This window comes from Natator depressus, chromosome 2 (assembly GCF_965152275.1).
Source record: "Natator depressus isolate rNatDep1 chromosome 2, rNatDep2.hap1, whole genome shotgun sequence".
Classification (NCBI taxonomy): domain Eukaryota; kingdom Metazoa; phylum Chordata; order Testudines; family Cheloniidae; genus Natator; species Natator depressus.
In genome coordinates, this window is record NC_134235.1 from 102,433,689 (window position 1) to 102,577,867 (window position 144,179).

Sequence of the window (144,179 nt, forward strand, 5' to 3'; positions counted from 1 at the left end):
ATACGGATGTATGTGCCATCTACTGCTCCACCGCAGTTAGGGAACCTTGTGCCTACAAATGCATGCACTATTTCCTGCACATTACCAAGAGTCACAGTCACAGTCAGCAGATGATTAATGGCCGTATATACTTGGAGGACCAATGGGCCCCCACTGTGGATTTTCCAACTCCAAACTGATTGCCCACGGATCAGTAGCACTCCAGCATTGCAAGCTTCCAGAACATGAGCACCCCTCACGTCTCCACTGTCAATACTATTCTCATTTTGGTGTCCTCAAGCTGGGGGCAAGCTCACCACACAGATCCAGCAATTCACCTTTTGCATGCAAAACTTCTGAAGCTATTGCTTGTTATTCCCAAATCTGCATGACTGTGATAACCCACCAATAAGTGCTAATTTCTCAGGCCCAGAAGCAACAATAGACTGTGGAGCAGCTCCATGAATGGCAGGAGCAACCTGGCATGTTTTTGTCATAGTAGTATCCAGTTATTGTGCTGGAACGTCTCCCCATCATCTCCGTCCCATTGCAATAGTACTTGCTTCAGTTCTGCAAACACAGGAGAATCATGCATCTGTATTAGCAACACTCATGAAAACGGCACTGAGCTATGGGGACCAAAAAGTGGTGCTCAGGACTGTGGGAGTTTAAAAAAAAAAGGCATAACAGTTATGGGACAGAATAGGTATTACGGGATGAACAAAGTGGCGTGGTGGGAACTTCACCCCTAACTCCCAGAAGTCCCTGAGTGAACCAGTGGCATCCCACAAGGCATTGAGGCAGATAGCATCACAATGGGATACCTGCCTGCTGTGCACCACATTTTATGTTGCAACCACTTATGGTGAGGAGACACAGCACAGATGCAAGCATCCCAATGGAGATGCACACGAATGACATTCTACGTTTGGTTCCTATACGCCAGTGTAACTTGCATTGACTGAACTTTCTAAGGCAGCTCTTGCTTCTACTCCACTTTTCTAGATCCTCCAGCAAAAGAAAGGGAGGGCAAACTGTCCTACTTTCTAACAAATGTCCTTGTTTTTTAATAAAGAACTTCAAGCCTTTATGCATCATCACACAAAAGCAAAACAAAGGGTACAAAATCAATTTTACATATTCCATCTGATATGTATTCACAGTGTTTTTTTCTCTTTTTCACCCCACCTCTTCCCAAACAGTATTCTTTCTAGAAGGAAAAAGATTAGACAAGTGTGCTTAGTTTCTCAAGTGATTTAACTCAGGGCAAAAAGGAAGCTTGAGCAACTGGTTTATTTAAAAAACAAAAACAAAAGCTTTCATTCAATATTGAAACTTAAGATAAGGGACAGGAACATACCATTGTTGATGGTTGATGATTCAGTCCGAATCCGGTAATATGCATATGCAATAGATAGTTAATAATTTAACAGACATCAGTAACTTTGAATAGCAAGAACAAGGTCAATAGCAGAAATATCCTGATGTCACATGACATTTCAGCCAATCCTAGCTAGGATGTTTGAAGAGGAGTTAGGTAAATGATTAAAATATCTGACATCCTTATCTTGTCTGCTCAGTTTACCAGGCAAAAAGATGATTTTTCAGTCACTTCTAAACTCAGCCTAATATGTGAAAAGCAAGCTGTAAAGTTTCTTCCACTTTCATCAGCATTAGTTATACAGATCATCATTTAGAATTTAACTGGCAGTTCTGCTGAGGAGTTGTTGAAGCAGTTAGCACTGAAGAGATTGTATGGATATGCAAGAGCTACTTCAATTCTAACAGAAGTAAAAAAAACTCACTTGTTTTAGTTAACTAAGCAGACATACCTTGAACACACAGGGTGCAGATATACAAAGTAACACGCTATTTTTACATAACCGCACACTAAATTCTCAGTGGCTATCAAGCTGAGAAGCTTCCAACTACCTAGCCCCACCCCATAGCCATCAATCTCATGCGGTACCTGAGACACACAGATGTTTCCATCCTGTCCTCAACAATTGATATGCTATCACAAAACTGTCCATGGAAAGGTCTACAAAAGCCTCACTCAACAGCTGTTAGACTTTTTTTTTTTTTTTTTTAAATCTATTGAAAAGATGGCTGTCACATTAGTAAAGGATGAGAGCCTTCCCTGGCACTAGAATTAAGACTTCTCCCCAGCAGGACATACTGTTAAAAAGTCAAACCAAACCTGCCCATCATCCACTGACTGGGCCAATATTAACTGAGTTTTCCTTAGAGGTGTCCCATTAGAGTAGCAACTGAGCTCAAGTTTGCTTAAAGGGACATCCTCAATTTAAAGAGAAAGTCACTTCTGTATAGAACTGTTGATTACAGTTAACACCTATATAACAGAAAGTTGAGAAGTCTTTCTTCTTCTACTTTTCCAGTTTGTTTACATAGGACATTTGTTATAACTTCACATATAGTCAGTTTCAGACTTCTTGTACACAGTCAAAAGATTTTCATTTGTGTGCATCTCTCCTGGACCAACAGTGGAAGAGAAAAGCTATTTTAAAAAGAGACCATGACAAACTACAGACATTGGTGATGGGGTGGAACTCTGAGCGGTAGTACCTGAAACTACTTTTAATTCCATTTTTGAAATGATTTCAAGCGGATAGTATCCCTCAGCTGTATGTGTTCACAGGCCAAAATGAGAATGACAGAGTCAGCTCCTAGAACTTTAATTTTAGCCAGTAATGAGGTAACATGGGCTAGGACTTTCCTTGTAAGAACTATGCACTACCTTCAACTAAGTTGATATGATTTTCCATCTGAGTCAATCTGGCTGGCTTCTGATACATCCAATTTTGTGGAAGCTTCCTTGAAGGAGAATTTAGTTATCTCTGCTACCTCAGTCACTCTTATTGTTAAATACTTCCATTTCAGAGGTAATATCCTTTTATGCTGGAAGGCCACTTGCTGAAAAGTTTAAATTGAAACACACAATCTTGGCTTGTCCACTTTCTCCACTTGCAGAAGTTTTTTCTGGAATCAGAACCATACCAACTCATTCATCTTAAAGGAGAATGTAAACGTAAGGTTTAGAGCAAATTGGGTACAATTAGTCCAAAGCTTTAGCACCATTCAGGGACTGGTGCCTAAAGTCCCATCTACACTAAAAATGCAAGAGTTTTGATCAAGTCAGAGAACACACAGTCATATAATAACTGATGCAAATGAAGCACAGACCTGTAGATACTTCCCAGAAAAAAGAAAGAGTTTTAAGGTATCATTCATCTCATTGAGGTGTTTGCTTGAAAGCCTGATGACAATTTAGGTATCCATTGGTGCTAAGGATCCATTGTGACAAAAGTATTCAGTTACTCTGCAGTTGTAACTGGACTTCAAATAAAAGTACCTCCACTCATGCCAATCAGTCTGCATGGAAATGTGACTGAAGTTCCTGATGTAAGTTTTTCATCTCATATATATATTTTAACAAACAGAAATAATTGAGAGATTTGGGAAGATTTATCCTTTATTTTAGTATTTTGTAGACAGTGTAGTGAACTTATAGCATCATCTACCCGTGACAAAGTAGTGTTTTACTCAGAGGGGCTCCAAAACTCCTCTTCAGATGTTTCTCCAAATGCACTTTATTTGTACTCTCATGAAGCAGTCTACACCATGGCATCATATAAGACATAAGTGCCGTAGGTGTTTTCTGGGAAGTCAGAGCAATCCCATTTCTCTAGGGAAAATATGTGACTTGAAGACAGACCTGTGGATGACAGAGCAAACTACTCTCCTTCCAGGGGAATCAGAACTGCAACAGTAGCATCCCTTAATAAAGGAAAGGTCATCTATGAGGGAAAACCCAACCCAACAGAAATCAGAACAGTTTGCTGTGGACACATGAGCACAGAGGGTCCACTGAGGAACAGAGCAACACAAGTGTGACCAGAAACTAGAGTCCAACTGGTTTGACATGACTGAAGAGTCAGACTTTTCTACTGACAGATGTAGTAAGGGGGAGGAAAGAAGGGTGCAGTGCAAGTTACTAGAGTAAGTGCCAGCACCAGCGTTGATGACATTTAAATTGAAAGCCATGCAAAGAGCGATCACAATTTGTAATCCATGACTAGTCACATTGCTCAACCTGCCATTATTCGCTGAAGAAAATAAAACTTCAGCCAGACAGATCCCTCTTACTCAGAGCACAGTATACCTTTAAATAAAACTACTTTTACTGATAAAGTGGTCTGTGACTGAAACATACAATGGTACAGTGAGGAAACTGTCTACTGCACCAATATCAGTCAGCTAAAATATGGCTACCTCTGCCAGCATACAAATAAAGTCATTGAAAGAGATGGTTGTCACAGGATCAATGTTCCATTCTTGCTGACCTGACCAAAATAGGTACACATCTCTCAAACTGACACAGCAAACAGGAGAGAATGTTAAAAAAACAATATTAAAGCAGCTTTAAACTATCCAAAAAATTACAGATTTAATTCAATGTCCTCAAGCATATCTGGCAGAGAACAGTGTAACATTGTGTTAATAAAGTAACAGTTGCTCATTTGTATTTTTAAAAATTAGAGTGAGAATCCACATACACCTTCCAAGTCCAGAACTGCACCTTGTTAAAACCTAAGTGGTCCAAGTTTTCAAACCCAGTGTAATATTAAAAGAAATACCCATTCCACCACATTAAAAAAAAACAGAAAAGCTTTAATACACAATACTACAAAGTTAAAAAAAACAAAAGAAAATGACACAGCTAAAAGTAGAAAAATACATTGTAAGACAATTATATTTGTTCCTTAAACTGTTGAAGATATCACAAAATATTTTAGATTAGACCATTTTAACAATTTGTGGCATTTTCTAGAGATGAGAAACAATTGGGTGCAAAATGGTTTCCTTTGGGTAATAAGTCCAGGTATTGACTCCCAAGTTAGTAGCTCTTAAATCCCTACACAACATGGCAGATTCCGCTCTGATGCATCAGTGTCTGAAATATTGAACAAAGTGTTCAGAGATAGGCTAGGAAGTCAGCCAGTATCCTTCAAATAGTGTACTGTAGACAGCCAGCCTTTTGCAGCTAAAGTCTTTGTGGATTCAAGTTGCCCCTAAAACACAGCAAAAAGCTCTTTCCATCAGTGATGTAGTCTAAGACATGGTGGTAATATGTATTTAAGTCATTCATATTTTTTGTTACCCTTCTGGCTTGTGTTCTCTAAATTCATACTACTTATGTTACCAAGAGATGGAGATGATGAAAACAGACAAGAAAATTACCAATTTTAGTGACTAATAAATATTTTTAAAAAATAATGCGCTTTTCACATGATGGTGCTGGAGTCAGTTAAAATTCCTCTAGGTAAATCTATTTTCCTTTTCACATACAGTAACCTAATATACAAAAATGTTATAATTCAGACAGTACTGCCACTGACCAGCAGGTGGTGCTGATCTAAAAGGAATGATGGTATCAACATCCTCCTCTATGCCTCTTTCTTAGACTTTTTTAAAAAAATTACACATATATACACATCTCATCTCATTTGGTCAAAGTTTTGTTTGGAAAGTGTAAATGCAGCGCTTCCCCAACATTGCTACCACCAGAGTAGGAAACGGCTACTTTATATAGAGTTTGTCCAGATTAGACATAACATGGCAAATAATCTGTGTAAACAAAAGATAATGGAAGACCGGTATGTAATAATAGGAGGACTGATCAATTGTCATGAACTTTTAATATTTTAAGAGAAAACTGTATTTTTCTCTGACCAGTTTAAAAAAAGACCCCACTCCAAACTGACGTGTCCGTTACTATTCTCAAAAATCCACGCGAACCCAAAAGAGCAGTGCTGCCGTTTCCTAGCCCATGGGATTTTTTCTGAAGTTTGTGTCAACTGAAAGTAATTTTAGATTTGGTGCTTCCATTTGCTCTCTCATTTTAAAACTGGAACAAACTATACATTTATACTATTTTTCAGAATTTGCAGTAAGTAACAGTTTTACGTCTAATCCCCAAAACCATGTTTCCTAGAAAGTAACATTTTTCACACCCATGGGGTCTATACGAATGTAGATTCTCTCATTCTGTGCGTCAGGGGTTGCAAGAGTCCAATTTGTTCCAATTGGCACTTAAGACTGAAAACACTAAGTACAGGAACTGCCACTAAAGTGTAATCACGGTTCCATCCTCTTCAATGCCTCCTCTGGGGATAACCAAACTATGTCGGGGATCAGTTTTTAAGGAGCTTAGTATTTTGTGGATGTTACCGTTGCTTTCTCGGCCAGAGTTACTGTTGAGAGCCAGGTCTCTCTGAAGTCTGTGGCTAAGACTGCTGCCATTGATTCGGGAGAGACTACTAGTGGGGAAGCTGTGCAATTTGGGAATGTGCTGTGGGTCCAGACCACCCTCAATGACAATGTCAGCTTCCTCATCACTCTCCATCTCATCAGGGTGGAAGTTTTGCAGCATGTGTGAGGAAGGCAAGCTGTGGTGACTAGCTGTGCTATCTGTGGACTGGCCTGAGCTGCCAGACATCCTACTGCTTCGGATAATATTGTTCCTTTGGTTTGCTGGCTTGACAGTGATAATAAGATTGTGGCTGTTGGCGATCATCATGTCCGTTACTTGGTCAAGAGTTTTCCCAGCCACTTCAATGCCATTAACTTCCAGGACCTCATCATTAACAGCCAGCAATCCTGTGCTCTCTGCTAAGCCTCCAGGAACCATACGAGAGATGAAAATACCAGGTACTTTTTCCAGTCCATGAGGAGTTACTCTCACACTGGTCCCATCACGGATGTAAAATCCTAATGGTTTCTCACACCCGTGTCGATAGAGCCTCACTCTTCTGTGCGTTTCAGGAAGAATGTCCACATCAATGATGGAAGACACTGGTCTAAAATCATGAGGCATGCTGATATTAATGTGGGGACGCCTGCGAAGGTTGTCGTTGCGGAGAGTCACCAGAGCCTTCTTTTTCCTGGTTAGCGTGTTGGTCCCAAAGTTACTGTAGTCCACTTCATCTGGAAAAGAGAAGCTACTGTTATATATCAATTTTATGGATTATAGGTCAATCTGGAAGGTATATCTAATAAGCAAATCTGGTTCAGTGAAGTGTCTCTCCCAAATATATGAATGCCAATGAAGTCCACTGCTTAGCTAAAAATCTCATTTAATTTTATGTTTGTTACCACTTCACTCAGACAATTCACTGAATTACAATTAATACTTCCAATTGCAATCATATTTGCAAGATTTCAGATGTTCAGTCTCATCTATTTTTTCTAACATGAGAATACTTGCTATTGCAAGTCTGACACACGGTTCTACTCTTACGGACAGATTTTCAGTGATAGGGACTCGTATTTTATGCATACATCTCAGGTGTGCAAATACCAGATGTCCATATGCAAATTATCCACACATGACTAACTCTGAAATCTGAATCTTGGAGTATTTTATGTCCAGGCTACAGATTTGTACGTTTGTGTTGGTACCTGGAATGAGTGTTCCTCTGTGTGAAGAGTGTGTTGTGTGTACATTTTAAAAAAGTGGTTAAATTCTCTTTGTAGAGTTTTATCCCAAGAATGCGTGTGACTGATTCCAATCAGCAATGAGATGCATAAACATGTGAGGTTATGGGAGTTATATATTCTATGTAAAGAGTTCATGTGGTGACTAAGAAATGCTCCAAGAGCCATAGAATAACAGATGTACCTAAAATTCTTACCCCTAGTTCCCAATACAAATATGGTATCATATTTTAACATAAAACATGCATTCATTGGAGAGATCTTTCATCAGAAGTTCAAGAGGGCTAGCACTTCAGACATAAGTATTAATAAAGTGTTGATTAATTCTACTGTTGGAAGACAAGCCTCTAAAGATACACAAGTGGTAAACAGTGAGACTAATATTTTCGTTCTTTCCCTCCCACAGCACGAAGGGTTTGGGTGTATCAATGTGTATTTGAGGAGAAGTGGTATCTCTCTCTGCTGGACTTTGTCATAACCCAAAAGTGTTGGAAAAAAACAAAGTTTAGACTCAAATGTTACAGAAATGCTTAATGCCTAATCCTTTTTGATCAGTTTTTCAAGAGGATTATAGAGATTTATATGATGAATAATTAGAAGATGAAGACTATCAGGATGATTTTAAATTAAGTTATACTAAGTTATCCAGCTGTCAGAGAAGCAGCATTTACGGTAATTTTCTTCTAGTTGCATAGAACACCCCATTAATGTCCAAATTCTCTGTTGCCCTACACCCCATTTGCACTGACTATGTTAGCACAAAGTGGCCACAAAGTAGCTGTATGGTTCTCCCCCTCAAGAATATCTCCAGTGCAAGGGGCACCTCTTAGGCAGGTGTGCGAAATTTAAAGCTTGTTCCTGTTCTCTTTCATTACAGGTCTCTCAAAGCCACACCAGCTGCTCTGCTATATTACCTTAGTATGCACCATGCTGTGGCATCATAACTACTCCAGAGCCAACCCATACGATAAGCATCACCCTTTCCCCCCCCCCAAATCAGTGCACACTGGAAAAGTTAATACTGAAATGTTTAAAATATCCAAATATAAAAGTCTGAAACATTGCCAGGAAGTGGCCACAGCCAGGATAATGCTAAAAGAAATTTTTGGTAGCAGAAATTAGACTTTTCTGCTTCCCTCATTGACAGAATTGTCAACTAAATTTCCATCACTGGTGAGCATTCATGAGCCAGAAAGACCTCAGATTGACTTCAGATCCCAGAAAGTTTCCAGGGCTCACTATAAACTTCTTGCAAACTGAAGAAATTTGATGTAGACCGTAATGACAAGCATAGACTCTCACTACCAAGCCCCACCTCAAAAGTCGACACTTGCCTCCCCCCAGCTGAACCTTGCTGGTAAAATTGTTAGCAGTGCTTGAGGGAGAGGGGGTGGGTGGAAGAGATTTAAAATCAGAAGTCCTTCCTCAACCATAACTAAAGCATTGTGGTAGTAGCACTGTATTTTACTTTAATGAAAAACAATGAAAGCTTAAATGACTAAACTGTGCAGATTTTGGTGAAACCCAAGATTAAATAGTAATGTTTTAATTTATATTTAAAATACATGAAAACCAGTTTAATTTAGAACTTCCCTCTGCAGTGTTAGAACCGTCCCCGCATTATGCTAGTTCATGAGAACCAGAAAGAGATTGTTACACTTTGCCCATATTGCAATAAAACTACACTAGTCAGAGTCCCTAACCTTCCACTCACTCCCTCAAAATACCGACACAATATAAATGGTGAGAAGTAATACTTTTCAAAATCACTCCGTTTTAATACTGCAAGGCAGACTTGCAAAATTCTACTCGTCCAGTTAGCTAAGAAGAGTCTGATACCTTAATTTTCTTTACACATCAGTGATTAGACCAGTGGTTCTCAACCTATCTATATGTGGCCTGCATCCAGTATTACCTGTATGGCCATGAGGATATCACATGGGCTGCAGTTCTGTGCCGATTGGGCCACAGGATGAAAACCACTGGAGTATACAGTGCATGGATTGATTAACATGACAATTTGCAAGATTGTTTTGAGGTAATATGAATGCCACAACTAAAGAAGAGTATACAAAGACACAGATATCCCAACATGTATAGTCATGATATCCATGCAACAAGTACCTTTAGTTCCACAACCATGGGGGAGGGGGGAAGACAGAAACTTGAATTTGTTTTGCTCTTTTGACCTTCTCACATGCTCTCAGCCTACTAATCCATCTTCTGAGATGACTGCCCACATTCCTAACCTCTGAGCAGCTTTATACAGCTACCTTTTTTAATTAAAAGAGAACCTACCACAGAAATGGTTTTTCTTTTCCTCCAAACATGGATCAGACAGAAGTAGGCGTTACATTGCAAATCACACAGGCTACATTCAGTGCAGGTCCATTGACTGTTTTAGGGGGTTAGTATTTCATGACCAGCTTGCACTAGAAACCAATCCAACGTCTCATCGACACAATGGGATTTCCATTTTTCTGGTAATGTCAAGCAGTAGTTTTAAGCCCTGGCCAGTCATGCAATATTAGTTTTTAAGATCATATCATTTTCATTTCTAGAGAACTCAAGTTTAATTTCTGGATGTTATTACCAAATGTTGTCACTCCAAAGCCCCAGGAACTAAGGCAGCCACTTGACTTTGGATAGAGAGAGAGATTAAAATAAGCTACAAATTAAAGTTTTCTAGAAGAGCTCAAATACAAAATACATGATGGGTGATGACACAGCTTTTGTTGGGATGCCCTGGTCACTCGCCAACAACTATACATGCAACAATTGATCTCTGTACTGCGAATTTCTGTAAAGAGGGAATATTCTTGCTTCATCCTACAGGGAAGTAGTTCCATTGAAATGTGACATCAGTTTCCATGACGACAGAATGAGGTCAATCACACATGTGCAGGATGGAACAGAAACCCTGTGGTGAAGGTGGAGGAGGAGGAGGAGGAGGAGGAGAGTACTTACTGGCTAAGTAAGTTACTTTGCATATAAAAGTTCTCTCTTTTCCAGTTTGCCCTAGTGTGCAAGTCTCTGTCAAACTGTGGTTTATTACTGAAAGTCAGCAATAAAAACTGTTCAAAAGTCAAACTGTCTGTGACACTGCACTAATTACACAGGTACACAGTTAACAGGGGTTAATAATATAGTAGTGAATAAGTTCTTGGAGTTTCTTCATCATAAAATTTCAGGAAGTACAGTAATTCCATTTTACTTAATGGAGTGGATCATGTTTGATTACTGGTTCTTAATGGGGATGAACAATTACTGTGTGAAAACTTGTAATATTCCACACAAGGCAAGCTGGCAGAATTCTCCATCCTACTTAATCATTCTGATGTGGAATAAAATTGATCCCTCTGTGGGTCAAAGATGTCAGTGTTTCTGCAAACTTCTGCACAATGCTGGGAACGCTGTCTAGAGGTCCTGTATTCAGTGAAAGTCAGATTACATAAATAAGAAAAAATGTGACCCCTGCATGCAGCCACAGTGTAAAGAATTAAAGTAAATTAGAAGTGTGACTGATGCTATTCACAGGTGACAGGAAGGAAGAACTAGACCAGTGGTTCTCAAACTGTGGGTTGTGACCCCAGGGCTGGTGTTAGACTGGCTGGGACCCAGAGCCAAACTGAAGCCCAAGCCCCACAACCGAGGGCAGCAGGGCTCAGTTTACAGGCTCCCCTGCCCAGGGATGAAGACTTGGGGCTTTGGCTTTGGGACCTCCTGCTCGTGGTGGTGGGGCTCGGGCTTTGCCCCACCCCCACCTCGGAGCAGCAGGTTCAGGCAGGCTCAGGCTTCAGTCCCCCTTCTTGAGGTCGTGTAGTAATTTTTTAAAGATTTACAACCTATCCTGTAAAATGATCCCTCACTCTCACAGGTCCAGTCCTCACTTGCAGACAGCCCCACAACCTGAAGCAAATACTCACCAGCAACCACCCACCACACAACAAAAACACTAACCTAGGAACCTATCCTTGCAACAAAGCCTGATACCAACGCTGTCCACATATTTATTCAAGTGACACCATCATAGGATCTAATCACATTAGCCACGCCATCAGGGGTTCGTTCACCTGCACATCTACTAATGTGATATATGCCATCATGTGCTAGCAATGCCCCTCTGCCATGTACATTGGCCAAACCAGACAGTCTCTACACAAAAGAATAAATGGACACAAATCTGACATCAGGAATCATAACATTCAGAAATCGGTAGGAGAACACTTCAACCTCTCTGGCCACTCAGTAAAAGATCTAAGGGGTGGCAATTTTGCAACAGAAAAGCTTCAAAAACAGACTGCAACGAGAAACTGCTGAGCTTGAATTAACATGCAAACTAGATACCATTAACTTGGGTTTGAATAGAGACTGGGAGTGGCTGGGTCATTACACATATTGAATCTATTTCCTTAAGTTAAGTATCCTCACACCTTCTTGTCAACTGTCTAAACGGGCCATCTTGATTATCACTATACAAGTTTTTTTCTCCTGCTGATAATAGCTCATCTTAACTAATTAGCCTCTCACAGTGTGTGTGGCAACTTCCAACTTATCTGTATGTATTGTGACAAAGTTCCTCCTCTGGTGGGTCCTGCGCTTATTGGCGGATTTGCTCGTCTCAGAGATTCACAGCAACCCTCAGTTTGGCCACCTTCATGGCTCAAATCTGCCGTTCACTCAGTTAGCCTCATCACTGGCCAGCATGGGGAAAAGGAAGAACAATAATCCCCGCAGTGTCTGCTGATCCACCTAGTGGATTGGGGAACAGGCCAGAGACCTTCCCCTCTGGTGGAACCCACAGTCCAGATCAACTCCTCCGGTATCAAGTAGGGAGTTGGGGGGATGGAGGGAACCTGGACCTGCCCTCTACTTCAGGTTCCAGTCCAGGGCCCTGTGGATTGCAGCTGTCTACAGTGGCTCCTGTAACAGCTGTGTGACAGCTACAACTCCCTGGGCTACTTCCCCATGGCCTCCTCCCAACACCTTCTGTATCCTCACCACAGGACCTTCTTCCTGATGTCTGATGACACTTGTACTTCTCAGTCTTCCAGCAGTACACCTTCTCACTCTCAGCTTCTTGCGCCTCCTGCTCCCAGCTCCTTGCATGCACCACAAACTGAAGTGAGCTCCTTTTTAAAACCCAGGTGCCCTGATTAGCCTGCCTGTCTTAATTGATTCTAGCAGCTTCTTGATTGGCTGCAGGTGTTCTAATCAGCCCATCTGTCAATTGTTTCCAGAAAGTTCCTGATTGTTCTGGAACCTTCCCTGTTACCTTACCCAAGGAAAAGGGACCTACTTAACCTAGGGCTAATATATCTGCCTTCTATCACTCTCCCGTAGCGATCTGGCCTGACCTCGTCAGTGTGTGTGCGCGCGCGCACACACACACATCTTCTTACTATACGTTCCATTCTATGCATCCGATGAAGTGGGCTGTAGCCCACAAAAGCTTATGCTCTAATAAATGTGTTAGTCTCTAAGGTGCCACAAGTGCTCCGGTTCTTTTCAGTAATTTTTGTTGTCAGAAGGGCACTGCGGTGCAATGAAGTTTGAGAGTCCCTGAACTAGACTTCTGGGTGCTGAATCTGAACACTGAATCGATTTCTTAATGAAGTATTATAAAGAGAATGCTTGAAGCTCTGTCAAGCATAAAATGCGGTGCTTACAGATTAAGACAAGTGTCCAGGATCTGATGGATCACACTATATCACTGAACTACAGAAGACTCAGACATGAGTTTTAACTATGCTGACAATTTTATTTCCTGTAAAATTTTTAAGTGTCAAAAAGAAGGGCTCCTGACCTTGTCAGTTCCATCCCATCTAACTTCCCAACATAATGCTGCACATACAGAAATACCTTCAAATTTTTTTGTAGACACCTACTGTTACTGTTCCTCTTTCCCATAAGGCATTTACTTTTAGTGCATTTTGTGAAAAATTCCATTACTGAGCAGCCTGTTGGACAAACACTTGGAATATTTTTGTCTGCCTCCTCATTTAACAATATAGTGAGACTTTTTTTTTTTTTTTAATAGTGAGACTTATCTCATTGTTAAAATGAAGACGTCTTTTTATTAGTGAAGAGAGAGCCTTGCACAGCAGCACCCTTCCTCAGGCATTTGAGATTACCAGGATTTGTTTACGTTGGTGGAACTACCTCTTCTTGTCCCACAAATATTGAAACTTGGTAGGACAGCTCACTCCCAAGTCTGGAAACTTTTTCCAGCACGGCTTCTAAATTTCGTCAATGACTTCGAGCTAAAAATAAATTTTTAGCAAGGAAAGCATCATCCCAAAATACAGCAAGTGCGCAAATACCCGTGGTACCCATTAGTTACTCCTGTAACAAATTTGTATTCTGCCTCAGGCTGACTGCTTACAGAACATAAATATTTACCTTCCTAGTGGCCATTGGGAATATTACCCCGGAGTCATGTAATCAATTCACAAAAAAATAAATAAATGTATCACAGGGGAGCATATTTAAATAGCTATTTGTAAGGGAGAAGAAAACTGCTTAGAACATCTGGTTTTAGCCAAAAAAGTATTGTATTTCCTTAATTTACATGAAAAAAAATTACAGACCTTCTGAAGCAACACCAGGAGCACCACTCCCATTGCTTGGACAGCTGCTTTCCATAGGAACTGCCTGCCAGGCTGAATACCAAAGCTTAGCCAGATAAGATTATATAAACAAGCTGAATTCCACAGAGAAGCAGACTGCCAGTCTCCTATAGGAACAGTTCATTTTAGACTCTACATTTTCAGAGTGTGCATACTCTTGGCTTATTATTTCCTCTGGGAACTGTGGAACATTAGTTGACAGCTCTGGAAAGTACTTCAAAGACAAAATTACTTCCACTAGGGAGAGCAGCACTTCAGGCAGCTTGGGAATGAGGCCAATGACTCATTAATAGCAATGGGTTGCCCCTCAATCCAATAGATCTCCATTACTGAATGTTAAAATAAGTAGAGGTCCTAGAAGAGTTTGCGGGAGACATTATGTTTACCCCTTCAGCCCTCCTATACACCATCTACAAACACTAGTATATTTTACCATAATGTGGTTTATGTAAATACACTGACAATGTTGTTTTTAGACACACTTAGGTACACTTGCACCCTAAACTCTACAGAATGAGAGCAAGAGTACTGTGACATGATCAAGCAACACAGAGGTTGGCAGGAGAAACATCTTCAGCCAAATGAGATCTGGTGCAGATAGCATTCAAAAGGATTAAAAGGAAACAGACATGAGGTGAAAGGGTTAGGTAAGTTCCTGGGTCTAGATCAGTGATGAATTAGTAATTAGGGGGGAAAAAAGATTAAGCTAGTGTTCAAATGAACCTTTTAATTATTATGCTGAAGTTAAACATTAAATAAATAAATAAATAAATAAAAATCATTCCCCAGTAAGCCCCAGAGGAGCTGTTCTAAGTTTATGGTTTGATGAAGAACTGGTTGTACTTACTGTTCTATTTAAAGTAACTTCTCAGTTTTTTCCCTTTGATAATAATATACCAGGTGTTCAAAGAAACTGGACAGCATGGAGTCCTATTTTTCAGCTGAAGGAGTAACCTGGCTGTTTTAGCTGTGCCCCACACAGAGGAGTTTTCAAACACAGAACAGGACAAACACAAATACAATCTCATTAAGTTAATAAAATCGAAACAATCACAGGAGAGTGTGTGGAAATTCTTGCGTTTCTCTTATACGCTCCCAATCTCAACACATCTTACATTTTATAGGATAAAAATTGAAAACCAATGTGTTTTAGTAGTAACAACAACTGCAAATGCTTCACTACGCATGTGCTACTGTGTAGAATGACAACAGAAAGGGGAAACTTTATACTTGAACAGTATGGCTGGCAGCCCCTACTGCTGATTCAGGTCAGCAGCAGTTTCTGTTAAAGACAACCTGTCATGGTGATGCAATACTAAAAAGGATTTATTCACCTTTCAAAACATGAAATGGACATTAACATGTTTGTAGAGTTTAAAAATCTGAAGAGCCACAAGTAGTGCATGTCTCTCCCCCCCCCTCCCCCCCCCCAAGCCCTGTGGAGCATTCTAGTCTTTCTTCAGCGTGGCCATCATTTTGCTTCTTGGCCTGCCAAGCTATAGAAGACAAAAATGTAACTATAACTCTGTTAGCCTCAAGGCTTCTCTTCCTTTTCAGCATCAGCAACAACTGTGATATTAATAATTTCACAATTTTGAAATTTTTCAAGACTGCTTGAGAATTTTCTGGGTTACAAGTTCTGGCTGGGCTGCCTGCTGTTGGTGCTGCTGGCCACCAGGTGCCACTCTTCTGCCTACTGAATAACCCTGTTTGCTGCTGCATGCAGGGCCCTGTGCTTCTTCAGACTTCTGGTCCCTGACTGCCCCTGTACACACCACTCCTCAGGGGCTGTTAAGTGTATGGCCACAGGCTGATTAAGTTGAATTAGCTTGCCCCATGAAATTGGAGGTTTGGGGACTATTAAAAGGATGCTGCCAGGTAGGTCCCTAGTCTTCGACTTCTCAAGCCTTCCTTACTTGCAGAGCCCAATGGCTGCAAACACTCCTCCAGCCCAGCAGTTTGGGACTCCCTAGGCAAGAGGAGGTATTTGATCCCTAATTTAAATTTGCTATCTGGAGAGGCAGGTGGCCAGCAGAGTGGACACTATGCAATACCTCCTCTCAATGAGTGCTCACACCCAGCTGTCACAGGTGTGCAAAAAATGATTTTATGCAGTCTATTCTCTCCAGTTGTAAGAAATTCTCATTGGATAAATATTTGTCCAGAAAGCAGCTTCTGTTTAGGTTTCTCTCTCTCCTTGTAGTTTTTGCTATCTTTTTATGAAGCAAAGATACAAGAGTTGGTTTGTATTAATTTTGAATTCAAAGGGGTCTTTCCCTGGCCTGGATTCCACACTTCAATGATAAGAGCAAAGTAATGCACAGGGGAAAAAATAATCCCAACTACACATATACAATGATGGAGTCTAAATTAGCGGTTTCCATCCAAGAAGGAGATCTACGAGTCACTGTAGATAGTTCTCTGAAAACTTCCACTCAGTGAGCAGCAATAGTCAAAAAGAATGTTAGCAATTTTTTTAATCCCTTTCCTAACAAGACAAAAAATCTTTAATGCCACTTTCAAAATCCATGGTGCGTCCAAACCTTGAATACTGTGTCCAATTCTGGTCACCCCATCTCAAAAAGGATATGGTGGAACTGGAAAAGTTTCAGAGGTGGGCAAAGATGATTAAATGTATGGAATGGCTTCCATACGAGGAGACATTAAAAAGATTAAGACTATTCAGTTTACGAAAGAGATGACTAAGGGAAGGTATTACAGAAGTCTATAAAATTATTTACCCTTTCCCACAACACCAGAACCAGGGATCACTTAATGAACTTAATAGGCAACAGGTTTAATACAAACAAGAGAAAGTACTTTTTCCAAACAAAGCACAACTAACTTGTGGAACTCATTGCCATGGGATGTTGTGATGGTCAAAACTATAACTGGGTTCAAAAAAGAACTGGATAAGTTCACAGAGGATAGAGCCATCAATGGCTATTAGCTAAGATGGTCAGGGATGCAACCCTATATTTGGAATGACCCTAACCCTCTACCAGAAGCTGGGTGTGAAAGACGGTTTCCTTAGAGGTTTTTAAGGCCTGGCTCGACAAAGCCTTGGCTAGGATGATTTAGTTGGTGTTGGTCCTGCTTTGAGCAGGGGATTGGACTAGATGACCTCCTGAGGTCTCTTCCAACCCTAATCTTCTATGACGGGACAGATCATTCCATAATTGCCCTGCTCTGCACACACACCCTGAAACTCTGGTACGGGCCACTGTCAGAGACAGGATACTGAGCAAGATGGGCCCTGGTCTAACCCAGTATGGCAGCTCCTACGTTCTCTGCTGTTGTAAAATGTTTATTACAGGCAGTAACAACCATTCTCTTTTTATGGCTGTAAGATGGCCCATATAAGACCATTTTGTCAGACAACTCTAGGTTGCAAAAACTGAAGCAGAGAAAGTATTTTTTTAAATAAAAGCATTATTCCTGCCAGGAAAATGGATGTTTCAAGAGGTTATATTTCTCCCCACCTCTCCAAATACAGCCTTCACAAATTTGTTACTTCATTCACAACGGACACAGCCAGTGCAACAAGCTGATTGCTTTGGGGGAAATTAGTCACCTTGTTAGCGAGAGCAGCAGGGTTCCCACACTCAGCAGCACGGCGCTGACACCTGACTGGTACCAGTTGTAGGGCAGGGAGAATCACAGCTGCAGGCAGCTCTCCAGCTGGCCAGAGCCTGACAAATGAAATTCCATAGTACTCTGAATGCAGGCGGCCCCCTGACATTCCAGAAGAAAAAAAATACATCCCACATAGCTGATGGAATTGAAGGGAGAACAGGGTAGACTTGTAGTCATCATTTTCAAATCAAGGTGCATTAAAAAAAAACCACCAGACCTATAATTAAGAGCACTCTCTTTTCAGTGTGTAAATAGTCAATATGGAACCTGTAGCTCATCTAGTCCCACCTTTAATTATTCTACGTCTCCCACTGAGTCTTGATCTGGAACACAAATATATGGTAAAAAAACCCATCAACAGATGTACCATTTTATCTCCATCTGGACACATACAAGTGCTGCATTTCTATAAGAATCTACGCTTTTGAAGAAAAAGAGTGAGAGAGGATGGTATTACTATGCTGTGAAGCAAAGCTAAAGGAGGGATCAAACTTTAATGGTTCCCTACAACCAGCTCCAGTTGTAACAAAAATGTGAACCCTCTGTATTAATGACACAGTGAACTACACGTCCGTGTCCCTTTTGTGAACGAACATCCTGCATTACCTTTTGTTTTAAAAGCTACAATTAAGATTTTGTGAGAGGTAAATAAAATTGTTTTCCCCAGTGTTTAAAAAAAGCAGCAAATACTTGTAACAACAATTCTGAAGTTTGGAAGATAACAAGAAGGGTAAACAGGGTTGGTAGGTGCTGCCAGGGTACTGTTGGAATAATTAATTGTGATATCTGACATCATTCCATGATCTCGAGGGAAGGCATCTTTCTTAAATTTGTACTCAAACAGGGAACTTTTACTCCTTGGAGAAGGCTGATCTGGGAGAAAAACAAGATTATAGGATTTATTAATATCAGAGGGATTTTAAAGAAGCAATTCAAGATTTGCAAGGGGAGTAGAAGGGCATTGAACAGCATAGGAAGCAGGGAGAGGAAAAACAGGTAGCTCATTTGAAGAGGATTTACAGTCCTCTGCAGAGGTTTAAACTGCCTCAAAGAGACAGTATTGGAATGAATCAGTACAATTTTTCTACAGACATCTACATGAAAAAGTTAAAAGTGGAGCTTTTCCCCTTCTTTTAATCTTTTCAACTTTTCCCAGAACCGCAAAGGTTCATCTCAATGAGAGCTGCCATTGTAGTGGTACTTGTCAGGAGGAAGAGCAGCATGCCAATATCAGGCCCAATCCTTCCAGATGGTGAGTCTCCCTCAATATCCATTCGCAACATGATCCATCTCAAGTAGATTTTTACTTTGTGGGACTGGGCTCCATAGTTTGTCACAAAGTGCTAACCCAAAGATAAATGGATGAGAAAAGTTGTAGACTTTCACAGATGTTTTAAAGTTCTGTTATTTACTAGTAAAGTTTGTGTAGAAAGTGATATTTACAAAGAAAGGCTGCTCCAGTGGGTAGGGCATTAACTTAGGTCTTGGGAGACCACGATTAAGTCCTCTCCCTGCGTGACCTCAGGCAAGTCACTTGGCCCCTCTGTGCCTCAGCTCCTCATCCATAAAATGGACATAATAGTTCTTCCCTACCTAAAAAGGTGTTGTGAGGATTAAGGATTGTGAGGTGCTCAGATACTATGGTAGCGGGGCCCCACATAAGTACCAGAGACAGACACACTAAACCAGTGTTAAAGAGAGGTTCTGGTAAATAGTACTTCTCTTAGCACGGAAAGCTACCAGCCTCTCTGGTGCATTCCTCTACTGAGTAATGCTTCATTCATCATGAGCTAGTTCAGACAGGCAAGATCGCAGCTTCCTGTTCCTTCAGTAGTTACCGATTTAGAGAAAACACTATCATACATTAAAAAATTGGACATTTGTATTTAACGAATCAATTAATACTTTAAAAAGATAAACTGCAGTTCTCCTTTTAAACATGCAAGATTAAAGCTTCTAAAACCAAACCTCACCTCTTTTCAGGACAAGACACATTTTCAGGTGGTTGTAAAAGACATCTTTAATGCCACATTTTACATTTTATTTTCTCTCTCTGTAAAGAATACCAACACTATAGAACAGATATGTTTCCAATAATGGTTTGGTCAATTTTAACTATTGTGTGAAGAAGCACCATATCTGGAAGAAGCACCATATCTGAAAGAAACACCCAACATTTACATTGTTTACATACCCCTTATCTCAGAATTAAAACGTTTCAAAATAAGTGTGGCATAAAACATTAATTACAGCATTCTTCTCTCAAGTCCTGACCTTTGGGAGCCTCCCAAACTTTGCCGGCTGAAATTAAATTAGTCACAAGATAAACACTTGTCATGGGTCAGCCTTCTAGCCTAATGGGTCTGCACAGCTGTATCTTCTCTCTAATCAGTTCTATGCCGTTGCTGTTCAGGATACTATAGGCCTTTTAAACTGGCAGGCTAACCCTTCCACCTGCACACCAGAGGATAAATAGCGCTGCACTCCAAACTGGCAGAAAGGTTTTGACTCATTTATCATAAGCAAACAGGAACACACTGCAGTGACTTACAGGAGACAAATTCCATTTCCAATCCCTTGGCTCCCCGGATGACAGCATTACAAAGGCTGGTGGGAGTGCCCAGAATCATTCAAGAACAACTCCTCAGGCAGAATAAGGAGTGGCACTGATAAGTTCCAAGAGGGAGTCATACCCAGTCATCCGGAGTTAGGAGGATAGTTGGTAGGATCCAGTGCCTTGAAAACAGGTGTGTAGAGCGTGGGAAAACCAGCAGAGGAGGAAAGAATGCTGAGGACCAAAGAAACAGGGGGACTCCTGGGGGGTGCCACAAAGCATTGCTTAGGTGAAGTCTGAGGCCCACAGAGAAGTTCTATTGCTGATCAATGCGCCACTTATTTAAACCACAAGAGAAGCACAGGAGTGCTTTCGGGAGGGGTGTTAACATTTTTTGTAAAGTGGGTTCGGTGCCACCAAATCCAAGGCTAGTTCTCGTGGGTCTCTCCCCTGAAGAGGATGTGTATTCATCTCACAGGCAGAAATTCCTTTGTTTGGGGTGCAACTTTTGTTTCACGCAGCAGAGGAAATCAGATGGTCCTGACTGACTTTACTGGTGGCACTTCAGGGGGAGCACTGGACTGCACTCTGCTTAGTTCCTCAAATTGGAGGAGGACGAGGCAGGGCCATGACACCTCCACCATCACCCCCTTAGCCTAGAAGAGCATGCTGCACCCAGTAAAGGGATGTAGCCGCAGGTTCACGCCCCCTGTGTACTGGGGAGCTCCAGTAGGCATTCTGTCTCCAGAGACTGAAATGGTACCTAAACTTCATGTACAGTGCAGGGGACAGTTCCTTGCATGAGTACCTCTCATCTCTGCATTAGGGACCAGGCACGACCTAGCCGTGTGTGTGTAAAATTGAAATCCTGCTGGATGTAGGTGGAAGCTGCATGATACACTCGTATGCCCATTTCAGAAGTGTTGTTTTTCTTTAAACATGTTTAATAAAATATTGCCACGCAAAAGCTGCTAGTGTCTCCCCATCCTTAAATGTATTTATGACTTGTCACCTCCTAAGGGATGTGACTGACAAGTTACGAAGTACTACTCTTATCCTTTGCTATGACAACTGATGCATATGAGGGGTCTTGTGCATAAAGGGGAGGCATCAGAAACAAACCCTTCTTTTCCTAAGGAGTTTCACAGAAGGCTCAAGTGCAATTTTTTCCCCTTTTAAATAAAGCAGCATTCCTCTTATAACAAACACTCCCTTGGGTCCTGGAGCTGGGAACAAAGTAAAAAATGTTTAACTACTTTCAAAACATTAGAATAGCAATATCCTTTCAGATTATTCACAAAAAGTTATTTCTTTACATACAGAGAGCTTTCTAACTCCTCACCCAGTTTGGATTTTGTGTCATTTCTACATAAAATTTGTGCTAATCTAGCAGAATGACCAGATCTCATACTAGGTGGGTGAGATATGCCAATATTGTCTGAATGACTACTCTAAGATTTTGCCAGGTTTCAGAGTAACAGCCGTGTTAGTCTGTATTCGCAAAAAGAAAAGGAGTACTTGTGGCACCTTAGAGACTAACCAATTTATTTGAGCATAAGCTTTCGTGAGCTACAGCTCACTTCATCGGATGCATACTGTGGAAGCTGCAGAAGACATATACACAGAGACCATGAAACAATACCTCCCCCCACCCCTCTCTCCTGCTGGTAATAGCTTATCTAAAGTGATCACTCTCCTTACAATGTGTATGATAATCAAGTTGGGCCATTTCCAGCACAAATCCAGGTTTTCTCACCCTCCGTCCCCCCACACACAAACTCACTCTCCTGCTGGTAATAGCCCATCCAACTTTGGATGGGCTATTACCAGCAGGAGAGTGAGTTTGTGTGTGGGGGGACGGAGGGTGAGAAAACCTGGATTTGTGCTGGAAATGGCCCAACTTGATTATCATACACATTGTAAGGAGAGTGATCACTTTAGATAAGCTATTACCAGCAGGAGAGTGGGGTGGGGGGAGGTATTGTTTCATGGTCTCTGTGTATATGTCTTCTGCAGCTTCCACAGTATGCATCCGATGAAGTGAGCTGTAGCTCACGAAAGCTTATGCTCAAATAAATTGGTTAGTCTCTAAGGTGCCACAAGTACTCCTTTTCTTTCTAAGATTTTGATACTGGAGATGAAAGGGTCTGTTTTAGAAAGCATCTGCAGCATCATCATCTGCTTATGTTGGCACCCATCGTAATACCTGAGCACTTTGAGGATAGATGACTGGTACTGCACATGCGAGACTATGATTTTTCGAATTCCCCACAACTGCTACAGTCACACTCACTAATCTGTGGTACAGCTGCTGTGGATATTGTGTGCTTAGAGCATATCCAGGCACTTCTCTTCATTCCCCACAACCTTCCGGTTTATCTTCCAAGGGACAACAGGCCATTTCAAAATTTGCCATCTAAATTGCTCTTTGCCCATTTTTCAGGAGTTCCACATACTTTAGGAAAATTTTTAGAAAACCCGAGATTACAGTTCTCCTGAACAACTCTCAGAATAGTCCCACTGGCTACATGGCTCACCACTCACTTGTTTACATTTTCCACTTTTCTGGATGAGCAGACAAGTGGTCTTTTCAAGCTCTGATGTAGGCTCTCTAGAAAACGTTCAGAGCTTTATCTAAAGGCTGCAGAGTCAATACACTAGGCTAATGGAAAGGGTTCTGACCTGTCTCCAGTTTTATATGTATGTTTTCCTTCATTTTGTACAACAGACATTGCATTCATATATCTAGGCAAGGCTCTAATGCTATCTCCTATTGTTAATCCAGAGCCTGAGCTTAGAAAAAGCATATTGGTCCAGAAAGTATAGACAGTTTTCTAATCAAGTGCTTCTATGTCCCGGCAAGTTGCAAACTATAGGTTTAAAAAGCATTTGTGTCTCCTAATTTAAGAACAGTTTCCATAGTATATATTCAATGATTCAGCAAGGATTGCTATGCAAAAGTTCAACAGTTTCACTAACAAATACTTGGTACCTCTACAGTGGTGCATTCTCCCTAAGAGTGAGAATCCGTTGGAGCCCCAAGCTACTTGCTGTTGTTCAGGTCACTTGCTTATATCTGTTGAGGTAGTACCTAGAATCCCCAGTCAAAGGTCAGGGATTCATTGAGCTAGGTTCTGTACCACAACAAAGAACAGTCCCTAACCAAGGGAGTCTAGGTATCTGTCAAAAGACATTGAGGGTGTATGTCTACACAGCAACTAGACACCCACAGCTGGCCTGTGCCAGCTGACTCGGGCTGTTTTATTGCTGTGGAGACTTCTGGGCTGCGGCTGGAGCCTGGACTCTGGGACCCTCCCACCTCACAGGGTTCTAGAGCTCAGGCTCCAGCTCAAACCCAGAAGTCTACACTGCAATGGAACAGCCCTGCAGCCCAAACCCCGCCAGCGTGAGTCAGCTGGCACAGGCCAGCGGCAGGTTTTTCTTTGCAGTGTAGACATACCCTAAGACGGCCTGACTGAGCCAAATGGAGAAACTGGACTTCACCCTTCCTCTAAATTTGATATTAACTTTTGTCCAATGCACTGGGTTACTGTAGCTATGAAGAAAGAATAAAAAAGGAGATCCCAGGGTTGCATGGCTTTGACAAGGGCTCAGGCATACCTGGAATTCTCGTCACCAGAAATTCTATTTCAGTCTTCATGCCTCTTCTATCCCAAGGGAGACAATACTGTAAGTCCCCAAAACTGGCTATAAATGAACTCTTTATGCTTGGGATCACCATACTGGTAGGGAAAAATATAACTACTTAAAAGTGTCTCCAAAGACTATATAATGCCCATTGACAAACAGATCCATCTATTCAAGGTAAGTACACAGACTATGCGGAGACACTGCTGCCTTTTCATCACAATGGAGGGGGGTTGCAGGGGAAAGTCCAGCCAAACCACAAAATGTATAGATTTTGGGTGAAAAGTAAATGATTTATACTATGGTAAACTCTGTAAGGAGTCACTGTAAAGAAGCACAGCTGACACCAGGGGGATAATCATCTTATGTAGCGCTTTACATACGTAGAGCTCCAAGTGCTGAAAAAAAAATTATTTACTGGGCACCAGGGATTAAGTTTGTATTGGAACAGATAAATTAGCTGAAAACTGAAGAATACACAAGTGACTGTCTGAGATCCAATAGCTTTGAATAATGGAGAAGGACTGTGGGGTTTTAAAGGGAATGAGGATATAGAATGTCACTGACAAATTTCCTGAATCCTCACAATCAAAGTATCTAAAATTAAAAAAAGGTAAGCACTACTGACAAAAAACTTAATTCAGACAAATTTCAGTATACACTTACGTCCTGGTCTAAGGATATGGCTACAGAGCAAACAAACACCCGCGGCTGGCCCGTGTCAGCCTGGTCTGACTCAGGCTCACAGGACTTCAGCTGCGGGATTGTAAAATTGCAATATAGATGTTTGGGCTCAGGCTGGAGCCTAAGCTCTGGTACTCCATGAGCTGGGGAGGATCCCAGAGACCTGGCTCCAGCTCAGCCCAAATGTCTACACCACAATTTTACAGCACAGTACTCCAGCCCTGTGAGCCTGAGTCAGCTGACACAGGCCAGCCACAAGTGTTTAATTGAAGCGTAGACATATCCCACAGGTCTTCAACTCCTATTGGTAATTTCAGGTCTTCACTACTTTCTCCCCTTCCTCTTCAACTTTCTACCTTGTGGGTCCTTCTGTGAACGTGTAAGTTTCTATCCTCCCATCCCTCTCCTCCCCCCCACAAAAAAAACCATCAACAAAAATTTTATTCCCTTCAGACAAAGCCAGTGTTCTTTGCCATGTCTGTCTTCACCTCACTTTCTAAATATTGTCTGACAATAATCAGGAATTGCAAAGATCTTTATTAAATAAGGCAGCATTACTAATTCCATGCTAAATTCCCCACGGTGGAAACCAAATGGTGACAGATGCAAGATATTTTATCGAATTACACACCTACCTTCAGCAAAATGAGCTTAAGAAACACCAAAGTTAGTGTATCCTGCAACTCATTTCTCCTTTTAAAATATTTTAAGAATATACATATGCTTGACTTTTTAGTGGTGTTTTAACATACATTACTTAACATATTAATTAACATGATAATATAGTCTAGTATGCCTGAGACAAACGTTTGCTTGTGTGTGTCCGAAGAGAAGTATTTTGTGTAGCGTAGTTATCATATGTTAAAACACAACTAAAAATTGAAGTGTAGACACTCCCTTTGGGTGTCAGATGACTTTCAGAAATGAACTGGATTGTTCCAAGATGTGCAGAGGTTGCCCTACTCTGGGCACTTCCTCCCATCTTGAGCAACAGATGAAGACAGCATAAAAACCTGTAAAACCGGTCTCTTAAAAAGCTACCAAAACACTTGCCCTTGGCTGGGGGAGCCAACAACATGTAAATCCAGACAGCTGCAATGGGAAAAAAGAAAGATAGGGAGTAGAGTTTTCTGGGCCTTCATTTGCTTATAGATAAAATCCTTATTAATTTTTTACACACTAATCCCCTGTAAATATCTGCATCTGTCCAGTTTTTCTTCTGGATGGGTACATCATAGCATCTAGAGCTTCATGTTAAAGCTCCAATAGAAAAGCGTCTCTTTGTTCTGTCAGTTCATTTTAAACGGGTCTGGCGTTTGGCCAGGGCAATGCAAAAGCTGGGCTCAGTCGAAAGGAAACATTTTAAACTATTAACACTGCATTTACATGTCAAACACGAAGACTGCACTTTTAAATAAGAAAACAAAAAAGAAAAGGCTCCAGCTATGACTTATCTGCTTGTCTGGACAAGAAAGTTTTACAGAACGAATCTAGAAAACCCGGATTCTAGGAACTCCTGAAGTTTTTTGAACACCTGCATGGCTCTGCTTCACAGAGCGTAGATTCTGAAAATATTTGGGGGGCATATTTACGCTGGGAGAAAACTCTTCAGTCCTTCGGAAAGCACTGGAGTCCTGTTTTTATGCTTCTCCAGTCAGATCAGTCAAAGGCCACTGTAACGTAAACATGCCAGACTTCACATCTACCACCTCCCCACATGACTTGGAAACTATTTTAGCTGAGCTCTGCTCTTTAGTTAATTTTGGATTGTTGCATTTGATTAAAACATGCCCTTGTATTACACAGCCCACAGGAAGTGAGGAGGAGATTCCTAGCCCTGTAATAATGTTAGTTAATAGCTCCCAGCACTCCCTCTCCAGTACTATGCACAGAATGAACATCATATTGTTAGTCTGACAAACTGTGGGAGGATACTGGGTTGGAGACTCCTCACATTGAGGAGTCAGCCATAATTCCTTCACAATGAGAGCTTTCTATAGCAGCTGGAGATCAAAAAACCCTCCCAAAAACTACAGAACAGAATAAGCAAGTTTCCTAAACAGAAGCCCAGCTCTGCCAAATCCATCGGATATAAAACACACACACAGGGGCTAGTGGCTAGAGTTACTGGAGATAGGTATGTCACCTTTGGTCTCTGCCCAGTTAGGACTCCTATCATAACCATCAAATGACACTTAAATGTTAGCATTGAGGTAAAATATAAGGACTGCTATTTTGGAGGCATTATTTCAGAAGGCAAATGAATACAAGAAGATTTCAGAGTAGCAGCAGTGTTAGTCTGTTTTCACAAAAAGAAAAGAGTACCTGTGGCACCTTAGAGACTAACACATTTATCTGAGCATAAGCTTTCGTGAGCTACAGCTCACCGATGAAGTGAGCTGTAGCTCACGAAAGCTTATGCTCAAATAAATGTGTTAGTCTCTAAGGTGCCACAAGTACTCTTTTCTTTTTGCAAATACAAGAAGTGAGTCAATTTACATATCTTGGTAGGAATGTGCAAGCCAATGGTGATGGCTAGAAGGAAATAATATCACGAACAGGAAAAGTGGCAGCTCCATTTACCAGCTTAAACAAGTTTTGCTCATTGAAAATTTACAACTTAAAAGACCAGACTATGAAACTTCAACTCAAATGTTATTTCCACCCTAATATGTGGGTTAGAATGCTGGAAATCCACAGAAGTTGGACAGCAGATATCTAAATGCCTTTGAAAGCAAATGCCTTAGGAAAATACTAGATATTAAGTAGAACAAATTTATAACTACTGCAGAGTTTTGTCAGAGTTCAGCAACCCCTCACCTCTAAAGTTATCCAGAAAACATGGCAATATAATATTAATAGCTAGCTCTTACATTTTGCTCTTCATCAGTAGATCTCAAAGCACCGCACAGTCTAATATCCTCCCAACACCCCTATAAGGTAGGGAAGTATTATTACCTCTTTTTACAGATGGAGAACTGAGGCACAGAGAGGTTCAGTGACTGCCAAAGCTCACACATGAAGTGAGCAGAGCTGGAAAATGAACCCAGGTCTCCCAAGTCGTAGGCTTGAGCCATCCTTCCTCTAGGATGTGTGTTAAGAATGATGCTGATGTGTCTACCCTGGCAGGCATGTTACTGGGCAGCTAGAGGAACACACAAAAGGGGCTGACCAAAAGAATCTCTCCATTGCACGCTATTCCAAAAGGGAAAATTTATGGGTCTTGACACAGGACATGCCCAAAGTGGCCCCCTACAGAGAGGGACGGTGGAGTCTTGTTCGTGTGCTAAGCAATATCGGATGGTGAAGGCAGGATTCAGATTTGGAATGAGTATTGTCAAAAGCTCTTCATGCGAGGGCAAACTAAGTAAAACGAGACATTTTCTGGCAACAGTTACTCTTATCTACTGAATATAATGCAAATCAAACTGGGCTACTGGGAACATCATAGTAAACGGGACACTGAATAATTAACAGATATGCTGTAAAACTATTTTGGGCAGGTTCTGTGATCTGTTATACAGGAGATCAGCGGTTCTCAAACTGTGGGTCGGGACCCCAAAGTGGGTCACAACCCCCTTTGAATGGGGTCACCAAGGCTGGCTTAGGCTTGCTGTGGCCTGGGGCTGAAGCCAGAGCCCCACTGCCCAAGGCTGAAGCCAAAGCCAGAGGGCTTCAGCCCTGGGTGGCAGGGCTCAGGTTGCAGGCCCCCTGCCTGCGGCTGAAGCCCTTGAGCTTCAGCTTTAGCCCCCCTGCCCAGAGCAGTGGGGTTTGGGCTTTGGCCCCACATCCAGGGCAGTGGGGCTCGGGCACGCTTCGGTCCCCCCCGGCATTGTGAAGTAATTTTTTTTTTGTCAGAAGGGGGTCGCGGTGCAATGAAGTTTGAGAATCCCTGGACTAGATGATCCCAGTGGTCCTTTCTGGCCTTAGAATCTATGCAAAAGAGGGGTAAACTGGTGGCAGGTAAGAAGCTTCATATTGTACAAGAATAGCTAAAGCTGGGAACTATGAATCAGGAAATTTGGGTTCTATTCTCAGTGGAGTTAGGCTTACTATTTACCCTTGAGCAAGTCTCATCCTCTGTACCTCACTTTCCCATCTGCAAAGCTTCTTATCTTTATGAAGAGCTTTGAGATCCTCTGATGAAAGGTGCTATAAAAGTACAAAACACATAAGGAGATTTTAACTGCTAGAAGAAACTTCACTTAGAAGAAAATTATGAAATAGTTGAGCTTAAAACGTGTTTGCCATTTAAAGGAGCTCTAACAGGGTTGTGTAATATACAGTGAACCAAGAGTTAAAGGGACCAGCACAAAAATCAAAACAGTTGCATAGTGGGGTTAGTCTGAAGGTCCAAATTATATTTACAGGTGTGGACAAACTGTGGCTTTTACAGTTAGTTAAAGTGCGGTTCTCCAGCTGGGCAGCAGGGGAGCTCAGGGCTTCTGCTCTGCGGCAGGGTGGTGGGATTAGGGGCTTCTGCCCTGCGGGGGTGGCATCAGGTCAGAAGCCCCGCACCCCATCAGGTACCACCCCACAGGGCAGGTTGTGTATGTCTTTCTCTCGACTCTTGAACTCCTGAAGATTATTGTATGCGGTTCGGAGGGTTGGTAAATTTGGTCACTCCTGTTATATTGGAAGCCGTGAGAATACTATAAAGCAGTTATTTAAGAGAAGGCTTGTTAATTAGATGTGGTCCTTTGGTTGAGTTTCACTCTGCTAATTTATGATGGATCTGTTATTCTGAGAGGATTTTAATATTTTTTGTACAGTTTGTGAAGTTCTTCGGAATCCTTCATTATAAAAGTGTAATATAAATGTAAATTCTGGGCAGTCTAATTAAGAAAAACTGTCTATGACAATTGCAGACTCCTGCAACAGATTTCCTAAAGGTGACATGCAAAGACAAGAGGGATTTTGTACCCTTTTTACTTCTTTGATGTATAAAAGAGACCCAACGTTCTTCCTCTTCTTCCCCATTCTAAAAAAGTTCTCCTCTCTCATACCCTGTTTGTTTTTACCTCAGGAATATCTGGGCTTGCCTTCCCTACTTGTATTGGAGAATTTGTTGGGAGTCTCTGATGTGGACTGGGAGTTCTCTCAGCCCTCCACTAAAGTGGAAGAGTTTATGAATCTTAACAAAGGACTTCTCCATTTTCTCCCCAAGCAGTCATAGAACTGAATTAAGTAGGTGTTAGAAACAAATTAGGGGATTAAACAGTCTTACTAAAAATCACTTTCTGTCTCAGTTAGGTTTTGATTCCTTAATAGCCTGATGTCTGAATTCTACCAGTGGCCCATAAAGTCATCCGAGGTAGATGAGACACACGTTTCTAGTGCAGCAATCCAAGCACAATATATAGATCAAATCATCTCTCAGACTCTCTTTATAGATTAAAGATCAACACTAAGCTTTCCCACTCACTATACAGGTCACTTAATAAACACGCTTGATTCTCCAGGGAGCCAAAAAATCCTCCCTGTCATTCTCAATACAAAGGAATTATTACAGTACTCCTTTTCTTTTTACAGAGCCTGTGTTTACACTTCATAATCCTTTCTGGTCAGAGTTAACTAGTTGCCTGAAATTAGTTTAAAAATGCCAGGTTTTGAGGGGGTCTGTGCATACAACTGCATGTAGAAAATGCGCTCATAATTGGTGTTTGCAATTACTGCAAATGTGCTAATTGATTTTACAAATAATCAGTTGCATAGCTATCTAGCTCTTTGTAGGCACAGTTATCCCCAAACACATGCAACTATTTGCCCAGATGCCCAAAAAAAAAACAACCCCAAAAAACAAAACAAAAACCCACACCTATCCTACTTTATTTGATAAAGAAAAATTCACCGTGCAAGAAGCTGTTCCCACTACAGTGGGAATAAAATGAATTTGAATTTGAAATGTCTACTATTAGTGGTGGCCATCTTGCTAAAAAGTGACATTTACGAAAGCAGTAGGAGATGGTAAGACTTAAGAACTTTTTTTTACATCAAATGTTTACAGATGTTGTTCTTGGGATTATTAAACCAGCCTCAAGCCAGGGTGAAGATGTGAACTACACCTCCTCACAGTCGGCTCCAATACCACCAGTGTCAAATGGCACTTTTCAGCAATACAGCTCAGCAGCAGACCACTAAAAATAGCTTCCAGTTTGAAGATCTGCATCCAGGCCAGGAGTTTAGTGGCAGGGTAACAATGCGACACAGAGGAACTGAGTTCAAATCCTTTTACCTTTACCAGGACTGGCTGTGCTACAGGAGTAAAGAAAGGAACATTTCTTATTTCTCTTTCTCTGTTAATTTGCGCTAATATAAGACTGCAGTAGGACCTTTTCCCGTATAATTATCTGTGAGGCCTCTGAGTTACTAAAATAAATCTATATTGTATCAACTGTTTCTTCTTAGACATGTATTTTTTCTTTCCATGTGTCTAATGGAGCCTGGAAGTAGAATGCTTCCATTTACTGTTTATTCATGCACCACCATCACAGCTGTCCCAGCAATACAAGAAATGGTTAACAGATTCTGCCTCTAGGATTTATACAGAGCTGCTCAGAGACCTGCTCTCTCCTCTAGATAATTTATCTCTGAGGAAACCATGCTGTTAGTTGGGTGGGGTTGACAGGGTGGGGGAGGAAATCATTCCTGTTTACTATTAAGCTCAGAAATTCAATTGGAAGTCCCCTCCCAACTAAAAGTAGCACCTGGATACCACAGTGATTGACACATCAAATGCCTAGACCGATAAATATGTTAAAGACCGGCCTAAAATTGGTTAAGAATAATTAAAGTATGTGCTAACGACCATTAATGTAAGAGGAATAGGATAGGTAGAAAATATTACCTAATATTCAGGCATATTTAAGGCAGGAAGAAACATGAGTCACCTAAATTGGTACTGGAAGATCAGCGTGTTTTTGTCTTGTTAACACCAACCTCCATCTTCCCAAATAAATCCACTTCGTGTCATATCCCATCAAAAACATCCCACAAAACATGACCCTACCAACCCCCAAACCCTCCTTCCACTCCCCAAAACCCCACATCCCTACCCCCCCCCGCAAGCCCAATTCCCCAAATAACCCACCTCTTAAAACCTCCCCTACTCCCCACCACCCCCAAATCACTTCCCTTCCCCCAACCTGCCTCTTCACCCCTTTCCACTGCTGCAGCACCCCAAGTCCATCTACCCTATAGATGAGCACAAATGGCCCCAACTCCTGGCTGTACCATCTCCCTCCCCACTTCTTCAGTTGTTCCAGTCCCCTGTCTCCCTCAGGGACTTCCCCACAGGACCTCTCACCCCTTTAAGCCTTGGCATTAGCATCCCATCTCCATTTTGGAGTGTTATGTGGGGCTGTGGCCTTTTCCACCCTCCTCTCCACCTCATCTTCTTGGGGTAGTCAGACCATTAGTGCATCCCCCCATCCATTCAGAGGAGCTTGCCACATCAAATTTGTGAGTGGCAAGACCCAGCGGGATGGAGTGGGGCCCAGGCCTGCAGAACAGGAACCACTGCTGTGGTAGAGTGTAGGGCAGTCTCACTCTCAAACTTTGAGTTGCAAACCACAACACAAGGTGGAAGAGAGTGGCCAAGAAAAGCCATAGCGAATGGGGGACTATGTTATAAACATATGTAAAAAAAAAACCCAACCCTCCCTGTGGAACTAAGGGCTTGTCTACACTACAGCTTAGGTTGACATAACTGTGGAGGTGAACACAATGCAATGCTCCTCCTGCCGATTTAACTCTCCTGCTCTGCCCAGTATAATAAAACCACATTGTTGAGAGGCATCAAGCTTTTTGTGACGAAGTTAGAGAGACACAGTATCGGCATAGACACCGAATTGCTTATGTCACCCGAAGTAGCCTCCAGGTGGTGTCCCACAATGCCCATCATTACTGCTCTGGTCACCAGTTTGAACTTCGCTGCCCTGCAGCCAGGTACACAGGCATGCACCCTTCCCCCTTTAAAGCCCCAGGAATTTTTGAAATAAATTCTTCTCATTTGCTCCGTGTGGGGAGCTCACATAGAAACTGCCCAGCTGACACTGCCGTCTCCCTGCCACAAATGCGCTCCTGCCTGGAGTACACTGGAGATGGCGGATCTGCTGGGACTGTGGGGAGAGGTCACAGCTCCACTGCAGCATGCCCCTATTGTACACCTTGCCCTCCATGCCATGAGCAAAAATCAAGGAGCCAAGGCAGGCGAAACAGAAGGCAAGGGAGGCCAATAGTCATTCTGTTGCATAGCCAAAGGCATGCCACTTCTACAAGGAGCTGCATGCCATCCTTGGCGGCAACCCCACCTCTGCCACCAAGAGCCCCATGGATACTTCAGGAGGAGGGGAGGCTGGAGACAGCGACTAGTGATGTGAACCCGAAGGACGATGTGGTGGACAAGGAAGTAGAGTTGGAGAAGCATGGGGGACAAATGGGCATCTGGTGCCATGGCACACCAGGACCTCTTTAATTCTGGAGGGGTCGAGCTAGTCCCAGCACTCCGGCTCTGGTGCGCTTGATGCAGGAGAGGGAAGCTCCGGTAAGTATTCATTGTGCTTCGATACTGCAAAGAGACATGAGGTAGTGCTCTTCTTTTTTTAAATCAGGGTAGAAGAAGGACTGAAATAACCAACACAGGCTGAGTTTGTATCTGCTTCTCATTCCCCTGTGCAGCTTGGCAGAGGGGGCCCTGCAGAAAAGTTTGTTTACGCACATTGGGATGTCCCGGGAATCATCCACAGAGATCTCTAGGAAACTTTCACGGAGGCACTCTACTATCCTCTGCTGCAGGTTTCTTGGGAGGGCTGCTTTGTTTCTTCCCCACAGTAGGAAACTTTGCCGTGCCAATCAGCAATTATCTCCTCACGGATTATAGCAGCACATAGGCGAGCAGCATATGGACCCGGTCTGCAGCCGCACGCATGCAGGAGCTGCGCCCTTACATCCTCAGTTACCCTCAGGAGTGAAGCATCAGCTGCTTATCACCCCGCCTGTGGAAAATGGTGCCAATATTCAGAATAGTGGCCCTAGGCACTTATAGTGATACCTCTCTGAAACCCCCCCCACCCCTCATCCCATCTTGCCCTATTCCCCCCAGGGCCAAACTCACCATGGCTGAGGCTCTTGCCATGTTGCATGCTTGCCAATGGGAAGTGAGAAAGGGATATTTTTAACTTGTTTGGCTCAAGGTTGCGAGTGCACTCACAACAGTGCCTCTATTGTTTCTTTAGCATCTGTAGATGTGTTCGAGGGTCTCCTCCTGCACAGCAGCTGACGAGGAGACGAAACAAGAGGAGTAAGGAAGACAAGTTCCGGGACGTGCTGTAATCCTCTTGTGCTTCAGATTGCCAGCAGAGAGATTGGAGAGAGGCTATCAATGAGAAACTGCGAATGGATAGCCAGGATATGAAACGGGCAGGAGTCAGTGAGACAGGATCAAACAGACATGCTGAAATCCCCAACTGAACTTCAAGCGGAACACATCCATGCTCGTCTCCCCCTGCAGCCCATGCAGAACTGCCTTCCATGCCCTCCCCACACTCCCCCGTCCACATTTCTCACATGTTTCAGGCCGTCGCAGTACCCCATGCACTCCACCCAGAGGGACGTGTTTCATAATGGCAGCTGGACATACACCCAGCTCTGAGAACCTCATTGGCAAATGTGCTCTTCATTTTTACGTTCCTTCAGAATAGAAATGTTTGCATCTGCATTTAATAAAAATGTACTTATGGAAAGAGAATGAATCTTTGTCTCCTTCATACGGTGGTTGTTGGTGAAATTCACAGACAATGGTAATCGGTGCATTTGTGTTGTAAAGTTCGCACTCACACACACAGCAATCATTGCAAGGTTCATACTACAATGCAAGAAAACAATGCCTGGCTCAATGCCTTACAGAAACCTACATTACTGTGGCTCATTGTCAAAATGCTCCTTTAAAGTCTCCCTGGTTCGAATAGCTCCCCACTGAGCCCCTTTAACAGCCCTGGTATCTGGCTGCTCAAAAGCAGCAGCCACCCGATCCACCTCAACACTCCACCCTTGAGGAAACATCTCCCCCTTAGTTTCACAAATGTTATGCAGAGCACTGCAGGCTGCTTTGACCATGGAAATATTTTCCTCACTGAGATCTAACCTGCCAAAAAGGCAGCACCCATGACCCTTTAGGCAGCAAAAGGCACATTCAACAGTTATTCTGCACTTGCTGAGCAAGCTGAAGCACTCCTTGCTGCAGTCAAGGTTGCCGGTGTAAGGCTTCATGACCCATTGGAGCAAGTGGTAGGCTGGGTCTCCAAAGATCACTATTGGCATTTCCATATCCCCCAGTTGGAATCTTCTGGTCTGGAAAGAAAGTCCCTGCTTAGAGCTTTTTGTACAGATCAGCGTTGCTGAAGATGCGTGCATCTTCCTTGACCACCCCAGCATTCCATCAGTACTTGCAATACCATCGGAAAACAGCCCTGTCTGTGGATGTACTCCGTCACAAGGTGGTCTGGGGCCAAAAGGCGATATCCATTCTATGGCCCCACCGCACTTAGGGAATCCCATGGCTGCAAAGCCATCTGCTATGACCTGCACATTTCCCAGTCACAGTTCTTCATAGCAGGAGGCGATTAATGGCTCTGCATACTTGGATCACTGCAACCCCCATGGTGGGCTTCTATCCATCAGTCGAAACTAGTTTGGAGTGGGGAAGTCTGGAGTTGCCAGCTTTCACACAGCGACCCCCACTTACTTCTCCACCAATTAGGACAGCTGTCATTTTGGTGTCCTTGCATCAGAGGTACAACCAGAACTGACACGGTCACCTGGGTGCTCTTAGAATTGCTGTTGCTCTGTATTTCCTGGAGAACGTGAGGTCCAAGGGAAATAGGAAGGAAGGCGTACATTAACGGTTCTGATCATGGGAGAAGGAAAGCATCCCCTCTGGAGTCTGGGCCCTGGCCATTACGAGAGCAAAAAGCTCGGCATTTCTTGGGGTTTTTGCATGGCAAAGAGATTGCAGAACAGGTATCTCCATCGTCATAAAATTGGTTGGACCACCGAAGAGTGGAGCTCCCATCATGGTCCTCTTGAATGCCTGCTAAGCCTGTCTGCCAGGGAATTCATGACTCAGTGAAGATGTACTGCAGAGCGGGAGATATTGTAGGGGATGCAAAAGTTCCATAGTCATATCACTTCCTTGCATAGTGGTGTAGACCTTGCTCCTCTCTGCTTATTTACAGAATCAACAGAGGTCAGGGTGTCTGATCTGGACACGACTGGATCAAATGATGGGTAGAAGTGTCTGCATGCCTTGGACAGCCCATAGGAGACACTAGCAGATTGATATGGGGACCCATGCGGCATCCATGAGCCTTATGCTATGTGTTCATCCAGGGGTGCTCTCCAGCCTAAGAGAGATGCATGGATAGTGAGTGGGTTTTTGGGGGGTGGGAATGGGATGCCTTCACATACACATGCATCTTTTCCCACCATGTGAGAGATGCTCAAATTTGAAGTGGGAAGGAGATTTTCTTCTCTAAGGATTCCATGTGTCCCACCAGCATCAGGCAGAAATGAACTGTGTCTGAGGTGGATTTGGGCACAGAGGTCCCCGAAGACTAGAAACGTGCCCAGTGGTAAGTATGCTCTGGCCAGGGTTGGGCCCAGAACTGCTCCACTAAACTCTATAGTCTGTGTAGGTGTGCATATTTCTTGGTGGGACCAACCAAGAGCCAGGCATACTCTCTGGGGGAGAGCTGGCTGGAGTCTGTGTCAGAATCGACAGTGGAGGCTTAGGCGTGTGGTGTAATACTGCCGGCATAGAGGACGTGTGCATGTTACTGTCTTTGTGCCACTCAGGACTGTTTCAGAGCAACAGAAACTCCCGGTACCATCAGTGCTTGCTTGATCTCCTCATGAGCTCCATGTGAACCCTGTCCAGACTGTGGAGTCTCACCTGAATTTGAGGGAAGAGGCAAAGCCGCTCACTTCAAGGATTTATGAGCAGACTTCCCTGCCCTCTTGTGCCTTTCCTTACTCTGATTGTGTATTCCATTTACTGGAGTAGCACTATTCAGTGGTTCAGGTCAATGAGTTGGGGAATGGGAGGGCCTTCATCTGATCTGTCTCATGGCTAGCTCCGTAAGGTGTTGGCGGAGTTGGAACTTCCAAGCCTCCCTGGTGTGAGAGGGGAAACAAACAGCAAATCCCACACTTAGATGAAATCTGTGACACTGCTAACCAGCAGAGGCAGGTGTCATGAGGGTCACCCACCTGGAAGACCAAGAGTCAAGTGAGGCATGGTTTGAAACCCGGAATCTTGGGCATAAGGTGCCAGAAAATCCCCCGAATTCCACAAACCGGACTTAAGCTAATTAACGATCTAAAAGTAAGAATGAAATAATTATTGACAATTATTTACAGGTAAACTTTGAGTGAAATAAGAGAATATGGACACAGGAGAACAGGAAAATCCTGTCCCAGAGCCTGAGTGGTAGAAGAGGAACTGAAGAGGCGGTCGGTCCACACGACCATTTATGCCCTTGGATTGCTACACAAGGCGGCATAGCGCGCAGCCAGGCGTGGACCAACAGACACTGCTATTGAAGAATTTCCGGTCCTGGGTGCCTGGAGCACATGTGCACCCACAGCGAACACCCGTAGGGTGCGGGCACTCCAAGAACTAAAACACCCTAAAAAAAAAAAAAAGGGATAGATTTCTGTTGCAACCGAGCTCTAATTTGTGGCTGAATTTGTGCCAAGCTTTTCAGCTGGCTTCTCTGGCCTCCTGTGGCACAGCAGCAACCCATGCCCTGGCAAGCCCCTGCCTGATCCCATCATGACAAGCAATGAAGCCAAGAAGCAGTCTAAAGGGAGACCTTGCTCCTCCTATATCTTTTCCTGGTGAGGATGATGGTTTTATGGCAAGCCCTTCCTGCACACACCCGCTCAGTCAGGTGTAAACTGGGATGGAGAGCAGAGCAGGTGAAGCAGCAGTCCTAGGGTAGTTACTTCCTTCAAGGCACTAGCCTGAGCCTGCCTTATCAGCCAGTGCTGGCGACTGTGGCTCCAGCAGTGGATCCTTCTTTGTCTTCTAATGAAAAGCTATGAAGGACAAAGATCCAGTGGATCAGTGAGGCGGTGGTGCCGAGCCACATACCATTTACAGGGCTGGTCCCTCAAGCATTCCTCCGACTCCTTTGACAGCTCTGCTTCAATGAGGTTGTAGCAAACCCTTTCCCTGGCTACCTTAGCATGGGATAGCACAAACTACTTTTATTATGTAATTTCCCCACGAATACCTTCAACCAATACTGCAAGGCCTTTCTCCTCAGCACAGCCAGCAAGAACAAGAGGGTGTAGCATTTCCAGGCCAAGCCATTTTGGATATACAAGTCCCCTCTCCCCCCCGCAAATTAGAAAAGCTCTCCAGTGAAGCCAGGTACATTTCACAATACCATAACTTAAACTCCTTGTCCAATTTTCACCAATATTCCTAGAAAAACGTTATGGGATAAGAAGCAGCATGCACAAGTTTAAGAAAGATCTGTTTCTTTCAGGGAAAGCTGGGGGTGGAAGCAGTTTGGAAGTCTGGCTGATAATGGAAAGTTAGCAAGTTAGGTTCAGCCTTATGTTTTGTAGCTAAGGTTGTAAATGGTATAAGAAGCTACTGTTGCTCCAGAATACAAATCCCGAAAGGTAACAACATGGTAAGATATTTTGTGTGCTTGTCTTAACCCAATAACAAAGAATTCCAAAGGTCTGATCCTGCAGTCCTTTCATAGTAAAGACTTCCTTAACCTGCAGTCCTGACTGGAGTTCAGTGGGAGGAGGATGTAGGGCTGCTCTGCATTAGTGTATGATTTCTATACATACTTGCCTGACTGCTGTAAGGGATGTTACTGGCTAACTACATGGAGCTAAGCCAAAGGGGCTGTTAAGAAAAACAGGAAACAAAACTGTGATTAACAGTAAGATACCTTCATGGGTCGTACAGAAAGCGATTGCTAGGCTATTATTGGGAAAGGCCCACCTGCCATGGCTCCAAAGTTTAAAGACTTAGGCCTGGTCTACACTAGAAAATTAGGTCAGTTTAATTATGTCAGTCAGGGGTGTGAAAAATCCACATCCCCTAAGTAGCATAGTTAAGCAGACCTAAGGCCCCATGTAGACAGTGCTACTCTTAGGATATATCTTCACTTAACCACTACAACAGCACAGTTGCAGTGCTTCAGTGTAGACACTACCTATGCCGACGGGAGGGGTTCTCCTGCCGGTGTAGTTAATCCACCTCCCTGAGAGGTGGTAGTTAGGCTGCTGAAAAAATTCTTCCATCAACCCAGCGTTGTCTACTTCAGGGGTTAGGTTGGAATAGCTATGTCTCTCAGGGTTGTGGGTTTTTCACATGCCGATATAATTTCCTGGTATAGAGCAGCCCTTATTCTGCCAGGGTTGGGGTCCTAAAATCCAAAAGACCCTGAACTACTAAAAAGCTCCTGTCAGGTGAGGAAGGGAGGGAGGGGGTACAGTTGTCAGGGGAACAGTCTAAAAACAGACATTTTGAAAAAGCTGAGCTACCTGGCTAACATCAGGGGGATGGTAAGCTCTAGGTAGATATGCCTACATATAAACTCTTGTGTTTTTCTTAAATCTTTGTTCTCTTACATCATACAGTGGTCCTACTGCTAATAAACAATATCTTGTTTAGGAAGGGCTGCATGCTTACAGTCTGTACCACTGGTCACAGCTCCCTGAGGGACAAAACTAGAAGTACTGAACCTAAACTGGGCTCGTTGAAGTGATCACAGTTAGTACAAAATGGGTCCGTAACCCAGGGACTGGTCTACAAGTGGAAGAATTGAAGGATTTCAAGCTTAGGGCTTGTCCTCTAGGGAGGTGCATTTGGAGAGATCCAGAGAGCACACAGCAGAGCAGCTCGCCTTGTAATTATGACAAAGGTCCCATATCATTTTAAACCATATCCGCTGCAGATAGAAAGGACAACAGAGAGGTTCCAGAAGTCTGTCACTGCATGGATCAGTGCAACATACTGAAAAAAGGCAGGATATTTTGTGCTGCAGGCTTCTGTCCACTCAATCCTATTCCTCTATTGTTTCACAAAGTAGTTATCAGTTTGTTTCGGAGGGAGGAAAAAGACCTAAAATTTTTAAGAGATCTACACTTTCATTTGGCCAAGTTTCTGAATACATTTCACAAGTTCACACACAGAACTAGCCTGTGATGCTAGTTTAGTCTGTTAACAGGCATGTCTAAAAAATTCCTGATTTATTCATCTGAAAGTCATTTTGTTGTTTTTCATACCTCCCAAAAGCTTGGGAAAAAGTGCCTCTCACTCCCCTTTTACATGGTCTGTTTTCATTTGGCTAACAGGGATTTTCTCCTGTAGTTTTGAGGGGAGCTCAAGTAAACAAATGGCTCTTTTGTTTAAGAGCTTCTCTAGACACTTTGTCTTGACAAAACATCTTTGTGTTTCTGCACCAATATCATTGATTGATGCCAGCAGAGCGGAGGTAAGATAACTTTTGTCTTGTTCACACAGTAACTGCTACTGCAGATCCAGTAGAGGGAGCACAACGTTGGTGGACCCCACTAAGATAGCGGCTGTTTTTCAACACAAAGAACTTTCCCCTCAGATTTGAATGGTTAAAAAAGTAGGTCACGAAAGCTTGAATGATCCTCAGATTGGGCTCCACTACATAGCAGTGTCCAAAGCCCAAACACACAAGAATTCTTTGGAAGAACCCCTTCCTTCACTGCAGTAAATGTCTACACTACAGTGACAGCTGCAGTGCTGCGTCCGTGCCACTGTAGCATTTCCAGTGTAGACATACCCCGAGAAAGAGCTGAAGTAAAAGCATCACAGCACCCAAAAAAACAACCATTATTCCTCCAGACAGCGTGAACCTGCACAACACGAACAGGGGCCCGTGAATGATCATCTCCAATCGTGCAGACTTTGGCTCAAAGGATCTCTCTTTTTGTGCTGGTTGCCCGGTTCTATGTACTGATCAAGAGGGACTTAGCTTTGCTATTACTTTGGCTCTAGCCTTTGCCACTTTCCCCTTTACAATCTTTTTACAAAGCGCATCTAGTACTGGACCCTAGTACTCAGTATCCAGGGTTAAGAAGCCATAACATCACAAAAGGAGGACTGGTTGGGTCACATGCCTTGATACTCAACTACAAGCATAAGCTAGAGAGAAAATTCCCTTTCTTGGTATAGAATCTGCTAACATCCTCCAGCCACTCCACAGTTCAGCTCCTCTAGTTTCAGACAGCCATTCTCCACTGCCCACCTCTTCCTCCACAGTGCAGGGAGGCAGACACATCCTTCTCTCCACCCCAACCTTGCTGGCACTGAAAATCCCATTTCCTAGAAGACTGAAAACCTTAGCTTTCATCTTTAAATCAGTGTTCTCACCAGCCAACCGCTCTTACGTGGTGTTTGGTTGCTGGGAAGTTGAAATGTTATCCATTTGTGGAAAAAATGGACTCGTCACAGTAACATATGTTAGTACTTTCTTTACGGTTTGTGGTGCCCAGCAAGACACTCGTGGATCTAGCTTTCGCTTCTGGACACATATCTCTCTGGTCTGACTGCAGTTACAGGGCCACATTCTCAGCTAGTGAAAGTCACCAGAGCCCCACTGAAGTCAATTGAACTATACTGATTTACACCAGCTGAGGTTCTGGTTTGCAGACTTGCAGAGTTTTAATGTCAAAGTCAGATCTGCTGCCAAGTTGCTGAGCAATTTACTACCAGTATTTTAGAGATTTATCTACTTTTCACTAAGAAAAAGCTAATCCTGCTTTTTGCTTGTGTTAGAGTTCCAAATGTCAGAACCTGGTTTTTATCATCTCCTGCAATCGACTCCCTACTAACTCCACCCACAGCACATACCAAGGGAGCCCTTGGAGTTCCATTAGACTGTGCCCGAGTCACGGATTTCAGATCTCATCTGCAATTCTACTAATTCAGGGGTGTTTGGAGCAGAGCTCCATTGGCTCAGGCCAATGTCTTCCATGAAGTGACTTTATATGATAACTGGCCTGAGCAGGCTTCGTAATGATCTTCCCACAAACTATAATCCCATGCCCCCAGAAGTCACCAGCTACCTAGGTACAGAACAACAGGCTCACTCGCTCTGAGATTAGGGTGCCAAGTTGTTTCTTAAAACCTCTCCACCAGGCCATGAACAATAGCTTGAAGATGTGAAAAAAGCCTGCACTACCCCCACACTCAAACCTGCCTCTTGAGGAAGAGTACCTCATATCTGTAATGCTCCCTGCTGTCGCAGCCTAGGAAGTCTTAAAAAGATGGGGTTCCCATCCCCTCTCAAATAAAAAGTTTCACTCTCAAAGGAGGTTTGGAGCTAACTACCCCTTCCAGTTCTGCAAGGAAAAGGATTTTTAAGTTTCTGATGTCAGAGTTTGAATTAAGCCTTGGCAAGTGCAGCTTGCAATCACCACTGGGAAGTTATTTCCCTTCTTAGAGAAAGCACATCTAGACAATCCCTAGAGAGATGAATATCCCTCCAGTGTTGGACAGGGAACATCCAGGTGGTAATTTACTACTCATACAGCAAGGCAAAAAGCAGACAGATTTTTTTGATGTAACAGAGGACTGTAGATTATCCTTTTCTAGCGGATCCACAACGCCACAGCCTGACTACATCCATGCACCAGGAAATGAGACCATACTGCTTCCACCTTTACAGACCTCAAAATAATTTGTGGACTCTTCACTCTTACTCCATAACCACTTATTGTCCATTCCCTCTGCTCCTCCTGTCTCAACCACTTTACACTCCCTCTCTTGACAATTTCTAGTTTTTGGTCATTTGTGTAGTACCCTAGTTTACCTGAGCGAAAGGCATACCATAATGGGAATGATTCCTGAAACTGTGTGAAAGATGAATTGAAGGATGACAAAAACAGGGGCTTGGTAGATGAGAAGAGGGAGACTGATCACCGTGTAAGGGCAACCCATGTGAAGGTACAAAGCAGAGAGAGTGGGAGAAGGAGAGGAGGACGTGGCTTGGAGGACAGGAAAGGAGAAGTGATGGCCAAGCACCACTCACTTATGCTGTGCCAGCTATGTGGGTTCTTTCTTGCTCCCCTTCCAGCTGAGCCATTGTCCCTTTAAGTGTCCCTTACACCTCACCTCGCTCAAGTTTATGTCAACTCCTCTAAGGCATCCATTTTCTATGACAAAAAAAAACAAAAAAAAAAACAACAAGTAGTGTCCAATGGAAACCAGCACCCTTTTACCATTGGAATAGTTTTCTGTAAAAGTCTAACGAAGTCATACAACTCATCTGAAAAAAAAAAAAAGAGAAAATGCCACAACACCTAACTCCTGACAGCCATGAAGAACAGTGGACCAAGTAAATTACTGGACATCAGTGTGTCATGCATATTGAGGACAGCTTTATCTACATCAACCTGCGAGTCCTTGTTACCTTATTTTCTATAGGCAAGAGCAAGCATGCTCATTTCATGCTTGGTTACACATTTAATCCTACAAGATCAATACAGGTTTGCAAAAACATCTTCTAGCCTAAGCTTGTTTAAATCTAATTAAGTCAAAAATATCTTACTGTAAAGATACAGTGGAAGATACTTCAGTAGACTGATACTCACCTGGCCTAAAACATGTCTGTTCAAGTTTGGAAACAAGATACAACCCACTCGAAAAGACAAAACAAAACCCTGCCATGTAATCTAAAAAATAAAGTGCATGCCTTGTTAATAGAGTACTAACCAGCTATTTTACCCCTCCTCCATCATCTTCCTAGCCAAAGGCTGAAGCACGTCACTCTATAAATTAAGAGGCTTTCATATTTGGTCACATGGATGTAACGAGTGAGTTTAACGATAACCCAGGATTCACACGAGGCTTGCACACAACAGTTAGCACAACTAGAACCACCAAACCCGTGCAATTCAGGGGTACCTGGGAGGAGCTGTATTTCTCTACAAACACAGATCCTACTATTTATTTGATGCAGAATCACTCCAGCCCCACATGAGCAGCACAGACAATCTCAACTGGTTATATTTCCAACACAGAATGGAGGCTTGTAAAATATTTCACACCTCCCAAAGAGACTGCCCGCCACCTGCTTGTGTGCAGAGGCCCTGAACCAGGGGAACTAGTATGTTTCTGCTGTGGAATATTCCTTGTATGCAGAGGCTCTGGTCTACCAGCGCTTCTTGCAACACAACGTCCAGGGAGCTCGGGGGGCCAGGCTGGTGGATCTGCAGTTAGCCAGATCAATGGACCATTTCCCCCTTGCAGAGATGGGGAGCACACCGGCCACCAGGGTTATTGCACTGCTAGGCTCCAGTAGCTACAGCAGAGCGGTCCTGCTCCCCGTGTCCCCAGAAACCAGCCCAGCCGACTGGATGGAACATAGGACTGGTGGGGTGTTTTGGGGGGTTTTTTTTTGGTCAAAACTATTTTGACAAAAGATTAGGTTTTTGATTAAAAGCAAGTTTTTGAGCGAGGGGTCTTCTCTCAGCCAAAAACTTCTATGGAAAAAAGTTTTGGACCAGCTCAAGCAGTAAGCTAGTCAGACCGGTCTTTCTAGGACAATGGGAAGTCAACCTACGAACTCCAAAGTACAAGTTTTTAAAGCCGATTTAGTGTCCTTGATATGTGCTTGAATGAAATGCTTGCAACTGGTCCACAGGACAAGCAAGCACAGGCAGCGCAGCACAAGCCTTCCCCAGGATGACTCTCCCGTACATTAAAGAACCACCCCTAGAGGCGAGATGTAAGCCACCAGACTGTTCTCTTTTTGGCCTCTCACTGCGACAGCCAGTGAGAACGATCGGGACACCTGTCTGTATCTGCTAGGCACACCGGAAGGTGATCCAGCAAAGTGTTTTAGACTCTCAGTTCCATGATTCAACCTACATGGAAGCCAGAGGCTCACCGCAATAGGCTAAGAACTGGGGAACACGTTTGGCCTATTTGGGTGTTTGAATGGGATGTTCTTCACAAAAGGGCAGTTGAGAGGTGAAATTATCAGGAATTCTCAGCCAGTTAGTTAACAAGAGAGCCAAAAATGGTGAGGATATAGTGGGTTTAATCTCGATCCTCTACTTTCACGGAAGCAAGCTGAGCAAAATAAAAGCCTTTATTTACTATGCTTGTTTATGTTGATCAGCTCTTGGAAAATGAGGCTTTAATATCTGTTTTTGCTCCCCTTTGCTTGCCTGATGTTCTCTGGCATGTTGTTGGGCATGTCTACACTTATGGGTTGATTGTAACTGCTGCAATCGATGCAGCGAGTGTCGATTTAGCGGGTCTGGTAAAGACACGCTAAATCGACGGGAGAGCACTTTCCCATCGATTTGCGTACTCTACCTCTGACCTCTTGTCTATACTACCTGCCAGATCGGCAGGCAGCGATTGATCCATTGCATCTAGCCGAGGCGCGATAAATCGACCCCCCCGACCGCTCTCCCGTCGACTCCTGTACTCCACCGCTGCAAGGGGCGCAGGCGGAGTCGATGGGGGAGCAGCAGCACTTGACTCACCACAGTGAAGACACTGCGATGAGTAGGTCTAAGTACGTCGACTTCAGCTATGTTATTCATGTAGCTGAAGTTGCGTAACTTAGATCGTTCCCTCCCCAGTGTACACCAGGCCTGAGAAGCGTAAGGAAAGTTGACAAGAGATGCTCTCCCATCGACACTGAGCAGCGCAGCCACTGAGGTAAGTGGATCCAACTACGTCGACTTCGGAAACATTATTCACATAACTGAAATTGTGTAACTTAGATCGATTTATCGCAGTAGTGTAGACCAGCCCTTAGAAGAGATAATGGAGAAGTCCAAAACACTGCTTCAGATGTTTTTAGTTGTGCTCGGTCAGCATTACCTCCCTCCTCACCACCAGCCAGCCACCTCCAACGGAGCTGTTTGCTGAACAAACAACAGCTGTCTAAGGTTTAGAGTTCATGCTTGTAACTGTCACACTCTCTCCAATCAGAGAGCTTCATCTGCTCGTTTTTCAGGGTAGATTTGATTTAAATCAAATTGATTTAAATCACTAGTCAGGAAGACTCAATATAATCATGGATTTCTACATAAAAGTGCATTCTTGTTGGTTGTTATAACCTTAATACATTTTCTTCACAACTCAGAGATAGATGAGACCCAAACTGGGTATTTTATGGCCTGCTGCCATTATAGGTTTTCCCTTCTAGTGAGAGAATGGTATGGTAGATCTCAAATCAATGAAGGCTACACTCAGAAAGACCTCAAGACTTCCGGAATATGCTGCTAAAACAATTTCACTTTTGTTTCTTCTGCCTGTCCCTCCCTTCTCACATTTATCTCCAGACTTCTCCTTGTCCAGATCTATTCCACCCCCAACAATCTTCTATTCACTGAACTTTTTGAAACTTTGCACTTTTAGAGAGAGGTAAGGGATTGACTGTGTACACAAATTTGCAAAGGGACAATAAGGTTGAGGTCTGTTATTTCTCACCTCTATACATTATTTATTTAAAAGCATTTTTGCTGTTAACAAGCATGTTACCTCTGGAGACACAAATCCACAGTTTGAGAACTGCAAAACTAAGCATCTCTGATGGTATCTTCTAGACTGAGCACTGAGTCCCATGGGGTAGATAGAAAGATTAACCTAAATAATCTATACAGAAGCCCCTGAAACTCCAGAAGATTGGGTTCCCTAATCCATGAACTATTGGAACTCATTTACAAAACTTTTTTTAAACATTACATGAATATATTGTCTCATACTATAGAATTAGAATTTATAATCCCTATTCCATGATGAGATATCTTTGAGCTATAATGTATGTATCTTTAGATAGATTTTTTTCCCCCTCAAAAAGTATTTTATAAAAAAAAATCTGATTTAAATAAAAAAATCAGATTTTTGGACATTGTTGGTTGTTTTTTTTTTAAATCATTGATTTTTATCCACCCTGTCATTTTTATTTGCCAGAGACGCTCAATGCTGACATTCTTCTGAGCCTGCAGGGAGGACCGGGACGATGGAGCTGCACAGCAGGGCCTCATCTCACTTCACTCACCTATCAGGACCAGCGTCTTGTTTGGGGATGGGGATTCACATGGATCTCTGCCATTAGCCTCATCTGGACTCCAGCTGGCTGCAATACTTCTGCAGCAAGGCCTGAATTTGTGCTTTCAATCCCCACCCCGCTTGATTTCTTTTCAGATAAACTCCAGTATTTCAGAAGACGTGGCCACATAATAGTTATTGTTAATATTTTACTCCACAAAACTTGACAGGATGACCAGTATCAAAGGCATTGTTCTAATGGCACCTTTGACACTGATGCGCTTAGGGAAGGGGAGGAGAAGAGCAGGATGAGCACACATACAGGGAGCAGCCACCCTCTAACAGCACTGGCAGAGCAAAAGAAACCCAACCATAACAGTTACCACAAAGGGAGTATCTCTCTGGGTGGGGCCAAGCTGGAGTGAGAAACCAATGGCAGGAACAGTGCAGCAAGTCCCACTGCTCAGCTTGCTCACACAGCACTTCTGCCCCTCTGAGCCCGTGTAAGTCAACGGAGCTGCACTAATGCACACGGCTGAGAATCTGGCCCTTCAAGAAGCCTTAGCCATTTTCAACCTGTAGGTCGAGTCAATCCCTTAACCTGAACTAGATCAGAACTAGACCATTTGGACATTTTATAAGTGAAACAAAGAAGCTAAAACTTTAATCAAATTCCCTTCGCAGATAAGAAAATGGATTATTTAAAGCTGTAAAGCATTTCTCTCTTTAGCTGGTAGATGGGGATAAGAAATATAGCTATAAAAACAGTTTCAAAATAAGAGATCTAGAAAGGGGAGAGAGATTTCAGTGTCAGAAGACTTGTATGGAGAACTAAAGCAGAAGACTAAAGCCATACACCAACACCTTTCCTAATCTGGATATCACCAGGCCCTATATAAACAGAAGCGTAGAAGAGATCACAGGACAAATTCAGCAGTGATGTAAGCACTGGTGTAAGGTGAGGAAACGCTGCTCTTACACTATCAGGCTATGTCTACGCTACCGCGGTAAGTCGACCTACGCTACGCAACTCCAGCTATGCGTACAACGTAGCTGAAGTTGACGCACCTTAGGTCGAGTTACCGTGGGGTCTACACCGCGGGGGGTTGACGGGAGAAACTCTCCCGTCAACTTACCTTACTTGTCTCCTCGGGGATAGGAGTACAGAGGTCGACTGGAGAGTGATCTGCTGTCGATTTGGCGGGTCTTCACGAGACACGCTAAATCGACTGCCGGTGGATCGATCTCAGAGCATCGATCCCAGCTGTAGTGTAGACATAGCTTTAGTTATTTTTTTTGTACATCCTACCTTTTGCCCCCTTGGTGTGTATGCTACACCTTTTGCACAGACCCTGGATGCCAATCCAATGCAAGTTTTACCTCTTTACTGCTTACACCTTTTTTCTGACGGACTCGCATCTTCTTTCAAGCCATCATTTATATTAGTCCAGAGACTTCCACGGGAGTTGCACCCACTGACAGAGATAAGAAAGTAGCCCTTTGAATTTTGGTGACATCACAGACCTTATGAGGTTGCTGCGCAGAGAAACACACAAAAACCAACACAATGATACTACCCAGCACCCTAAGGCAAAGAGAAACCAACAGTGGAAACCATGTGACAGCTTTCCACTTCCTTGCCACTTGGCAGGGGTGGCTCTACCAATTTTGCCGCCCCAAGCAGTCGCTGCCGAATTGCCACCACCACGACAGCGGCGGAGCTGCCGCCGAATTGCCACCGCGGGACACGGACTGCCGCCCCAAGCACCTGCTTGGAAAGCTGGTACCTGGAGCCGGCCCTACCACTTGATGGACTTTATATTAACAGGATGTTCTATGGAAACTAAAACTGGGGCTGGAGAGTGGGCAACAGAACATGCCTTGTTGTACTGGGCTTGGTTAATCCTCAACAAGTTCCCCAGCCTGGAAGACTCCACTTTCCATTAACCAAGAACCTGGAAGTAACATTAAAGGATCGAGAGTTTTTTAGCCTGGGAAGCTCTTCCACCTTCCCAGCCTCAAAGTTTTCTGAACTCTTGCCTTTTCATCTGCTGTGAAAGAGGAAAGTTACACTCTGGTTTCTGCATGGAAGGTCCCGGGTACGAAGGAGCATTGCAGCCCGGATCAGCAGCACAAAAACAGCAGCAAAACTACTTGCTTGATCTCAGTTTCCACCTACCGGTGAAGCACAAGTAGTTGCAGCAGATGGGGAGGGAGGTGTGTGACCACAAAACTAACTGAAATAGAGAAATGAACAGTTGGGCCAGGTTTTTTTTTTCTTTTTTTTATTAAAAGAGAGACTCATTAGTAGGAGACTACTAGACCTTGACCCCACTCCCCTTTCACTTCAAAAACATTCTTTAATAAAGTCACCTTGCAAGTGATTTCAGAGGGATTGGGAGGAGGGCATACTTAATAACAGGACATGCCTGGCGGGACTTTGTTCTAGCCATGTGGGGGGTGGGGAGAATCAATAGGGAGTACGTTTTCATTTAAAAAAACAAACCATAAAACCCCTTTTAGTTGTGGCTTTCATAAAACCTTATTCCTATTTATTTTGGAGAGAGGAAGGGAGGTGGTTGTTCTCCTTTTACCCATTCCTGAATCCATTTTATTGCTCCCGGCACCATTGAATGGGGACTCTGCTGGTCTCTGAGCTGGTTTTGTTCCCAAAGACTGGTGGGGAACCAAGAAGTGCACTGGGTGAGGAGGGAAAACCCTCTTAATTTCTAGCAGTGTTTCAGAGATCAATCTTAACATCACAAAATTAAACTGAGAATGAGCAGAAACAGGTTTTTTGGTTTTTTTCCCCCAGTAGCATTCAGACTCTCCCTCCTCCTCCATTTTCATTTCTTATGTTCTAGCTTTAAGAGAAACAGTTACCACATGCCTGACCTTTAGGAAAAGAAAAACCCACAAGCATTCTCCACCATGGTTTTTGATAGCAGATTTAAGAGAGAACAGCCATCCCAATAACACTAAATCCTGGTTTTGCATGGAAGGTTCACATTAATCCTTCAGATGCTTAGCCTCTCCAGGCGGTACCAGGCATCAGATCTCAACACTTCTGCTTTTTGTCAATTACCTAAAGTCTATTGGGACCTTAAGCAGAGATAACAATACCATATGCACTATGCGGGATTCTTTAGGAGAATGTACTGCTTTTAATAGGCTCCACACCGCAATTATCTACAACTTGTATAAGATAGTTATACAATGCAACAGTCATTGTTTCTGCCCTCACTATGTTCATATCTTGGTATCAACATTTGTGTTCCCATTGTTCCAATGTGGATGGCAGTATTAGAGTGCACACAATTAAAAAAATGAACTAGAGGAAGCATGCTGTTGAATCTGTAGCCCAGAAGTGCAGCAACAAACCACCACTACCTCTTCTATTGATGAGCCAGACATCCAAAGAGAGTCTGGTTTTAAGAAACATTTAATGCCTTATCTTGAGAAAACCTGCCAGTGCAGAATTTATTGCAATTGCATTACCTGCTAGTTTAGATTGAGAGTGCTGCAGTGTGTTGTACTGAAGCATGCTGCCATATGATTGTATCAGACATTAGAGATAGAAAAGATCCCCGAGGTCTGCTAGGCTACCCCTCTGCTAGACTGTCCAACAGCCATCCCTTTATATGCTGAACGGGAACCAGTGTGTATGTCACAAATGAGTTATGGAGCTAAATTAGTCCTATAAACTGCAAGCAGACCATCCGGTACACCTCAGATTCTAATTAGCAAGGCTGCATGTGCATGGCTTTTCTCACGTGCATGGCTTTTCAGTAATAAGATTGTGAGACTCTCTTTAAAAACAAGCAAAAACCCTGTGTCCTCCTGGCCAGTCCACAACAGAGCAAAATTCCATGACATTTTACGAGTTTGGCTCTGTAGTATGTCCAGTGAATTGTGTGTTTTTAAAATGGTTTTTAAACTACAATTAAATAAAATTGTTTTTAAAAATTTTATTATCCAAGTCTGAATTTCCATTGGTCACTAACACAGTAAAAAAAAAAAAAAGGCAAAAAAAAAGCACCCTACTGATTTTACAAGTAGCATATAGCTTGTATTTTACACGACACCATCATGGCAAAAAACCTCTCCGCTAACACCCAAGCCTTACTAATCCTTTCATCCAGCTTGCTGAAACATGCATCTGCACCGGAGGCCACCTGCAACACTTGGTCCATGAGGGGAAAAGACATTTGTAGAGCAGGGTGAGCTACACTACTTTTCATCCCCTACCCACAAAAGAACAGGCATCTCAGGCCAGATCCCACTGGCTCAGGGATAAGGATTCATTTGTGGGTGAGAGGGAGATATATACATTTGTTTCTTTACAAGTGGGGTGGCAGTGTAAAAGGGAAATGTACAGCCACCACAGGGATGTAAACACCAAAGCAATTTAAATGTGAGCATCCCATAGAGCACTGGTTCCTAACCTGCGGCCCAATCAGCACACAGCTGACATCCTCAGGGCCATACACGTAGTATTGGATGCGGCGCACAATGATAAATAGGTTGAGAACCACTGCCATAGAGAGTGACATACTGATGCTGAAGAGCTCCCCTGCTTAACCAAAGAACACTAAACAATCAGTCAAGAGAGTCTGCTTTGCATTTCTAAGGCCTTATGATCATTGATTTTGTTACACACGCTTAAGAGCTGAACTGCAGCTTCCAATATAGTCAAACTCCAGCACCATTCCCAAGTTAAAGAAACTGGACTGGACACCTAATATCTAAAACCAAGTACTATCAAGACAATCCTACATTTCTGTGCTGCAACATGGCATATTTCAGTAGAATCAAGTTTATGTCTCTATCCAGGGAGATTTTCTTTCCCAGAACATACCAATGTCCTGTTTCCCATTTGGAGATAAAGGCAGCAAAATTAAATCTTCTGAACTTAACTGGATCCAGCATTGCTGGCATCCAAGCACTGGTTAAAAGAGTTGGATGCAACAGGTTTCAATAGCATCTATGTTAGGTCTTAGGAAATGAATGGTAGAAGTTTTATTATAAACTAGAGGGAGAATATTTTTCAGTTTGTGGATTATTAAAGAAAGTACTCAAGATTTGCTGGAGATAAACCTGTCTCAGACATATTGCTTTATCAAAGGATGAAATCATCTCCGCTTGACAATCAGTCATGCCCCCAAAAGAGAGAAAGGCAGTCCCTCCTCCCACTCCATTTCATAGCAAAAACTTGCTCTCCTACTGGATCAAATCAGAGCAGAACCAACAAATAGTTGCCAAAATTACGGCAGGAGGCAAAACCCAAAGAAAACAAGAACTTAAGATGCTGAATTTACACTTGGTTTCCTTACGCAAGTGCCCTACAGCAGGCTAAGCTGCTGATCCAGGCAACCTTATCAGTTGCCACTGAGGCCAAAGCGTTGGAGAGCTGACACACACCAGTACAAGAGCTTCAAAACAGGAGGGTTTAAGTTACCCAAGAGCCACTAATGCATCACTCGCATGCTTTCAAGTTTAGTGTGCACATGTGTGGGTGAGGGGAGTTGAAATGCGGAGGTAAATGGACTGGCAGTAACATTCAGAATTGCTGGCTTCACTGTGATTCAAAATATACTATGAAGGTGCTGAGCACTGTATAGGATAGAGAAAGACATGGCCCTGAACCTCATTAGACCTGACATTTTCAGACAAGTAATACACTTTGTACACAGAGAGACTGCTAAAAAAAAAATATATGGCAAAAGTGTAAACTCCTCAAATGAAACAACCTTCTTCCTCAAACAAACGCTGGCACAGTTCATACAAACCTATAAAACCCCAAATGCTCTAGGAAGTGACAGGGCTCTCGAGTGGCCCAACAAACCTACACTGAAAAAAGTAACAGTAAAAACACAAAACCAAAAATATTGATACCCAAAGAAGTCGGAGCAAATTTGTTGGGTAATGGAAGATGGTAAAAACAGAGGGGTGGATTACATTACGGGCGTATACATGGTGACAAAATGGGCCACATGCCACAGCTGTCACTGAGGACCTAATTTGCAGACAATGGTGTTGCACAAGTAACCTAGCATGATCTCCGAGAAAATAACTGTGCTGGACTCAGAACCCAGAGCTGGAGTTTGCAGAGCTGGAAGTAACAATCTGCTTGTAGACTTAGGATCTCAATGCCATTCCCCATCCCTCAGAGTACAACAGCAGTGTAAACTCCACAAATTTCTGACAAAAGATACACGATGTGCCAGTGCAGAACAAGTTACTCATCGCGGGTAAATAAAGTGGAATCGAAGAGAAACCGATTGTCTGCCTGTGAGAGCCGTCACTGTTCTCCCCCAGGGATGGATTTTCCAGGTGTCAACAAATGGAGCAGAGAGAAGAGTCAATGCAGCTAAACACTTAACATGCTGCTCCCCAGTTACCAAGTGGGATAAATTTAACCATGCAGCCAACATCAAGGAAATCTGTGCACAGTCACACACAGCAATTGGCATATTCCTCCCCACCTCTGCAAACAACAAATCTTCATGACCAAACTGATGCTTAACCATTAGTGGATCAAGCCTCTCCAGCAGAATGCACTCCAGTGATCTGAAGTGTCAAGAAAGGCAACCAACTTTGTACAGTTAGGGCCCAATACTCCTCTGCCAATGCCCAGCATAGTCATTTACACCTGTGCAAAGTGAATGCAGAACAGTACAAAGACCGGAACAGTATCATTTTTACACGCATTTTGTGTAAGTATGTGAAATTATGTAACTACACAAGTTGCAAAGCATTGGAGAATCAAGCCCCTAGTGTTTAAGATGGCACTAGCCAAATACCATTTTGCTAGTGACGAAAAATCAGTTTTGCCAACTCTCGTGAGTATATTGTGATTTGTGTGTGTTTTTTCTTAAAGCCTCAAATGTTGGTATCAACTGCATGAGAATATCAGCTTTCATTTAAAAAAAATGAATGATCTAGTCCTCATATTTGTGAAGAAAAGCCTAAAAAGGCAATCCAAGTGCACCCTAAAGATAAAGTACCAAGCAAAGTCAAAGATAAGAACCCTATCTGATTTGGGGGCATGACTCATGATATATGAACGCTTGGGATGAGGCAGTGTTGAAATCAGAGAAAACCATCTGGTTAAAATACCCTGTGCTAAGAGCATGACACACACACTTATCCAACTCTCACAAATTAAGATTTATTTTTCCCCAGGCTCCCTGAACACTAGACTTTTGGAAGTGTTAATTTTGGCAGGTACTGCATATCTTTGTCTTCCATAATATTTGCCCCAGCCACCCCAGTTTACAAAAAACACCGTTCCACTGGTTCTTAAATTTAAAAATAATTTAAATTCTAAATAAGATATTTAGTGAAACAAGTTACAACAGAAGCTACCTGAAAAGGTAGCTTACCATGGAGAGCCAACTCCACGGTGCCTTTTCAAATGCATTTTCAGTTGGGTATGATGAGATAAATACACCCTCTTTTCCTCTTATGAAAGAGATCCCCAAGAGTCTCTTGTATGACTTTAAATGGAAGGCTGGTTTTTGTACTCTTGTGATGACTTCAAGAAAGTCAGTCTCTCCCCCTATAAAGCAGGAGCACTATTCTCTTACCTTCAGGTCCTACAGAAAGGCTTAAGATTTCCTTCAGATCTTTAGTAACTAAGACCCATGTACGAGAAACCTTGCTCAAAGGCTGAGATTGTGTCCAGCCCCTGCATGCACGTACACAAGAGCACAGTGACAAGTGAGGTGGGGCTCACCTGAGCACAGCGACTGCTCCTGACTAAGGCTAAGGATGCTAGCCACCCCATGAGAACCAGGGAAAGGCCCTGTTGACCCTATTCCCTCTCTTATTGGCCAGGAAAGCTAAGATGACTGAGAGCAGAGAGCACACTGCAGCTTCTGAAAGGGTGGGGCATGAGGTGCAACACACCTCTCAGAGGTTTCAACACCTCAGAGCTCCGGCTGCGGTACCAGAACTTCTCACTACCCCAACTCAGAGCAGGACAAGCATCTAAGTAAACCAGTAGGACCACCCCTGTGCTTAGTTAAAGTGCTCTGCTGATCAGGGTCCAAAAGTACAACTCAGGCCTTAATATTCTCTTTTCTTAAGAGAAAATTGCTATTTGATTAGAGGGAGTTTTAACAAACATTTGTATTCCTTCCTCCCCTCCCCATCCACATTAATATGGCTTAGCCAAGAGTTCTGAAGTTTATTTAAAAGTTTTAAGGAGTTAGTCAAAATACTTCAAAAGGTTTCAATTTCCAGCCTCAACCTTACATAGAAGCTTGTACTCTCTTTCCAAACCTCTGCTCCTTCACCTGGCAGACTTCACTAAGAAGGGACAATGATTGCCAGTTAGAGGAAGAACTCACTGCATTTCCCATTGCAGAGGGGCATTCTGAGAACAGATTAGATATAGTGCCTCACTATTTTTTTTATTTTATATATATATATATATATATATATATACACACACACACACACACATATATACATACATATATACATACATACATACACACACACACACACACACACACACACAATGTTTTTCCTTCTTAAGATTGTCTCCTAAAACAAAAATACTGAGTGGCAGGATCTTTGTGCATGTAGCAATTTCAAGAAAATATAAAAAAAGATTATTAGCCTACCATTAGGATTGTAATTCAGAAATCCTACATTTTTGTACCAAAACAATGCAGAATGGATTACCACGCAAGGGATTGTTATGCTGTATAATGTAATGGTGTAAATAGAAACATTCAGCAAGAAGCAATCCCTTTCTCCTCCACCCTCTCTTTATTGAATAGTTTTGTAGACACATTGGCATTTGACTTTCTCCCCCAAACATGCCCTACGATTCAGTCTCTGATACAGACAGCCTGAAAGGACAACGATTGATTCTGTTGAGACACACTATTATATATACACACAATGAGCAACGACAATGGAAATTTGGTTCATATGCTATATAGGCAGATTGTTTGAATTACAGCTGCTGTGCACACAAATCTACCCGATTCTATTGAGGATTACTTTTCCCTTACTGAAACTAACTTCTGCACATGTAGAGTGTTAGATTTCAGGAACATCTCTGTATTGTTTTATTGGGAATTTCATCTCTCAATTTGGTCTCCATGTTCATGGAGTCATGATTAAGTACTGATGTTAGCCTACTGGAAACCACCAGTTTCTTCCTATAGGATATGCATGGTATGTCATTGAGTATTACGTTAAGCTTTAAAGAGTTCTCCAGCACTTCAAGTCACATGCTTCTTAGCCAATCTTAAAGTAACAGAGCCAGAGTCTTTGCTGTATAAATGACTGTATTAATATATAGTGGAAGAGTACGAGTGTGAATTTACAGTTTGCAACAAATGTGTAATACTGACAACCCCAAGTGTTCAAAAACAATCACTTCCCCCCACCCCCAACAATTAGATGGCTTAAAAAATCCCGAGATTTTGGGGTTCTGTTTGCCTTTTGTGTTTTAAGATATTGAAGATTCTCTGTTCATGTTTTCAAGTTTTTCCTCTGCACCCATGAAGGCCAGAACAAACAACTTACTCTTTTTGTTTTGTTTTTTTTAAATGAAAGCTGAAATTCTTCCAGTCACAGGATTCCACAAGTTAGGGCTTTAAACAGAAGAGACCCAGTATTGTGAGACTCAGAATCGTACTGCAAGTAGGTTATGCTTGATATATTTTCACTTTCTTGGGGAAACCTGCACTGTACCGTTTCAATCTGCTGTTAGGAACAGCCAAAGGTCTGATGAATGGTGCATCTCCCTCCACGTTCACTTCCTACTTCTTTGCGTTTCTTTCCTTGAAAGACTCCTCCACCTACATTCCGCTCCCACCCCACCTCCCCAAGCACTTAATTGGGACTAAATTAAGCTAAAAATTAAAGCCAGCTAATTATGTATTAGGTCTAAAGAACGTGCTTGACACTACAAGACAACATACAAGGGGTAACTGAAGAGCTTTACGATTTATTAAAACAAAGTATAGTTTAAATGTGAAAGTATTTCTCACACTTCAGAAGAGCACATTGAGTCCCTATGTTGGTTTAAGCCCATCTTTCCCTAAAGTGGGGTGGTGATTGGGGGTGTGGACTTGTAAAAGCTCTGAAAGCAAGCAATGGTAGCAAAACTCATAGGAGGCACCAGCTGTTATTATTGAGACTGTTTGGGGTTCAAACTTCCCAGGGCTACACCACCTGAGTGCCACAAACCCCCTCTTTTCCCAATCAAGCATAGTTTTAACCAACTCACTCACTCCTTGTCAAGCCTGTCTCCTGCCTCTGTCCACATGAGGAAGTGGCAAGAACAGGGGGAAAAGGCTGCTAAACTTCTAAAAGTTCCTATTGATGGGCCAAGTGCTGCATCAGGACACATCAGAAAAGGCCTATCTGGGCCATCCCTCATGTGCTGGGGATTTGATTTGTTCCTGTTTAAGTGAAAAAAGTCCACAGCCATTTAAATATAGAAAAGTCGAGTCACACAGTGTCTCGGGCAAATACTGGCCACTTAAGTCATCTCAGGGGAAGCTAACTGGAGAGCAGACTGAACTGGGTATATTTAGAGTGCTCATGAACATATCAAATAAAATGGGATACAGTGATTTAACCCCCCCCCCAACCCCACCCATTGCAACTAATTGCATACATTCAAAAGCAACTCAAATCATATTTGTTTTTATGAGAATCACACAAGACTGTAAAGAGAAGTCACATGAAAAAGTAAAGGCTAATTAGGTTCACAGATGGATACATATATCAACAATTAAGAGTTACTGAAAGAAGGATCTTCAACACTTGCAACAAGTTTGTTTTCTGTGAGATGGGAAACAGAGTTTAGTCTATCCCAAAAGCAAGTCCATAATACAATTGAATTAAGGAGTGTCAGTCACTTCTGGCTCAAACTGAAGTATGCCACTGAAAACAGTTGGCCATTCACAAGAGATGTATAACATTCAGGCTGTCTCTATACTACAAATTACTTCGGTATAACTTACGTCACTTGGGGTGTGAATAATCCACACCCCAGAGCGACAAATTATACTGACCTAAATGCCAGTGTGGACAGCGCTGTGTCGGCAGGAGAGCTTCTCCTTCCGACATAGCTACTGCCTTTTGCGGAGGTGAAGTTATGAAGCTGACAGGAGAGCTCTCTCCTGTCGGCTTAGAGTGTCTTCACCAAAAGCAATATAGCGTAGACATAGCCTAAGTCTCATTGGAAGAGAAAGAACAAAATGGGGGCATGGAAGTTGTTCCTTACGGCAGGGGTTCCCAGTGGTTCGCTGGTGCAACTGCATTCTCCAGTCAAGCCAGGGATGGAGATTGGGGAGCAGGAGGCATGTGGAGTGTTGCCCTCCTCAACTACATCTTTCCACTCACCTCCCGACTCTGGCCCCTCAGCACAGCTCCAGGGCACATAGCCCCATCCACTTGCCCTGCCTGACAGAGCCTATGCAGGGAAAGCAGATGGGGCTGTGCTCAAGGGCTGGAGTAAGCAGGGGGCTGAAAAGTGAATATGAGATCAGGTTGAGCCTCACTAACATATGTTCCCAGCTGGAAAAACTGTGCAAGTAGAAGCAGGCACTTCCATCCCATTAAGACGCCTCTTGGTTAAGTTATTTTATATTTTTATTTACAATATTTGATTCTTTTCTAATTATAGAGTGTAGGGTTGGGTCTTTACTTACATAGCACAGAAATAGATTTTTACACTAAAAAACTGAATCCACAATATAGTGTTCAAAGTTGGACAACTTTTTTCTTTTAAAAATCAAACACGGCAACGCTTTTTTGAATCAATTTTGTTAACGTTGTTGTGTTACTTACTGTTCAGTTTTACACAAAATTGTGTTTCCCCAGTTTGACCACCACATTTTGCTCTCACCACTTTTTTTTTTTTTTTAAGAGTAGTTTTACTAAAAGATCTTGAAGCATTTCTTTGAGTGCCTATTGCTAGGGATCTCTATCATTACAATTGTTTACATTAAAATGAAAAGGAAACGTTCATGCCTATTGCAGCTGCACAGGTGAGCCTCAGGGGAAAAAAGTTTGGGAGCCCCTGCCTTACAACATACTAAATAAGTGCCTGAAAGCTCTTTTCCCTTCACCCGTATACTTGCAGCCCATGCAATCTCTGTAGCTTCAGCAGACACTGTGATCACAGCTGGGTTCCAGCCATTCAAGAGTGCAGAACAAGGCAAATTCAGCATTAAATATGTTCATATTTTCCCTCTGAGACAAAGATTTAACCACCGTTCTGTCTCCTACACTGCATCTTCCAAGTTAAACTTCCTGTTACTGCTCTCAAGTTAAAACATCCCTAACCACTTCCCTGGATGTTTATATGAGGAAAGGATTCAGGGACATGGGGTGGGGGTGGGTGGGAGGGGGCAGAGACATCGAGAGAGGGGGGAAGGAGAGAGAAAGCACACTGCTGTAGACGTGTCCACTCTTCAGATTTGGCTTATGTCTTCAGTGGCTTTCCTCCTGCGACTCAGTATACATTTACATGACACCAGTGTGGTTGCCAGAGAACGGAGGACTGTAATTGAAACCACCAAAAATAACCACTGGCAGAGACACCAGTTATTTAGCACAGACCCCCTTCAGCAGCTCTCATGGTCATGATTCAGCAGACACTCTGCCAGCACTCCAAAATAAGGGTTCTTTTTTCTCTTACTCGAAAGGAAATCACAGAGCTGTACTTAACAACCTAGGAAAGGATCTCAGCACAGGGGCTTAACTGATTTACCAGCACACTGCAGCCCAATGACAATAAAACCAACCAAACAATTCATTGTCCTACACTATCAGTTAAATCTTCATAAAGCCTCTCCCAGAGAACACTTTCCCCATGGTAAAGATAATCTCAGTTCTTATTCCTATGAGTTGCTGAGTCAGGAGAACAGCTTAATAGTTACGAAATGCTTGCCTAAGTCATGCAGTTATTATATGGTGCACGAGAGATGCCACCTCCTTAGGTAACATGGTTTTAAAGGTTCTTGATAAAAATAAAACTTTTTCAAAAAGTATTTTAAAGGTGATCTATGAAAGAGGGAAGAGTGTTCATGATCATTTTTGCTTCTTTATAATACACAAAGGTAATTTGAAAGTCTCCCTCCTCCCTATAAAGAGGGTGCTTTTGCCAATATATTTCTAGTGCAAAAACAGCGATATCAAGTTTCATCCTCTCTGCTTTGCTGGTGAACTCCTGGGAAGGCTGGAGAAGTAGAGTGGGATATCTCTGCTCTAAACTGAAGCAGAATGGGTACAGTGCAGTCACAATTCTTTCGAAAACGTGTTTCTCAGGCATGGGAGCCAAAAAAGTGTTTAAAACTGCAGTTTTAAAAGCATTAGAATAAAAGTTGCTACCCCTCAATTGCTCAGGTTTAAGTTTTTTGACACTTGTGATGTCAGAATCAAACTACTTCTTCAGTTGATTGTAGATACCTCTAGCAAAGACAGGTTTCTTTGTTGTTGCAGATGTCCTCAGACCTTCTTTGCAGCATCAAACAAACAAAAAGAGAGGCACAAATAGTTTTCCCCCTTCACATGCGCTGACCTCAATCTATACACTAATAGTACGTGTTCTTTAAAGGGACTGAGTATTTGAATTTTTAAAAATTAATTTTTCACATAATTTAGTTTTCAGAAACCCCATCCTACAAATATTGTGGCTGGTGGGGTTTTTTTAAGTTTGGGGTTTTCTGCTCCTGTGCAATCTTTGTCAGAGTTTATTTTTATTGGGCCTGGGAGCACTACATTTGAATCTGATTGGGCTAAACTTTTCCGTAACCCCATTTGCTGCCTACTCAGGTTGCTGTTCTTGCTAGAGCTCTGGAAGAGTGAGCACATGAGGTACCCCACAAAAGTGCATGACAGCAACATCATTCATGCTAGTACATAAAGACAGGAAACCAACTGGTCATCAAAGCAGCAGTGAAATCAAGTACATGCAAAATGCTGTCAAAATGCACAAAGAAACCCAAATGAAAGAACAGTTTATTCTTAGGGGTTACTTATAACAAGTTAAATTGTCAGATGGCAATATGATTTCCAAGATGATGTACCTTTAAACATAATGTTCACACTAGACAATGAACCAATGCAAAACAATTAAGTGACTTTCCCTCCCCATTACACCAACAAATAAAATATACGGTGCATTATAAAGCAGCTTTGCAGAACGGTCAAAAAAGTGCATCGCCCACCCTTTACTGGTATGCTAAAGAACTAGAGATTTAACTAGCATGGCACAAAAAGCTTACCTGCCTCAGGCAAATGAGAAAGTAGGATTTTGCAAGGCGGGTATAAAGTTTTTATAGGCATGGGTTTGAAATGACTGCATTACTCATAAGTTGCTAGTGGCAGTGGTTCTGTGCTTCCAGACTGGTGAATGTAGCATGCATGAAATAGAGACTGTGTGATAGGTTGTTTCTTTTTAAAAAGAAAACAGCAGTTGTTTGAAGCAGCTCAGCAACTCAGAGTATCAAAAGTTGTCCTCCGAGTAATGTTAGCAGGCAGATGAGGTGGCAAAAAGCTGCATGAGAAATGTAATTGTTCACATACATACCACCCCCACACGTTGCAAAGTCTGACCCCAAGCTCCCCCCTGGGGTGGGGTGGGGGGAGAGAAAGAGGGCAGCAGGATTTGGATTCAGGAGATAAGATCCAGGCCCAACTCACATGCATCCATCCACATTTTCATTCCTTCTTTTTCTTAGTTGCTGCTGATATAAGCACATGTAACAGCCAGTGATATCAACCACAGTCAACTCAATTATTCATTGACAGAATTCCTCATCTAACCTCCCTGTTGTCTTTGACACTGGAGACAGGGGTACACCTCAAAAAGTAGGTCCAACCAGGTGTCAGCCACAGTGCCTGCCAATTTTCTGGGGATCTCATCACATAGCTGCTCAAAGAACAGTTTCCCTGTAAGGCTACTAAATTGCTTTAAGCATCACACAATCCTTGCACAATATTCTTCATGACAGCAGGCTGCCAAACGCTAAATGAAGTTTTTACTGAAAATAAGAAGTGATGCTTTTTATAAAGGGCTCAGCAGCAGGAAATAGCTACCAAACCTCACCTACGCAGTTCTGGAACGTCAGTCGCCATTGCATGTAGGCATCGGTCTTCAAAAAGCAGCCAGAGTAGAGTAAGAATGAGGAAGTACAACAGGAGATTTTGCTGGTTTCTCAATTCTCTCTCACGCGCGCCGTCAATCCTCTCTGCCTCTCCCATGGGGCACCCACCAAGCTCTGTTCATTCTCTTTTCTTCCTTATCAACCCTGAATTGCGCCAGCTCTCTTCCTGGACACAGAGATAGGTCAGTTCTAGAAGGAGCTATGCTGCTTTCAGTCCAGAGGGGCCACTTTTATCGAGGACTGACACACTGAGCTAGTTCGCAGCCTCAGCTAGGATGACCACTTAGCTTGCTTTAGAAAGCAGTCCGTGCATGGATGAGGGATGGAGGAGGGTTACTTATGAGAAAGGTGCTGAAACACCACCGCTGCAGATAAGAGTCTCCTTCTCCACTACATCCACGCGGATCGAATTGGCCCCATCAACACCGGTTCTCCACTTGTAAGGTAATTCCCTTCTCTTCATGTGCCAGTATATTTATGTCTGCATCTGTAATTCACTCCACGCAGCTGAAGAAGTGGGGTTTTTAACCATGAAAGCTTATGCTCAAATAAATCAGTTAGTCCTTAAGGTGCCACCGGACTCCTTGTTATCCTTACCCAAAGGGGCAGTACAGCACAGTCAGCACCCATGCACACACCCCCACACCACTGCCCTGACATGTAAGTGCTGCCTCCCAGGGGGAAAATTATTCCACCTCCATGCTAACCAGTCCATGGCTTCTCTGCTGAGGCTGCAATATCCGCACCAGTGGGTTTTTGTGAGGTGACACCTGATCACTGCTATCAGCAGCTGAACAGCCACAAGGTAGTAGTTACTGAAACTTACCAGCCCAGGTGGTAACTGGGTAACTACTAACCTAAGCTGGACTTGAACCAACAGCCTAGAAGTAAAGAGGCTCTATTCCTCCTTACTGATCCCCTTGATCCATTCAGTCTCCTTAAGGTCTCTCAAATGGTGTTTTCTTCAGACTTTTTTTTTTTTGGGTCCTTCAGTATCAAATGGACTTCCCAGGAAAATCAGAGGAAGGGCAGGGTGAGAGATGACACAGCTTTTGAACAAAGACGGTAGTTCCATCCCTCATCTGCTGTGGGAAGCAAACAAACCAGATGGGCAAGACTGAAGAGTAATCCTACCCACACATCATGCGATGCTCACCAGGCATTGGCCAACAGGGTAGGAAGGACAGTTGAGTGGATCCAGCACAGCGCTGGAACATAGGGTGTTGAGAGGATAAAACTCAAAAATGACTGAATTTGAGGTACTCAGATGCTACAGTGAGGAGGCCCACTGAAGTACGGAGATAGGTGTCCTGATCTATCTAACTGGACCACTCTTTGCATGAGGACTTCTAATCAGCTAAATCACCTCAAGCACATTGTCTGTAACTCGTGTAAATTCCAACAATTACCTGTGGCTAAGCATCCTTTCCATTATGCACATTACACAGACTTAACAGCTTACCTCTATCAGAGTATGGAATGCAAAGAGTCTTCAAAAAGGTACTAGACCAGCCAAATTATCTCTGCACACTAACCAGTGATTCACCACCTCTGGTGGATGCCCCTCTTGCAACATATTGGTGAACGCGCGCTCTATATCCACAGCCCTTGCACTGTGTGTAAGCACCCAGCTGTTCTTTCCCTTCTGATTTCAGTTCTTCCCTCAACCCATACTTCTCGCTGGTTTTCTTATTTGCTTTCAATTCTGCTCTCATGGTTTGCTCCCCTCCTCTGGTTATTTCCTCTGCCTGCTCCCCCACTCACCAAATATCTAATGCTGCTTGGTGAGAGCATGTGTTCCCCCCAAGGAGGCTCTGCGGTGCAGGGACATGTGTTCTTGTAGCTGAGCTACCCGTTGTCAGAGCAGAGGATACAGAGTTTGCTTCAGTGAGCTCCTCCCTGTGCCTTGTGTACCTGTATTTGGGAGCCACTGCTGTGGCTCAGCTGTAGTAGGGATTGCTGTGGGGGGTGGGGTGGAGTGGGGTTGGGGGGAGATAGGTTTCAAGGGGGTGTCAAACCACTTTACCCACAGCAGCATGTTTGCAATGGGGAATGAAAGTGGATCCACTTTGCAGCTTTCCTCACTGCTCCTTCTCCTCTCCTCCACTCCCCCAGACAAATCTAGCAAACCCTGGTATGGGAAACCCTGGCTTAATCTCTTCCCTCCATCCTTCAATTCTCTACCTCGGGACCTGCGCTCCATGAGTTTGTTGAAGTGTTGTAACAGAGCGGTCTGCCAGCCAACCAGCCAGCCCCCGTTCAGTGACATGACCTCTTTAAGGAAACAGGTATTCAAGGGAGCAGCAGACAAGCTGGGAATGGGGCTAGATGTTAATCAGGTAGCTACCTCCTTAACATGATAAAACCCAGCTTTTTAGAGGACTGTGGGGTGAGTGGGGCAGTAAAGTCAGGAATGAGGCTAGTCGGCTGTGGAAGCCTGCTTGAATCACAGCCCCGCCCCAGAAAGGAGGGCTGTGCCAAAGAGAAGAAATTTGAGTCGAGGGACAAGGACCAGGAGGAGACCTGTGGGAAAAGCTCTCAAGAAAGGCCAGGGACTGGTCTGGGACTGGCAGAGCTCCCTGGCTCAGAGGGAACTGGAGGGGAACCAGAAATCTGAAGCCTTGTAACAAAGGGGAATTAGAGCTGAAGCTATCTAGTGCCCAGAGACCCATTTTCAGTGGAAAAAAAGACACCCTGCTAGATGGCTTTGCACAAGGGAAAAGGAAGAATTGGTTGAACCGTCACATGATGGTGGACTCCAGCTCTCAAGTCCAGCAGAGTACGGCTCAGCAATGTTTGGCTGAGAAGGAGAGGAATTCAGCTTGTTATTGGACAGAGCTTTGAAATTTCTGATGCCTTTCAGAATGGTTTCTCTGCAAGAATTGAATGGTGATCAGGGCAGAAAAACCAAACAAAGTACAGGATGAACCTCAATGCAAAAACCAGCCTTTTGGTTGCAGGTCACCAATATCTCACCTGACAACGCTTCACAGAACATAGCTGCAAACTCACTCCTTCTCATTAATGGCCCTTTTAAAATTTTAAGAGCTCCCCCACCCAAAATTTAAAAAAATAAAATAAAAAGCAAGCAAAGTGAAATTTGGCTCATGTTCAACAATAATCCATATATACTAGAAGGAACTTCAAATTTAAATAAAACCACTAAAAAGTCAAGCCACGTTCAGGGGCATACCACATATATATCAACATGTCGTGGATGACACTGAATTGTTTCCTGTAATTTGAGTAACAAGAGACATACATAATCACTGTTTCAACGCCTCCTTACGCATTTGTTTTACTCGGAGTCTGGAAATACTTAAGCTAAGCCTATTAAGACCTAAAATAAACGTGCTTGAAAAGAGAAATCTGCATGTAGTACTTCAATTTTTTTTTTTTTAAAGTGGAGGAATGCGAGCCAACGATATCTGTAGAGACACAAATACAGCACAAAGAAAAAAGAAAAGGAGTACTTGTGGCACCTTAGAGACTAACCAGTTTATTTGAGCATGAGCTTTCGTGAGCTACAGCTCACTTCATCGGATGCATAGCTGTAGCTCACGAAAGCTCATGCTCAAATAAACTGGTTAGTCTCTAAGGTGCCACAAGTACTCCTTTTCTTTTTTCTTTTTACGAATACAGACTAACACGGCTGTTACTCTGAAATACAGCACAGAGGTAGAAGAACTGGATCTGCACCACACTCTACAACCACTGAACTGTCACATGAAGCAACACCTGTCTGGCAATCTCCCCCTGCCCATTTCACCATGACACTTTATACACAATTGAAGCTTAGACAGCTAAACAACACTCTTTGCTTAATATGCGATGCTGACAGCAGTTTCCCCCTTTTGCCGGCACACTGTACCTAAACTGAGCTTTCACGTTTGTTTCCTTTACCCACGCCATCTGGTCTCAGGCCACCACAACCTGGACTGACAAGCTACTATCCTTGCACTGTCTATACTTGGGCTCCCACCTTTGCTACAGCTGGCGTTACAACAGCGGGAAGCTGGAAGGAAACTGCTACTTTAGTTAAGGCCTGAAAATTAGCGCATTATCTTGAAAGCTTTCTGCTTGGCTTTCCACCCCCGTTTTGTTCTGCGCACTGCTCCAACACAGAGGAAATCGTTCTGCTGACCTGGGGGACATGGAAAACATTTCATGCCAACAACAGCATGTCGGTGCATTGAGAACCCCATCTGTTTCCTTTGAGCATGACTGTCAAACACACTATCCTCCACAGAACGCCGAGATTAGTAAAACATGTACAACATGCGATCTCCACTCAACCTGCAGCCCAGCTGTTCTTTCTCCTCATATTAATGCTTCGTAGTGGACTCTCCTCATATTTAGGACGTGTCCGTGTAAGGGCTCCGATCTTAAATATGTCACAAGAACAAAGGTCAGAAGCGTTTTGGGGAAGTCAGTACATGAAAAGAAAGCTATTTCAGCTTGGTATCTCACACAGAGACAGACACACCCTCCAAGATAACACGCAAACATTTGTGTTTCTTTTGATGCTAACAGAGTCAGCCCCAAAATCATGGGAACTAGGTGGTGATTAACCCAGACTGATCATACCAGTAATGATTTATCATCATCATCGGAGGAGGACATCCAACAGTATAAAAGGGAGAGACAAAAGAAAACCCTGCTTAATCTTTTGCAAGAAGGAACAAGAAAGGGGGCATCGTAAGGGGACTCCGGTCAGTGCCTTTCTTCTAGATCAGAGCATCACAGCCGTTACACCTGTATAGTCCTTCTAAGGAAGTATTTCATGGACCTCAGATTTCATATTATGATGGGAGTCACCAGGTGGTGCAGTTACAAGTTCTTGTTGTCACAAGAAGACTGTTCAGCCTTTGAAGAAATGCTGCATGGTTAGCTTTGTGATACGGAGTTGATTTGTGGTGGAGCTGTTGCAAGCAGCAGGAGAGGTTTGCTCTCTGCCTAAATCTCTAGAGCCAATACTTGGTTTTGAGTTGTACTCTGGAAAATGGCCATTGGTGCTTGGGCTGAGATTGCACATAGACTATTGTTATCTTTCTGCAGTTTGTGACCTCCTCTGTTCAAGGACAGATGTATATAGTGTAAAACCGACAAGATGTACTAAGAAAAAAAAATCCCAGATTTCTTCTCCAGAAAGAAACTGCCCTGCAAGGCTTGAAATCTATGACCACTTAGAGAGGCAACGGGATAGTTATTCAAACTGCTATATTAGGATTCATTGTAAAGGAGGGCCCGGATTCTGCAACTTCTTGTACTGCTTGATATCAGCAGAGATCCACATGGACACAGCAGGTCAATCAGGATCAGGGGCTTATGTTTATTTTATAGTCATACAAATCCCTTGGTATCCATTGGGCAAACCTGCAAGGAAAGCCATAAACCCTTTCTTCATAAGATCTGCATTTACAAGACTGCACATGTAGGAGCAAGCAGTGTCACATCCCTCTCCTTAGAGATGAAAGGTAAAACACACCAACAAAGAACAAAACGGAGTATATGGTCCTTCCTACTTTTGAGGATTGCCTCTGCATTCAGGAGTCAACGGCAGAAGGGAACAAAAAACTGGAAACAGATTTCTTTAAGTTTCCTGTTTTTCCTATTTAGGACCAAGTGTGATGATAGATAAATTGAAGAGGTCACACAAAGCCAGGAGCCACACAGAATTATTAAGCTCATCAAAAACAAGAAAGAGTTAGACCAAGTGCCAGAGGCACATTTATTTATGCAAGAACAGATTAAGGGCAAAAAAAGAGACAGACAATCCACTATGGTGACAAGTGTGACGGGAATTATCGTTTCCAGTAATCACTGCAGATTCAGAGCCCGCTAGTACACATCAGCACAGGGTTTTCACTGGTTTTTAACTGTGTAGGGGGAACCTTCAGGACATGCCCTTTCAGGTCCAATGAGCTGAGCTGACAAAAGGAGACTTCATGTGGTTAACCACATGAAAAAAAAAAGTCTCTCTCATGGAACTACTTAGCAGATGAAGAAGTAACCTTTCAACTATAGCATCATGGGATTCAAGTTCAGCATGACACTGGAAATTAAAGTCTGGCATTTCTGGTGAGCAGCTTAGGTCCATTAACTGTTCACTGTAATGTGTTATCTGTTTAGTTTTACAAGTAATGCCCACTCAGTTCTTGAATTAGAACTAAACACTCATATTCCATGTCGTATACACAGTACAGCATTTCACCCCATTACTGAAATGCATCCACCTTTGCAGTGGTATGTAAAGTTAAACTAGGTTGTGTAGGTTTCCCAGGGCCAGCCTTGGAAAATGGCACCCTGGGAGAACTTTTATTTTGGGATCCCCGCCCCATCACTCCTAGCCCCCACGGGCTCCCTGGGCTTCCCCCCCTCCATTACCTCTGAGCCCCACTGCCTCCCCCAGTGTTTAAATTTGTACTGAAAGGAGATGCCAGAGGCTAGAGTTCAGCCCCTGCACAAATTAAGCACTGGCAGGGCGGCCTGACGCTGGCGGGTGTTGGCCGGGCATCCAGCTCTGAAGACACCACCACTGCCAGGAGTAGCGCAGAAGTAAAGGTGGTACGGTATACGGTGTATTGCCACCTTCCTGCGCTGCTGCTGCGGCTTGTGGTGCCTGGTGCTCGGCATGTGGCTCCAGGCAGGCTTCGTGCTGTCACAAGGGGGCTGAATCTTGCCAGAGCCCACAGCCTTCCTGCAGCCCTCTGGCCACTCCTGGCTCACCCAGGGCGCCATTTCAGATTTGGCGGGGAGGAAGGAAACTTTCACCATGATTCCAGGGACTACTTAGGCACTGAAAACTTGAAGGTTTTTGCAGAGAATTTAGGAATTAGCGGACAGGAGCACTGTATCTATTTGTTATATAAAAAGAAATATTGTGTGTGTGTGTGTGTGTGTGTGTGTGTGTGTACACACACACACTTCAATGAAAGCCATGTTTAAAGTTTATATGTAAATTTAGAACAATTAGGAGATTATACAGCAAAATATTCCCAATCCCAAGCACCGAGATATCAGTTCTGGAGCTTTAACACAGATATCACACAGATATCAGAAAGACACATTTGATATCTTTAGTAGAGATAAATAAAAATAAATAAAATGTGCTTACCTTCTCTAACAGACACACTGTTACTGCCATTACCTACTTTATTTTAGTCAATTGTTTTTCACTAAAAACATAATTTTAACATATGTGATTAAGGTTCTTCTTCTCTTTTATTAAGAAAGGGAATTTTTCTGATTATTTTGGCATTTATGCTAACCGATCACAAACATGTATGTGATTCACAAACATTTGACTCCATCATTGCTATTGGTATCATAGTTGGAACTGCATTTATTTTCATGCAAATTTTAAAGTTATTTTACAGATACAACTAAAAATAAAATTTGAAAATAAGCGACCTTCATCTTCCCAGTGTCTAAAGTTATATGTTAGCTAATGACAGGTTTCAGAGTAACAGCCATGTTAGTCTGTATTCGAAAAAAGAAAAGGAGTACTTGTGGCACCTTAGAGACTAACCAATTTATTTGAGCATTAAATTGGTTAGTCTTTAAGGTGCCACAAGTACTCCTTTTCTTTATGTTAGCTAATGTTTTTAAACTGGCACTGCTAAGGTTAGTACACACTTAAGTTGCATTCTGGGAAGATACTATTATTTGATTGTACCACAATAATGAATTACAAAGCACAATATGATAAAAGCAATAATGATAATTACTCCAGCCAGGACAGGTTAGGCATTTTAGAACTCACTACTCAAAGAATTAAATGTCAGCATAAGAGAGAAATAAAAATTATGAAATGCACAGACCAGTCAAAACCGAAAATAAATGCACTTTGAAAGGATAAAATTAGAGAATATATGTGCATTGCAGGAAGTACCAACAAGCAACAACAACAACAGAAGTATGTGTCAGGGGGTGAGCGGGAAAGAGACTGTGTGAGCTTAGGGAGTGTATGAGAGACCGCATGCTGCCCCTTTAAGAGAAGGCACTCACCAGTCTGAAGGAAAAGCTCCTTCAGACACAGCAGCAGCCACCACCAGCAGCTCCATCCCTTTCTTGGTGAGTCCTGTCCCCACCCCCAACCCTGCGGACATGCAATTCATTGGGGGAAGGGGGGGAACAGGGGACACCCTGACATCAGCGGCACCCCGCTCCCCCACCCACAGCAGACAGGAAGCTCCAAGAGTAGCTGCAGGGCCGGCTCCAAGGCAGCGGGCAGGAGCCATGGGGCTGCAGATGCCGGCAGAGCAGCAGCGGGAGCGGCACCCCTGCTCCAGATGTGCCCCATTTATAACAGCGCCCCCAGCCTTGGCCCAGTTTGCCCCTGTGTAAGGCCAGCCCTGAGGTTTCCTCTCAAGTAGCTAAAACTAATTACAGGAGTAGTTTAGGTAAACGGGATGCAGGTACCCAAGCTGCTAACTTTATGAAGATGTTCCAGATTAGGGTGACCAGATGTCCCGATTTTAAAGGGACAGTCCCAATTTTTGGGTCTTTTTCTTATATAAACTCCTATTACACCCCCCCCCCCCCCCCCGTCCCGCTTTTTCACACTTACTGTCTGGTCACTCCACTCCAGATTCTCCTCTGAAGGAGACCCATTCCAGCAGAACAGTGGCCTGGTATGCCAGGGGTTCTCAACCTTTTTCTTTCTGAGCCCACCCCCCTGCACGTAATAAAAATTCCATGTCCCACCTGTGCCATAACAACTCTTTCTCAATATAAAAACAAGGGGGTAGCAAGCAGGGCAAAGCTAAGTTGCTCAGGCTTCAGCTTCAGCCCCAGGTTGCAGGGCTCAGGGCTTCAGCTTTCTGCCCTGAGCCCCCCGCAAGTCTAATGCAGGCCCTGCTTAGTGGCCCCCCTGAAACCTGCTTGCAGCCCCCCAGGGGGCCCCAGACTCCTGGTCAAGAACCACTGCTGTACGCTATGTAGCGGGCACTGGTTCAGTAGTGACTCAGAGGGAAGCACATCACCACCATCAGTTCCTGTAGTACACTCCACTTTCCTTTGGAGATCCCCATCCACGTACTGACTAGACTGCAGACTGACTGGCCCTTCTTAGGCCTGGTCTACACTATGGGGTTAGGTCGAATTTAGCCATGTTAGGTTGATTTAAAAATGACTGCGTCCACACAACCAGCCCCATTCTGTCGACCTAAAGGGCTCTTAAAATCAACTTCTATACTCCTCCCCGACGAGGGGAGTAGTGCTAAAATCGACCTTGCTGGGTCGAATTTGGGGTAGTGCAGATGCAAATTGATGGTATTGGCCTCCAGGAGCTATCCCAGAGTGCTCCATTGTGACTGCTCTGGACAGCACTTTGAACTCCGATGTACTAGCCAGGTACACAGGAAAAGCCCCAGGAACTTTTGAATTTCATTTCCTGTTTGGTCAGCGTGGTGAACTCAGCAGCACAGGTGACCATGCAGTCCCCCCAGAATCGTAGAGCGTAGAATGTTTCTATGCTTCCCCTATCATCTCCATCCCTGAGGTTATTGCAGATTATAAGGCGGAAAAAAAAAAAACGCACTCGCAATGACATGTTTTCTGAGCTCATGCAGTCCTCCCGCACTGACAGGGCACAGTCTAATGCATGGAGGCATTCAGTGGCGGAGGCCAGGAAAGAAGTGAGCGTGAAGAGCAGAGGCAGGACGTGATGCTGAGGCTAATGGGGGAGCAAACGGACATGATGGAGCTGTAGGAAAGCCAACAAGAGCTCAGCCCCCTGCTGCATCCACTGTATAACTGCCTGCCCTCCTCCCCATGTTTCATAGCCTCCTCACCCAGATGCCCAAGAACGCCGGGGGGGGGGGGGGGGGTGGAAAGGCTCCAGGCACCCAGCCACTCCACTCCAGAGGATGATCAACGGAAGGCTGTCATTCAAACAGTCTGATTTTTAGTGTGGCTACAATAAGCAATGTGGTCTTGTCCTTCCCTCCTCCCCCACCCCACCCAGTCTACCTTGTCCATTCTCTCTCTCTTTTTTTTTTTTTTTTTACTTAATAAAGAAAGAATGCATGGTTTCAAAACAATAGTTACTTTATTTTGAAGGTGGGAGGGTGGTTGGCTTACAGGGAATTAAAATCAACAAAGGCGGTGGGTTTGCATCAAGGAGAAACACACAGAACTGTCACACCGAAGTCTGGCCAGTCATGAAACTGGTTTTCAAAACCTCTCTGATGTGCAGTGCGCCTTGCTGTGCTCTAATCACCCTGGTGTCTGGCTGCTCAAAATCGGACGCCAGGCGATTTGCCTCAACCTCCCACCCCACCATAAACGTCTCCCCCTTACTCTCACAGATATTATGGAACACACAGAAAGCAGCAAGAACAGTGGAAATGTTGGTTGCGCTGAGATCTGACCTAGTCAGCAAACAGCACCAGTGAGCTTTTAAACGTCCAAAGGCACATTCTACCACCATTCTGCACTTGCTCAGCCTACAGTTGAACTGCTCCTTACTAGTGTCCAGGCTTCATGAGCCATGGGAGCAAGGGGTAGGCTGGGGCAGGTGCGACCGCACGGTGCTGCCAGCTGGGAGAGCAGCCTGAGGCAGAAGCCTCCAGCTCGCATGATATTCCAGGCAGGACTGAATCTCCGAGAGATGAAACTTAAAGAAGAGAATGACCTGGAGCCTCTGGCTACCATTTGGTGCTTTAAGAGGAGGATCGCCATGTCTGTCCAGGTGCCCCGATCAACCTCACCGAGGTCTGCCAGGAGCTGCCAGGAGCACCCAGGAGACATACGACGGCTATCAATCCTACTGCACCATCTGCCGCAAAGGCAAGGAGCTGCTGCTGTGTAGCAATGCAGTACCGCATCTGCCAGCAGCACCCAGGAGACGTACAGTGATGGTAAGCTGAGCGGGCTCCATGCTTGCCATGGTATGGTGTCTGCACAGTAAACCAGGAAAAAAGGTGCAAAGACTGTCTGCCATTGCTTTTACGGGGTGGGGTGGGGGGGGAGAAGGGGGTACTGAGGTGACCACATTGTTTTCAAGTTTTGATTTAAAGGTGCAGGATCAATACTACTGTAGACGGAGGGTAATATTTTTCAAAAATATGGAAATGACTTAAGTGCCTAAGTCACAATGGGATTTACGTGCTCATGGAAATTTTAAGATGAAATTTTCTCTCTGTAAAATAAGTACAGTGGAAGCATCAGAAACGTCTCTACACTGCCTGACCTAGGTGCATTCATACAGAGTGAGAGAAACTCCTCAGAGGCACGACAATTCAGTGTCACTGTTCATTCAGTCCTTGACCTCTGCTAAAACTACCTACACAGATGCGGGTTTTGATAATGGCTTTTGGTGATACAAAATCCTGTCCATTGGGAACAGGGCCCCATCTCACAGTCATTAATAATTTTCCATTACAACTGTCTGACCTGGTTTAGTTCTGAACTAGCAACTTAAAGGACTATCGATCCCACTAGCAGCCTCCCAAGCTAGCCAGTCCCTAAAGAGTGAACAAAGGAGGCAGCTCACTGCGACCCTGGAATCAGCCAGGACTAGGAACAGTCTTTCCCCAGTAAGCGGAGTCTTCACAACCATCAGCTCCGTCGCTGCTCAAAGTACTAGGCTACTGGAGCCCAAGCCCCTTCCCAGTGACACAGCCAGGAACGCTCACTGGCTTTCACTCTGCAGGGGGTGCCGTGGAAAAGGAGCTTTTGCTCAGGGTGGTGGCAAAGAGTTCTAACACAGCTTGTCAGCATGCTTCAAAGCTGCTTACAAGCAGCAGAAAGTAGAGACCGCCAAAATAGGGGAGAGAGGTTCTTAAGAGGAAAAGAAGGATGATCCATAAGCGTACTACACTTTGTTACAAAAACTGTTCCGCATGAGTTTTGTAGGTTACTAAGAAAGTTAATTTGTTCAAAGGGACAGAAAAGCAAGGAGGACAGCGAGGTTTTCTAGGTTAATGGTTTCCTTAATATTCCTGCTGGATTCTTTGCCCCTCTAAACATAGCACAGAGAAAAAAAAATAAAGATCCAGCTGGATCATCAGGAGCAGGTTCAAGAAACAGTTCTCTTGCCTCTCAATAGTTTTTGTTTTGGAACATATAAAGGGACACTGGACCCTTGCTGGTTATAATATTTAAACACTTATTTAAATCTGGAAAAATTAAATCCCTTCCAATAATGTAGGCAGTTAGGAAGCAGAGTAGTAGTATTTGAGTCATTCAAAAATGTGGTTGTAAAAAAATCCAATGTGTAAATGCCTACTACTGATATACAATGCCCAGTACAAATATGCCTCACTGAGCATCCACTTTCAGTGGCAGCTGAGTAGTGTGTCTATTAAGCTGTATTTCCTTCCGAATTTTGTTGAAGGTTAGCAGAGAGCCTCGAATCAGCGACAGCAGAACCTCGAGCTGCTGTATGCATCTGCCCCTCTCTAGTCTTCCCCATCACTACAGCAAGAGCTAATCTGAATTTGTGAGGACTCCTAGAAGCAAGTAGGAATGTGTTAGGAGTGATGTCTAGTGTTTCATTATGACCTGTACGCTGCATCACTTTCCATCAGTAAGAGAATGGAAATTGTAGCCATGCAGAACAGGCAAAAGATAAATAACCTAATTGTGAGGAGGAAGTAAATCCCTTGTTTTGATTGTTGGGAAAAAGGAAAAATAAATATTGTAGGAAGGTTCTCTAATACTGGACCTTCATTAGGGTGGATTATTTGATAGATAAACCTTTCCCATTATCTGTTTTAAATGGACAGCATATTTGTTGGAGCTATTTCACGATCTTAATAAAAAGGGAAAAATGATCAGGTTTTGGGTTCCTCTTTCATCGCCAGTACTTCAAAAAAAAAAAAAAAAAAAAGAGTCATGTCACTGTTGCCAAGATGTCCATACATTTGGGGGGGAAGAGAGGGGGAAAAAAAGGCAGAACAGTTGGGGGTGGAAGGACAACAGAAGTAGATTATTTTCTCCTTATTCTTATGTGGGTGTGAGTTATGCATAGATATTTTAAAATGGACTCATGGCATTGCAGTTGCAATTCCTTAATTCAAGCTGCAAGACTTTCCATCATAGCCAATTTTTTAATGATATTTAGTTAGATTTCTAGCTGTAACACTAGACCTTTGTAATTTTTTTTAAAGAGTATCTTGTGAACATCAATAAAGTAGTATTTTATAACACTGTTAAACTTAAAAATAAATCCTGGGTAACTGTAAAAAAATCAAATCCACTCAAATCTTTTGCCAATGCAGAATAAGACAAGACTTTTACATATGGTTACTTGAAAGTTTTGTTAAAGGATCAAACACAAACAAACAAACAAAAAACAACAACAAAGATCGTTTCAAAAAAGTACCCAGTTCAGTAAGGCAGCCTCAGTGCACAAATATTAATTATAGACTTACATTAGTAATCTAGTTTGGTAACTGGCTCTTAATTTCCTCCCTCACTTAACATTTTAATTGGACCCATAACTGCTAGTAGTAAGAATGTAAACAAGAGTCCCAACTCTCCATATGGAAACACAAAATCCTTTCAGGGAGAAGGAGGAGAGAAGCAGCCCTGTCCTAGCTTTACTCTTCTGTTCTACTCAGTCACTAGAACAGAGGTATACCCTGAGCTATGCCAACCACAAAATCCAAAACTGACTGTTTTGTCTCTATGCCCGACAAGCCGCAAAGACAATGTTCTGTCTTCTAGTGCTTAAAGACAATGATTATGTATTCCTTGTCTTTTACACAAGACCGGTAGAGCAAGGAAACTCACTGCAGTTTGTTGCCAGGTTTAAGACAAATGAACCGCCGTGTTATACTGATATCCAGCTCCCAACAGAGCTGAATGGTGCAAGGATTACTCGCCTTGACAAACAAAGCAACCTCCTGCTGAGTCACATGAAGACTTCGGATGAGAATTACTGTTGGTCTGGTGGCATATCTTAGCTCCTTAATTGTTATAGTAACCCCACACCTACCATCTGTGTCACGACTAAGGAAAAGGTGTTTCAGGGGGGCGGGGGAGGCTTTTTTGGAAACATGTTGTTTTAAAACATGTATAGACAAGGCAAATTTTATTATGTTAGCTGGTAAAGTGAGCCCTAGTGAGCATAGGCACCAACTTCCCCACTGTTCCTGGTGGGTGCTCGACCCCACCCCCTACATCTGGCCCCGCCCCCTTCTACGCTGTTTTGGGGAAGGGGTAGGGCAAAAAAAATTGGTCAACTCTAGAACAGTCCTATTGCTCTCACCCTGAAGCTTTCTGAGAGAGCTCTTCTCAGCCACCTTGCTAGTATCCAATTCCAGGGCTCTACTCTCAGCCTCAAGTACACAGCACAAAGTTATTAGAAACGACCATATCAGATGATGCCTGGGGCCCAAGTAGCAAGGCACCTTTGTCTCAGACAGTGCCAGAGACAGCAATTCTAGCATCTTCCTCTTGAGTAGAGGTCAGTTATTGAATGAACCTGCCCAGAGGGGGAAGTTTCACATGTTGTTAGTCTGCTCGTGCTCTGAATCATGAAGTTTTTAATTCCTACTTATTTTTTAATCGTATCTGTTGTAACATTGGGTGCTCTCACTATCCAGAAAAAAAAGAAAACGCTAATTCTACAAAGCGCTTTGCCTCAATGATTATTTGTGGCAATGCGGTGCTACAAACTTATGCCATATAAAAATAGTGGTTTTTTGTATCAGTTCTAAGTTTGTTGCCTTTCAATTTGATTAACCATTTCCCTGTTCTCGTATGAGAACAGATTGATGGAAGCACTCAATTTATCTTCTCTTACCTCTATCCTATCCCTTCAAATTGCAAGAGAGCCCTTTTGAAATCTCCACAAAGCTCAGTTCAGAAGCAGAATCTGAAGTAATTCAAGAGTAAAAAAACCTATCAGCTGCTGCTATAGTATCAGGACTACAGTGTCCTTCATTATCCCATTAGGACCCTAACAATGCTCATCAAGGGAAATCACTCGTTTGCTCACTGCTCTGAAGCAGATCCATTTCAACTGCTAAAGCCATTAAGCTACTGACACTGGTGGAGTTCTTAAATGTATGGGGGTCACTCAGACTTCTGGAGGAACCACCGGCAGGACAAGCAATATTTCTCCCCTTAAACAGTTCCAATTACACCTCATCTGCCCAGCCACCCAGTAAGCTAAATAACGCATTGGGTAGCTGGTTGTACATTTTACTTTGAAGCAGCAAGCAAAATTAAAGTCCTGTTGTCTAACATATGGGGTTTGACAACCAACCATCATTGCTGGGGATTATCTGCTTAAAACATGAAAGACTTTCAAAAGCCCACCACCAGTACCGTAGTCAGTCCTGGATTTACTTCCCATTAGATTTCTTACGTTATGAATCTGGGGATCATGCTAGCGAGATCATTTAAAAATAAAATAGTGCTAAATACAGGAATTTGCTGTCAGGCACATTACAATGGCTAACATCGCAGAGGGTATGCGATAGCTTTTGTTGCAAGGCAGAGACAGCAGTTTAACACATTTTTCACTGTATATTGTTGGGGCAATGGAGTATTTTGAACAGTGTGTTAAATCAAGCCAATAATCCTGGACCTAGCCGAAAGCCTACTGAAGTCGTCAGAAGATGCTCATGGACTTCAACTGAATTTGGATCAGGCCCCTAACCAACACTGATGTTGGATAGTAGCTCTAACCACTAAGTGAGGAAAACAACCAGTCATCTTTAGTGGATCAGTTTATCATTAGACCGGAGTGTTTTAAAAAAAATAAATAAATAAAATTTGAACTCTCTCTCAACTTTACAAAAAACAAAAATAAATGTGTATATATAAACAAAAATACAAATTGGTTTCTAACAATATTGTTTCACACATTAAGTACAAGTAGTTTTTCAGGTTCTTACAAAAATCCAAAACTGTATTGGAACCATTATTTTTCAGCCAACTAGAATCATTAACTTAAAAAATAAAACCTCCTAGTGTCAAGTTATGAAGTTATCTGAAGAGTCATCCAGTCATACTGCATCTCTGCAAACACACAGCAGCTGTGTCTTTGCAGCATTTCTCTTCGAAGACTCCCTTGGGGCCCATTTCCCTGAAATTCATAGGGACTTGCGGCTGTTTGTTCTGATAGGATCTTCCTTGAATTTTTCCAGTGTCATTGCTTGCTCTCCCTGTGGGGAGTCTTTATAGGATGGATCAGAATTTGTTAACATTCTCCTCTCTCCGTTTCTCCGCACATCAACTGAGAGTGCGGCTCAGGGTGTACTCTTCGAGAGGAGTGGGACAAGTAAATGGTGGTTTTACAGAGAGCTGAAAGAAGTCTTATTAATTGATCCCAATGCTTGGAGCCTGGCACCATGACATTACTTGGAGAGGCTTCCATTACCCACACTTGCTGCCTTTTCAGCCCTTCCCAAAGGCAATGCCTCTGGGGACAAACAATGTGTCTAGTTCCCAGCCAGGACAGTGGGAATGGGTGGAGTGCACATGGAGATGAAAGACAAAAAGGATACTGCCCCAGCAACCAGTATATCAAGCAAGAAGGGGACATCCCATTTTGTCTCAGACATTTCACAGTGTCTCTGGCGTTTCTAAGGCACCTATCACCAGGCCAAATAACCTTATAGTTTAAAAGCTAAAATTACCAAGTGGGAAGATGATGAAATGTATCATGCTCCATACTTAAGGCTGTATGATAAGCCATTTGCCCCCACATATGATTCTTGACTCTCCTGTGCATATTGCTACTGAGCAACTCTCACCTCTTTTGTCTGCTTAATGGGGGTCTCAAGTGTATGTCAACCAGGCTACTTCACAACAGTTACATAGGTTTACCGCTCTTTTCCTGCCTTATTACATGGGCCAGGTTCCCTCACAGAGTTTCCGGAAGTCTTCTGTTGGAGGGAGCTTTCAGGGGAATGGGCGGGTTTGGGCCCTGGAACCCAAGATCCAGGCTGGATTTGAGATCTCTGCTGAAAGTCAGGCCCATCTACCCAAAGGTCCTGAGTCGTCAAACTGGCTGTAGAACATCCTGCTCTAGCACAGCTCCAATTCAGCTGTGACGCCAGGGACTCCCTCATGCAGGGATGGGCAAACTTTTCGGCCCAAGGGCCACATCTGTGTATAGAAATTGTATGGTGGGCCATGAATGCTCACGAAATTGGGGTTGGAGTCTGGGAGGGGGTGAGGGCTCTGGCTGGGGTTGCAGGCTTTGGGGTGATGCCAGAAATGAGGAGTTCAGGGTGCGAGAGGGAGCTCTGGGCTGGGGTCAAGGGGTTCGGAGGGCGGGAAGGGGATCAGGGCTGGGTTAAGGGGTTGGGGCACAAGAGGGGCTCAAGGGTGCAGGCTCTGGGCGGCACTTACCTCAAGCGGCTCCCAGTAGCAGCAGCAGGTCCCGTCTGGCTCCTACGCAGAGGTGCAGCCAGGTGGCACTGCTGCACGTTGCCCCATCCGCTGCCTTACAGATCCCATTGGCTGTGGTTCCAAGCCAATGGAAGCTGTGGGGGGCGGCGCTTGGGGCAGGGGTAGCATGCGGAGCAGAGCCCCCGGCTGCCCCTACGTGTAGGAGCCCAGAAGGGGGACATGCCGCTGCTTCTAGGAGCCACGCGGAACGGACCCGGACCCTGACCCTGCTTCCCGGCTGGAGCGCCAGAGCAGGAGAAGCCCCAGACCCCGCTCCCCAGCAGGAGCTCAAGGGCCAGATTAAAACGGCCCATGGGCCAGATCTGGCCCTCAGATCATAGTTTGTCCACCCCACCTTCGCGCCTCTCTTCTTAAGGGGGTTCCTTAGTACAAAGCGGCTCTGTAGGAAAGTTAATTCAACCTCAAACTGAGATTGGAGCTGGAGGTAGGCTATTTGCATGCCACCCAGTCCTCCCCACATGACCCCTCCCTGGAAAGCGTTTTGTGCTAGCATAGGAACGGAAAGGGGGACTGCTACAGAGGCAGCTGTTCCCCCATCGCACCCAGGTCTCCTTTACGTATGGATAAGGCTACGTTTTAGTCACAGGTATTTTTAGCAAAAGTCACAGACAGGTCACGGGCAGTACACAAAAATTCATGGCCCTTGACCTGCTCATGACTTTTCCTAAAAATACCCATGACTAAAACCTGAGGGGGGGCGCGACCTGGGGAAACGTGGTTGGTGGGGCCAGAAGGCTCCCTACCTGGCTCCATGCTCCCCCACAGCAGCAGCAGAGTTTAGGTGTGGGAGGGGGCAGGGGCACAGACTGAGTGAGGCAGGCTCTGGGCAGTGCTTACCTAGGGGGCTCCCCGGAAGTGGCAACATCCCCCTCGCTCAGCTGCTAGGTGGCAGTGTAGCCAGGTAGCTCTGTGCGCTGCCTCCACCCTGGGCACCACCCCCACAGCTCCCATTGGCTGCCTCACCCAGTCTTGTGCCCCAACTCCCTCCCATACCCAAACTCTTCTGCCCCAGCAGTGGCCAGTGCGCCTGGTGCAGGGGCTGCCTGAGCTGCCTCTGAGTCAGGCACACTGGCTGCTGCAAAAGCCACAGAATCCGTGACTTCTGTGACAAACTCGCAGCCTTACGTATGGCTCGCTGGGATTGGGAGAGATCTGGCCACCAGTTCTGAGTCTCACACACCCACATAATCACAAGTACCTCCACTGAAGTCAATGGAATTACTCTGGATTTCCACTAGTTTAACAGCAGAATTAGGCCCAAAGGTGCACTGAATTTACTGTGTTTTCATAGTGTCTTGATTAAACAGATCATCCTGCACTCCCATGTTCATTTTATGCACTGTTTGTTCCAAGGATATATTTAGTGGGTGAATGATGTGGTAGTTGTCACTGCATTTCCTGTTTAGCATTTCTAATTGTAATTTCTTTGGTTAAAGAAATCAGTGTATATTGCAACATCCCTAGCTACAGCTGCCTGCCAAGACATCCATTCAATCCCTGTGCCCCACTGAAAAAGTCAGGGAAGAGTTAGAGTGAGGCACTGGATTTATAACAGAGCAAGTCCATAACTGCAGCTTCTTATTTATGGCATTATGTTAAATTTTAGGCGGCTGCCATTAGAGTAACAATGCAGCTTGTTCTTGTTTGAATATATACTATATCAGCCAACTGTACCAAGCTATTTGCAGGGGCTGGTGTGTGGGCATGCGTATGTGGAAGACATAGTAACAAAACCTCATTTGAAAGCAATGTCCATTGTATTAATTTTTTTCTATGTTTGATCAAATGGAAGGGTAATATTTTTTAGAACAATTGAATAGTAATTGATGCACTTTTAAAAGAAGTTTTTACAGTGTCAACAAGATTGGTCTCTGCCTGACTTTGTAGCTTTATTCATTTTTATTGTATTCAAAAGTGAAACACAAACTACAGTATTTGGGATTTCAAATCACCCACACAATAGAGAAAGCTCTTATCTCTCACACATACCTCCTTTCAGGTATCTTTCTAGGGCAGAATAAGAGTTTATTTATTCTGCAATAACTGATGTCAAACATCTAAAACTCCCTGCATTGTTATATGGTTGAGTTTTAGAGATATGTTTGACAATTATTGCTGAGTAAATAGACTCTTGAGACCAGATCCTCAGTTAGCAAAAAACAGCATCAAGCCACTGAAGTCAAGAGAGCTACATTGATTTACACCATCCTGAGGACCTGATTCTAATGCCTTCAGAAGGTAAGTCAAAAGAGAATTGATCAAGTTGTGTATTTGTAACAGTTTTCCAGTTTAAAACCTGCACTTGTATTAGTCAAGTACAAATCTTTTGTGGGTTGCTACAAAAAATCATACTAGTATCAATGCTCAAGATAAGACTCGTCTAGGAGCCTAGTGAACTAGAAGCAGGACTGGTACTGTCTGCCAGAATACATTACCCAAAGCCCTTTCTGCACTACTGTTCAAATCTTGAGTCCAATCCTGCATTCCGAATGCACCCCAAACTCCCTGTGACATGAGTGGGACCTTCAGCATGCCAAGAATGCTGACTGGGTGCCTTATTAGAAAGAATCTTTCTTGTTAACAAGGTGCTGACACTTGTTTCCCTGGTCAGGGACGAGCTATGTTAGCATGAGTTTGTAAAGTGACTGTAGAGCAAGTTGAGGGGGTGGAAAAGAATGAGCTGACGTAGCCTCAGCAGCCAAGTGAGAAGACTAACAATTACAACATATTTGTTTTTTTAATCTGACCTTATTCTTGCATTGAATTCTCATGGAAATCTAGTAGAGCTTGAAACTAGAATATTAGAAATATGAAGTCCCTCTGCCCACACAAATAATTAAATTGTTTTCATGTATTAAACATCCACTTGTCAGGGGAATGGGGATAGCGGAGTTGTAAATGAGGAAAACAGATAAACACAAAAGAAAAAGCTGTGTCTCACTGATATAGTGTATTAAACTTTTCACTTGGCTAGAAAAGGAAGGATGCTGAGCTTCTAATGAATTAGGAAATCCAATTTGCTGTCACATGTCCCCCACCACCACCACTTCAGACTAATATTTCCTTCTCAGGCCTCAACCAAACAAACTTCTATCTCCCAGTCAATTAAGGAGAAGTAGTAGTGATCAGCACCAAGGGGAGTCCTGATGTGGAAAAGCTGAAGTGTGGGCCCTACACTGTTAGTGCAAAAGGGGAAGAAAAAGGACGGCCCCACTGCTCCCTCCTCCTCTCCCCCACCCCCCAAATCAAGTTTGGGTCCTGAGCTGGGAGTGCTGAAGAAGGAGCAGAAGGATGGAGGGGTTCTGCACTGCACTGCGGGCCTCCATCCAAAAAAGCAGCATTGCTCTAAAGATAAGCAGATCCAGCCACTCCTCAGACAGAGCGAGGAAAGGCCACCAAAAGCAGGGTGTGAAAGATAGTAAGAGATAATTGAGGTAACCAAGAAAACACCAAAAAGGGACCTGATGACAGTCTTCAGATACTTAAAGGCTGTTAAGAAGAGCGCAGCGATCAATTGTTCAAGTCCACTGAAGGTAGGACAAGAAGTAATGGGCTTCATCTGCAGCAAGGGAAATTTAGGTGACATATTAGGAAAAGTTTTCTAACCGTAATTATCATTAAGCTCTGGAACAGGCTTCCAAGGGAGGTTGTGGAATCCTGCCACTGGAGGTTTTTTAAGAATAGGCTGGACAAACACATGTCAGGGATGGTCTAGGTATCATCTTTGGTCCTGCCTCAGCACAGGGGGCTGGATTAGAGGACCTCTCAGGGTCCCTTCCAAGCCTAAATTTCTATGATTCTAGGATTAAGAGGTGGTGTCAAGAACAGTAAAAAGACATTTCAGGAGATGCCTTAAGTATTGGCTGACATAGGGTTTCTCAAGGCTCTATCCTGGGGGGGAAAAAAAGATAAACTGCTCACTTGCACACAAGCAAGTAGTAAGTTTCCACAAATACCAAAATATCTATTATTTTATGATTAAAATATCAGTATTTTAAGGTTAAAATCCCTCTATATTACAGTCTCATGTATGAAAAGGCTAAGCCAGAGTTCTCTGTGCTCACCTTAGCTTCAGTGAAAATGCACACAGTGCAAACTTTCAGGTGTGGCTAAATGGTAAGAGCTTATAGTCAGTTTCACTGTTTCCCCTCCAGAGTCAATTTCCTGTTTCCCCTGCAGAGTCAATTTCCTCTTTTGTTAAGTGTGGCTCTTTCACACAACAGGGGAGAGAAACACATTTAAACAAGAAAGTGCAACCGTAAAGCTACCAAAACTGGCAGAGGACTCAGAAGCAGGTGTAGAAACTGAAACGACTTTTAATTCTTTACCAACTACACTTCCGGTTGATGGTGTCCCTTCAATAAAAGCACCCACTCACATCCGTTTGGAAGAGACAATTGACTAAGACAGGGGTGGCCAACCTGAGCCTGAGAAGGACACACAATATAACAATGTACATTGCCAAAGAGCCACAGTAATATATCAGCAGCCCCCCGCCTCCCCATCAGCTCCCCGACCCTGCTCCCAGCAAAAAGAAAAGGAGTACTTGTGGCACCTTAGAGACTAACCAATTTATTTGAGCATAAGCTTTCGTGAGCTACAGCTCACTTCATCGGATTCACTGCATCCGATGAAGTGAGCTGTAGCTCACGAAAGCTTATGCTCAAATAAATTGGTTAGTCTCTAAGGTGCCACAAGTACTCCTTTTCTTTTTGCGAATACAGACTAACACGGCTGTTACTCTGAAACCTGCTCCCAGCGACTCCCACCCACCAGCAGCCCCCCCAATCAGCACCTCCCCCTCCTTCTCCGCACCTCCTGATCAGCTGTTTCATGGTGTGCAGGAGGCCGGGGGGGGCAGGGGGAGGGAGAAAGGGGGAGGAGTGAGGTCACTGCAGGCTCAGGGGAGGCGGTGGGAAGGGGGGGGGAGTGGGGGCAGAGCCTGGGGCAGAGCCAGGGGTTGAGCAGTGAGCACCCCCTGGCACATTGGAAAGTTGACGCCTGTAGCTCCAGCCCCAGAGTCGGTGCTTATACAAGGAGCTGCATATTAAACTTCCAAAGAGCCACATGTGGCTCCGGAGCCACAGGTTGGCCACCCCTGGGACTAAGAGGTTAGCACAGCCGGAGACTTTGCTTTTACACTGAAGAGGAGAAGCTGAGGCATCATTTTCCCCACTTGACTACTATTTTGATTAATAAATCACTGGAGCAGTGATGCCCTACAGATCTACTGATGCAATGACCAAGTTCAGTTAAACACAGTGCTTTCAACAGCATATATCTAAGCTAAGCACGGACTGCTGCTCTTTGAACAGGACTGATCTAGAGATGTGTGAATAAACTTGAACTGACACAGGCATGACAAAGCCACAGAAGTGGTTTCTTATGACTTGGCCCACCAGTGGTGTTCACATGACCGCACAGATCTAACAGCCTAGGAACCAAAATGTGCATTGTAGAAGGAAGATGTAACAGATCTCCCGTCCAGCTTCAGTGATGGGGGGGAGGGAGGGTAGGCAACAATCAAGAGCTTTCGCACTCATCCCTTCCCCACACTCTCTTATTTTACACACGTATGAACTGAAGAAACCGCTCTGGGCTTGCCACTGCTTGGCTTCTAGTGTATTTATTTACATCCATGTGAGTGAGTGTAAGTGAATATACAAGATCCTAGGTAGTGGAGAATCTGGCCCAGAGTGACCTGAAGTCACAGAGCAAGTCAGCGACAAAGCCAGCAACAAGTCACAGAAGATTTGACTTCCAACCCTGTGCTCTACACTATTACCTGCAATTAAACTATGGGGGAGGAGGCTGGCAGTCTGTTAAACTAACAATGAAATCATGTGTTGCAGCTCACAACATTTAAAGCAAGATTTAAAACTGAAGTAGAGAAGAAGGGTTGAAGTCATACTGCTCTTGAGTTACTGGCAAAAACTGAATCTTTAAAGAACTGCTTTGATTTCAGTTACGCAATTCTCTTGTTTTCAGTTAAAATACTGAAAACTTCAGTATTTTTAATATTCATTTCCCCATCAAAAAAACTTGGATGAATAAAGTGCTGTGTCACATTAGACTAATCTTATTCAAACATATGAAAACCATTGAGAATAACCCTGACATCATCCTGATGTTTACGCATCTCTGCATCCAGCTTGCTTGACCTCTAGTAAGAGGTTAGTAAAAACACCACATCTGAAGACACAGCAGATCACCTTAATTCAGTGATCTGCCCTTAAAGCCACGCCTACATACTAAGCAAGCCTCCAATTAGTGTCAGAACTCAATCTTTCCAAAAGAGATAGATGTGCACGTGCCTCTGTTCAATAAGGGCATGAAACAGTCGCCTACAGCTAAGTCTTGAAGACCTATCTGAAGATGAAGACCTAGGCATGGTACAACGTTTGGGTTTCCTTTTAAATCACAGGAGAGTGATACAAGTAGTACATTGGCACAAGATTCTGTGCCACACCCCCAAGACGTGCAATACTAAACTCGCAGCCCAGGGAGAGAGAGAGACGGCTAAGGGGACTTTTAAACCATCTTTGCACCCTCCCATTCCTGTGATGTTCTGGGTGCTAGAGAAGCCCCTGGTGTAACTTTGAGGAGACAGACACCCCCCCCCCCCCCCCCCCGGCCTGCCTAAGGTTACAGCCGTCTTCCCAGACTGCCCTATGGGCCACAGTGCTGTGGTCTTTCCCCCAGCATGCTCCTCCCACCTCTGACCTTCCCACATACCATGGCTTTTGAGGGGGAGGCTGCCTTATGGCCATCTCCACCATTCCTGTGCCTGGGGAAGTCATGTAGGGGAGACTTTAGGGTCCTTGTACACTACTCTAACCCTTTTATACCACCCAGCAGGGCGGAGTGTCTCACCCTTGGTGCGTGTACATCCCCATCTTAGTCTGTTTTAGACCTCTGAGATCACAAGAACCTCTGGCGTAGGGATCGTTTCCTCTATGTATGTGCAGCCCCCATCCCTCCGCGGCCATTGGGCACTACTGCAATGTGATTACTAGCACTAATAAAGGATTGGATAACCCAGGGCTCTGAAGACTTAATAAATGTGAAGATTTTACCTTGTCTTTGTATAAAAACCCTGAGCAGCGGGTTTGCACTCGAAACAGCCTTGAAGAAGTTATCATCATTATTAATAGGAAGAAGGTCCCCATGAACATCAGCATATCCAATCATCACCTCCATGCTGGATATGTGGTGGATGTGAAGAATGAGCTTGTAGAAGTCTTCAAACTTTCCCGGCTTGTAACGATCCAGAGAGAATCTTCGGAATTCTGCCCCAAACTACAATGGGAAACAGAAAGGACGTGAGTGGACAATGCTACAATTAAATAATCAGGTTGTGCAATTTAATAGAGCATTTGTTGTTTTCCTCTCCCCTACACTGAACATGGCTGGACTGTGTCCTTCCAAGTCTACAGTTCCCAGATTATACTCTTGCAACTGGAGTTGTATTATGCTAGAACAGACTTCTTTGTAAAAATGTTATCCCTATTACAAATCAATGCTTGTTTACAAGCTTCTTAAAAGAGTCAGTTTAAAAAATGTTACTTTTTGTAAAAAATAATACATTTCCACTAGAGCTAATAAAGCAAGATTCCACTAGAACTGACATTTAAGTTCAACTGTTCAACAGCAGTGTCTCTGGTGTCCCTAAAATTACTCTTCTCAAACCAAAGTAGAGAAACATTCTTCACATCCAACTTCAAAAATAGCTAGTTAGCTGTTTGAAGTCATTTAAAAAAAATCCTTGACATTTCCCCATCAACAGCACAATGAATTTAAAAAAAAACAAACCCCACACAAGACGTTTAGAGGTATGTGTTGTACAGAGTACAGTCTTTCATTAAAAAGGGACATCATCAATTTCTACATGCTCTATAGCAGGGGTTCTCATACTGGGGGTTGGGACCCCACATGGGGTTGTGAGGTTATTACATCAGGGGTCACAAGCTGTCAGCCTCCACCCCAAGCCCTACTTTGCCTCCAGCATTTATAATGGTGTTAAATACATAAAAGTGTTTTTAATTTATTGCGGGGAGGGAGTCGCACTCAGAGGCTTGCTGTGTGAAAGGGGTCACCAGTACAAAACTTTGAGAACCACTGCACTATAGTTTCTTGGTATTCAAGTCCCAGGAGTAAAAGTTCTTCAGATTCCAAGTGAGTCGTTACAGGGTTTTGAATTCTGCCACTCCATTAAATCAATTTTTATGGCTGGCTAAAGAGCTACAATTTTTGTGGGACATACAAAGTTTCACATGTTCTCACCCTGATCCACGGCAGCAGTTGAAAGGAATACTGTTAATTTAAGTTTGACCCAAAACAATTGTATAAAGAACAGCTGTTATAAGACTTAAGGCCCCAGCAGAAAATTTTCCACACTTGCTTCCTAAATACCAATGAAAACAACCCTTACACAAATAAATACTCCCCGGCAACGTCAGAAATGAAGACATTGTTAAGAACATAAAAGGGGAACTGACCAAACAGAAGTGAAACTAGTCTCACTGATTGTGGAAACTGGACTTCCAATATACTTTCACTTTTATGTATCTATGGGGTTGTTACATAGTTTAAAACATTTTAAGCGGGATTCTTATCCTTGTACCTGCACATTGGGTAAAGGGGCCAGAGTGGCATAAAGGGGTTTTAAAAGTCATATCCAGCAGGCAAAAATTCCTCAGAGCCTGAACTGCAGACTGCCTTTGGAGGACTCCTCACAAGCCCCGGTGTAGAGGGTGTCCTCTGACAGGAAGGGCCTGGCCACAGCATGAGGCTATTCCAGTCAGTTTTACTGCCTCTGGGCAGCTGGTTACAGGCTGCTATAACTTAGTTCTGGTAGGACTGCATAAGTTACACTGGCGGCCATTCTAGCTCTTGAACCAGTTCAGGATTGGGAAGGCACAAGGGAGGCTTAAGATTGATATCTTTGTGCAGAATTTTTAGTCCAATCTCTAGAATTCTAAATGAGGATTTTCCACTGCATTTTATGTGGGGGGGAGCAGAAAGGGTTGTGGGTTTTTTTGTTTTTTTTCTTAAAAGAGTAATTTCTGTAGAGCTTGATTGGTTTCATCACTATTAAAATTCTATTGGATTTTTCCACAAGGATTTAGATACCAGCAGAGTGCTATTGCATTCAATATTTAGAGAGAGGCCAAATGGATGTCCTGGTATAGAAGACAACCTAACTTGAAGCTGTAAGCATGAATGATCACTTCAGCCCCACTTGCAGATTCATCCCTTCTCTGCCACCCCAAGAAATATCTGACAGAGCCCTAAGGATTTACCCTCATCTTCCCTCCCGTTGCCCGCTAGGTCCACTGAAACCAGACTCTCTCTTTGTAATATAGGTTGATCAGTAAAGCTGGCCAGAGGACAATTCCAAAGTTTCCAAGCGTTTCTGTTCCCCACTGGAACAAATACAAAACTTTTCCAATGTTTCTGCATAAGCGGAATTGTGTCAAAATGTCGGGTTTCAGATCAAAACCTGAGCTTTTCAATTGGGGAAGGAGGGTGTGAGCACGTATGTAGCCTGGTGGGGAGGGCACCGCCTGGGATGTGGGAGATCCACATTCAAATCCCTGCTCTGCCTGACTGAGCAGAGATCTTCATCCCTGATCACTCTGGATCAGACAGAACAGAGACTGAACCTGGTCTCCTACTATCCCAGGCCAGTGCCCTAACCACTAAGTTAAGGAGAGAGATTTCAACAGAGTTTTTGTCAACATGGCTCCTTGAAACATTTTGGCTTCACCAGAACAGCACAGTTCAACTAGACTTCAGTTTCAAAAAATGAAAGTGTGTCTCCAGGCTTCTAAGTGAGTATGGTAAAACAGACACTCAAGAAAGCATCTGCCCATTTTAGTTCTGTAGGCATTAAAAAGAGCCTCAACCCTGAACTTCGGGGGAAGTTTTGATCTGCACTCAAACTCAGGCCCATCTCTAATAAGTCAAGGTTTTTCAGTCAAGTTTCTTTTTGACTATTACTGTCAACCAGAATCAATCACAGTCAATCAGTACAGGCTCAAAAAACAAACACCCATTAAAGCAGGGGTCTCAAACTCAATTTACCTTAGTGCCAGTGCCAGTCCTCAAATACTCCCAGCTGGCCAATAACGTCACTGAAGATGGTGTTCACGCCACCTCCCAGCCCGTTTCCCACCCTTTTCCCTCGCTCCCTTGGCCTCATGCCGCCCCCCGCTGACTCTGTCCGGGGACTAGTGATGGTTTCTCTGTCCCTCTCCCCCAGCCAATAGGAGCTGTGGGAAGCAGCGCCTGCAGCAAACAGCCGGCAGCCTGGGTCGCTCCTCTGCAACAGCAGGGATAGGGAACCGCTTCCAGGGAGCTGAGCTGCCCAGGGTGAATGACACATTGCAGAGCGCAACCCCTGGGAGGGTCCCAGGAGCAGCAGCAGGATGGAGCAACGTTGGGGGGAAGGGCACATGAATCTCTCCTGCGGGCTCCCTTCCGGCCCCCGCTTCGGCCGGTAGCCACGAGGGCCGGTTGAAAGAACTTTAAAAAGTTTCCGTGGGCCGCAGTGGGGAGGTTCTCGGGCCGCAGATGGCCCGCAGGCCAGGACTTTGAGACCCCTGCAATAAAGGGTCCTCCCCTACCCCACACACAATTTGTTCTTCAAAATCCAAGAATTCTGTTTAATTAAATGAAGTTCCCGGTTAAGACAACTTGCTCTGTACAAGTCACTCCAACCCAAATGTCTTTGTTCTATAGTTAAGACAGCCCAATGATAACATTAGCGCAGGTCTGAAATAATATTGTTGATCCTGAAGCAGGGGAAATTAACAACTTTGGTTGGGACTGTGCTCCTAAAATTACTTAAGTGCTTTTGAAAAATCCTGTCCTTTGATCACGGCCTAGCCCCAATGCTAATTTAAATGCTTATTTAGTCCAAAAAAAAAAAAAAACAACAACAAATTAAGCTGCTTGTTTAGAATATGAACAGCTAGGTCTAGTTTAGATTTCAATTCAGACTACCCATCCAAATGCACAAAAGCCAAAACAAAGTAGACCCAATTTCAATGGAGTCAAAAATGCTGTTCAAACTTTCCAAGTCTGAGTGGCATGTTACTTCCACTGATGCGTAGTTTAAAATGTTACTCATTCTAATGCAGGTTAATACAAATGAGTACATGGCAGTGTTTTTAGTGGAAAGAAGCTGATTGCACATTCTTTTCTGCTAGATTCAGATGAGTATTACATGCCACCAGTTTAGGTGGAACCGATTACTGACACGTTAAACTCAAATGACAAGAATAAAACATTTTCCGATTGCAATTAGAGTTAGCCACACCTTCTATTCCACAAATTCAGGATTATATGAATCTAAAAATAGCAGCATTGTGGACCAACATATTGTTGATTAAGTGTTAATTGATCCAGATTTGTTTCACTACTACTTGTTAGGCACCATGTACGTTTATGGTGCTATAAACGCAGATTTCCTACTCTAAACAGATTATTGTCTAAGGTCATGATCCCACAAGCTGATCCACGCATGTAGATCTTTGTGTGTATGCAAAGCCCTGCTGATTTCAATGGAACATCATGCTTTCGAAGTATACAGAGCTCTTCTTCAGGCAGCTGGATGTAGCTCGAAAGCTTGTCTCTTTCACCAACAGAAGTTGGTCCAATAAAAGACATTCCCTCGCCCACCTTGCCTCTCATGCCCTGGGACCAACATGGCTACAGCTAAACTGCAGTAAGTGTAAGTCTAAATTAAGACAACACCACTATAAGGGGACGCCACAGGAAGGAGTAAGAGAAGGGGAGTTGCTGGGGAGAACACCACAAATTTTAAGAGGTAATGAAGGGTTTGTTTTTTAAAAGGTTAGTGGTAAGTATTGTAGTAATTTGGTAGATTAAGTTACACTGGGATATACAAAGACTGCAGCACTACTGCCAATGAGTTCCTTTCAGAGAAAAAAGCTTCCGCAGATGACAGACTATTCATCCTCCCTAATGAAGCTGATAAACAGTATCACTGTAATAATAGATTTCACAGTAGCGCACAACTTGAAGACTGAATACTTCATTGTATTCAACCATGAAGACTTTTTCCAGATAGCCTCCCTTTCCCCCCTGTATCTTCCAGGGGAACTTGAATTCTAACTGCTTTTAAAGATAGCAAAGCAGATAGTTCAAGATGACTAAGATAAAAGCAAATGTTAGAGTTAGCACATCAGACAAAGAGAAACTAGAACTGAGACTCCACTGAGAGCCACCACCAGAACAATCCTTCGTTAGAGAAAACTAATCTATTTATTAGAATTGTTAGTTTATTGAACAATGAATTACAGTAATGAACTTTGACCTACTTACCTAATGCAAGTATTCCAACTGATATTGCAGAAGTTGAAGTGGGAGGAGGAACAAAGGGGATTAAAGATAATTTAGTCTGACAGGGCTACCAATGACTAACAAAACAGAGAGAATTGCAAATGTTTGCTTTTCAAACAATGTATCCTGTCCTAAGATCCTTCTAAAGATCAGCCAGCCATTAGCTTGACTATCTGCAATTACAAACAGCAAAAAGTACCCAAACTAAGCTACATAGGAACTCTGGTCCATTTCCATAATAAAGGAATGCCAAGAACAATAAAATAGCCACCAAAGTGGAAAAGGCCAAGAGCTCTGAAAATGTGTGTAGTTTATGGACAGAGCAATGAAAGCTCTGTTTCTGACTCACAGCTTCTTGACCCAACCGTAGCTTATTTCTCACCATGAGCAACATAGGCTGCAAAAGCAAGCAACCAACCAACACAAATTCACACTAGTTTAAAATGCTCCATTCAAAACATTTATGGGAGAGTGAAAAAAATGAAGCACTAAGTGCTATTTCCCTGCCTGACCTTAAAGGTTTATTGCTAGCTGTGAGTTTGGACAATTCTCTCTAATAAGACTTACAACCCCTTCAAAGACCAACATTTAGCAATAAACATGAATTACATTAACCGCCTACTTCTCATGAAGCAGGATCTCAGATACAGAAAGAAAAACAACCTGGGCTTCAGCTAACGCTGTACACTGCACAGACAACAGCTTGTCAGTCAGTGATGGCCTAATTCTGCCCCCGCTAAAGTCAAAGGGAGTTTTATTGTGGACTTGAATGGGAGTCTGCTCCCACTGACTTGAATGAGGGCAGAAGCCGGCCATCACTGAGCATTCTTGAAAGTCCTACTCTTACGCATATCAGAAATTAGTCCAGAGTTCAGTTTTTAAATACGCTGAACTTCACATTACCAACAGTAATGAATAGGCCCCTAAACGGTATGTGTGCCATTATGGGCATCATCTCTCCATGTCGAGAGAAACAGAAGAGTAACACCGTAAAGGGTTATTTTTCAAACTGTGTTCCATTCTATGAATGTTCAGAATGCTGCTTCATTCCTTAATGACCACCTGCAATGGTGACTCTCAAATGCTATGGTGGAACTAATCCTTTAGCTCGGGGGTTCTCAAATTGGGGGTCGGGACCCCTCGGGGGGGGGGGGTCACAAGGTTCTTACACGGGGGTCACGAGCTGTCAGCCTCCACCCCAAACCCTGCTTCGCCTCCAGCATTTATAATGGTATAAAAATATTTTTAAAGTGTTTTTAATTTATAAGAGGGGGGGCGCACTAGGAGGCTCTCTGTGTGAAAGGGGTCACCAGTACAAAAGTTTGAGAACCCCTGCATTAGCTCAAGCAGTCGTGGCTCATGCTTTTGGAGGCAGCATGGTTTAGTGCACAGGACCCTAGAATAGGAGTCAGGAGACTGGGTTCTATTTCCAGCTCTGCCCCTAATCTGCAGGATGACCCTGGGTAAGTCACTGCACCGGTTTCCTTTCCCAACGTCTGTCTACTTAGGCTGTACGCTTGTCAAGGCAGGGCCAGTCTCACTGTGTCTGTGTGTAGTGCCTACGACAATGGGAGCCCCCAAACTTCTTTGGTTCCCTCTAGGAGCTACTGAAATACAAAGCCACTCCCCTCCCGTCTACACACAAAATATTTAAAGAAGTTTTCCTTCTCCCCCCATCCCTACAAACATCAGAAATATGAGGCTTTCACTTCCCTCTTTAGCAGAGGACCTGAAGAATAAGGTCACATAAGGTACTTGAACTCCAGCTCTGTCAGCCTTCAGCTTAGCAAGGAAAGAATGTTGAGAAGACCGACTTTTCCCCTTCCTTCCTCCTTGGGAGCGCTTCTTTGGCTCTCTCCCCAAACAGAATAAAAGGAACATGAACTTACACAAAAATCAAAACAAAAACAAGACACCACACCCCTACCACACGCTCTACATGGCCAAGTCTCCTTAATTTTCTCCTTATTTGACTTAACACTGGAAGGTACGCAGATACCATGGAGACGGATACAGCATAGGAATATAAATAAGGAGGAGACTGGTTTTCTTCATGTGTGAGAATTTTTAGTCTGAGTAATTCAACTATGCATTTGCATGGTCTAAGTTGATCATTAATTGTGGCCATAAAAATCTATCCGTCTATTACCTAATAAATTACACTTACCATATTGTGGAGCTAGTGGCAAAAATCAGCTTTCAGCAAATGGATATTTAGTGGAACGAGTGGGAGGGGCTAATGATTTTGTAGTGTCTAGTAAAAAGTCTGGTAGAAATGAATAAATTATAATTGGGTACTGGGTAAAGCCAAACCTCATGTATCCTGAGACCATTGCCTATCATGCTGACCAGTACTGCCTGATTGTTTACTTGTACTTCCCCCATCTTGTGTGTATCCATCTCTTGCCTTCTACTTAGACTGTAAGCTCTTTGGGGGCAGGGACTGTATTTCTGATCTATGTTTGTACAGCGCCTAGCACAACAGGTTCCTGGTCCATGACTGGGACTCTTAGGCTCAATCAATCAATCAATCAGTTACACTGAATGAAAGCCTTCACTTTTGCAAACAGTTCCATTTATTGTTGCATCAAGGTGGATTGCAGGCCCTGTCGACACCAGAAGTTCAACTCAGCTTTTGTAACCAGTCTGAGTTGTGTTCTCATAGCAGCTCCTCTCTTTCAAGTGTGGCTAAACTAAGCCCAGAAAGCACTGAAACAAACAGTTTGGCAACACAAGCATGAACAGCTATGCCACACTGCTTCAGCGTGGAACAGAGCAGCAGGAGGACATACTCATAGCATGGTGCAAGAAGCAGGTAGGGCGATACACTCTAGAAGTCCTGCCACACAGACAGCTCTGATGAAGAGGGCCAGCCATAAACCACACACACGGTTAGTGTTTTATCACCAATGCCGAAAGCAAATAAACGCCAGTTCACCAAACCAATCGCAGGAAAGCAACCAAACTAGCTTAGGCCTCAAGCAGCAGCAAGAACTTAACTGACATTTACTAACAGAGATTGAACCATATGGATATAAGCCACCTTTACAGCCAACCATGCCACTTGGGGTATGTCTTCACTGCACAGCTAACCCAGCTGACTGGCACCCAGGCCTGAGCACTGGAATAAGCTTAGCCTGAGTGTGAAGGCTGCCTCTTATGGGTGTATCTGGGTGCATAGCCCATGGTTCTTTGTGCTGAGATGTTCTAGGATTCTTTCCCAGTCAATTGCAAGGGAACTTGTCTGTCCTTTAGGGGCGAGGGGAATTGTGGGAAAGCACTGGAGGAGTCTGCATCCTCATTGCAAAATGGGTGGGATTCAGCCTGAGTTAAAGTGAAGCCTGGACTCTAAGCTATCCTAGCCCCCTGGCAGCTATCACAGCTAGCCAGACTTAAACCATCTTCAAATCTAGATCAGAGGTTTTTCTGTGTGGATGGTAGGGAGATTTGAGATAAAACCCAGGTGAGAGCCTAAGTTAAGTCTGCAGTGAAGACACACCCTAACTGGTTACAAACTCAATTAAACCCTCTCTTACACTCTACCAGAGCCTTTTTAATCCTATGTTTATAGCACAAACAACTGCCAGTCATTTGAGGCTCACATCTGACCAAACCTGACTGGTAATTGGGAACAACTGTGTAGGGTGGAAGCAGGAGAGATGTCTTCAGGCAGGATAGCTATGGGATTTGAGTGCCACACCCACCTTCTCTTACACATTCCTAACGAAGTGAGCCTGAAGAAATTCTGCCGGGATCAGGTTTAACCCTGTATTCTGAGGTTTGCATTCAGTAGGGGTAGTGAGCATGGAAGGTCTTTAGCCTGGTTGTCCTTAATTATATTCCTAGGGAAGAATTTACATTTTTTGTTTTTTAAACCACAGGCTAGATGTGAGAGAGAGAGATCAAGTCTATTAAAAAGGAATTACAAGGGACCACTGAGGAAGGCAAGTGGTAATTGCATGCATGAAATAAATTATCTTTGGGGCCTGTGCTGAAGAAGAGCCTTGTGTAGCTTGAAAGCTTATCTCTGTCACCAAGAGAAGTTGGTCCAATAGAAGATACTACCTCACCCACCTTGTGTCTCTAATATCCTGGGACAAACACTTAAGTCCCTCTGCCAGGCAAAACTTCCATCAGTTTCAGTTTTAACTGAAGGCTGCAGTAATTCAGTTCTATTTAGGCTGTAAGCAAGTCCTCAGTATTAGTTTTCAGGGGCATTCTTAAAAAAGGTCCCACTGTTGAAGGTCCTCACTAAAGAGGTTTGTGCCAGTTTTGCAGGAAGGAGACCAAAGACTAAAAAAAGATGAATAGTGATGTGCAAGATTACCAGATTGGGCTCTAGATACATGCTAGTATAGCCCAGTGGTTCTCAACTTTTCTAGACTACTGTACCCCTCTCAAGAGACTGATCTGTCTTGCGTACCAAGTTTCACCTCAATTAAAGACTGCTTACTTACAAAATCAGACATAAAAATACAAAAAAGTTTCACAGCACACAGTTACTGAAAAATTGCTCTCATTTTATCATATAATTATAAAATAAAATCAAACCCTCCCCCCACCCCCAGGTTGAGAAACACTGATATAATACAAAGAGCAGGACATAAACAAGTTATTGTGTGTATGAGATTTTAGTTTGTACTGACTTTGCTAGTGCTTTTCACGTAGCCTGTTGTAAAACTAGGCAAATATCTAGATCGTAGAATATCAGGGTTGGAAGGGACCTCAGGAGGTCATCTAGTCCAACCCCCTGCTCAAAGCAGGACCAATCCCCAACTAAATCATCCCAGCCAGGGCTTTGTCAAGGAAGGAGATTCCACCACTTCCCTAGGTAACCCATTCCAGTGCTTCACCACCCTCCTAGTGAAAAAGTTTTTCCTAACATCCAATCTAAACCTCCCCCAGTGCAACTTGAGACCATTACTCCTTGTTCGGTCATCTGCTACCACTGAGAACAGGCTAGTTCAGTGGTTCCCAAACTGGGGTTCGCCAGAAATATTTCACTAATGGCGGCCAGAGGACCCCGGGCATTGGAGGCAGCAGGTGGGACCTGGTTGCAGGGCAGACAGCCCGAGCCCCAGGGAGAGCGGAGCCGGGCAGTTGGGGCTGGCAGCCCAAGCCTCAGTGGTGAGCGGGACCTGCAGCCCAAGCTCAGTGGAGCTCAGTTGACCGGGGCGGTCAACAGGGTCCAGCAGCAGGAGCCTCACAGAGTGCAGAAGAAATTTAAACTTAAATCCCTGGAAATATTAATTTTTAGGAGGGGGTTCATGAGATTTCACAATTTAGTGAAAGGGCTTCACAGGCTGTTAAAGTTTGGGATCCACTCGTCTAGATCCATCCTCTTTGGAACCCCCCTTCAGGTAGTTGAAAGCAGCTATCAAATCCCCCCTCATTCTTCTCTTTTGCAGACTAAACAATCCCAGTTCCCTCAGCCTCTCCTCATAAGTCATGTGCTCCAGTCCTCTAATCATTTTTGTTGCCCTCCGCTGGACTCTTTCCAATTTTTCCACATCCTTCTTGTAGCGTGGGGCACAAAACTGGACACAGTACTCCAGATGAGACCTCACCAATGTCAAATAGAGGGGAATGATCACGTCCCTCTATCTGCTGCAATGCCACTACTTACACAGCCCAAAATGACATTACCCTTCTTGGCAACAAGGAAACTCTATTGACTCCTATCCAGCTTCTCATCCACTGTAACCCCTAGGTCCTTCTCTGCAGAACTGCTACCCAGCCATTCGGTCCCTAGTCTGTAGCAGTGCATGGGATTCTTCCATCCTAAGTGCAGGACTCTGCACTTGTCCTTGTTGAACCTCATCAGATTTCTTTTGGTCCAATCCTCTAATTTGTCTAGGTCCCTCTGTATCCTATCCCTACCCTCCAGCATATCTACCTCTCCTCCCCAGTGTAGTTTCATCTGCAAACTTGCTGAGGGTGCAATCCACACCATCCTTCAGATCATTAATGAAGATATTGAACAAAACCGGCCCCAGGACCGAACCTTGGGGCACTCCGCTTGATACCAGCTGCCAACTAGACGTGGAGCCATTGATCACTACCCGTTGAGCCCGACGATCTAGCCAGCTTTCTATCCACCTTATAGTCCATTCATCCAGCCCATACTTCTTTAACTTGCTGGCAAGAATACTGTGGGAGACAGTGTCAAAAGCTTTGCTAAAGTCAAGGAATAACACGTCCACTGCTTTCCCCTCATCCACAGAGCCAGTTATCTCGTCATAGAAGGCAATTAGGTTGGTCAGGCATAACTTGCCCTTGATGAATCCATGCTGACTGTTCTGATCACTTTCCTCTCCTCTAAGTGCTTCAGAATGGATTCCTTGAGGACCTGCTCCATGATTTTTCCAGGGACTGAGGTGAGGCTGACTGGCCTGTAGTTCCCTGGATCCTCCTCCTTCCCTTTTTTAAAGATGGGCCCTACATTAGCCTTTTTCCAGTCATCTGGGACCTCCCCCGATTGCCATGAGTTTTCAAAGATAATGGCCAATGGTTCTGCAATCACATCCGCCAACTCCTTTAGCACCCTCAGATGCAGTGCATCCAGTCACATGGACTTGTGCTCGTCCAGCTTTTCTAAATAGTCGTGAACCACTTCTTTCTCCACAGAGGGCTGGTTACCTCCTCCCCATGCTGTGCTGCCCAGTGCAGCAGTCTGGGAGCTGACCTTGTTTGTGAAGACACAGGCAAAAAAAAAAAAAAAAAAGCATGGAGTACATTAGCTTTTTCCACATCCTCTGTCACTAGGTTGCCTCCCCCACACTTTCCTTGACCTTCTTCTTGTTGCTAACATACCTGAAGAAACCCTTCTTGTTACTCTTAACATCTCTTGCTAGCTGCAACTCCAGGTGCGATTTGGCCTTTCTGATTTCACTCCTGAGTGCCTGAGCAATAATTTTATACGCCTCCCTGGTCATTTGTCCCATCTTCCACTTCTTGTAAGCTTCTTTTTTGTGTTTAAGATCAGCAAGGATTTCACTGTTAAGCCAAGCTGGTAGCCTGCCATATTTACCATTCTTTCTACACATCGGGATGGTTTGTTCCTGCAACCTCAATAAGGATTCTTTAAAATACAGCCAGCTGTCCTGGACTCCTTTCCCCCTCATGTTATTCTCCCAGGGGATCCTGCCCATCAGTTCCCTGAGGGAGTCGAAGTCTGCTTTTCTGAAGTCCAGGGTCCATATTCTGCCGCTCTCCTTTCTTCCTTGTGTCAGGATCCTGAACTCAACCATCTCATGGTCACTGCCTCCCAGGTTCCCATCCACTTTCGATTCCCCTACTAATTCTTCTTTGTGTGTGAACAGTAAGTCAAGAAGAGCTCTGCCCCAGTTGGTGCCTCCAGCACTTGCACCCCTGGCACATGTAGCCCTGGTTGAGAAACACTGTTCTAGCCAATGGGTGTCTGGCAAAAATTGCAGAAACTGTATTTGACATGGTAACCACATGAATAACAATGTGCTGCCTTCATCAGCAACAGGTTGGCACAAGGCCATCTTCCAGCAACTAAATTTTTCAATATGTACTTTCCAGGTTAGTCAGGACCCCGTAGCAGTTTGTCTAAATGATATGGCAGGTACTCCATCACATATCCTGGGATGTTGCCTCATGTGCGTTTCTTGCAAGCTGCCCAAGTTCTCCCGGAAAACACAGTTACACAGCCCAGGAGTTTCTGTGGTGTAAGAAATGCTGCTGCATGGACAATTCAACTGTGCTTGCTGCAGCCAGGTCACAGAAGCGTATCATGACCCAATTACAAACAACACTGTACTTGGTGCTGCCCCCATTGTAGGCCCTGTACATGTGAGGAAGATGGAATCTTAACAAATCTTTCAGACTAGGAAGGGTTTGAACGCCTGAGCTCCTTAAAGTTTTCCACAGAATGGGTTATGGGTAAATGAATGGGAAGGTGAAAGGAGAGAAAATGCAAGACATTTCTTCCCCCCTCCATCATCCTCAAATAAGTCTGTCAAACATATTTCTTTCTCTCCATCCTCCACTGAACCTGTTGCAGATGTACTGTATTTATCATTTGCTGAGTGGAATTCCTTGTCGATTGATACTCTTCATTTAGCTTAACAATTACTTGGCATTTTGCTGCTGCCAAGACTACAGGATCTAAAACAGAGGTGGGCAAACTATGGCCCGTGAGACCATCCTGCCTGGCCCTTGAGCTCCCGGCTGGGGAGGCTAGCACCCGGCCCCTCCCCTGCTGTCCCCCCTCTCCGGCAGCCTCAGCTCGCCGAGCCACCAGCGTGGCTGGCTCCAGCCAGGCGGCTGCCAGTCCTAGTGCTTGGAGCGGCATGGTAAGGGAGTGGGGAGGTTGGATAAGGCGCAAGGGGTCCCAGGGGGTGGTTGGATGGGGCGGAGGTTCGGGGTGTGAGGGGGGCAGTCAGGGACAGGGGGCGTTGGATAGGGGGTGGGGTCCCGGGAGGGAGCAGTCAGGGGACAAGGAGCAGCAGGGGTTGGAAGTTCTGAGGGGGGCAGTCAGGGGGCAGGAAATGGGAGGGGGCAGATAGGGAGCGGGGGTGGGGGGTCAGGCTGTTTGAGGAGGCACAGCCTTCCCTACCCAGCCCTCCATACAGCTTCACAACCCTGATGTGGCCCTCAGGCCAAAAAGTTTGCCCACCTTTGACCTAAAACAACTGACTGGTTAATGCATAAGTTTCATAGATGTGACCACTTAAAGGAGCCTTCCCAGGATCAGAACGAATGCTTACAATAAAACGGGGAAGACATTACCCTATTTCTTTGGCACGGATAGCGTAGTAGGTGCTGTATAATACACAAAGACAGATAGTACCTGCCCTGAAGTGCTCAAGTGTTTTTGGGGGACAAGCCTATTGAACCAGTTACATAAACTGCTATTTCAGCTCACATGAAAGATTAATCTTTTGGGGGTTTTTTTGTTTGACCCTGCAACTGGAATTTGTGGAAATCCAGAAATAAAATACAGCTAATCCAGAATGACTGAAGTCAATCTTGCTTTGGCATTCTGTCTTAATTTAAGATGGCAGCAACACATTGTGGTTTTCTCCAAGACCCTACTACATTTGGTTTGGATACAATCACCTTCTGTTTTGAAACTTAGAACGAGAATTTAAATCAACGTATTCTTAGTCACATTATTTTTGATAGAGTTCATTTTAGTCTGACTCTAGTTACCAGAGATACGATCTGGCTTCAGGAAGAATTCCAAAACATTTGCATAAAATCCGTGTTAACATCCTGCAGGTTCAAAGCATCACATTTTTTGTAGTGTACCTGAATACAGCTTTAAAAGGTAAGGCTTATTCTTTTAAAGACCAAGATTTTCAAGGAGCTCTCAACTGTAGAAGGACATTATAATCTAGCATAGGCTGAGCACCCACAGAAAAAACTAAAGTGAGTGCTCAGCACCCACCAGCCACAGCTGTTTGACGGCATGCCCGATGAGCTAATCGGGGGCACTGCCAAAGAACTGATCGGCAGCCACTGCCAAACAGCTGTTTGGTGGCTCTGGGAGGGGCTTGCGGCGGGCACCTCGGGGGAGGGGGTGGAGCAACTCCCCCCTTCCCCCAGGAAAACTAGAAGTCAGCACTTATGTAATCTAGGATAAGGCTACAATCGATCAATCAGGCTACTGAGGATTGACCAGCACCAATTTACATACCTATCTTACTCCCATGGAAGTCAAAAGGGAGTAAGAGCAGTCCTCTAAAATTTTCACTCTCTTTAAAGGGGACTGGTAAAGGCAAATCTGTTTTTACTGGAATGCTAAAGGTTATAAGATACTACTACATTTTACACCAGCAATAAAAAAGTGTGTTCAATTTCAAAATGCTTATGTGGGCACATCATATTTCAGTTGCTAAGGTGTTTGTACAGTAGTAACATTGATTTTTGCAAAAAAGCTTTTTTTGCAGTGAGTGTCTTTTGCCCAGGCACCCGTTCCCATAACAAGCAGCAATGTTAACAGGACAAACCACAAGCTGTCTGAGTGTTTCACCACCCTAGCAATTGTTTTTAATAGGGCAGAATTGCTGGAGGACGATTTGACTTCTGCACGTGTCAGAGATCCAAAACATGCTCTTTAATCCACTGTGTTCATTGGGCAGGAGAAGAGCACTGTTTCTAAAGAGCTGTGCTCTGTATTGGAAGGCCTGACTATCTGAGCTTTATTTTTTGTGCACTGGACATATCAGAATGTCAATCTTAGAAGCATATTAAAAATCTGACCACCACATTTAATAGAACACTGAGTAACTGAATATTGGATTTGGATGAAGTGGAATAGTAGATATAACATAAATAGAACGACTGTGTTTATTACTATTTAAATTTTACGGTTGCCTGTAAAAAGTGTGACTGTTTATCGTAGCAGGATGTTAGTCAGTATTGGTTTTTAATAAAACGGTCAATCAACTTCACAAAACAGAACACCGTCACTTTTCCTCAGATTGTTAGTAACTTGTCATTGCACATGACACGCCTGACTGCGATGCTGTTTGCAAGGGGGTGTTATCACATCCCTAACTATAATTTTAAAATATTCTTATTTTCTGATAAGAGGATTTGGCAATTAAGCATCTCCTGAAGAGGTTTCTCTTTTACAGTCACTTCTAAAAAAACCCCAAAACAAAACAAAAACACAAAGTGGATCTATATCCACTCTAGAAAGATTGAAGACCCTTCTCCAGTTACTTTTCTGCTTGAACCTTTAGTCAAGAGGAAATAAGGTAAGGCTATGGCTACACTACAATTTAAAATTGATATAAATTATGTTGCTCAGGGGTGTGAATTAGCCACCCCCCGGAGAGACACAACTTATGCCAACTTAAACGCTAGTGTGGAGAGTGCTGTGTCAGCAGGAGAGCTTCTCCCACCGACATAGCTACGGCCACTCATTGGGGGTGGATTAATTAAGCCAACGCTTAGAGCGGCTACACTAGAGAGTTTACGTCAGCGCAGCTGTAAGCTCTCTAGTGTAGCCACAGCCTTGGAGTGTGAGGACGATACAAGTTTCTGCCCCTTTTAAACAGAATTTGGCAAGAGACAAACTTAACGTATTAGAAATCTTAAAACCAGAACCTTCAAGAGTGACAACTGAGTCAAGTAACTTCCTCCAGGTTATTACAGACTTTAAAAAAAAAAATAAAAAAAAAAATAAAAAAAAAAAAAACTTACAATATTCCAGAATGTCCTGCTAGATGGAAAAGAAATGGAGACTTGTGCTCTCCATACGTATCCTTCCATTTAGGTCCACATTTGAAAAATTGTGAAAATTATTGAAAAAGATCCCAAAATAATTTTCTGATTCGGTTTTGAAAAAAAAACAACTCTTATTTTAAGAAGTCTTCAGTTTTCACCCTTTAAGTGGTAATGGTGAATGAATAGCTCATCGCAGATGTAGGGATTTCTCTCCGAAAGTTTGTTTTGTTTCTAGAGCACCATAGCTATGCACAGGGTTTCACACAAGAATAAGATAATAGGAGGGATTTTAAAATCTGAATGGAGAGGAAATGCATTAAGAGTAAGATGTATGTTTATTTTCTAAGATGGGACCTACCAGCAAGCTGGAGTTTTTAAAAGCTTAGGGAAGAGGTTGGGGGGGTCCTTTTAGAATTGTTTCCAGAAGCCAGTAATCTGAGACAGCGTCTTCAAAAGGGGAAAAGATATTCTGCTTGCCACCAAGCAGACAGAGGAGTGGATATAGAATGTTAGGTGCAGAAAGGAATAGTAGTTATGATCTGGCAAGATTACTACAGATTATGAATTTGAAAATCCTGCCTAACCCTGGAGCTCAGAAGTTTATCTTGAGCTACAGATGCAGATACTATCTGCCTCAATAGGCTGTGGGTATTTTGGTTTTTAATCCTTTAGAGAAAACCACAGAAGAACAAAAAGACTCAAATTAATTCATACTTCCATATCTATCTAGGGAAAGATATTAACAGGTTCCCCTTCCCCCACTATCCCATCCAACAACAGGATATAAAGCCCCTGTTAGTTTTTTTTTGGGAGAGGTGGAGGGGGATAAGGAAGAGAGAACTCAGGCAGAACTATTAAAGATTTCAGAAAATCAAACTCATCTCAGAATGAGAGTGTATAAAGACAGCTTGTTTGTTGTTTTGCCTTATTTAGCCTTTGAGAAGACATCAGATCACCACACTATGGCAAGCCACTTGCACTAGGAAATCAGTTCTGACTTGTTTTATGAGTACTTCTCCACATTCACAACGTCATTCATTTTGTTAAGGGCTTTTAACCAGAGAATCTATAGCTTTGAATATTCCCCATGGACAAACATAGGATATTAAATATTCAGGGAATCAAGTGTCAGATGTTGAAAAATGCTCTAGGGCCAGATTCTCAGATGGCGTAAGTCAGCATAGTACCCACTGAAGTCAAAGAAGCTAAAATGAGTTACACCAGCTGAAAATCTGACCACTTAGATTTTCCATGAAGCTTAGAGGTTGCCAACACTGAGAAGACACATGGGTCTATTTTTTTATATCACTCATTTCTGATACTGATAAGGCAGAAATAGTGTCTGAGAATCAGACCACTTGCTCTCTGGGGATATGAAGGATGTCAAGCGGGGGGTCAGGATTGTTTGTTTCCTCAGAGGGCAACCACGGAAATAAGCAACTTTCTCCAGGGTTTGAGATCCTTCCTTTAGGGTTAAACTTAACTCCAGATTCAGGTTTAGATGAGTCTTAACTAGTCTGGAGCAATTCTGCCCTTAGTTTTCAATCAGGACTAAATCTGAATCATAAAGGTTGCAATATACTGGATTGCTGGGTGTTTACGTAAACAGATGATTATCTGCTTCAGCATAATAGGGGATGGGTCCAGAGGAAGCATAATTAAAGTTGTCAGGTGTTCCATGGCAATTTTTTTGGAGCTCTTACACATCTTGGTCAGTAAAAGCCAAAGAAAATGGTTTCAGGAACTTACACAAAGGCACCTCCCTTCTGCTTACCTTCTCCATTAACAGATTCCACCCTTCCAAGATCTGCCACCGGGAACTCCTGGATCCCAAACCAATTACACACTCTAGTTTAAGACACTGTACCTCATGCACCTGACTTGCTCTCTTTGACAAGCCATATCATTAGAAGATAGCTAAGAAAACAGGAGTTCTCATACTCAACTTTCTAGTTCTCAGACATGTTTCAACAAGCTTCATGCTTACAAAATAAAGGTGACTAGATTCTAAATATTTAAAAGGCTGGCACCGCACAGCTGCCAGGAACAGTTGCACTGACTAGATGGTATTTAACTTGTCTTTTTTAGCCATAAGAGTCCAGCCAAACCAAACTGGAGAGTAGCTAGTATTTCCAGTCAGGTCAGAGGAATTGTCATACCAGGACAAACCAACCTAGCCTGGTATCCCATCTCCAACAACTGTGGATCATAGATGATTCACTGAAAGGTAGAAAAGTCTGCATAAATGTAATGTACCTTGCCTGGTGTGCAATATTATATGTTGGGAAACAGTTTCTTCTTGACCCTGGCTGATCAACTTACCCCTGAAGTATCAGAATTAGCTACCTCCTTCTAATATACCTAAGAGCTCTGTAAAGTATATAAGAGAAACTTGTTTCAACAGGTTTCAGAGTAGCAGCCGTGTTAGTCTGTATTCGCAAAAAGAAAAGGAGTACTTGTGGCACCTTAGAGACTAACCAATTTATTCGAGCATAAGCTTTCGTGAGCTACAGCTCACTTCATTGTGAGCTGGAGCTCACAAAAGTTTATGCTCGAATAAATTGGTTAGTCTCTAAGGTGCCACAAGTACTCCTTTTCTTTTTGTTTCAACAGTGATCTCCCTACATAAACTACATCACAAGAACTTGCTACATAATTAACACTCAGTGTTACTACAAACAATGGATAACAGTTAGGCTAATGCAACATTAAGGCTGAAAATTTAAACACACAAAAGTTAGGAAATTCAAGAATTAAGGTATCCATCATAACATTAACCCAGATGCACTGCATGTGTAGTATTTTGGATCACTTATGGATGTGTATATATATTAGGGGGGTGGGTTTTTTTGAAGTTTGTCTAACATTTAAAGAGTCTACCTTAAGAATGAAGTAATGTGGTTTTCTGCATTTCATTTCCTTGGCTTAAAAATAACCTCTTAACATCAGTAGTGAGACACCCCCCCCCCCCCACCTTACCCCAAAGCCTTTAAAGCCCTTCCAGAAAACCCCTCCTCCCCACAAATATTCTCACTATATCTACCCCCCCCTCCAGAAATCTACAATCATTAAATCACACATGCAAGTGTTAGGTGGGCTGATGGGATACATCTGGAGGGTTTCTGCAGCTGAGAAAGAAGCTGTCAGGTGCTTACTAGTAGTGAGATTTAAAAAAAAAACAAAAACAAAAAACCCCCCAACCACCACAGAAAACAAACATAGAAAACTAGCTTACTGCATATTAAAATGGAGAATTGGAGTATTAACTTGGCCAATCTGCAGATGTTAGACATGTGTTTAACAGCAGAAGGCTTGGTTTGAAAATGTGGGTCAAGTGCACTGTATGTAGGACTTGGTAAGCAAGCATTCATCTAACTGGGTCTGGAGGGTTTCGTGGGGTACGCAGAGCACTTCTGAATGCATTATGCTTTCACAGCAAGCACACCTGGAAATAGGCTGCCGGGGGGTAAGGAGATAGACAAAAGTTTTTCAAGCCTGCTGACACCTTTCCACTCCCACCATACAGGTTGAAAGGTAGAAAATAAAGGGTTCTAACCTGCATTTGAGAGGGCACCTCCAATCATAAATACCCCAGAAATTAAGACAGCTTATCAGCTCAACCCATTACATATTTTGTACTTTCTCAAGGGCAGAGGTACGTGCTGTCTGAATTGAATCAAACTGTCCCATTAACAACTGTGGTAGATGGAGACCAGGACACACAACCAGGTTTATCATCTTAACCTATTTACATGGTTTTTCAGTGAATCTGGAATGCCGCATGAAGTTTTACAAGGCACTCATTTTATTCCTTGTATTTTTTTTTTTCAGACTTGCATTGTGACTAGTCACTGAGGACGAGTCACATGGTATGAACTTTTAAAATCAGACAGCTAGAGCTTTAAAAAATAAATATTGAACAATATACAAGTACAAAACATTTTTCCACTCAAAAGGGCCTGGCTGGATTTTGATCAAGTTTTGAACAGAAACAAACTCACCTCTTCTTGCTGAGACTAAATGGTAGGCATTTCAACCCAAAAGGATTGTTTGAGAAAGTTACAGACACTTGAAAACAGGATTTTAAAAGCTAGATATCCAACTCAAGCTTTGACATGGCTGCTTTGCAACATTCTAATTTTGTATGCTATGGTCTTTCTAATTGACAATTCATTCTCTAACAATAATATTTAGCATTTATAGAATCCATAGATCTCAAAGTGATTTATAATGGTGTACACATATTATCCCCATTTTACAGATGGTGAAATTGAGGCACAGATTGAGACTTATCCAAAGTCACATAGCATGTCAGTGGGAGAGCTGGTAATAGAAGCCAGTTTTCTTACTCTCAGTACTGTGGCCCTGTTTGCTAGTCTAAAGGGTCTGAGCTACCACTAGGTGTTCAATGGAAGTATATTTGGCATCATGCACAAGACAGAAACTTATTAAATTATTTCAATGGAATTTATTTTATTTATTTGGCTGTTACAGTAATTTGCTACTATTAGTTGGGAACCGGAAGCATTTGGAATTCCGCCTCAATTCTCTCAAGCGTATACTTAAGATGTATTTAATTTATGTCTCATTACAAACACATGCCCTGTCACTGGTCAGGCTTGCTCAAGTTCAATATTCCATAGGGGACTCTTCAGAAAGCCATCAAGCTAACACAGGCACACACACAAAGTGCAACACATCAGGATGCACTTAGCCAGGGTCTCATCTTTGTGAAAGAAGGATCACCAGACAAAGTACTTTTTTAGCAGGATCCTTAGGAGCTGAGCCTTCCCCCCAACAAAGAGAAAAAATTCACTAGATAATCAGATGATTACAAAAACCCAAACAAGTTTAAACAGGATTACAGAGTTGAAGACGTGCATCAAACATTACAGAACTGACTCAGGCTGAGATCTGTAAAGGAGCCCAAAAGCGTATTAGCCGTTCCGAAGCTAAAGGGGGAGGTGGGACTGAATTCAGATTTAATTCATATGGGGGGTGGGGCAGAGAAAGACGGGGAGGGGTTTTCCTCTTTTCACAGCTACATTTACCAACTTCCGAACAGGTCTATAAAGCGAGACAATGGATCGTTTTTTCCTAAACACAAACCAACCACAACCTTCCAAACGTTGTGCTCTTTCTTGATTCAAACCGAAGCAACGAAAGATCACGTTTAAACCGAGTGGGTTTTCAAACTGCAGCACCACCCCCACGTCCCTTCGGGATTAAGCCGAGACTGATTGAACTAACGGGCTTTCACCCTGTTAAAAACCTCGGCTTTTGTATAAACAGCCCATCGCAGTTGGGGGAGGGGGGTGCAGTTACTGACTCACAGCGAGCCAGAAATGTGCAACCCAAAATAAAGGGTTTACAGTGGCCGCAAACTTGCCTGGCGAAGTCCTCCTCATGGCAAGTGCCCTAGATCTCCAGACAAGCTGCTGTGTGAGCCCCCTTGCTCATTGTGGGCACAGGGATTGGGGGGGGGGTGAATTTCCCTACATTTCCAGCTCAATCCAGGCGGAAAAAAAATATGAGAGCTAGAGAGTCTGAGCCATGTGATCGCAGCTACATACCGAACGCAGCTCAGCCTTTCAAAGAGTTGCTACCTATCCTTTGCTGCAACTTAGAAAATATGTTCAATTGCAAAGAGGGGGAAGTGGGGGGGGGGGTATCCATTCATTTGCAAAATAATCCGGCGGGGGAGGAAAGCACCAGGCTGCTTCCAGATTGTGTCCTGCCGCAGTCTCCTTACCTTACTCTTCACTTCCACCGCGCTGCAATCGAAATACCGCAGAGTCTGAGATTTATTAAAACTCCGATTCATCTTCTCGGTCCCCAGTTTATCCCCCCCTTCCTCCTCCTCTTCGCCCTCGCTCAACAAGGGCTGCAGGATCCGCTGCCTCCGACTGTGGGAAAGTTTCCCCCGGGCTGCGTGCTGTTGCCGCTGCTCCGACCCTGGAATGTATCTTTCTTTGGAACGTTCAGGCGCCGGAGGTTCTTTTACTTTGTCCCAACGCTCGAATCAGAGCGCCCGCCCAGCTCGCTCTCCGGGCTTCTGTTTGTAACAATCGCTCCTCCAGCAGGGCTGGCAACGCGTCCGTGACTCAATGAGAGGAGGCGGGATGTACTAAACCCCGCCTCTGGCCGAGCCTTCCTCCGTCCATCCTCGCCGCTTTCATTTCCAGGAGAGAAAAGCTCCTCCCACTCCAGAGGGTGTGCTTTCTGGGCTGTGATTTGCTACTGAAATCCCTAGTTAGTTAGAGGAAGTCGCACAAAAGAGTGGGAGCTACGGACAGAAGTAATTACGGAGTCCGCGTAGTAGAGAAGGATACAGACCAAAACGTGGATGGCCAGATACTGCCTCCTCTTCTCCCTCTCCCACAAATTTGGAGAAATGTGGGTACAAATCTGATCGTTGTGGTGCAAACCCATATCTGTGTAATGTATTTACAAATGATAAGGCAAACTACTAACAGGTACAATTGCCATGAAAGTTTAGCAGCCCCGGTACAATATCTAGTTACCAGCCCCAGACTATAATAACTATCATCAATAATATTGCCAGTCCTAAGGTTTTGATCCTGCAAACATTTATGCATGTGCTTAATATTACTACCATGAATATTTCAACTGATTTCGATTGAAATTCAATATAACTACTCACAATAGTAAAGTTAAGCACTTGTGTAAAGTGTTTGCAGGGTTGGGGCACAAGTGCTCAAAAATCATGACTGGGATTTTTTTTAAATTACCTTCTAGTTTTGGAGCCTGTAGGGTTCACGTTTTCAAGCTTTTCTTTGCAACCATGAGGCTTAAAAATATACTTGATTTTAAAATGAAAGTTGATAGTCTCATCACATAACTCAAAAAGAAAAGGAGTGCTTGTGGCACCTTAGAGACTAACAAATATATTTGAGCCTAAGCTTTCGTGAGCTACAGCTCACTTCATCGGATATAGTCAGTGGAATGTATCTCACGAAAGCTTATGCTCAAATAAATTTGTTAGGCTCTAAGGTGCCACAAGAACTCCTTTTCTTTTTGCGGATACAGACTAACATGGCTGCTACTCTGAGACCTGTCACATAACTCAAGGAACTGGCCTGTTAAAGAAAACACCAAACATGAAACTTGTGATAAAAATCACAAGATTTAGCAACACTTTAAAAATAATAGGAAAGTAATGATAATTTTCCTTAATATTAAAAATCACTCCAGGCAGTAGAGTCAGTAGAATTTTTCTTAGTTTAAATATTTTTCTATCCCATTGCATGAAAAACCCACAGAAAAAAGATAAACTGACTGATTTTACAGGGGAAATCGTTAAAAAGACCATACACAAAATGCTGGCAACTCTGTAAAGTAAACAAATTGAAAAGAAAGCAATTTCTTTTCTCTCTCTCTCTCTCTCATAGTATTTTAGGCCCGAGTCCTGTAAAGATTTGTGCACATGTTTAACTTTACACACTATGTGAGCATTTCCAGTGTCTTCAATTGAACTACGCACAGTGCATAAAGTTAAGCACACTTGTACATCTTGACAGGACTTTTGCACCCTTGTAGAGTCATAGGGTATGTCTACACAGCAAGTAGCAGCCCATGGCAGTGTCAATCTCGGAGTCCAGGTCAACAGACTTGGTCTTGAGGGGTTCATGCACCCCCACCCTAGGCTTCAGAGCCAGAGCTCCAGCCCAAGCCTGAATGCTGTTGCAGGGTGTGTGAACATATCCATTGAAATATAAGGCCCTGATCCTACAAGGTGTTCTGTGGATGTGCAGGGGTGGACCACAGGGAACTCTTTGCAGGTTCAGAGCTAGTGTTTGCAAAGTGCATTGGGATCTTTTGAGGAAAAACATTTCTATATAAATGTAAGATTATGATGATCATCATGATTTAGAGTCTGAGAACAGAAAGTTTAGATGGGAAAATTTCCCTCACTTCCTCCTACAAATCAGTGCTTATTGGTCTCTCTCCCTCTCTTGTCACCAGTTATTGCTAATTATCATAATTATGTGTATTACAATAGCACCCAGGAACCGCAGTCATGGACCAGGACCCAGTGGTGAGCTGGAGCCGGTTCACAACGGTTCGCTAGAACCAGTTGTTAAATTTAGAAGCCCTTTTAGAACCGGTTGTTCTGCGAGGGACAACCGGTTCTAAAAGGGCTTCTAAATTTAACTGGCCAAAAGTGGCGCCTTAGGCAGCGACTCCACGGGTGCTCCAGCCCTGGAGCATCCAAGGGGAAAATTTGGAGCTCCCACCCCACCCCCAGCCCCAGTTCACCTCCGCTCCTCCTCCACCTCCGCCCCTGAACGCGCCGCCCCGCGCTGCTTCTCCGCCCCCCCAGGCTTCCCGCGAATCAGCTGTTCGTGCAGGAAGCTGGGGCGGCCTGAGAAGCAGTGGCGGCTTTGCACTTAGGCCCAGGGAGGCGGAAGTGAGCTGGGGCCGGGGGGCGAGAGGAGGGCCGTCTGCGCCGCAGCAGGTAACCTGGGGGGGGCAGTGGTGCAGGGGAACCGCTCCCCGCCCCAGCTCGCCTCCGCCACCCTCAGCCTGAGTGGGCAGCCGCCGCCTGCTTCTCAGCCCTCCCAGGCTTCCCACTGAACAGCTGATTTGCGGAAAGCCGGCCAGGGGGGGAGGGTGTGGAGAAGCAGAGCGGGGCGGCGCGTTCAGGGGAGGAGGCGGAGATGAGGTGAGCTGGGGCCGGGAGTGGGGTGGGGCAGGGAGCTGCCGGTGGGTGCTCTGCACCCACCAAATTTTCCCTGTGTGTGCTCCAGCCTAAGGCACCACTTTTGATGTGATCAGTGGCGGGAGCAGCCGCTCCCCCTGCTCCCCCCCTATCTACGATCCCCCACCCCTAGGAGCCAGAGGGACCTGCCAGATGCTTCCTGGGAGCACCCCACCTCGCCCCCCGGCAGGTCCCTCTGGCTCTTAGGGGTGGGGTGGGCACCCACTGCGGTGGCCCACGAGACCTTCCTGCCCGGTTCTGGGGGCATTCAGGGGACAGGGGAGGGGGTTGGATGGGGCAGGAGTCCCGGGGGGCAGAGGTGGGCAACGACCCCCTCGTGGGGTGAGGAGGGAACCAGTTGTTAAGATTTTGGCAGCTCATCACTGCCAGGACCCCATTATGTGAGGCACTGCACAAATGTAGGTCAAAGGACAGTCCCTTCCCCAACGAATTTACAGTCCAAGAAATCCCTTAGAACTTGTTCATTCAATCTACATTGATGGAAACATAAAATCGGTAAGAATGGAATGTCTCTTTTTACTCAAAAAGTGTTATGCAATAGACAGCATTTTGAAGATCCAGGATGGTGTTTCTCCTCCAAAGTCCTACCAAAAAATGCCAATATGAGGAAAGGCACCTGAGGGTAAAAAAACCCTATTCTGAAAATTACTAACTGTGGACCCGATTCTTCACTGTCTTGCACCATTACAGTTATTTACACCTGTGTAAAGTGAGTGTAATAATTCACCAGATCTGAACATTTTACACCTATTTTGCATTTACTTTACACAGGTATAAGTGACTATCTAAAGAGTTTGATTCTCCACTGCCTTGCCCTGTGTCTTTCTTCCAGAATTTTAGGGGCAAGAAGGGAATGAGACAACACAGATTAACAATGTAGAAACAAGAGCCTTCATTAATTTTTACTGGAAAAAATGTGTGAAACTAACATTTACTAAATGTATTGGTGTTTTGCTGTATTGGAAGTGCAAGTTTAACTGTAACAAATAAAACAATGGTGGTTTGAAAAAATGAAACCTTTTCATGAACACAAGATCCCCCCCCCCCTTTTTTTTTTTCTTTTTCTTGAAAAGAGCTTCACTTTTATACCTTGAATGAGATGGGTCAGTTGCTAAGATTAGGAGCTTTTCCATCAATGCCTTGGGTATCTGTAAAATTATTCTGGTCTGTTTTGGCATTCAAAATAGATGTTTAAGGATTCCACAGCAATCATACAGCTGGATTCACATTGGTTAGTGGTTTAATATCTGGAGCAAAAGGAGCTCCCCCTCCCTTAATAACTGCTGCCTACCACCTTGACTATATAAAGTCATATCTGTCAACTAATAGCCAGACACATTAGAACGCATTTAATCAATTATCAGTGTCTAGTCTAGTCAGACAGCTCATGGGGGATGAAATCCTGACCTTATTGAAGTCAAGGGGAGGTTTCCCATAGATTTCAGTGGAGCCATGTTTTCACTTTGGGTGCATCCTGCACATACATAAGATGAGGCTCAAAACTAGTCCATTGTATTCCCAAGGCTGCAACATTACCATGTAGGCCACAAAAAGGAAACTCCTGATCAAGGCAGTAGGAACTGGGCTATCAGTCTCAGTTGAAAGTAGTTCTCTACATCTTATATGTAAGGTGAGAAAGCATACAACCAGGACAAATCTGAGAGGGTGTTATTTGTGGCTCGATGATAGCACTACTTCTCAATTGCCTAGAGCTTTCTGCGCCGGGGCTACAGCACCACAGTGCCGGTGTAGATACCCTGGTCAATTACAGCACTGTGACTGGCCTCCGGGAGGTGTCCCCCAATGCCTGTTCTCACCTCTCTGGTCATTGGTTAGAACTCTACTGCCCTGCCCTCAGGTGACCAACCGTCATTCCCACCCCGTACATTCCTTGGGAATTTTGAAAGTCCCCTTCCTGTTTGCTCGGTGATGCGTGCAGTGGTCTCAGCACATCTTTCCAGGTGGCCATGCCTGCTCCACGCACCAGGTGATCCCCCACTTGGAGCAATGCCGAGCTGCTGGACCTCATCGGCATTTGGGGTAGAGGAGGCTGTCCAGTCCCAGCTGCGCTCCAGCCGTAGGAATTATGATACCTACAGACAGATTTCACGATGCATGACAGAAAGGGGCCATGACTGGGTCACACTACAGTGCAGGGTCAAAGTGAAGGAGATGCAGAACACCTACCACAAGGCGCGGGAGGCACCCACGAGCTGCCGGTTCTGCAGAGAGCTGGACGCGATACTCAGCAGCGACCCCACCTCCACTGCAAAGTCCCCTGTGGATACTTCGGTGGCTTGCGTGCCAGTCAAGAGTGGACCGAGTCAGGAGGAGGAAATCTTGGATGAGGATTTGGAGGGGGAGGGGGACTCAGAGGCAGAGGACAACTCGGAGGTCAGAGATGCATGCAGCCAGGAGCCCTTCTCTACCCCGGAGGGGGCTAGCCAGTCACAGCTGTCGGAGGTTGGCAAACTGGAGAGGAGACCCCTGGTAAGTAGCTTTGATTTGGGAATCGCTGAAGTGAGTTGTTGGGGGCAGGAGGGTTGCAGAAAGCAGGCTTCTGTCTGTGTGACGCAGGTACCACCACATGCCTAGTCTGAGCGGCGGAACAGGCTGTCGATTGACTCCCTCACGTTACGGGGATCTGCCTCAGAGATCTTCAAGAAACTCTCGTGGAGTTACTGGACAATCCGCTGCCACAGGTTCTTTGGCAGAGTTGCTTTGTTTCTTGCCCCTTTAAGGGTAACTTTCCTGTACCACTCTGCTGTCACTTGGGGAGTGGGGAGGACCACTGCTGCACACAGGCGAGCCGCATAAGGGCCAGGGCCGAAGTCACAGTCTCGGAGAAGACCCTCCCTTGATTCCCTGCTCACCCTCAGCAGAGAGAGATCTTCCATAATGAACACAGCCTGTGGAAAATGTGGGGACAGGAATGATTATAAGGCCCCTTCTACAGTGCTGGCTCTCCCCAAGAGCCACGTCCCCAGTGTACAGTATGGTTCTGGAACACTGATTTCCCCTGCCCCTGCGGTTACTCACCATTTTGGGGGTCTTGTGGCTCATGTGTGCTTGCCTGGGGTCAGCCAGTTAGTGACAGGTATGTGAATAGTGGCTATGTTTTAAATCAGTGGTCTGTGTGTTGCAAACACACATTTTGTAAAATGATGCATTTTGGCTTCACAGATATGACCTTAGGAGCCCAGCCTCTCTCTTTGTTATTGCCAGCTGAATGGCTGCACAGAATTAGAAAGTGGCCACGAAGAACTAAAGAGGACTTTCTGCATGAGGTCATGATGCACTGCGCAGCCAAAAAACAAGACTTGAAGGAGTGGTGGGACAGCGAGAAGAGGGACCGAAAGGAGAACACGGCGCACCAGAACAAAGCCACGGAGTGGCTCTTAAACGTTATGGAGTGCCAAGCGGACACGCTCCAGGCGATACTAGCTCTTCAAACCGAGCAGCTCCGCACCCGCCCTCTCCTGCAGCCGAAGTTGCAAAACTCTTTCCCATGCGCCCCCCAGACACCGCCAACACACTCCTATTAACCTCCTGGCTCCAGTCTGTACCTGCTGCATTCCACGCCTGCCCCATCACAGTCCAGCCCTGCGAACTCCCAGTACCCACTGTGCTCAATACCCATCCCTCTGCAGGTTAGCCCTGCTGAAGTACAGTACCCGCCACTGCACTGTACTCCAAAGGAGAAGGTTGGATAGGATACCTGGACATACACAAATCTTTAACCACCTCCTCCTGGGACCCTCCCTTCCCCCATCCCCCTCAGTGCTGATGTGTTTTTTTGTTTGTCTCTCTCCTCTCGTTATTGTTTTTTAATAAAAGAATTGTGTTGGTTTGAAAGCAATCAGAGGCCTGCAAAGCAATGGGCAATTTTTTTACACCTTCATAGTGCATCGTCTGCACCAATCACAATCACCTCCTAGCATTACAAGCACTGCACTCCTGAGCATAGCAACAAACATTAGTGGCTTTCAGTTTCAAATTGCTACCTCAAGGCATCTCTTATCCTTATGGCCCTGTGCTGAGCCCCTCTAATAGCCCTGGTCTCTGGCTGTTCAAATTCAGCCTCCAGGCGCTGAGCCTCAGCGGTCCAGCCCTGAGTGAAGCTTTCACCTTTCCCTTCACAAATATTATGGAGCATACAGCACCCGGCTATAAGCATAGGAATATTGTCATTGACCAGGTCCAGCCTCCCATATAGGCAGTGCCAGCGGGTACTCAACAGTCACACTCTGCACTTGCTCAGCCTGTTGTTGAACCGCTCCTTGCTGCTGTCAACTTGCCCCGTGTACGGCTTCATGAGCCACGACATTAAGGGGTAGGCGGGGTCTCCCAGGATCACAATGGGCATTTTGACTTCCCCTACAGTGATCTTCTGGTCCAGGAAGAAAGTCCCTGCTTGCAGCTTCCTGAACAGGCCAGCGTTCCTAAAGATGCGTGCGTCATGCACATTTCCGGACCTGCCTGCGTTAATGTCCGTGAAATGCCCATGGTGATCCACAAGCACCTGGAGAACCATAGAGAAATACCCCTTCCATTTTATGTACTCGGTGGCTAGGTGGTCTGGTGCTAGAATTGGAATATGCGTGCCATCTATTGCCTCTCCGCAGTTAGGGAAGCCTATTTGTGCAAAGTCATCCATAATGTCATGCACGTTGCCCAGTGTCGTGGTCTCTTGGAGTAGGATGCAATTAATGGCCCTGCACACTTCCGTCAACACGCATCCAATGGTCAACTTTCCCACTCCGAACTGGTTAGCGACCGATCGGTAGGAGTCTGGAGTAGCCAGCTTCCACAGTGCAATCGCCACATGCTTCTCCAATGGCAGGGCAGCTCTCCTTCTCATGTCCTTGTGCCATAGGGCTGGGCGGCGAGTTCATCACACAGTCCCATGACTGTGGCTTACCTCATCCAAAAGTTCTGCAGCCACTGCTCGTCATTCCAGATGTGCATAACGATGTGATCCCACCACTCAGTGCTTGTTTCCCGAGCCCAGAAGTGACGTTCCATTGTGGTCAGCACCTCTGTGAATGCCACAAGCAATCACATGTTGTAGCTACTATGTGTGGCGAGATCAGTGTCACACTCCTCTTGCCTTTGTAGGTAAGGAATAACTCCACTGCCCCTCGTGACGTGTTAGCGAGAGCGAGCAGCATATTGGTCAGCAGTTCGGGATCCATTCCTGCAGCCCGAAGAGGCAGGGCGCGCCGTACACAAACCGTTGAAAGATGGCACCAAATGCAGACGGAAGCACAGGGGTTGCTGGGATGTGAAGCAAGGCATCACGGGGCATTGGGACAGGACCCAGGATGCCCTGTGACCCCCTCCGCCTTCCCACAACTCTTTGCGGCAGAAGAGGAAGAGGTGCTCTGTGGGATAGCTGCTCAGAGTGCACCGCTCCAAATACCGCTGCAAGTGCCGGAAGCGTGAACACGCTATTGCGCAGGCAATATGAACACACAGCAGCAGTTTCCCTTCAGCGCTCGCTGAGCGGCGCTGTGACTGCTGACGCTGTGTTGAAACCAGCATAGCTGCATGGATTCTCAAGCAGTCAAGATGCTATGGAAGCTATTGAGCAAGAGAAAGAGATGAGAGGCAGAAGAGCATAATCACTTGCCCTCAGTTATCTAGGGATTTGCCATTATCTGGCTATCTCCTCGTCAAGGAAAAACAAACACGCACATAATTAAAAGACAAGAGTGTGAAAATATTACTATGGTTTTAGTTCAAAGTAATAGAAACTGTCTAAGAAAGTCAGATATGTACATAGAACTCATTAGCTAGTAAATTACTCTCTGAGTCTAGTTTTACCTCTATTGAGTCCACTTTTTATGAGCTACTTAAAATATATGTTTTCTTTTAAGTTCAATTACACGTTAGGTATCTTCTGTCTCCAGAACATGGCTGAGACGCATGCATAGGGCACCCTGCGTATTATCTATACTGCATTGTTGTGTAGGTGGAAGACTTCAGTCTCTAGTCAGTGCTTTCATGAGCAGTAGATTCATGCCCACATACAAAAGCCAGCCAACCAAACGTATCCTGAATTCCTCATGCACCAAGAGTCACAGTTATCACCAGCAGATTGCCTCTCCAACCTACTAACATATTTCATGCACAGGAATGTCTTTGAGTAAACACTGTTAATTCACATAATCATCTCTTTAGTTGTTTCCTTGGGCTTCTGGTTATTTGCCAAGCATTTCAAATTCCTTTAATTTCTTATACGTATCTCAGTAATCTTTATCTGTCTTTTTGATCCTTAACTATCTTCCCTACTTCTCCTTCAAATGTATAGTTCACATCAACATTTCTTTCCTTATATTTAAGTTACCTTTGCTTTAACTCCTCTATCTCTACCCTCTTTCCCCATATATGCTTCCTATGCTGTAGCCAGGAAGGGAATGGGTATATCAACCTTAAACCACACAAGGATTCCCCTATGCTCTGGGATTCTAGCTGACTGCTTTCCCCCACCAGACAAGCACAAATCAACCTTACCAGGGAGAAAGATCTTGCCCATAAACCTGGCATGGAAGCAGCACTGTGATACCAAAAGGCAGTATGTTTGGGAAGAAAATGTTCAGATACTTCTCTTTTCCTTCTGTCTCTAAAGCATTTATTTATCAAACCATTAAAAGGTGTTACATTCTCTACCTTGTCTATACTATCTCATTGTGATTCTTCTTGGCCAAGCAAGGGGGCTTATTCCCCTCTTGATGAATCTCTTGTTAATATTAATGACAGTTACCTGGCATGCTTTGAGAGGTGAAAATATCCCATAGACTTTCATCCACTGCATATCAGATTTATTTTCTCCCATTTTGAATCTTAAAATGTTACAAACTATAAATCAGCAAAGGCTGTGGGAGCTGCTATATTGATGGACCATCTTCAGTTTCTGTAGGTTGAAAGCAAAATTAAATAACACACAAAGCAGTGAAGACTTGTAATATTTGGTGTGTGTGTCTGCGCTTGGGCATGCATATTGAATGGTGTGCCTGCTGGAATTATTATTAATTATTAATATAATTAATTATTATAATTATAATTAATTATTAATTATTATTAAGCTCACCTTAGTCAACTGCAGAGGGGAATTCCAGGGAGACTAGACAGAATAATGTCATCAATCAATGGGAGTTTCAGACACACAAAGAAAGGAGACTAGACCCTACAAGGTATTTCTGCTGTCTGTTCCCTGCTGGTGAAATGTCATCACCAGCTTCTAGAGAGCCAATCTCTTCCCCTCCTTTTAGAGCTTTTATATTCTTGGCAGAGTTTTGTCTTAACATAATAGGAAAAAGAGCAAACAGCATTTTACTCTTAAGGGATGGGGAAACCTGAGGCTTCACCACTACCAGGAAGATGAAGTTTGAGGAAAACCTCCTTGCCTGTAGAATATCCAAATGACAAGAAAAGAGAGATGAAGGGCCTGATCTGCAGCTGCTATAAACTGCCTTGGAACCACGGAGCCTTGCCACAATGTTTCCCAGTAAAAAAGGGTTTGAACACGTAATACTACACTTTGCAACATTTCCTTGGAGAGAAATGGACTGTTATTGAAGGACTTCATTTTTTTCAGACTCAACTAAACAACACCCCCCCACACAATGACTTTGGCTTTGGCAACTTTAGAAATTTTGGCTCCTACATTTGGTATTGCCCTTCCTTTTCCCCTTTGTGGGTGGAATGGCACTGTGCCATCACATGGAAATTCATCTGAATTCAGTGACATCTCTGCATACAGGATCCGTGAAAATCATGATTACTTTACAGCTCTGAATAGATTCTACAGCTCTGTTAATAGTGTAATTTTGTATGCATGAGAACACAAGTAGAAATTATTTAGAGAGAACATGGCAATAGAGGTATGTCAGTTGCAATACATTTTATGGCTACATTTCTTTCTTTTACACATAAAACTAGTCTGATTAGTATAGGAGAAATTCACAAGTACCCTGTTGCATTTCTACCATGTTATAAAGTGAGTATGTTGCCTTGTACCTCACAAAAGGGGAAGTCTGTGACATTTCTCTCCATATAACTAGATACTGGGCCCAACACACCACTTGTGTAACTGGACGCAAGTACATTGACTTCAGGGGAGGTTCACTTGTTATTTGGCTGGTTATTTATTTACATGCAACACAAGAATTAATGTACAGCTGAAACTCCAGGATCCCAGTAGCTAATTTTAGAACATTATCAGATGGAGACTAGATTTGGTCACTAGGATAATTTCCCTCTCTCCAAATTAGCCAATTGTTAAATGGGGTACATGATAATGCTTGCATACTTTACAAAGGTGCTGAAGTTTAATTAGCAGGGCTCAGATGGGGAGAAAAAGGCAGTGGTATTCTCCCAAGCTCCACCCACAAAATAAGCTCCACCTATGTGAATCACCAGAATAAGATCACAGTAGATGGTTCAAATATTCAAAATAAGTTTGTGCTGCCTCTTGCCTCATCTGGGCTTTGGGGCTTGAATATACCAATGGTTGGCTCCTTGGCCTTTTCTCCTTCTTGCCTGGGGCGGAAATAAGTACTGTAGTGGCATCTCCCAAACACCAGCCATCTATAGCACCAAAATGAGATGTCACTTACAGTAAATTGTGCAGATCCATGACATTCCCTCTCCCTTCCTACACAAGGAATGAAACAACTATCAATGTTAACATTTAAATTTACTATCATGGAGCATCTGAGTTAACTCCTCACTGAGATGACTAGGGAAGTTCACACCTTTCAGAGCTATTGTTCTAGGCTCTCTGAATTCTCTACATCAGTTATACTTGAGTCACATTTTTGAGGTTTTTCTCCATAGCCATAACAGCTAGAGACTTAAAAGAAAAACCCAACAAGAAAGAAAACTCAGATTCTGAAGAACAAGAGAGTAGCTTCAGAGAAGTGCAATATAACATTTGAGCCCATATCAGCTATTTCTGAGCCCTGAGTTAATGTTTGTAAGGCACTTTGAGCGCCTATATACATACAAAATATTTTAAAATGCAGTATTATTATTAACTGCTACATAACTGATTTAAAGATAATCAGAGTTAGTGAGCAGAGTCAAGGGACCTGGGAGCTTCTGCCAATCACCCCAGGTTTCTTTTTATATTGAGATAAAAGTTGTACTTTGCTTGTTTCTCTACACAATACTCCTGGTTTTACAGTAACAGTACATAACCATACGTTGACTAGCTGGAAATTCAATTTCTTTGTGATCTAATCAATCCAATATTATCAGCTGCACAAAAAATTGACATCTTTATCTTCTCATGAACCTCTTCTAAGTGGAGCTGTGGTTTCTGTTAGTCTTGGTCATCAAAATACAGACCGATAATAGCAGTGTATCCCTTTTTTGCAGATGTTACTAAATTATTAAATGTGCTTACTCTAACCAGATTGCTACTGGTTAATGAAATGCAAAGAGTAATACTAATTTATTAATACATTGGGAATTATTAGGAAACATGCTTAAATGCATCTCTCCTCTCTCTCTCTCTTTTTTTTTTGGTCCAACCACTTACATAAATTATTTATTGAACCAATATGAGGTGCTATATTATCTAACTTGTCTATAGCATCTCACTGTGATTCTTCTCGCTCTTACAAAGGGATTTATTCTTCCCTTTTGATGCATGTTTCATTAATATCAGTGACAGCTATAATTTTTGTGATCACATGTGGGTGGAGCTTGGGTCATGAGCCCAGCTTGGGAGAGTACCACTTCTTCCAGTCTGACCACCAACTACTGTGCAGAGTCAATTATGCCATGCTGAAAGATCTCTGAGATGAAATTGATCAGAAGGCTGGAGAATCCAGAATGGCATTGAAAAATATAATGGTTTGCTAACTTTTTAAAAGATGACTACAAATGAATGTTTGCAGTGTTGTTATAGCTGTGTTGGTCCCACGATATGAGAGACAAGGTGAGTAAGATAATATCTTTTATTGGACCAACTTCTGTTGGTGAAAGAGACAAGTTTACACAGAGCTTCGGAAGACTTGAAGAAGAGCTCTGTGTAGCTCGGAAGTTTCTCTTTCACCAACAGAAGTTGGTTCAATAAAAGATATTATCTCACCTGCCTCGTGTCTCTACAAATGAATGGACAATTGTCTGAAATAAAGTGCAAAGATCATTCCTGTCATTACTTTCCCTGTGTGCATTTTTAAAATATTAAGACTATTTTACCTTTAGCTGTCTTATGTTTTGACTTGTATTTCCACAAAAAACAGTGTTTAACTGCCTCACTTATTAGTAAAGGAAGAATACTGAAGTTGGTTTGATTGGGTTAATTGATGTTATACACAGCACTCAGTTCTCCGCTGTTCCCTTGCTTCGCATTGATTTACAATTGCGCACTAATTGGAATCTCTTTAAAAATATGACACTAAGGCTGAAAACCTGTTAAAGTGAATTTCCAGATGATTAATTAATAGTTCTTCAAAAGAACTATTGGGCATTTTTGCTTTTAAGGCACAAGTCAGCTAAGCCATTTTATTTTTTTTTAAGCTAAAGACAGATGCTTGTAAGGAGTTACATGGTAGATTCAAAGATTTAGCCACTGCTTAATAACAAAAAAACAAAAACAACCAAAAAACCACATACACACACTGATTATATAGAGAGTGTCAATATATTTATTCAGCAAGCGTTTTGATACATGCCAAACAATGTCTGTGTACAATGGCTGTACCTGTCGGAAAGCACTTGATTTTGTCAGACTTACCAAACCCCAAAATAATTCACAGAAGACATTTTTATCCATCACTGTGTGGGACTAAACAGATTTTCCCTTACCCAATAGACTGGCAAGGACATGTGCTAAGAATCACCTTACCTCTTTAGGGAATTCTCTCAGTATAAGTACCCATGCTAAGCAGAAATCCTCATGAGTGATCCTTGCAAGGACTTCCAGATAGGAGGACAAACAGCCTCATCTGAGACTGTAAGGAGACTCTGAAAACAGCTGTTTGGGGACGCATCAGCACAATTCACACTTTATTCCCATTCCCAGAGGCTGAGGTGCAGATGTTCAGCTGGAAGAAATCAGCATAACCACACTTTGACTTCAAAATGCAGCTATGCTGATTTACACAATCTGGCCCTAAGAGCATTTCAACCTGGTGACTTTCCCCAACACCCGCCAACATCAGATCCACTGCTGCTAGATGTGATCCTAGAGCCAGTTTGGAATTCTTTGAGGTGAGTTTTGGGTGAGCAAAAATTGCAAAATCAAGTCCCTAAGAAAAACTCTTCAGGTCGCTCCTGAACCTGATTCTCCAGCCTAGTATGCTGACCTAACCACAAGACAATGACCAATGTTTACCTGTGGCTTTCAATGAAATGTATACATATTTTTTCCTTCCAGTTTTTCCATGCTCAGAATTCATGGACTTTCTTTTGCATGTTTTCTCTTATGCAGTCTCACAAGCTCATGAAATAAGAATATTTCTGTGTCTTATTTTCCCTCCATTCACCATCATTTATTTCCTGTAGGTGCATGAATTAGAGAATTACTCACTAGAGTAAGGTTTTCAGGATCAGGCCCATATTTCCCTTCAATAATACCAGCAGAAACAAAAGTTTCCCAGAATTAAATAATTTTATTGCATTCCAGAATCATGTCTAAGACAGTGTTCTCCTCTGTTCAACAGCATTTCCAGTGAACATAACTCTGCTTCCAATCCACCAGCCTAAGCAGCTGAGCTCGCAGCTTGAATGGTGAGGTTCCTTTCAAAACACAGCCATTGAGACACATGTAAGAATAGCTTTGGAGTAGCTTGCTACTAAATCAAGATCTATTGTCTTTATTAGTATTTTGACTGTCAAGATCACTGCAAAATAAAATGGTGAAACAATAATTGCTCCATAGTTTAGGTTTCAGCTGAGCTCAATTTTGGCAGCCCCTCTAAAACCACAAAAGTTATATTTACTTCAAACTGGAAGTCTGGGGTTGGGGCAGAGGAAAACATTTTCTGTAAGGTCTCAAGCGATTTGGACAAGGGGTGCCCAAACTCTGATACCCAAACTGTAGGATTGTTTGCCAGATTTTTTGTTTTTAAATCTACCTTTTGTTTACTACTTTGTAGTAAAAAAGACTACAAAGAAAAGGAGAGAGAGAGAGAGAGAATCTAGTTTATTGGATTCTCCTACTTGAGATCTAGTGGCCTGGACCATGCTTTAGGTAAGGGGTGGGAAAACTTTTTGTCCTGGGGGCCACATCTGAGTATAGAAATTGTATGGCGGGCCATGAATGCTCACAAAATTGGGGTTAGGGGTGCGGGCTCTGGCTGGGGGGTGTGGGCTCTGGAGTGGGGCTGGGGATGAGGGGTTTGGGGTGCAGGAGGGGACTCCGGGCTGGGGGGTTTGGAGTATGGGAGGGGGCTCTGGGCTGGGGCAGGGAGTTCAGGTGTGGGGGGGGTGAGGGCTTTGGCTGGGGGTGTAGACTCCGGGCTGGGACTGAGGGCTTTGGAGGGTGGGAGGGGGCTCAGGATGCGGGATGGGGTGAGGACTCCAGCTGGGGGTGCAGGCTCTGGGGTGGGGCTGGGGATGAGGGGTTTGGGGTGCAGGAGGATGCTCCAGGCTGGAATAGCAGGGTTCGGAGGGCAGGAGGGGGATCAAGGGTGCAGACTCCAGGTGGCACTTACCTCAAGCAGCTCCCAGAAGCAGCGGCATGTTCCCTCTCTGGCTTCTACGCGGAGGCTCAGCCAGGTGGCTCTGCTGTGCGCTGCCCCATCCGCAGGCACTGCCCTGCAGCTCCCATTGGCTGCAGTTCCTAGCCAATGGGAGCTGCGGGAGCACGCAGAGCGGAGCCCCCTGGATGCTCGCATGTGTAGGAGCCAGAAGAGGGATATGCTGCTGCTTCCCGGAGCCACATGGAGTGGCCCCCGACCCTGCTCCCCAGCTGGAGTGGGGCAAGCCCCAGACCACGCTCCCCAGTGGGAGCTCAAGGGCTGGATTAAAATGGCCGGCAGGGCAAACCCGGCCCTCAGACCGTAGTTTGCCCATCCCTGCTTTAGGTGATAATTATATAAATTTTAAACATTCACTTTTTAGTTTGGAGAATCAACTCCAACATGCTTACTGTAGCAAGTCCATCAAGATCGTGCACTTAGGCTCTAATAATAAAAATTTCTTCTATAAGCTCAGGGGTTATTTGTTTGAAGTGACAGAGGAGAGAGAGACCTGGGTGTGTTGGTCAATCACAGGATGCCTATGAGCTACCAATGTGATATGGCTGCAAAAAAGGCAAATGCGATCCTGGGATGTATCAGGCGAGGCATTTCCATTAGAGACAGAGAAATATTAATGTCACTGTACAAGGCACTGGTAAGACCTCATTTTGAATACTGTATACAGTTCTGGTCACCCCTGTTCAGAAAGATATATTCAAACTGTACCAGGTGCAGAGAAGAACTACTAGGTTGAGCAGGGGATGGAAGGGCCTATCTCATGAGAGGAGACTGGAAGAGCTTGGCTTGTTTAGCCTAGCAAAATGAAGGCTGAAAGGAGATATGATTTCTCTCTATAAATACAGCAGGGGGATAAACACCAGGGAGGGTGAAGAGCTATTCAAGCTAAAGGTCAATGTTGACACAAAAATGGTTATAAACTGGTCATGAACAAATTCAGGCTAGAAATTGGGCATTTTCTAATGAGGACTGAAGTTCTGGAACAGCCTCCCCATAGGAATTGTGGGGGAAAACCATTAGTTTTAAGAGAAAGTATGAGACATTTATGAGATCATATGACAGGGCTGCTTGTGATGGTGGGAGGCAGCGCTCAGCAGCCCTATGGGTCCCTCACAGTTCACATCTTAAGTTTCTAAAAATCTTATGGTTCAGGGCATCAGCCAGTCACCTGCAGGGATCAGGATAGGATTTTTTGCCCCTTCTGCTGTATTCTGGGTTGGGTTTTTTTGTTTTTTTTGTTTTTGTTGAGGGCTTGACTACACTTGTAGATGTAGAGCGCTGGGAGTTAAACCAGCTTTCGGAGATCGCAGCAGGAAAATGCTTCCATGTGTTTACACTGTCAGCTGCAAGCGCCCTGCCTGGCCACATTAGCAGATCTTGCAATGCCACAAAGAACAGTGCATTGTGGTAGCTATCCCAGTGTGCAAGTGGCTGCAAAATGCTTTTCAAATGGTGGGGAGGGGTGGAGTGTGACAGGGAGTGTGGTGTGTGTATGTGTGGGGAGAGACAGTGTGTTTTGGGGGGCTGAGAGTGTGTCAGCATGCTGTCTTGTAAGTTCAGGCAGCAGACGACCTCCCTCGCCCCCCACATTCACAACAGCAGCATTCCATACTAATGGTCTTGTTTGTCCCGGAGCAGATAAACATGCCGGCTGCCAGAAATGGAGCTTTGAAAGGGGCTATCCGCATGCCTGCAGCCGAGTTCAAAACAATGAGAAGAGTGGCCACTTGACTTCAGGAGATTATGGGATGTTTCCAGAGGCCATCACAGTGCGGTGATGCAACACCTCATCCACACTGATGCCCAGGCGTTTCAGCCGGGGCGCAGCAAGCTTTATGCTTCTCATGGAGGTGGATTACCAGAAGCGCTCCAGCTGCAGAGTCCAGGCACTCTACGTGCCTTGCCATTGTGAACACCTCAGGAGTTAGGGCGCCCAGGGCTGCTTTAATGCGCTCTAACTTGCAAGTGTGGCCAAGCCCCGAGTCTCTTTCTGAAGTATCAAAGATGGGCATGGCTTGAGATGGGACGCTGGATGGGTGCTTTGAGGTAGTACAGATCATTCTCTTTTCTCTGATGTATGGCTGGCTTGTTCTTGTTCACATATTCAGGCTCTGACTGATTGCCATAGGTGGGGTGAGGAAGAGACTTTTCCTGCAGGTCAACTTGGCAGTGACCTGGGGCGTGAGGAGGGGTTCACCTTCCTCTGCAGCACGGGGCACAGGTCACTGTGCCAGAATCATCTGGGTCTCTCTCACTTCATCAGTGTGCTGCCATGGCAGAGGCCTCAGGCCCTTCTGTTTTCTGCTTGTGGCACACAACAGTTTAGGCTCCTGAGAGCAAGATTACGGTGCCTGAAATCCTGATGGTTGGGATTTGAGTGCAGGTGGTGGTGGTGGTGGTAGTGGGCTGTGACGACAGGAAGTCAGACTACATGAAGCCCATCCCCTGCCACTCCCACGGCTTCAGAGCCCGAGGTCCGACTTGAGCCACAACTTCAAAGCACTGGCTACACAGCTCTTTTAGAGCGTTTGTGCCGGTGCTGCGAGCCTGAGTCCAGCGAAGTGGGCTGGGAGGCTCCCTCCTGCTCCCTCCAAAATGCTGTGTAGACACCCCCTCACTTTTCTCATCTGTAAATCGGGACTCGAGAATACTGACCTGTCTTGTGAGATGTTAATGAATGAATGCTCGTCATGCCCTTTGAAATCCTCTGCTGGAAAGGTGCACAACATATTATAGTGGCTAATAAACAAGCACAACCTCATGTATAGGCACTGGGAGTCCTGCTCTCTGATAACGGCATCCAGGAACTACCACAATACAAATAATAGAAAGCAAAAATTAAAAATACCATGACTTATATTAAATCATGTCAGACTGCTTTTAATAAGCTCTCTCAGATCCTCTGTTCTGTCTGTGGGCAAACAAAACCCTGCTGGCTTCAATGCCACTTGCTCCTGCACAAGGACTGCCCTCCCTCCACAGCTTAGTTGGCTGTCAAGTGAGGAAGGGGTTTGGGTTTTTTGAAAGGTTTTTACATGTTTTATGATACTGCCATCACTTAACTACCTACTAATAAGCAGCCTAATCCCCCGTCCTATTCCCAGAACCCTCGCTGCAGGCAACTGTGAAAGGAGGGGCCAGTCATTTCAAAGGACTTTTATTGATGGTGTTAAAAATACAGCAACATCATCTCTAAGTTTTTTGAACAATGGTCCCTTCCCACTACTGTCCTGGCTTTTGTTTGTTTCTTGCTGGCATTGCATGATTGATTAGGATCGGACGTCTTTTCTGACGTTGGATGCCAAAGAAAACATTGGCTGGAGGCTGAATAACCAGGCTCCTAAGGAATTCTGTTGTGCAGGAAGTCAGCGAAAGCATTTTTTCGGGTGCAATTATTTGACTTTAGCCAGTTCTCTATTCCAGATTGGTAATTCATTAGAACACTCCATAGCTGCAGAACTGGGTCCTGCTTATTAGTATCTGAGGTGCTTGAGCTAACAACCCTGATTTAAACAAGGAGCTGGAGTCAGGGTTTTCTGGGTGAGGGTGCTAAACTTTCCTTCAGCCCAGGAAGAGTGTGATGATTTCTGGTCATACTGAAGGAGAGGAAGGATAGTCCAATGGGCAGGGTGCTAGCCTGTGATTTGGGAAACCAACCGTTTCCATTTTTTTAGGCAAGTCACTGTCTACATCAGCATTTAGTTTGCAGCATGCTCGAGTGTGCATCTACCCTACCTCAGGCACTAACCAGGCACCAGTGTCAGGCATTATCCATGTGGACCCTGCTGATGTACATTAACAGTTCATTAATTCACTTTCACAAGAGGACTAGATCGAAGCACATTAACTAACTGTTAGAGCATATCAACAGAATCCACATGGACAGTCAGTGCCTGGCAGGACAGTGAGGGGTAGATTCACATCCCAGCTTGTTGCAAACTAAATGTTTGTGTACACAGGCCCTTGGCCAGTTCCCCATCTATAAAATGGGGATAATAGTACTTCCCTACCTCACAAAGGTGTTGTGAGGATAAATACATTAAAGATTATGAGTCACTTAGGTCCTGTCTACACTTAATACAGCTGCACCACTGTAGCACTTCAGTGTAACCACTCACTACAGCAACAGGAGAGGTTCTCCCATCATTGTAGGAAACCCACCTCCCCTAGAGGCATTAGCTAGGTTGATGGAAGAATTCTTCTGTCAACCCAGTACTGTCTACACCAAGTGTCAGGTTGGTTTAACTATGTCGGTCGAGGTGTAGATTTTTCACACCCCGCAGCAATGTAGTTGGGTCAACAACTTTTTTGTGTAGACCTGACCTCAGATACTATCGTAAAGGAGGATATACAAGTACTTTATAGAGAAGGTAGATCCTGGAAGATGCACCAGACCCTTTCTGGGATGAAAGATTTTACAGTTTTATGTAGTAGAATATTCTTACATGGTCTGTCTTTTTAATGGTTTATGTATATTCAGTGCTACAGAGCTTGATAGGGACATCTGCAAAGATACATGATGCACACAGTTAATGCATCATACCTGAACTCCTTAATAGTTACACACACAAAAACTATATTAAAATAATATTAAGGTTGCAAAATCAGGCATTAGAAAGTTAGGAAATGCCAGAATTCATTTGAGTATAAGCTTTCATTAGCTACAGCTCACTTCATCGGATGCATCGAAGTGAGCTGTAGCTCACAAAAGCTTATGCTCAAATAAATTGGTTAGTCTCTAAAGTGTTACAAGTACTCCTTTTCTTTTTGCGAATACAGACTAACACGGCTGCTACTCTGAAACCTGCCAGAATTCAGGTGGCCTGTGCAACTATAATTCAGGACCCTGGTGCATATGCATTATGCAACAGTTTTTAATTTTATGATCACATACTTCCCCCTCCCTCTCCCTGGCTTATTCAGTGCGCAGGAAAGATGGTGCTCAATTAATGAGCAGTTATTCAATATTTAGTTTTATGCCCATTGTTCAGTGTGTGGCCCCATGACTTATTTACTGCACACTATTCAAGTACTGCTCTGAAGACAGTTATTAATTTCCTCCTGGGCTTTTCTATGGTGCTTGTCACCATGCTATCTGAGTGCTTCACAAAAAAGTTATTTTTGCAGTCCCCCTGTGAGGTGAAGGGGTGGTATTATGCCAATGTACAAACAGGGAATTGAGGCACAGAGAGATTAATGTCAAAAGTATCCACTGATTTTGGGTGTCCAATTTGAAATGTTTAGGGCCTGATTGTTCAGAGTACATGGCATTATACAGTACTTTGTATTCACAAAACACAGCTCCCATTGATTTCAATTGCAGCTAAGAGTGCCCAGAACATCTGCTAATCAGACCCTTGGGTCTCAAGTTGTGTGTTCCTCATTTTCTGGGTGTCCAATTAGTCACCCCCTCTGAAAAGTTTTAAGTGACTTGCTAAACATCACACAGGCATTCTGTGGCAGAAAGGAATAGAATCCAGTTCTCCAGGGCAGCATTCAACTGCCTCAACCATGAGATTGTTTTTTCTCTTCCTGCAATCCTCTGCCTCACTCACTAAACAGCTTCCAACATTGGTAATAAATGAGATATGAGACCTACAGACTTTAGCCTCCTTCACTACACAATCCTGTTTCCTCCACAGAACAGGTCCATTCTGTGAACTGTAGACAGTCCCAATCTACTCCTTGTCCCCTGAGCCCAGCTCGTCCTCTTCAAAGCACAGGGGTACAAGAGAGGCGTTCAAAGAATAGGTTGTCAGAATTTGTATTTAACATGGGCAAAACAACAACATTTTCCCCTAGCCTCATTCTCAGAAACCACTGAACTATTCTGGCTGAACTTTAAAACCAAAAAACAAACAAAGCCTGAGGCAGAGACCCAGCATGGAAAAAGTCAGACCTGAATGGCTAGAGTTTGGCAGGGTCTAATAACGGGAAGTATGGGGCAACCTTAATAATAGGTTGGCTACCAGCTCCACCTGTAAATACTTAGGTCTTCCATAGAACCCTAGCACTCAGGCAAGATCTGTGATTGGTCAGCCTGTCCAATTTCAGTAACTTATGCAGCACATGGCAGGAGGTCTCCATTATGTATTAATGCAGGAAGTCTATGAGCAAAAACAGCCTCAAAGCATTTGTTTAAAATGGGACGCAGTTTAAAAGCATTTGTTTAAAATGGGAATACTTGAGTGTGGGCAATAATAATAATAATTCTGCAAAGACCGAGTATAGTTTCTAAAACAATAGTAACATGGCTTCAGGCTGCACTACAGCTACTGTGATGAACCACATGCCATTAGAGTACGCCAGCTCAAAGAGTTGATAAACAAAGAACTATGTTGGGACAAATTAATCCCAGGTGTGGAGTTACACCGTGGATGGATTTGGCCAGTTGTCTTCAAGTAGAAATAACTCCTTTGAAAATGAGACAATTCCAACCAACTTTAGTCAGTCGTGCAATCACCCAAATCAATGAACTATGCAACACTTAGATGCTAGCACATTCCTTTTGTGGAAGGTATGGGATTTATGAGATTGCTCAGCATTTTGAAGTATGTTATAAAATGCTCTCAAAAAAACATTTCTCAGAGGAACAGTCACTCCTGGAAAAGCATGCCAGCTGAGAAGTAATATTGATTAAAAAAAAACATTTTTCACTGTGAGGATTCCCCTGGGAAATATCTGGTCCTGCTATTTCAAATTCTTTTAGGAAAATGTGCTACCAACTGTGTGTGCTTTGAAAATATATTAAGCACAGAAGCTGGTGAGAGACAAAACATAAAAGTAGAAATACTGAACTTTACTTCACCATACTTCTGCTGTGTGTAATTTGAAGAATCCTACACAGTTCCATGTGTGATAAAGAATGCAATAAGTTACATCCTGCAAAAGCAGCAACTACCCCTAGATTGCTAAAGAAATCAGGCTAAAAATGCATATCCAGGGGATCCACTGGGTTTGTGGGTGGACCCACTGGCTATTCCATAGGTGGGTAAACCTCAATCCCCATGGAAGAATTTAGATCCACAAGGAGAATTTCCCTTAGCCTGTGCCTAATGGCTTTCAAGGAAGAGGAGGAGATAGGTCCCCTTAAAGTTTGTGTGGTCTAGTAAGCCAGCAGGCTTATTCACCAGCTGCGAGGATGAGGGGGAAGGTCAGAGAAATAAAGCCCAAGCATTCAAGTTCAGTTCCATGTCTTTAACCTCAGGGTGGGTTTATTAACAAAACAGAAGATTCAAAGGGGCTCAAAAAATAATAGAACATACTTGTAACAGAGGCTCCTACCACAACTGGGAAGGGGGGAATAAACCTTCCCATTTAGTAGCCTTAGGGGAGTCACCCCACACTTGAGCTTCCTTGATCCTGCATTTCTCATGTCTGCTGCCCCTGTCTAAGAGGCAAGAAGTCCTGTACCTGGCTTCCTTTATGTCACATGAATGTTCCTAGTCATATGCCCTGTTGACTATAGCTTCAAGTTTTAAAGGGCCCCAAAGGCTGTAACACTGGCCTCAGGGCAAATATGCATGTTCCCAGTACCCTATTACAGAGCCCAGTGTAGGACGTTAGGCCCTGACCCAACAAATACTTACACACATGCTTAACTTTACTGCCATAAGTAGTCCCATTGAAATCAACTCATGGTAGTAAAGTTAAGTGTGAGAGCGCATGTGTAAGTTTTTGCAAGAGGAGGACTTTAGTCTTGTTACTATACTGAAGTTACTTAGTAGGTATGAGTTGTTGCCAATATGCCAGAGACAATTGTCACAACATGATCTCAGAGACAGACAAGGTGGGTGAGGTAATATGTTTTGTTGGACCGACTTCTGTTGGTGAGAGAGACAAGGTTTTGAGCTTACATAGAGTTCTTCAGGTGACTGTGTAAGCTCAAAAGCTTGTCTCTCTCACCAACAGAAGTTGATCCAATAAAAGATATTACCTCCCCCACCTTGTCGGTCTAATATCCTGGGAGCAACACAGCTACAACAACACTGCATACAACATGATGCGGAAGAGCACACAGTTCAGACAGACATCCCTTAGGGGAGAATCTATTAATGGGGATTCTCTATATCCTAGTAAGGAGGAGAGGATGGAAGATGATAAAGTACAGGTAGGAGCTGATGTGAAAGTCAAATGAAAAGGAGTCCCATTCAGTTACATCACATTAAGGCAGACAGCTAAAAAATGACAAATTTTATAAGTGCTTATATACAAATCCTCAAAAAGAAAAGGAGTACTTGTGGCAAATGTTATAATTCTTGACATCTGATTTGTGTCCATTTATTCTTTTACGTAGAGACTGTCCAGTTTGACCAATGTACATGGCAGAGGGGCATTGCTGGCACATGATGGCATATATCACATTGGTGGATGTGCAGGTGAACGAGCCTCTGATAGTGTAGCTGATGTGATTAGGCCCTGTGATGGTGTCCCCTGAATATATATGTGGGCACAGTTGGCAACGGGATTTGTTGCAAGGATAGGTTCCCGGGTTAGTGGTTCTGTTGTGTGGTATGTGGTTGTTGGTGAGTATTTGCTTCAGGTTGGGGGGCTGTCTGTAGGCAAGGACTGGCCTGTCTCCCAAGATTTGTGAGAGTGTTGGGTCATCCTTCAGGATAGGTTGTAGATCTTTAATAATGCATTGGAGGGGTTTTAGTTGGGGGCTGAAGGTGACGGCTAGTGGCGTTCTGTTATTTTCTTTGTTAGGCCTGTCCTGTAGTAGGTGACTTCTGGGAACTCTTCTGGCTCTATCAATCTATCTATCTGCCATGTACGTTGGTCAAACTGGACAGTCTCTACATAAAAGAATAAATGGACACAAATCAGATGTCAAGAATTATAACATTCATAAACCAGTCGGAGAACACTTCAACCTCTCTGGTCACGCGATTACAGACATGAAAGTTGCGATATTACAACAGAAAAACTTCAAATCCAGACTCCAGCGAGAGACTGTTGAATTAGAATTCATTTGCAAATTGGATACAATTAACTTAGGCTTGAATAGAGACTGGGAGTGGCTAAGTCATTATGCAAGGTAACCTATTTCCCCTTGTTTTTTCCTACCCCCCCCCTCCAGACGTTCTTTTTAAACCCTGGATTTGTGCTGGAAATGGCCCACCTTGATTATCATACACATTGTAAGGAGAGTGATCACTTTAGATAAGCTATTACCAGCAGGAGAGTGGGGTGGGGGGAGAGAAAACCTTTTGTAGTGGTAAACACCCATTTTTTCATGGTTTGTGTGTATAAAAAGATCTTCTGTACTTTCCACAGTATGCATCCGATGAAGTGAGCTGTAGCTCACGAAAGCTTATGCTCAAATAAATTGGTTAGTCTCTAAGGTGCCACAAGTACTCCTTTTCTTTTTGAGAATTAAATAGTTAATATTTGCACAGTGCTATAAAAATGCAAATAGTTTATAGTACTGTATTACCAGCCAACCATGTTAGTAGGACTATCACTGTAATAGGCAAAATATTGACTCCTAGGAGCGTTTTACCTCTGTTTATGATCAATGGTGTTGGGAACAATGACTATTCTGCACATCATCATAGTTGTAAGTAGAATGACACCCGTTTGTGAAGTGGTGTAATGTAGGATATTGTGTACCCAATAAATGAAATCAGATATCTTAGGGGGGCATTTCACTTGTTGCAACTAGCCCCACTATAAAAGGCTGATCCAGAGAGCTTTCTTTGGTTGTCCTCAAGCTCTTCACAAAGATAGAGGACAACTTTTTCTCTCCTGTCCTGCGGGTCTGTCACTCTGGCAACTAGAAAGGCTCCAGGGCCATTGCTGACAGTTAATAGCAGTTTGCAAACCAGTCAGTTGAGCAGCTCAAGGAACCTCTGTGCAGAGTCTGAATTCCACTGTTTCAGGGCCTGATCCTGTTTTTGTTGGAGTCAGTCCAAACACTCTCAACTTCAGTGAAAGCAAGTGTGCCAATATCACTCCAGAACCCAGTGCGGCAATATAACACAATGCCGCTAACCTACCATGCAAATTCTATTCCTGGAAACACTTAAATGCAGTATAAATTTAAAGGGACTTCATCAACTTGAAACAGTCAAAAGAGAATTACTGCACCTCTACCTAGGATCTCCTGATCAGAGGTGGATAATTGGGCCCTCAATGGTTATGGCCTATTGCCAGGTAGTTTAGGTCCAAAGAGTTGGTTTAGTGGGAAGAACAAATATTACAAACCCTACTTTTAATAGAATGTTTTCATGATTTGATTAAAAAAAATCCATCAAAAGTTCTCTGTTGTGCTGTAAATATTGTTTGGAACTGCTACAGGGGAAAAGACTGAAGCGTTGTGCTAGTACATGAGAAAAAGTGGAGTGACTAGAAACAAAGTGAAACTGACTAGCTTATTTTCATTGTCCAAAGTGAAAGCAACCAAAAAAGCCAATAAATAGCATACATAAAGTAAATAATTGATGTCAGACGTCATACAAAAATCTTTCAGCCGAGAAAGGCTATAGGGAATACTTCAGGAAGTCACAGTGAAACTAGCTAACCTCTCTCTCTCATTCCCTCTGTTTCTCAAGCATTTGTCCTGCAGTTCCTGTTTAAAAAGTAGATGAAATAAAGAAATGCCCACTGTATCCAGAGCACTGAAAGAAATACAGAATAAAATAAAGATAATCAGAACAGAACTGGGAGTTCTTGCCAGTTTTTGTTTGTAGTGTGGGGGCAGAGCATTATTCCTTACACATGCCTGCCTGGTCACGATTAGAAGGAACAATGGTAAAAACACTATGTGAGATGTTAGTCTATAATCTGCAAATTTAGTGCCTTGTACTTCTCACAGTCCATTCAGACAACTCCCACTGAGGAGCGTACAGGGCCCTAAGGTGTTCGTGTAATAGGATTTGCTAGCATCTTAGGAATAAAGATCTGCTTCTTAAATGTGCCTAAACAGTATTTTCTTACTTCCCTTAGAGGTCATTGTGTGATAATAGTTGCAGAATATGTTGTACATATAAACTTTATATTTTCATGTACATCTGATTTTGCAACATATAAATATAGGTTTACCTGAGAGACCCCATCCGCTATTCATGTACAAGAACACCTGCATTTCAAAAAATGTTAATACATTTCAAAATGTGAAGAAAATAAAGAAATTTGAATGGCTGACACTTCCCCTCCTAATTTCCCCACGTTGTCCCCCTCTCTGTGATACCCTCCTGCAACACAGCAGGCACACCTACCTCAGTTTCCCCTTTCAGAACCCACAGTAACACTATACCAGGCTCTGCTGCTTAAATAATACCCCTCCTTGAGGCTGGGGTATTATCAAGACATAGTTCAAATAATCCCCAACAGAAGCCCCCAAACATAGCCCATATCCCATACCCCGTGTATACAGTCCTGAAAATCCCACTTTTCCCAGTAGGAATCCCCAGTCTCTCTGCTAGGAGACCATACTCACCAGGAGAGCATTATCCCCCTGGCCCTCTCACTGTTCCTCTGGGTCCAGCTCTCCAGCACGGAGAGGTCAACAGGTAAGCACCATCACTGCTCCCCTGCCTTCCCCCTCAGCAGCCAGCACTCTCTGCTGCTCTCTGGCCTTCAGCTGGCAAACCCTTCTTGCTGCTCTTCTGTTTTCCACCTCCTCCCAGGAATCACATCCAGTCTTCAGGCTCAGCAGCTCTCACCTGCCGAATTCTTACTCCCAGGCAGCTCCGACCTGCCTTTCCCTAGCTACCTCCCAGACAGGTCTAAGTTAACTCACCAAGTCTCCAGCCTTTAGGGCCTATGGTCCTCTTTTAAGCCCAGTTGGAATGAGATGATGAGTCAAAGGTGCACTGGCCTCACTCCCTTTTAACGGGCCAGTGCCACCCAGCGATAGTGCCAAACGTGTCCCTCAATCCTCCCAGCTACACACCCATGTTTTACGGGGGTTTCTGTGAAGAACAGTCAGTAAGCATTAGCTTTACATTTGACCCTGCTTTAGGGTCCAACCCTGCGGGGTCTGTATTCAGCGTTACTTACGCTTTACTCAAGCAGACTGCCCAGACTCCTGAGGTAGGACTGAGTAGAAATGGAGTCAAGTTGTTCAGATGTGGCTCTCAGTGAATTTGATTGTTGAACTGCTTCTTCCTCGGAGTTTCGTCTCTGCTTTTCTCTGATCACAAAGGGCAAGACTGTGGACCCTTGCCCTATACACCTGTGCAGGGGTTGAAGCAGGCATACTGGGCCTCATTAGCTCCCTGTATATTCTCTCTGCATGGCAGGTCACAGGCCTTGCCTTCATTGCTAAAAAAGGTGTGTTTTTTATCTCAGGGTAACAAATGCTTAGAAATGAGGAAATACATAGTGAAGAGAAGGCACTTTGGGTTTACTAGGAGGTAAACTAGGTGAGGTCAGCCTCAGGCAGGGTAGAGTGCTGCCCTGGGCGAGTTTACCTTGCTGGAAAACTAAAATGCCTTGTCATCACTGTGTGGTTACCTTGGGATAGCTCATGTGTGTCAATTACCCTGAGGTAAAGAACACAGCTTTTTTTAGCAGTGGCAACAGAGTCACAGCAATGCACAGAGAGAAGCCTCTGTGGAGCCACTACTGCCCCTCCCTCACAGGTGAGCAGGGAATGGGTTGGCCCAGAGGCTTCATCCCACTGCCCTCAATGTACCAGCCAGTGCAGCTGAGCTGGCATGGAGGGGAAGTAATCAGTGGCTGATAAAGGGCTGGTGCAGGTTACTTGCCCCCTGGAGCAAGGGAGCAAGGGACCAAATTGAGTCCAGTCCATTCCCTGCTCTTCTACTAAGGCAGCGCAGCTACACGCTCCCCATGTACTCAGGGTGGTAGACTGTATTGTTCCAATCTAGCCCTGAGCCTCAATCCTTCCTCCTGATCTAGCACTTGCTTTGCATATTAGCAAATTAACACTAAATGGATAAATGATATTCAGATGAAAGCATATTACCTGTAAATTACTCGACTAATTATTTCCCTCCTCTTGGGATCATTATGCCTCTGAGGCTGAAACTCAATCACTCTCACAGGCACTCTCTCTCCCCCCCCCCCCAGTTTTGGCAGTAAAGTTCACCCTGGGTTTTGCTAACTTTGTCTACTTTTTATGGGCCAAGGGTTCAATCCTGCAAGATTCTGAGCACTGTATCACCAACCCAGGAAAGCAGTTAAGCAAGTACTTTACTAGATCAGGGATAGAGTACACGCTAAGCAAGAAGTATTTCCATAAGTAGATACTAAATGCATCCTCTGGAGTTTCTGTTTTAGAATCATAAGAATAAATCAAAACACTATTTTTAGCAATGTCTATTTATTCTTGTATAATTTCCCTAGCTCTTCCTGTTGAAGGTCTTTCTCTATCCAGAAACTCCAGCACACATCCACCTTTATTATGCGTCAAACCCTGCTTCCCCAGCCCTCGAGCATGCTGCGGAAACTCTAGAAAGCAACAGTCTTCCTGTAATTTAAACCTGCAACTGCATATGTAATTCAAATAAAAGACAACAAGCACTAATGAAGTTACCCCTGGGATTGGCAGATACTACAGCTGCCTGGATTATTCATGGGAGGGTCAATATGGCTCTACAAAATACTGTGTCTTGTCAGAAAAAAGAAGAAAGTAAAGAATTATAAAATGAAGCTGGTTCTATATTTGTATGTTTCCACTTTATGACTTCTTCCTGCATGGTTCTGATGTATTCTGAACTACTGAGACTAGCGTAAGAGAAGCAGTTATTTACAATTTTATAGTGCCTAGACTCAAGAAAGTTGGCTCCAAAGCTGTTGGAAATCTGTTTAGTGATATAGCCATTTTTAAACCACAAAAAAATTATATTAAAATAGTAAAGATGCAGAAAATGCAGAGTAAAAGCTAAACATCAGTTGCTATGGCACTAAACTACCATATATGTGCTTCACTAAACAAAACCAAAACAACCTGGAACTAACAATGCATGTGCCAGTTATCAACCTCATCACGGCTTGTATGTTACATCCCCTTCCTTTCCATTTCTGGTTTTTGTCTTTAGTGAGCTCTTCCAGCCAACACTGCATATCTATACAGCATCCAGCACATTCTGGATACTACTCAATATAAATAATGATTGGCATTTTCCTCATGCATATCATATTATGTAACCTGCTCACCCACTAGTCTTGGGACCTTTAAAACACCATATGTATGCATACTTGACCCGATTTGTGCCCATAGCAGATGGGTTTGAACCACAACGTTTCAGTGCTAAGAGCATGAGTTTCTGTTATTTGAGCTAAAGGACTGAAGGTTGGATGTTTAGGTACTTAAAGATGCAGATAGGGGCCTACTGAAATAGATGAGAATTAGTCACTTTTGAAAATCCCTCTGGGCACCTATCTGCATCTTTCAGTGGCTAAATGCCTTTAAAAATCTGGTCTAAAATCCATTAACTGGAGCTGTAACAAACTACTATGTTAGCAGACTCATAAGCCTCTTTGTGGGCCAGATGTGTGTGTGTGTAACCCATGTATAGTTTATATAGAATTATAAAGATGAATATAAATCTGGTACAGAAGAAGAAAAGTTAGTGATATGGCAACACAATGTGCAATTCTCAATTTAATCAATAATCCTTCAATCCTGGGCCAAATCCTTCCAAAGAGTGCTGTCTTCTGGGAAGGATGGGCCAATCAAAGTAAAGAATACTCCACTTCTGCAGACAATTCAGGAGCTGAAGGGCGGGAACCAGAGATCCCTGTGACTCCACCCAGCCCACCCACAACCTTTACCTTCTGTTATCTCCCCTCCCCAGTGTCCACTCTCCCCCCAGTAGAACTGCTGTAAGGGGTCATTGCAGCCTGGGTGCCAGTAATCTTTGAGAGACCTGCTTGAGGAGAGCAGGCAGGAGGGCAGGATCCACAGAGGGATGTTTAGCGGAGGAAAGTTCATTTTCATGAGCCCTGTCCCCCTAGAGCAACTTCAAGGGACTCACAGTGGTGTGGGTGTGAAGAGCCCTCCTCTGAGTTGGTGCAGTGCACCTCCATGTCTTCTTCCACTCTGGCCTCACCATCCTCAGGACTGGTCAGACCAGTGTGGAGCCAGCAGACATGGGAGAAAAAAAACAACCCTGCTCATCTCTTACTACTGCTCAGAAGAGAATCAGGATTTGACCCATTGTTCATTTCATTACAGCTGGTTAAATACTGTAAAAAGATTCACAAACATTTCAGTAAGGATCTTTTTCCATCCACATGGACTTGAGCCCTTTAGACGGTGTGAATTCACAAAGCTTTGAAACTTCTCTCCAATATTTGGGTGAACACAGATATATTCAGAATCCCACAGATGTGTTCTACATGCCCAAGAATACTTGGGTGACCAATCTGGAAACACGAAAACCAGTGTCAACCATTTCACAATAGGGGCATCATTTGCTATGGGGGGCCAGTTGCAAGACACCACAGGATATAAGAGAACACATATAATGTTCTATATGCTGATGTAACTTTGTCCCCACCCCTGAGATTTTCTGAATGATGCCCCTGGTTCACAAACAGTTCACAGGCTGTCCTTTGCACACTTATAATATTCCTAAATCTTTTTTTAAACACTAAAGAAATTTATAAATGCTTTATGAAGCCAAAATAAAGGCATACTCTGCAGAATTTTATATTGTACACATACTCTTTGACATACTCAAGATCTACCTTTCTCCACATTTTTGCAATGCTCTAGAATCTAGAGTCTAGATTAACATCCTTGGTTCACAATATGAGCCCTTACCTCCATAGTGTGCAACTAGGATTCTTATAAAATAGTTGAGAGTTACATGGGTCTAACATGGGAGTTAGGCAAAGATGGTATTTGTTCTTTGAACCCCCACACATATTAAAGAGTTTTGCTGTTGTACAAAGGAATTTGTTTTGCACATCCCCTTAAAGGTCATGAAAGAAAGTAAAGAGGATCAGTAATTGCAAAACTAGCACTGTAAATGTGTTCTTATCTCCCAGAAAAGAGGCAAATGCCAAAAAGTTAGCAGAGAGAGTTAAAGCAGGCTCTCGGCAGATTCAAATTCCACCATCCCCATGTAGGCAGATGTTATGAAAGGAATTCTTTCATTTGCCTGTTCCACCAGGCATTGTTTCTGAACTTCCATCAACAGTAACTCACTGTCACAGACTGGGCAGGTTCATACACATTTTACATTTTCACATCATACGCTGCCACGTTGAATAATTTCTACAAAAAAGGCAACTTCATGTGTTTAAATATTTAGCTTTATACTGTTCCATATGTGTTCTTAAAATCAAAAACCTTCCCACCTCAAACACAAAACCTGAAGTAAAACACAGAGCCAAATTCTCCTCCCTGTTGACTCTAATGGGTATTACACCAGTGTATGAGGAGATTTTGGCCCAGGCTGTCACCTCTATTAGTTTCAGATAACCAGCTGGACTATGGAAAAGTTTTTCAAATTAAAAGAAAGCATGTTGTTAAGTTCTCCCTTTTCTTTTTCTTTCCTGGGACCCCCTTCCTCCAGGACCAATGTTAAATTCTGCTCCATCATCTCCATGCTCTGCTCCATCAGCTCCATACTCTTTTTGGCCCTGTCTACACTGAAATGCACCGTGTCTTAAAGCAGTTTTCATGAAGCAGTTTTCAAAACCTGCTCTGCTCACACAGTGCTTTTAGCGGATGCCAGCCAGCATGGAAGAGGAGAAACTTTTCTAAAAGGGCTGTTGTGAAACTAATGGAGATTAAGAGCCAAATCATCAGCAGAGCTATGCTGATTTACAGCAGTTTAGGATCTCCCTTAAGAATGTCTCCTATACCAAGGCCTGACTCTGAGTTCGCTGACTCCAGGCTTACACTGGTGTAAGGTCACTGAGCTCACAATCAGGCCCTAAGGACCAAACTGACCTGTGAATCATAGAATATAAGGGTTAGAAGGGACCTCAGGAGGTCATCTAGTCCACCCCCCTGCTCAAAGGAGGACCTAATCTCCAACTAAATGGATGCAATTCCCTTTGAAGCCAAGTTAGTTGCACCTGACTGGACAAGGGTTAAGACTGAGCCTAAGGCCTCAATTTACCAATGCACTTAACCACATGCTTAAGTGCTATGAACTTTATTGGGACTTAAGTGCTCTCCTGATTAGGGATGGACTTAAACACATGCTTAAAGTGAACAACAAGCTTAAGCGCTATACTGAATTGGGGCCTAAATGAAGAAATATTAGTTACATGAAATTGCTAGTTATCTCACTGGGGGCAAAATCCTGCTCAGCTTACATGAGTAAAGTGAGCAGGATTTATTCCGTGTCCTGCAAAAATTCAATGCACTCAAACTACAACACTGTTTTTTCCCCCACTGAGCCTGTTGGTCATAATCTGTAGGCTGCATGCCTTATAGCCAGGGCGCACCAGTGTGTTCTAGGAGCTCTGAATCACTTATCGACAGAACACAACTCTGCTGCTGAAAGCAGGAACTTTGGGGGTAATTCCCAGTCACCAGGCACTACCTTGTGGGATGTGGATAGGAGGATAGGCTGAACTAGTGCAGCTGCAGTTTTTGTGACGCCCTGTCTGGAAAGGAATACCCATTGCAGACTGCCCTGGGCCAGCCTGAGTTTGGCCTCAGTGACAGCACGGTGACACCCTCTTCCTTAGGTTCAGAGTCTGGGCTTTTTTAAGTTTTAGAGCGCTAACACGAACCCCACTAGCCAGAGTGCGTTGCCCCAGGCTGGGAGGCTCAATCCCACTTGCTCCAAAATGCTGCGAAGACATACCCAAGGTTACAGTCAACCAGCACAGCTGGCACTGCCAAAGCCTGTGACAGCCGGTGATAATTACCAACTAAAAAGAACCGCCCATAATGAGAAAATGCAGTACTGATTATATTATGCATTTGTGTGGTGTTTGGATCCAGAAAACAGCAAGAGGGAGATTTTCAAAAGCACAAAAGGCAGCTAGACACCTAACTCTCATCCGTACCTTTGAAAACCACATCCCAAAAATACCTGCTATAGACGTAGCTCCTGTGCACGTGCCCTGGCCCCTTTTTATATCACTAATATTTCAGCAACTTCAGGTTTATCTGGAAATATCAAAAAGACACCAAATGTCTGAAATTAGGTTGTAAATCCTTTGGGGTAGGGGCCAGGTTTTCTTAACTGTACAGTGAAGCACCCAGACAGTTATCATTTATCCACTTTATCACTTATAAAATTGATAGACTGACACTGAAGCACCAGTGAAGCACTGATCTGAACCAGTTTTTAAAAATCCCAACAAAACCGATTATTTCTGAACTTCGACCCATTTTTCAGCAGCCAGTGAATTTTTACAGTCGAGTTACAAACGCCTCAAAATCAGAGGCTGTGATGCGAACACCAGCAGAGCCTTCAGTTCTATTGCAGACCAAATTCTGCTCTCAGTCAAGACAATGAGACCCCAATGAAGTGTGTATGTACCCCATGAAGCTGACTGTGTAGGTGTAAGTGAAAGCAGCATTTGGCGCATGTTGTGATAGTGCAGCCATATTTGGCAGCTAGTGCTTAAAAAAATCCTGGTAAAGGTAGAGGGTTCCTCTCATAGCTTTTGAAACATTTCTTCAACACAAACATTGAAAGCCTCACGCTAATTACCCACAGTTGCTGAACTCCCCCAGGTTTAGGCCCAAGAGCCTGCTCATCTGTCTTCTCAATCTGCAGGTCTCCTCCTCTGAAAAGTAACTTATACTACGTTTTGGTTCCATCAACCTTAGGTGGTTTTGTTTCTGGACCATTATCATTGTCTCATTTGTTGATCCCGGTGCTGATTTTTAACCCACCTCATCCTCCTTAGCATATGCGCAATGTGCCTCTTGTGGCCCGTGACCAGGATTGAGCACTGAATTTGGTCTGCTGGTTGGATCATTAACTTCCCTGGGCCGGGTCAGGCACTGATGGTGAGTGCAACATGAATGCTGGTCCATGCCCCGCACCCATCCCATTACTGGCAAAAATGAGACTTCCTGGTCTAGTGTCCATTACAAGAGATGGACTGCATTATCCTGCACATATGAAGTCTCTCACTTTATGTTCACTTTCCTCCTTCACCCCCCTCCTCAGTCCCTTATTCTGTGCCCGATCCTGCAAAATCCTGAGCACCTTCAACTCCCATTGAAGTGAATGCAACTTTGGGGTGCTGACCCTGTGGGTTTGGGCCTGAGAAAAGCAAGTCAGACTGCCCTTCATAGCAGCACACTTGTAGTCAAAGGCAGGGTACTCAGTGGTATCCTCTACAGCTTCCCTTTTTAACATTTCTATGTACATCATCATCTAGCTTAGTAGAGCATTGCTTTGTCTATGCACACACACACACACACACACACACACACACACACAGATTTGGTGTCTATCCTCAATCTTCAGAAGGAAAATCAGCAGAAGGTGCAAGTCTGCTCTCACACAGCAATTTGCCGTTGCATTAATCTACTGCTGCCCCTGCACTAGAAATAGAGCTACTGAGCAAACAGAAGAATGATGAAGGAACTTTTTAGTACATGGTCTGAGAAGGACCGTGAGAATGATTTACAATAGAACTGTTATATGGAGGGGGCTTATTTTTCTTTCTATGCTGGTGCTTAACTTCCATCAATATTAATAGGAAGGAGCTAAATCCAGTGGGAAAGCGAAGGGGTCTAACGATTCAGAGCAGGAGATTGGTAGGTCAGGAGCTTTGGGCTCTGCTCATTGCTCCGTGAACATCCTTGCAAAGTCTCAGTTGCCCCACTGTTATTTCTTTTATTGCTTTCACAAATGTGTTGATTGCTTCATGTTTTGAAAGTCTATACTTTTAATGCACTTTACAGTTTTATACTATGTATACTCTGCAGCTGGGATTTCTACCTTGTGCTCACATTAGCAATGCTGCAGTGGAAGAAATAAGAACAA

General features: G+C 43.8%; 1 protein-coding gene across 1 annotated transcript; it reads right to left on the reverse strand.

Moving 5' to 3' along the window:
• Nucleotides 1-4,319: 4,319 nt before the first annotated feature.
• Nucleotides 4,320-108,900, reverse strand: PARD6G (par-6 family cell polarity regulator gamma). Its single transcript, XM_074944758.1, has 3 exons — nt 108,581-108,900; nt 86,331-86,553; nt 4,320-6,987 (listed from the first exon to the last, which is right to left on the reverse strand). The coding sequence occupies exons 1-3, from the start codon at nt 108,650-108,652 to the stop codon at nt 6,128-6,130; spliced, it is 1,155 nt and encodes a 384-aa protein (XP_074800859.1). The 5' UTR covers nt 108,653-108,900; the 3' UTR covers nt 4,320-6,127.
• Between the last annotated feature and the right edge of the window lie 35,279 nt (nt 108,901-144,179).

What these genes read in the sequence shown, in the direction of transcription:
- PARD6G (XM_074944758.1), bottom strand. Translation starts at nt 108,652, where the DNA reads ATGAATCGGAGTTTTAATAAATCTCAGACTCTGCGGTATTTCGATTGC. An exon ending in CGGTGGAAGTGAAGAGTAAG is followed by an intron (nt 86,554 to 108,580) that starts GTAAGGAGACTG and finishes TTCCCATTGTAG; the next exon opens with TTTGGGGCAGAATTCCGAAG. An exon ending in GGTTTTTATACAAAGACAAG is followed by an intron (nt 6,988 to 86,330) that starts GTAAAATCTTCA and finishes TCTCTTTTCCAG; the next exon opens with ATGAAGTGGACTACAGTAAC.